The sequence below is a fragment of the Mytilus californianus genome, unplaced genomic scaffold, assembly GCF_021869535.1.
Source record: "Mytilus californianus isolate M0D057914Y unplaced genomic scaffold, xbMytCali1.0.p SCAF_6, whole genome shotgun sequence".
NCBI lineage: Eukaryota > Metazoa > Mollusca > Bivalvia > Mytilida > Mytilidae > Mytilus > Mytilus californianus.
The window spans coordinates 81,113,577-81,242,792 of record NW_026262712.1 but is presented as its reverse complement, the minus strand read 5'-3'; the positions used below and the strand labels follow the sequence as shown (position 1 = coordinate 81,242,792).

Genomic DNA, 129,216 nt, shown 5'->3' with positions numbered 1-129,216 from the left:
AGTTGGGAAAAATGTTTGAGAACAATAGGTAATAATTGAAGTAAACTCTATTTATTGGCCTGGACAATTAAGATACTTGGCAATAATTTGAGATTCAAACTGTGTACCCGAGTGGACCAAATCAAGTGACACTCAACTGTTTAATTTTATCATTTTCTGCAAGGACGTAAAAAAGTGCACAAAAAAATCCAATTTAAGTCTAATTTTCTAAAACATAAAATGCATTTGAATTTTAATTATCTACGGCAAGCTATGACTTAAAACTTTTTCAGATACATAGGTTTGTCTGTAGTCAAGTAAATTTGGAGGTGAAAACACAGCCATTTTAGCCAAATGGTCCACATGAACCTTAAAACTTTTCCCAGAGGCAGAGCACAAATTTGTCTGAACATAATTGCCTATATCCACTTCATTTAAACTTTGGTGGATAGTTGTCTTATTGGCAATCATACCACAACGTCTCCTTATTTTTATATACATGTACATGTATGTACTTTTAATGTACACAAGTAAACACTGCCATATTTCATTTGTCACAGTACCTTATGATAAACTTGAAGAATGTCAAGTTGTTCTTTTCACATAATAATCAACAATGAAGTCTCAAAGATTGATAGAAAAGATGTTTTTTTTCATATAAAAACAAGCTATGAAAAAATGACAGCATTTTAAATGCTATGAGTATGACAGGGCTGCCAAGTCACACGCATTTAACGTGAGACTCACACATTTTCATGCTTATTTGGCGGCATTTTCCTTTGATCTATTGTTTTTTCTCTTTGATCTTTACAATTTTGGACAAATCTCACGCATTTGCATTATTAAAAGTTGGCAGAACTGGTATGATGTAAAACACGACAGCAAATTATTTATTTTCTCAAGTTTAATATCAAATACAGGATCAAAATTGGACCATCTCTTAATTTTGGGGTCAACACCCATATAGAGCTCAACTTAAATAATAAATGAATCCTAAGCCTTAAGAACAGGGACCCCTCAAGTAATGGAAGGCCCCAAAATTGGTATAGAAAAAAACCATATAAGGCATCTTATTTACATTCAGAGCAAACGGAGTAGATACAACGCTCCACACAGTTCGGTGCATAGAGAACTTCCGACAGGTTAAGATGATAAGGGTTATTCAGATAAAATCGTCTTTGGTATTTAGATATTCATACTTGCACCAGTGGCAACGGAGGAAGACCTGATTATGTATGCACTAAAAAACCGTATTAACTGGTCCTATACAGAAGCATCGACTTCACATCGATTACAATCTTGCATATTCAATGTCAGTTTTAATGCTTTAAAGACATTTGGGTTTGATGAAATGTTAAATTTGTGATAAAATTCGTTAGTTTAATTCAGTACCATGATGATTGTGGGGACACAGGATTTGAAAGGAAGTTACAGAGTTGCGTCCCTTAGAGTCAGATGCGACCTTAGGTGTTTTCGACCCCAAATTCACGTTCGTCCCAATCTCAATTAGTTTACGCTGTCTACCATGCATCGTTTCGCCTGGATATTTGTATATGATAAATATTCTGTTAAAAAACACGTGTGTGATTTTTTAATTATCTGATGATAGAAAGTTTAATTTTTCTATTCTAAAATAATTAATAGTTGAACTCCCTCCAAATGATGGCGGGTCTGAATCAGTGGTGTCGCTTCAATCAATTTTTGCACGTTTTTGTTCCATTGTATTTTTAAAATTCACTTCAGATTAAAATGCTCATTTGGAAGTTCAAACTCACGCCAGGCGGGAGTCCATGATTGTACGGATCATTGGAACGCTAGACGGGATAATCCAGTCGAATGGAGCCGGCCCCGGCAAAAAAAGAAATAGACGTGTGTCATAAATATTTTGTGTCAGATTTTAGGGGGCGCTAGGTTTGCCCGGACTGAAAATGCACCTTCATGGGATAAAGGAAAATAACTAACATGAAATTCGGGCATAACACATCACCAGTCTTACCAGCCTGATATAGAGAGCATAAAGAGAGATGTTGGGGATGTCTATATTGAGAGAGAATTGAGAGTTTCTAGCTGGTGCAGATACAGATGCAGATTTTTCAATAAAAAATAAACTTTGCACTAGAGTTTTTTTATTGTTCATTCTGGGTAACAGTTAACGTCTTTATTCATTTTAGTTCTAAACTTTACTAATGATCTTTTTTTTTTGTTGTTGTAGAAACGACCATATATCGAACTTGTGACCAGCCTGGCATCCTTTGATGATTTGAACAGATGAAAGATTTAATCTCAGGGTCAATATAATTATGACATGTGTATAAAGTAAAATAACAAAAGACCGAACTCCAAGGAAAATTCAAAACGGAAAGTCACTTAGCAAATGTCAAAACCAAAAGTTCAAACACATCAAACGAATTGAAAACAACTGTCATATTCCTGACTTGGTACAGGCATTTCCTCATGTAGAAAATGGTGGATTGAACCTGGTTTTATAGCTAGCTAAACCTCTCACTTCACAGAGTCTGTTACAACATTAATGATTAGTGGCTCAATGGATATATTTTTTTTATAATGACCATGATATGTATACAATATATAATTGTTTACTAAGGGTTCATAGTTCTTCTAAAAACTTATTACTTTATGATTTTCGAACTGTTTTTTTTTTCTTTTGTAAAGCTTTCTAAATTGCTGATTTGACTCCTGAATAGTACAATTTGAACTGCATAGTTAAGTTCGTAGTGCAATTTGTCTTGCTTTAAATCACGTTGAATTGTCTCGGACTTATATTTTTTAGTTAAGCTCTAGTTCATATTTACATTTTTGTTTATAAAAATTGTTTTTCAACGTTATATGCAGTGGTCTTAACATTATATGCAGTTGTCACAACATTATATGCAGTTGCAGTGGTCTCAACATTATATGCAGTTGTCACAACATTATATGCAGTTGCAGTCGTCTCAACATTATATGCAGTTGTCACAACATTATATGCAGTTATCACAACATTATATGCAGTTGTCACAACATTATATGCAGTTATCACAACATTATATGCAGTTGTCACAACATTATACACAGTGGTCACAACATTATACACAGTGGTCACAACATTATATGCAGTGGTCTTAACATTGTATGCAGTGGTCTCAACATTATATGCAGTTGTCACAATATTATATGCAGTTATCACAACATTATACACAGTGGTCACAATATTATACGCAGTGGTTCCAACATTATACGCAGTGGTCTCAACATTGTATGCAGTGGTCTCAACATTATATGCAGTTGTCTCAACATTATACGCAGGGGTCGCAACATTATATGCAGTTGTCTCAACATTATATACAGTTGTCACAACATTATATGCAGTTGTATCAACAGTATATGCAGTTGTCACAACATAATATGTAGTCGTGACAACATTTTCAACTGGCATACAGTTGTCACATCATATATGCAGTTGTTACGACATTATATGATCTTATATGCAGTTGTCACAACATCATATGCAGTGGTTACAGCATCATATGCAGTGGTCACAACATCATATGCAGTTGTTATAACATTATATGTGTTTTGTTGATGAAGGTGACCAGGTGCGAATATAGAATTTTGAAATAGACTAAAATTGATAATGCACTGCAAAAAATGGAACTTGTAATTTATGCAAATGGATTGAAAACTTTATTAGAGAGAAACATAAAACCGATATAGTCTTCAAATTGGATAGACATAATTTTATCAATAATGAAGAGATGATAACTATGAATATTCCTATTAAACTGGGCCTGGAAAATGGTAAACTTTCATACTAAAAGTTTATATTTTGATATGAGCATCAATTATAACAAACAAAATGTTTATCTAAGGTTGTAAATAATGATCTTCTATGCTTACCACATTATGTGCGTGACAAGTGATGTCGTGCTATCTAGACCATCCATGTGTTCTTCTTTGTTGTGTGTACGTCTATTTTTTTCTCGGGTATCGAGAGTTGGTGGTGTATATGGTCTGTTGTAGTGTACAATATTTTTGGTAATTCCTGTTATTTATTTTTTGTATGATTATGTGATCTTATGTGGTTGCAACGAAAAACTGTTTTTCGTGTATATAAAATGTTTTATATGTCTGAGTTTGACACTATGCACATGGCCTGAGACTAATATAACACATGGTAGTCCAAAGTTAGTTTAGGCGTACCACTAAATCTCATGACGAGCACACCAGTAAAGAAGTAAGGACTCTAATCTTATTTATTTTCATGAAAAACTGCAACTGAAATAAAACATAACAAAGCATTATGATCCATTATGAAAATAAGGAGAAGTGGTATAGTTGCCAACGAGACAACCAGTCTGATTCAAATTCGTAAACAGATCTATATCTTAATAAGATCGACGGGACAACTATACACCAAATAACTAGTAATGGCAACTCAGTATAGTTAATCGTACGACCTTCAACAATGAGCAAAACCACAGGCACTTGTCTCTGAAACAAAATTCCTATATAGTGTTATATTGAGGTATATAGGAATTGTTTTTTCAGAGACAAGTGCCTATGAGCAAAACCCATACCTTATAGTTAGCTCATTATGAAAGGTCCCGACATGACAAAATGTGAAACAATTAAAACGAGAAAACCACACTTGGCAACGGCTTGATTTGTGATAAAACGGTTAACAGAAGACAGCAACCAACGACAACCACTGAATTACAACCGGTTTCCTGATTAAGGGCAGGCACATAAAGAATGTGGCAAGGTTAAACTTGTTTGTGAGTGCTGGACCCTACTCTAACCTCAGAAAGTGATGTCTGAACATCACAACAGAAGAAAATACTGTAATAATCAGTTAAAAATGGCTGAACTCATCAGATTGATACAAAGCACAAAAGCCACTGATATAAAAATAAAAGACACAAAGTACAGAACTTATAGTACTCGCAGTTACTGAAAGTTAGTTCACTATCTTCCCGTACGCTGTAAAACATCTGTTTCCCTGACAGACTTACATATGGTGGCCGGATGCGGCCATTTCACCTTTTCGAGTTTTCGCGTTTTCTCCTTTCACTTGACAAACGCGAAATCGGAAATCGGGAAATCGGGAAACCGAGAAATTGAGAAATCGGGAAATCGGGAAATCGGGAAATCGAGAAAGCGAAAACGCGAAATCGAGAAATCAAGAAAGCAAAAACGCGAAAGCGAAAACGGGAAATGAAATAGATCTCAATTTCGCGTTTTCGCTTTCTCGATTGCGCGATTTCGCGTTTCCCGATATCCCAATTTCTCGATATCCCGATTTCTCGATTTCGCGATTTCGCGTTTGTAAAGTGAAAGGAGAAAACTCGAAAACGCGAAAAGGTAAAATGGCCGCATCCGGCAACCATAATTATGTCAGTCTGGTTTGCTTCATATTTGCTTGAAGCGTGTTATCAAAATGCCTCGTATCACCAAGTAGTTTAGCTCCCCATCACATATATAGATCAAAGGTAACCATTCATTTATCAAGATTTTCTTTAGCCTGAATCTTCTCTCCATTGGCTGATCCGGGGTTGGAAGCCTCCTTTTTTCGAATTTTTTTTTTTTGTATTTTTATTTTATTTACTCCTTATTTGTTTTTATTATGTAAACGTTTCATGGTGTTCCGGGGGTTAAACCCCCCCCCCCCCCCCCTCCCTGCCCTTTTCAAAATGACTGGATCTGCTCTCTATTGTTTTTACAGGAAAACCATTCAAACAATACTGGACTATCTTTTTAAGTGTTTTTTATTACTTTAACAAAAGATTTGTTAGACTTTGACAATCAAAAAGCATCTGTGTTATTTATGATAAAGATTATAAAATGGACACTCCTTCACTAAAAATGCAATGTAATAAGACATCAAACAATATAGGACCACTGAGTAAAATCCGAATCAAATGTGCCAAAAATAGGTGAATTAAATATATATTATCAAAATGTATTACCAATCGCATGTATGATCATGTATATCTGGGACCAATATTTAGATACATAATCGTAAATAATATATTAGTCCCAGATGATATTCATTACAATTTTTATATTTTTCTGAAACAGCAGATAAGCTCCCATGCACAAACATGTTTAACCCCGCCAAATTCTGTATCCACCCTATCTGATTAAAATACAGACCTTGTGCCCAAGCTTTGCTTACAAGGCAAAAGCTTACACACATGATGACTGGTGTGTGCCACGCATAGCAATTAAGCCACAAAAGGTACCGAAAAGACATAATATATATAAAACAATTCAAACGAGAAAACTAACGGCCTGATTTATGTACAAAACAATACTCGAAAAACAAATATAATATACAGCAATTCGACAACAACTGAATTACAGACTCCCAACTTGGGACAGACACGTCGTTTGGTGTCTGGTGGAGCGTTGTCTCATTGGTAATCGTACAACAGCTTCCTTTTTTTATACTGTATAGATTGGTGTAGATAAAGATATATAATTAGTGGTAAACAGTTTGGTTATATCATATTAACAATATTTTGTCTTACATAATAAAGTACTTTTTAAATAGTTGTAGTCTTTGTCTGGAACTTTTTTCAGTGAGATTTGTAGAGATGTTTGCTGACAAAAATCTTATTTACTTCAGAAAAAGAAAATAACTATCCTGCCATTCAGACAACATGCCAAATATACCAGATTTACCAAAGTGAAACTCATTTACAAGAGTCACTTATTGTTACCCATATAAAAAGATATGAGGCAGACTTTATACTGAAGCCAAAGTTTGGTGACTATATGTTAAACGAATCTATCACATCGAATCTCAAATAAGTTAAGATACCTCATATCTCGACTTACATCTAGAAATTTACAGTGAGAGTACTAAGTTGATAACTAAACCTTTACGACAAAAGAGATGCGTTCAGCTTCCCAATTGTGAACTTTTCATTTCTATATAGCAACAATCCGGCAGAACCTGCCGGTATGGAGTATATATCTCACTTGATACGATATTCCTGAGCTTGTATTTCCTATCATGATTTTCTTGATAGTTGTTTGCTGCTTTAAAGAAAGCATTTAAACCAAGGATTTCAAGTGGTGAAGTTGAAGTCATCCCTTCGAATATTTTACGAACGCCATTTACGACCATAATAGTTGGCCGCCGTATCGATTATTTGTTTCACAGATGACAACGGATATGTTTCAATTGTCGTTAACGCACCCCAGGCCTGTGTTCCTCTAATGTAACGTCACCAAATTAGAATTTGTAATCGAATTTGTAATTACATGTGTGGATCAGTATCTGCCTTTCGTTCCGGAGAACATGCAACCGCCCCCTCCCCCGGTTTTTGGTGGCGTTCGTCTTGCTCAGTCTTTAGTTTTTTATGTTGTTACACAATGTATTTTGAAGATTATTGTTTATTTTTGGTTAATTTTCTTGTTTTTGTTTGTTTTTTTTTTTTCATGGCATGTCAGTTTGTCTTCGATCTATGCGTTTGAATATACCATGCCTTTGGTATCAATCATTCGCTCTTTTATTTCACTCATTTGAATTTTTTTATCAACAAAAATATTAATCTCAGATACAAATTCTTTATGACAGTCCAAATTGTGGTATATCAAATTAAATAACTTATCTAAATTTAGACAGTTATAGATATATATACCACATTTCGCATGTGGTCAAAATTAAGTACCGAGGCGGAACGACCGGTGGCAAAGCGTTACTTTGGGACGAAATTATATTTGACCATAAAATGCAGATAGGAAATGATGAAATAAATATTTTCACAAAATCTTATTGGTGTCAATTCGTACAGTGACAGTGTTTCCTATTTTGTGCCAATCTACGCGATTATATCTATATAATACTTAAAAAAACAGAACTTTTCTCTCATGTCACTTTTATTTGCTGCAGAACAGGTAGCAACACAAGCGGAGTCATCGTCTGCATTTCTGAAAATGACTTTAGGCCCAAAACGTGCAACTTCTTGTACTAATAAACCAAATATCTTTATTTTTTAATACATACACATTTTTTATATACTTTGATTAATAAAAATATTCATATTGGTAATGCCCTGCTTAAACAAATACAATATTTGCACACTTTTCCCGTAGCGGATGAAAGCGTCTTTTGAAGTTAATCGGTCAACCAAACTGAGGTGAAAGTGAAACCCAAGTAAAAGTGAAACCTATCTTGAAATAACTTTTATGTGGAGAAGCATGTCGCAGGATTTCAATATTATGGTTGTGCATTACTTAAAGCAATAATTTTTACTTTATTTTACGCATATTCTTTAAATGTAAACAAATCAAAAATTGACAAAACGATAAGCATGTGCTTTCTTCAAACTGTCAACACGATATTAAATGGAGCTATTTAAACTCTTTTCAGTCAGTTGAAGAGAGTGAAATTAATTCTATAGTGCTACAACCAAGTTATCAATGAAATATTGTTCATGAACATTTGCAGTTAAAAATGAGTTGTTGAAATAATTGTTGGTTACAGACCTGTAGCCTGTAGGAAAGGAGTCTGAAAGATGGAAAAGGCAGTAAAAATTTGGGATGAAGGCCCTACTTCTGACTACCAGATGGAATTGGTAAGAAACAGCTGAAATTATTTGAGCTTTGTCTAGAGAAATTGTTCAGAGAATTCATAAAGCATTATTAAAGAGGTCTATTTTTTAAAATTCTTATAGTGTGTGGCCCGCCCGCCGGGTCCTTAATTTTATAAGTGTTGTGGAAAAGGGGGGATTGAACTTTTTTGTTTTGTTTAAACAAGAAATATATATATCAGTGTCTTGCTGCTGTTGCCCAGATGTTCCATGATAGGTTAATGCAACTATAGTTTAATTATGTTCAAATCACCGTTTTTGGATTAGGTTGGTCTGTATCTGAGAAATTATTCTCAATGCATGGAATACAGAAAAAATCTAGGATGACTTATTTTTTAAGTTTATATGCCACTCGCTGAACATTAATTAGCAAACAACCATTAATCTTTTAAAGTTTCTTGCCAAATCTTGGGGATCCAGTATGTCTTACAGACAATATGAACAAGTAATATGTTAAAATTAGCAGTATTGATGAAATATTTAGATTTAGCTAATTGGTTATCTGTTTTCTACAATTATGCATTAATGAGACAGTAACCAATCAGACAACACAGATAACCAAAACACATCTAGAGGTTTACTATTGGTCCATTACTGACAAAGGATAAATTTATCAATTCAGTTTACAGTATTGTTAGGTTCTTGACCCATTATCAAGAAAATCTTTAAATTTGCAATGACTGAAAAAGGTATTAAAATTTAAATCGAATCCTTTTGTCTTTTATCTTGCAGAACTATTCTAGATCTATGTTGTTAAAAAAAAAGATAAACAAAGTCAAAGTACAAATTATATTTTTTGCATTGAAGTCAAAAACTCCATGAAACTATGGTAAGCCATGGAGAGGTTGACCTCCCTTTCAGGATGGGTACATTGATTGAAGAAAATGAAGAAAGTTCTAAAGAAATATAAGAGTGTTGTAAACATGATGTATGAAACTTTCTTTTGTTTTAGTTCCTACTGTCTCCCTCCAACTTTTGTACCTCACAATACCTAATTGAAATGTTGAAGTGTTAAGCTTTGTAAACTACATATACATTTTGTACACATAGTTTACCCAAACTTCAAATGTTTTAAACAAGTTTCTTTCATCATGTGTGTTTTTACACACACATAAAATATGGAGAGTTTGACATGGAAAAATGCAAAACTACATTGTACATACATCTTGTATATGTAATATGTGTATATATACAAATATATGAAATTAGAAATGTAATAAGGCAAAGTAGAAGAAAGTCATTTTAACCTACATTTACATACATTATTATGTGGTAAGATTTACTTTAACCCAAGTTAATAACTTTTTGACCTCAAGCAGTTTTAGCGGATAAATTATATTCTGGATTCTCATTCAATAATCTTGAAACTGATATCAAAAACTATATTAAAAAGTTTAGATCAGAAAAGTTTCCCATTTTCCAATGAAAGGATATTGTGAAAGAAATCAATTAAAGAAGTTTTAAAATCGTATATTCTTAAGAAGACAGAACATGCAGTAAAATAATATTTTAAATAACCTATTCATTGACACATGTAAATCACAATTTAGTCCGACATTTAAAATGGTTTAATCCTCAGGTCTAAATACTTCTCATTTTTAGAGGATTTAATTACACTACATATTTGTTTTGTTATAATGATTTAAGAAAATCCAATAGAAATATTAAGTATTGTTTTTTGACTTCCATAATCAAGAAATACATAATCCAAGTATGTGATGTGATGCTAAATTGAATGACAGATTTAACCTACATTTACATACATGAATTATAATACTAAATTACAATGAATTAAATGCACATGTACCCATTCATTAAGTGATCTAAAACAAATTATAATAGACTTAATTTTAAGTAAATTTTATTTTTCTACTGACTACTGTGCATGTAGTTACATTTACATGCAGTTATAGACTACAATTTTAATAAAAGCTCAAAGTAAAAAAAAACCTTGTGCACAAAAGTCTCAATATTAAATATAAAAGTTCATTAAAAAGCAACCTAAGACAAACAATTTAATGTAAATATCTGGAAGTCACTGTATAGATACAACATTGAGCAGACATCTACATTGTATAGCAAGCTGTAAAATACTCAGACTTTGTCCTCTATTTTCTCGCATATATATGAGAGTACATTTCTTACAAGTACAATGCACTTCATACCACCATAAGCTGTGTTTTTCTTGGAATTATTTTCAGTGGGGCCTTTGATGTCGATGACTTCTTTGTTTTTCTTTTTTTTTTCATTTCATTTTTAATAATTGAAAATTAACCATTTTTAAATTAAAAAGAATACCAACTCTGTGGAATAATGAATTTTTGCTACATCTAAAAAAGAAATGGTTGCTGACTTATTTTTAACAATGACAGAGGTTCCAGAGAAGGTTACTCTACATAATTTTTTTTTCAGAATCCATATGACAGTTTTATGAGAAAGCACTTGGAGCACTATGGCTACTATACAGGTAATTCAAACACTCAATAACCTACCGGACTCTGTTCTATTGAAATATTTATCTTTGTTATATTTTATTGATAAGTTATACTTTAATTTATAACATGTGGTAGAGTGTTTAATGTTAAATATGAAGGCTTGAAGATTGTTGTTTATGGACTTTCTTACATGTAGGTACCGGTATGAAAACTGTAAATGACAAATTTCAAATACTGGTATTTTGTTTGAAGTTTTTATAGCAAGATTGATTTATAGAGCTACAGTGACAAAGGACTTCAGTATTATAATGCCTACCAAACTGAATACAAAAGCAAAGATTGATATCTTCTCGTTGAATCGCCATATGTATGTACAAAATAATTTTGATCTGTTGAAACACTTCAAATGATATGAATACCACAATCCACCATGTTTTTTGCAACAACAAAAAAAACATAGCAAATATTGAGTATTAGGTATTGCCTTTATATTAAAACATTTAAGAAGAATGAAATAAAAAAAGCAACAGATATCATCATTCAGTCTGACATGTCTGAACCTTGTCCATATTTTTTTCTACTAATCATGCTAATGAAATATATATTTTTAAGAATTGATAGCTGCTCAATTCATTCCTGAGACATATTTTAATACTTTTCTTGTGACTTTTTTTGTTCAAAATATTAAATATTATACATGTATGAACATCCTTGAACATGTTGTAATGTGATAATTCTGTAGCCCTATATGGTTTTAAGAATTCAGATGATTATTGATGTTACTTTTTAATTTATTTTACTTATTTTTGAAAGTTCATTGACTATTTATCAGGAAAACAGAAACTTTCTCAATGTTGTAGATTTACATAAATTTATATTTTTATGAATTTAAAAAAAAATTGTTACAGTAACTTATTAGTATAATACTATAAAACAATTCACTTTAGCTGAACATAAGGCACCATTTTACTTACCATATACATGTATATATATATATTACATTTTCTTCGTTACACAAACCACAAAACTTGCAATAACAGCATAAGAAAGAGCATTTCAAGCCATTTGCTCAATTCAAATCAGACCTGCCTCCTTTTTGTCGAGCCTTCGACTTTTGTCGAAAAAGCGAGACATAGCGATCCTACATTCCGTCGTCGTCGACAGCGGCGTCCACAAGTATTCACTCTGTGGTTAAAGTTTTTGAAATTTTAATAACTTTCTTAAACTATCCTGTATTTGTACCAAACTTGGACAGAAGCTTGTTTATGATCATAAGATAGTATCCAGAAGTAAATTAAGTAAAAAACAAAATTAATTTTTTCCGTATTTTACTTATAAATGGACTTAGGTTTTTCTGCCAGGAAATATTACATTCACTCTGTAGTTAATGTTTTTAAAATTTTAATAACTTTCTTAAACTATCCTAGATTTGTACCAAACTTGGACAGAAGCTTATTTATGATCAAAAGCTAGTATCTAGAAGGAAATTTTGTTAAAATTTTGTACCTGTTTTTCTGTATATTACTTATAAATGGACTTAGTTTTTCTTCCAGTTAACATTACATACAGTCTACAGTTAAAGTTTTAAAACATTTATTAGATTCATAAACTATCCTGGATTTTTACCAAACTTGGACAGAAGCTTCTTACAATCAAAAGATAGTATCGGGAGGAATATTTTCATTATTTTTTTTCTCATTTTTGTTGCACCTACGATTAACAGCAAAAGTAGTCGAGACACTGGGTTCTGCAGAACCCTTACAAATTTTTACATCACGATGACTGTGAGGGCACTCCGATGTATTGCTATCGCCTAGATTTCCGTTACGTAACTTTCGTGTTGGGTTTGGAACCGATCTATAAACATGGTAAATACACAGATATTAACGAGTGCAAAATAACATTCCTTATCGTTTGTTATAAATACATCTCTTCAATGAATACTGATAAAAATATTTTTGTTTAGAACATAAATTAATAATAGGAAAATGTTTTGTCGTTAGATATATATATATATGAGTAAAAAATCATTGATAATTTCTATACACATGTACCGAAAATTTGTGTTAAACATGCGGAAGAATATCTCAAGAATGTTTTGCAACAATCCCGACAAGGACCGGTAACTCTGCATGGAAGATTGTTTTTGTGGGAAAATATGAATGCCTACTCATATCCAATCTTTTAGAAAAATCGAATTTTTACAGAAGAGTGTCCACCATGCACTTGCACTATTATTAGAATAGTAGAATAGAATGATATACAAATGGATGAAAATTATTTATACATGTAACTGTTATATCAATATATAATATAACAACAAACCAGTGTATACTGATTTGTATCACTACAATTAATAGTTATTACGGTGATGTTGAATTTCCTGTCATTTATTCATCATCCACGCACGAACTTGTCTCAGAAAAAAAAAATTTCTGTACATTAACCTCAGTTTCAGGTATAGAGATGTGATTTTTTTCTGTGACAAGTGCTTTTGACCATCCACAAGAACTTGCGGTCATCTGATGTTCAGTACTTCAGTACTTTGATTAAGATTTCACTGGAACAATTCTAGTGAAATCATAGACCTGATAGGCTAATGGGAAAAGTGACAAACTGTTGTTATTTTAGAAAAAGAATATTTGTATATGTATAACATTTGTTTTCACAAAATTTGACAAAGCTTATTAAAATGGGACAATGTTAAGTAGAAAGGACAAGATTGGTAATTATAGAGAAGAATGTAGAAGACTAGCAGGAGTGGTAGAATAGTAACCAGTGTCAGACATCTTGAATCATAAGAGGATTGAAGAACAAACATAGTGATGGCAGACAGATTTTGATACAGTTTTTTGTATTTCTTTTTTCAAGTTAACAAAATGTTACAATGTAAGATTGCCAATCTTTAACAGTTTTTTGTGTCGCCTGTGACGAAAGTCACAGTATGCGAGACAGGGATTACTATCTGGGGGCAGCGTGAACTATTTATATAAAGCTTTATATTTCAGAAGGTAGAAGACCTAGATGCTTGTATACCTTGTATGCAGATACCTGATGAGACAAAGTTTCCATCTGTCTTATGTCCATTAGCCATGACCTCATTTTCATGGTTTAGTGACTACTTGAAAAAAAATTAAAGTGTTTTTGTCATGTGAATTTCTCACTTATTATGAGTAATATGATAACTATATTTGGTATATGGGTTCCTTGCAACGTCTACATGTATTTCAGACAGGATGCACCTGACCTTGACCTCATTTCATAGATCAGTGATCAAAGTTAAAGTTACATGATTAGGTATGTTTCTCAGATACTTTAAGCAATAGGTCAACTACATTTGGTGTATAGAATGAATATAAGGTGTACATGTCTGTCTGGCATGTATAATCTGACCAGATGTTAAGTTTTTGTGTTTTGGTCTGTTTTTCAATCACTAAGATGCTATAGGTCAACTATATAAATTTGGTGTATGAAATAATTGTAAGGTGTACCGGTACATGTCTGTCTGACAGGATTTATCTGACCTTGACCTCATTGTCATGGATCTTTGAAAATGTTAGTTTATGGGATACTTTAAGTAAAACCTTCATCTTTAAGGCTTTCAACATAAAATCAATGGTCAGTAAAGCAGGCGAGACATTTCAGTATGTGCACTCTTGTTTTAAATATGAAATTAGAATGAATAAATAAGTTTAATAAAATAATTTATAGGTATATCTAGTGGTAATTTCATATTTCTTTTATACATCCTTTCGTTATTCTTCAGTGAGTACCAAAGTACATTTAGATTTTGTTTTGCCTGTGCCTTATGTAACATTGTTATATTGTCAATCAGATAGTTTAAGAATACATGTATATTATATATACCACTTTATTATAAGTTCTAAAGATAACTCTATTAAACTAAATCATTAATATTGTTAAAATCAGGCCTTTTAGTCATAAAACTTTACTCAGATCTTGGGAGTACAAAATTTGATTGATTTCTTAGTTAGTATAATAGTTTTTCTTAAAAGTTTTATGAAAGTAAGCCCTGATCGCTCACTATGCTGAGCAATATCCAAAATAGTAGTAAGCAATATCCAAAATAATAGAGCAAAGTGCTAGATCCTGTTTGCACTACATGCAAAATGAAAGATCTGATTTTGAGCAACAGCTGACAGATTAGCTGGAACCATTTGCATGCCTTAAACATCACTCATTGGATGAAGTTGTTGAGAAAATTATGAATATTTAATTTTTTTGGGGGGAAATTACATTTGTACTTGATCAATCTCTAGAAACAACACAGTCCATCCAAGTTTAAGCCTTGCAGGAATAATGAAAGATAGCTCTTTTAATTGAAGTCTTATTTTGCATTGCTCAAGCTTTAATTAATCATAATTAACTTAAACAGAGCAGTCAGACTGAGAGGCAATTGTTGATTCTGATTTGGTTTGACAATTTTCCAATTTTCTTTATCTCCTCTGAATCAAAAAGACTAAATTTTGTTTAGTTTCAAAGGAATGGTCATCGAGAAACTTTCAACAAAAAGTCTTAATTTTGTTCTGATTAAAATACATATAGTGGCCATGTCTTTGTTTTACCTAAAATGAAAATGAAAGTTCAGGAAATATTGTACAGAAATTTGATGATATTAAACATGTAATAAGTTATTATAAAACTTATATTCGTTTTGTTGCAATTTTTTTTTACTTTTGGCCTTTAGATGTCTTTTGAGTTTTTTTGTCGTATGGTTGCTGCCTCATTGACATATATTCCATGTTTTTCTTTATATTTTGACTCTAATTAAATTACCCTTGGACTTTCATGAAAATGACAGTTTTCTGTTCTGTTTTAAGATATCATTTTCATTTTTGATTTGGTTTGTAATTGTGTGATAAGAAGTGAAAGTTATATATATACATTGTATCTGTTTAAAGACAATATTTCAAATCATATAACCATAAAGTTTCTCCACATATCAATACTTGGATTTCAATTATTTTTTTAGAAAAAAAGGTTTAGTTTGTAACAGACAATTTCATCTTATAATTAACTATCTAAATTATTGATCAGAGTCTATTGTTTAATTGATAGAGGTTACTGTTGTATAATATTTTGTTTTATTCTGTCATCTTGTTAAACAGCACACTTTCTTTTTGTTGACCATAGCAAGCATACAATTCTTTAACTTTGCACAGCAGATTATTAGAAATATGATAATTCTGAATATTTACTGTTGCATTGCATTGATCAGATTCACAATAAAGAGAATCATTGGAATATTAGGAATAAAAACAGCTCGTGAATAAAACTAATGTGCACTTTTTGAGTCTTGAATCTTATTGAATTATTGTTTTGATGAGAAAAAGATTGGTTGTTTGACATGAACAAGTCATTGTCTGAACAAATTTAAATTTTTATTATCTTTTAACCTCACATTCAGTCGTTGGTCAACATCATAAATGAAATTAAGATGGTCAAAGTTTAAGGTCACAATTGCGAGATGAAGACTTAGACATTAGAAATAACATGTTCGATGCAGCCTCCCTTTCTATAAATTTCATTGTTGGAAAATTGTATCTCATTTGGAAACACTATGACCCAAAAATAAGCCAAGTTAAGCTGGAACACCTGTTCAAATGTTTGTGGAAATGTATTTCTAAAGAAGATTATGGCATATTTTAAGACCGAAAATGGGTTTTTCTGTAAATGATTAGGTAGCGCTCCACAGTTAGAAAATAAAATTAAAATTGAACCACAAAATGTTTAATCATCTTCTATTCCTGGCTTTCTAATACATTAAGCCAACTGTTTGTGTCATACATGTGCATATGTATGTAATTTATATCTTACATAGATTTAATTTTCAAAAGTAAAAATTGTGAAAAATAATTCCTTTTTTGTGTATCCATGGCAACATTCTGCATTTATGTATCATAAAATATTGCAAAAAGGGGCATGAAAATGTCACATATTCCCCCAAAATTTGGTTTAAACTAGAATTTCAATGCCCATGCATGGGTGATACCTTTTCTGAAACTGTTGACATTAATTTACCATATGATCAAATAAAAATTGGGTGTCTTTCGCCTCATTTTTTCGTAAAATTTAATCACAAAGTTTGTGCGACTAAAAGTTAGACAAAAACAATGCAATAATTGCCAGACCGATGTCTGGTATCGATATGAATATATGGACTGTCATACAGAAAACAGCCCATAATAATTACACAATCTTGATGTTCCTATAAACCCACTATGAAGGCTATAATAATCTTCAGCTATCCAAAAATGAATTTTATTGCAAACTAGCTCTCATATTTGAAAAATCCACAGGGGCCAAGATGCGAAACTACACGCCTAACTGTGGAGTGCTACCTTAGATTAAATTATGGCTTTGACTGGCTAAATGTTTTCATATGAAATTTACAATTGAGAAATGTCGGTCTTTATACATGTATGTTATTAAACAAAATAAATGCCAGTTTCATGAGATGATTTTAAACAAACAGACTTCCATGAATTCAATACTGAAATCAGACTGATATAAAGGTCAATTCTAATACACACTATATAACTACCGTATTAGGGTCATGTGTTAAATGCATTATTCTAATATGATGCTCTTCCTTCACTTTCCAAACAAACTTTTAAGCCATATTCTAGAGTTGTATTTTCAATGACGGTGGAGATCTAAATAGACATTTCTGCCGGAGAGGCTTGTCATTAATTTCAATCCTTAAATATGTAAAGTCTATCTGTATTTGTACACCCTTTAAAAATCTTAAAACACTTGCTTGATAATTTAGAACATTTGTGCTTCATGAAATCAAAAGAGCTGCTTTTGGAGCATTGTTTATAGGTCTGAGTTTTCCTATTGGAACTGAAATAATTTGTTCATGTCCATCTCTTTGATTGTTATAGAATGGATAAGCATTAAATTTGTCAATATTTTACATACATTTTCCTTATATAATGCCTACCCATATTAAAACAAACATAGAGAATGACAGAGGGTCTAATGGGATGTCCATCATTTCTGTATTCTTTAATTTTTTAGGCCATTTTTTTCTATTCGTTATACTTTTTGCCCATTATATTTTCTATTCTGTAAACCCCCATCCACACCCTCATGACATGAAAGATCGATTTCTTAATTAATTTTAAGGGAGTAAGTACTCAACAAGCCTTGGCATAACTTTACAGCTTACATGTACATGTACCATATTCAATTATGAAAGTTTTTGTTGATCATCTTTCTTGCAATTCATTAATGTTATATAGATATACAGACAGAGTGTATGACATGTCATTTGTATCACTTGTTTTATTCAATGATCATTGATATATGGATATTTTAATTTTTTAAACTTTGCTTTACAGTATTTGAATGCCTGCTGAACAAAAATAAAAGTAATTTTTCAAAGCAGCGGAGCATAGAACTTTTGTTTTTCATTTAAAAGGAAACCAATGATTTATATATATGACAATGCAAATGAATTATAACTGCACTTCTAAAGTATGGATTCATTGAATTTGTTTTATTTTGAAATCATTTTTTTCCTTATTACATGTACATTTCATATTCCTTTATCACTGTTAGAAATATAGTTCTTTCATCTAATGTTAGATTTTAAATTACTATGAATTTTATAATTTGCTGAACTATGTTTTAATCAATTTGTTTTATTTGAAATACATGTATATATAAACATATACAAATAGCAAGCCTAGTAGAAGTAAATTGTAACTTATTGTTTCAAATATTGATAACATTGAATTTTAAACACATATGTAAATATTTAGATGTTTTATTATGGACATGTTCATAGTAAACATTCTGTAATCTTATTTAAATTAGACCATGTAGGTATTTAAATCACGCTTATCTCTCTTTGCTTGGCATGTGGTTCTAAGGAAACCGATACAAAATGAGGAATTATTGATAAAATTCATTGACTGATTCCAAATAAGTAGTGCTGAATAGTCTTTGAACTTTTTAATAAGTCTTAATTTTTCTTCGGAATATTCCATTGTACTGTTTTGTTTAAGTTTTGACTTGAAATATTTTGTTGCTTTCTTGTAAATGTTACCATAGCAACTAAAGTAACAAATTCAGCAAACACTTTTTGTTGGGCTTTACATTTCAACAATTTTCCTTTCAACAAATATATTCGAAGCTTTAAAGGGGCATTAGCTACGAGATATAAAAAAAAAATTAATGTATGATTTTTTTTTGGTTCAATAATTATTATTATGAAAATGAAATAGTGAAATTATGATTCGCTTTTAGCAGCCAGTTTGTTTCAAATTTGTCAAAGAAGAAACATGGCCGATGAATTATTCACTTACAAGTTAATAATTTGACCTCATTGAATCTGTATTCATGTGACCTTCTTTTGTGCCCTTAGCTAGAGATGGGTTACGCATGAACAAGGCGTGTTCAGCTGTTAAAAGGAAAAGAACATTGAAAATGAAACAAAGATAAATCATTTGGTTGACTGTTTAAATCCATAAAAACTCAGTCTTATACAGGTAAAGATACGATTAACATATTTGTTTAACCTATAATATAAAATCAAACAGACCTACAAAAATCCAATTGCACATGTTCGCTATCTATTTATATCTATATTTATGTTTATATCGGGTTATGTGACAGTCGGCAGTCTTTGGAGGTCACCTCGATGGTTAATTAGATGGCGTCTAGACTAAAAAACACGGGAAATCTTGATAGACATTATCGAGTCTATGCATTGTTAATTTTCATTTTAGACTTTTTGTAAGTTGGATATACGTTTTAGTAGGTTATAAATCAAATATGAGAATTTGAGTCAAATAGGTGAATATGAATTTGACAGCTTATGCCCCTTTAAGGAAGTAAGCAGTCTTAAATTTTACTTTAATGTGTCAGTTATTAGCATCCTATTATATACAGACATTGAGATTTTTGAACTCATTGGATTACGTGTGTGTGCCTTATAGATTGAGTATTTCCTTTAAACATAGCACAACACTTAATGGGAATACTAAAACCCATTCTTTGCCTGGTTTGATTTAAAGTTCATTTTTTATATCATACAGCTTAATAAATAAGATCAAGGACATTAGCTCTGTTGCTGGTCCCTTTAGAAATTGCCAACTTCCAAACTTGACAAATGGAATAGTCATAAATAGATGAATTTAATTTGATAGGTATGTTCGCTAAAAAAAGCTGTGAAGAACATTTTAAAAGTCCCTGGCGATATCTTCACAGGGCAAAAGCTTGTACTTATTTTGCTGAGCTCACCATTAAACCATGATTTATATTATTGAGAGTCTAATGATTTGATGTAATGCATTTTCTTTTTTCATATTAAAATTCTTCAGACCTGAGTGCCTGATTTGCATAACCTGAAATTTTGTAAAGTTAATTGATAAATCATTGATTAACATCTTGGGATGCTTTTTGAATGCTTCCTGTAAATCACTAAAGAGATCATGTAATCTGCTGCATAAATATTGATTATGTTGACACTTTGAATGTAAAATGCAGCCTTAAAAGGAAAACACTACTTGGTACCATGACAAAGCTTGCAATTATTATAATTCTGTAAAAATCTGTTATTCAGTAGATGATTGTCATAGGGTCTAGGATATTTTGTGATTTTGATGGAAAATCAGGTAAAAATATTATTTTTATGTTTTCTTTTTGTTTAAATAATGATACCCAGTAGTAGGCTGTAGTATGATGGTTTAAATCTGTATCTTTTATATAAAGTTCACTAAGTCAGATTGTATAATATAGTAGTAAATAATTTAACAGCAGCACGTTGATTTCTGAAACAATCAAGGTACCATCAAGTTTGTGTATTCTTGTTATTATGAGTTCCACAATATAAACTAGAAACCACAAAGAATATAAATGTGTACAAATAATCTGTGATGTGCTAATTTTAATTGTTGGATGTTTTGCAACCATTTGCATATCTTAACAAAGGCTGTAAGACGAAATGAATTAGTAACAGCCATAAGTTAATAAAACCCAAGTTAATGCTTTAACCTAAACTGTGCAGTTTTTATAAAAGTTTCTTACACTTTTATGACACATGGTCTTGTTAGGTAAAGGACAGGGGGAGAGAGATGGGGGGTTGATTTTTTCAGGGAATATGGGTTTCACCTCACCATATTTCATGTCTTTTAAAAAATACAGTACCAAGTCTGTTATTCCTTGTTCCACGTTTTTGTTTGTGGGTCTATTTTCTCTGAGGAGTTGGCTGTTGGCGGTTTGTGTATTCTAGTACTGTCCAATATTTTTGGTAATTCCTGTTTTAATTACTGCAAAAGAACAGCACTTACAAAACTCAGTGTTTTATTCTTTTGACTAGGAAGTTGTCTTGCTACAGTGAGTTAAAGATAGCATCTAATAATTGATGTTCCAGTATGTAGATAATACCACAACAATCTTGATAACAATATTATTCACCAAAGATAGTTTCATTTTCACTTTAACATTTTCAAAATTATCAAGATATCTTTGAATTTTAATTGTTGTTGGGTTGTCATCTCATATTGATATATTCCTCATATGTCCAAACTAGTGCATGTTTTTTTGTGATGGACAAATGATAGAGATCCAGTAACTATATAATCTTTGATTAGTAGAAGAAAATAAAGGATTGTTTTTATGTCAAAGACCTAGAAGTTTTACACAATTGCAGGAGTATTTTGACCTGAATTGTGATAGTATAAACACCTGTGTTTAATTTGAAAATTATTAAGGATTTGGGACTTAAGGACAATTTATTTATCATACTGTTTACTTGTTTTATCAGTAAATCATGTCAACAAATTCTGGAGTTGACTTTTTGAATTCATACGTAATCAATCAAATATTTGATATTGATGAATCTCAATCACACTATCTGAAATCATTGTATGGAATGAATTTCACTAATCTTATTTAAAATCTTGTAATATTTTATGACAATCACCAAATTATAGGCTCCTGACTTGGGACAGGAACATACAGAAAGTGATACCCTCCCCCTAACCTTGGGCAATGGTATAACAGCAAACTATAAAAATCAGTTGAAAATGGCTTAACTCATTAGATTGATACACTGCACAAAAAAAACTAATAAAAACACTAAAGAATCAAAGTGCAGATCTGACAGTACTCACAGTTACTGAAAGCTAGTTCAAAGCCATTATTATAACCAAAAAAATCATGTCACTAAAACTGTGTTGAAAATATTGTGCAAAGGGAAATAACCCAAGCTGCTCTGTGCATATTTAACATAGAGGTTTTATCAACATAAAGAAGAAAAAAATAATATAACACTGAAACTTTCTTTATTTGACCCTGTGTCATCCACATTATATTCATTCTGACCGCCACAACATATAAAAACACAACATAAAATTTACTAATCCTACTTTTTGAGAAGTTTGTTAACTGTAAAACATAAAGCTCATACAGTTTACATAACAATGGAATGGAACTTTACATAATTATTTTATAATGTAGTAGATACATTTGTGTTAATCAATGCCGTTTTAAATTAGACAGGAGAAAAAAAGGGAGAAATGAGCCATTATTTAAATATTTAGACAACTGTCTTTTGTTGAAAACTGTATGCAAACCTCTATAATTCTTTTGGGTTAATTTTGTACTTTGGTTGAATCTCACCCATTTTCAACAGAAGCAACACAATATTTGTGTAATTTCCCCCTCCCTGCCGTTCTCCTATGCTATTCAAATTTGTTATCTTGCATTTGATTTTTTTTTTTGTTTACTATTTACCCAAACTTTGCAAGAGAGATATCTTCTAGGTTTGTTATTTTGACATCTTTATTCAGAATTGAGTGCTAGGGGAAATAACTCCAAGCACTCAATTTTTTGAAAATATTACAAACGAATGACTTCCTTTCATGGCCTTGTCAGAATGGGGAACAAAAATAATAGAGAAAAAGAAGTTTAGAATGTTTAAATGCTTTCTTTTTCTTTTTCTTTTTTGCAAGGTCAAGTTAGGTATCTTGGATATATGCTTGATAACAATTTTAGTCATTTCTGGAGGTGTGTTTGATGTTAAACAAAGCAGCAACAGCTTGTCATGTAAATGCAGAACATTTTTAAGTAAAGATGAAGGGTTTTACGTACAGCAAATATTATATTATTTTACAAATTCAGATAAAGAAAGACAAGAAATATAATGAGAACTGAAACAATATTAACTTTTTTGTCACAGAATATTATTTGCAATTTGTGGTTGACCATTATTTAACAAATGTAATGATAACCCCATGTAAATAAGGAGACTTGTCAAAAATTTCATGTAAATTCTTTTCACTAAGATAGATTTTCTTTTTTTTCATCATACCCTCCTCAAATTAGGATGAAGGTTTCCATTAATAAAAACCGCTGACAAATTTGATGAGCAGAGCAGAATCTTAAATGGGAGCAATTCCTTTTGGAAGGGGACTTAACTATATGGGGTATGTGTGCTTGTGCACTTCAAGTTTTTTCATAAAGTAAGTTTAAAATTGAGAATGGAAATGGGGAATGTGTCAAAGATACAACAACCCGACCATAGAGCAGACCGAAGGCCACCAATGGGTCTTCAATGCAGCGAGAAACTCCCGCACCCGAAGGCGTCCTTCAGCTGGCCCCTAAATAAATATGTATACTAGTTCAGTGATAATGGACGTCATACTAAACTCCAAATTAAACACCAGAAACTAAAATTAAAAATGATACAAGACTAACAAAGGCCAGAGGCTCCTGACTTGGCACAGGCGCAAAAATGCGGCTGGGTTAAACATGTTTATTGAGATCTCAACCCTCACAATGGTTTCTTAAAGGATTAGAACAAAGAAGTCTTTACAAAGGCTTTAATTTAACTGTTTCATTCAAAATATTGTACTGGTAATGCAAAAAGGGTAATTTCTAGAAATTAAGAATGATTTGCTTTAGAAAAACATTTCCTTTTTAGCTCACTTTGAAACCACTGATGTGAAAAATTGAAATTGATATATGAAATGTTGCTTGATTTTTTTGTAGAGAAGAACAATTAAAGGAAACAAATTACAAGAAAATGTTATGGATGGCTATTTCTCTTCTTTAATTAGAAAAAAAATCTTTTTTTTATTTAAATTTTGATAAAGATTCCTTTAATCAATAGATGTTAAAGATTAGAATGTTACAAACATGTGCAAATAAAGGAAATGTGTACCTCCATTACAAATTATGCACCCACTTAAAACAATCTATTTTCCTATAAAAACTGTTATCGATACATTTTATTTTTGTACATATAATCTTTTCTATTAAATGTTTCCAGGAGATTGGACAAATTGGATAATATTGGTTTTCATTTAAACAGCTCATTTCTGAAGTGTTAAACAGGTTTATAATACAGCTTATGATCAATTAAGCCTTGAGGGAGATCCAATGATGATAACCTGTGTTGGGTTGTCTACATTTTACAATACTCCTGTACTATTTTCAAACATATATTACATTTATCTTGCAGTTTTTGTATTGGCATGTTCCCATTGAAATATGAATTAATTCAATATACATGATAAATGGCTCAGCGTGAAGTAATGTCCTTACAAATAAATGTTTTTTAAGGTCCAATGTCTCAATTTGTATGTGTCTAAATTGGTTCTATTGATAATTAACAAAACTATTATGATTTAATCAATGTAAGAGCCTTATTTTGAATTGATGTGAGGTGTGCTATTTAAAAAGACTTTGTCATATTTGTTTCAATGACATATTTTGTTGAACAGGATTAAATTTTGGGCTGAATAAGTCTTTCATATGACAGTAGATTTTGGAGTTGTTATACTAGAAATGTTTTGTACCGGTTAAAATATATTTAATAACTCTTAATTTGACAAGATGTGATTAATTCGTGTAAAAAAGTAGTAAATTTGTGAATTTTTTAATCTATTTTTATTGTGTAGAAGTATTGAAATATCAATATGTATAAATGAAACATACAACTGGAAAAAGGTGAAAATTAATTGAACTTTTCTTGACATTCATTAACATCCATTGCTTATGTGTGATTGATTTTTCTAATGATTGTGGTTGCGTGCCATCGTTATGCCGTGATGTCAATACCAACACTTCAATAAGTGGCCGATCAGACTAATATTGAAGTTATATACTTGACTGTACCTTTATTGTATGGATAGACAAAATACTGACATGTTTAGAAAATCAGATTGTCCGAGAGATTGATTTTTTAAGTCATCATAACATTTTTATATAACGAGGATTAATTCATTTGTCAGTAACTGTGGAATTTGTTAAATGTTTTACTTGTAATCTGAATACCTTTTTTGTAGTGGATCTTGATATTGCATGTTAGGATTTAGAAAGTTCATAAAACTTCAATAAATGTTGCATGTTTAATATGCTTCACAGGGGTTTAACATTTTTCTTTATGTACAGTGTGTTTAAAAAGAGATATACATATAGATAGCAAATAATTCAATTCTGACATGAAAATTGTATTTCACTAATGCAAGCACCGTGAATTGAGGGATAACTTTTTCCAATTCTTTCAAAAAAGGATGATATTTGTGTTTTGGATGTAGCAGTATATTGCATTGAAATCTTCATGCATCCAATGGGACGACCCAGAGTGCCAGAGACACCGTTAATCAGTGTTGAACATGAGAATCCTTGGGAAGTTAATCTGTCCTTTCGATCTGTCAGTATTGCGCCTTGTAATGGTAAGGTTATACTAAACCAGATGTTAATTATTTTCTCTCCTATTTATCTATTAAAACTCTATATAGAGAGTAGAAGTGACTTTGTGAGGAATACATTTATGTATATGTTCTTTTCAAGGTTACATGATAAAAGCTGTTTTGAAATCAAATAAGTAGACTAGAAAATTTTCTGACAAAACAGCACTGTTGTAGTTCAAGGTAAACAACAGATTTGGTTATGTTATTTAAGTAGAAATGAAAATATAACACAAAAATTAATGTCTTTAAACATTGATCACACTAAATACATGTGAGAAAATTTGACTTCAAATTTTTTTGTTTTGTTTTTGTTTTTTTCTTTGTCAAAAAATGGACGAATGACCTGTTGGATTATTCTGATTATGAGTTTTTATTGAAAATGTTTGCGAAAAATCCTTAATAGCCCATAGTAACAACTATTAAAAAATGATTCGAGAATTTTCAAGTAAACTTTTTGGTATACATTTAGCAGATTATTGCATTCTTTGATTTTTTTTCTACAAAAAGACTATTCCATGAATGGATAAAAAAGGTATAAACAATATTATCTTTTATTTTATTTTATGTCAATCTCACAGTATTTTGATTGAGAACATTGTCTATTATAACTATATATATAAAAAAACCAGTTTTCCATTTTAGGAAGTTTCTAAATATATGTAATATTTACATTTGGTTTTACAAATTTATTGTTATTCCATCTATAATACTCTTTTTATATCTTATACTTAACAATTCTTATTTATTGTTTTACTAAAGCTTTTAAAAATCTTGAATATTTTATGACATTTATTCTACAGCATCTATTTTAGATATTTTTTCATTATTAAAATAGTTGCATAGATAATATTGGAACTGTCACAACTTTTTAACCTCTTTGTTAAATACTTTGTCTGATTTTATGAAATTTGATGAGGTCAGTTGTCCAAACTAAAGAATTCTGTTGTGGTTCTTATGGGTCATTAAAAGAATTGGAGACTAAGTAATTGAAAATAGGTTTATTATTAAAGGACTGGAAGATAGTGTCTCCAGTCACAAATTTTAAATCTTTCAATGTTTTGTTGACATATTTGTTGTTTAAAATGAGAATTAAACTTCCTTCTAGAGGTTTCTTCTGATTAAGAAAACTGATTCAGTGGTCTTATTGTAGCAAACTATCAAGCATGGCAGGTAGTGGATTAAAGAATTTAAAATTGATATTTGCTGCCTTCCTACCATACAAATGGCATATACTTGTAAAAACAAAGAGTTTTTGGCTTGGAGTGATGTCTTTCTGTGGACTGATACCTTGTGAGCTAATATAAATAAGAAGATGTAGTATGAGTGCCAATGAGACAACTCTCCAAGCATGTTAAAAACCTAACTCAGCATGTCAACCTAGTATGTTAATATCTCCTTAACATATCATAATCCTCAATATACATTTACTCTGCTGGACAATCAAACGGTCAACTTTTTTCAGACTAATCTGGGGTCTTGATGGCTGAGTGGTCTATGTAATTATCTACACTAATTACTAGCCTGTCAACACTGAGCTGTGGCAGTGGGGTTCAAATCCTATCTTAATTGACTAGGATTGCTTGTTTTCCTGTCAAAGGTGGGTGGTTCTTTCCGTGTACTTGGGCTTCCTCAAATAATAAAAACTGGCTGCCATGATGTAGCCAAGAGTGTTAAACACCAAAAATCAATCAATCAGATTAACCTGTTTCTTTACACAAGTTTTGAGCCATATAATATAAAAATAAGGAGATGTGGTATGATTACCAATGAGACAACTATCCACCAAAGTTCAAATGAAGTGGATGTAAGCAATTATAGGCAACCGTACGTCCTTCAACAATGAGAAAAATCCATACCGTACAGTCCGCTATTGAAGGCCCCGACATGAAAAATATGAAACAATTCAATTGAGAAAACTTAAACAGCCTAATTTATAACTCTTTCTCAGAAAGTTTGATTTAGTAATATTACATGTATTAGTTAAAGAGGTATCTGTTTATTGATAGTAATTTTGTTGTTAAGACCAGAAAATGGTACGAGACGCAATCGGTAAAATAATGATTTCCTACGAGGAGTCACTAGAATGTTTATCATTCTGATAATAATTACCTGTACTTTTTTGTATCTCTTTAAGAATTAACCTTGAATTAGTAACGGAAATTAGATGAAAAGAAACTTAGCAATGAAAGTTTTGTTGTTATAAACAGTCTTTGATGAAATAGAATACAATTATCGATTCACCTGTTAGGTCTTAAAGTTTTATGATTTTTGCACATGCATGGGTTATCTGACAGATTTTAAATTTTACTGTCAATAAGATTGGATATGAATGGTCTTAAGATTTTATGATATGTTGACATGTATTTCTGAATTAATAAAGTTTGTATGATGATCAGACAAGATAATTTATTGGAAAAGTTATTTGATTGTAGGACATACTTTTCTTAAGGTGTAATTTTTGGAATGTAGATTCACATCAAAAAGACCATCAGGGTTTACTTTTTCTTTGTGTTATATAAAGAGTATGTTTTTATTCATATGAAAAGAAAACAATTTGGACCAGGTCCCATTATTAAAATTTTTTTTATTTGTATAAATGGACTTAATTTTTGGAAGTCGGCATTACACTTTTATACTGACATCAGCAATTGCAGGTGAGACGGGATTCCATGGAACTCTCAACAAATTTTTATGAATTACAGGAAAACTAAATTTGGTATATGGGATCCTTGCAAGGTCTACATCTTTGTCAGACAAGGTTCCCTTGACCCTGACCTTGACCTCATTTCACAGAATAGTGATCAAGGTTAAGTTTGCATGATCAAATCCATATCTTAAATACTATAAGCAATAGGTCAACGATTGTAAGATTTGCATGTCTGTCTGGCAGGGTTTATCTGGCCATGACCTCATTTTCAGCGTTCATTGGTCAACATTAAGTTTTTTGTGTATTGGTCTGTTTTTCATATACTATTAGCAATAGGTAAACTATGTTTGGTGTATGGAATGATTGTAAGATGTACATGTTTGTCTGGCAGGTACCATCTTCCCTTGTCATTAAGTTTTTGTAGTTATGTCTGTTTTTCATATAATATAAGCAATGGTTCAACTACATTTGGTGTATGGAATGATTGTAAAGTGTACAGAGTCATCTTGCAGGGTTCATCTCATCAAGTCTATGAGAAAAGGGAACTGCCTGGACTTAAAACTTAATTCATTTTGTGCAAATATAGTTAGCCATGAGTGTCATATAACACCGTGTGATGCGTTTTCAGATTCATCACTCAACAACTTCCTGTTTACCGAAATATTTTGGCGGGGGTATCATCAGTGAGCAGTAGCTCACACTTTTACTTGTTTATTATTCAAAAAGTCTTTAGTGGATTATATAAGAATAATTATGGTATTCTAAATAGGTATGCAAATGTACTGTTGTTTGTAAAACTGATGAAGGACTTTATGTTGAGAAACACTTAGAAAGGATTATGTAGAAAAATGTAAAAGTAATTGATATTCCATGGTTGTATTAGATTTGTTCATAGAACTAGTTGAAGAATTATATTGCTATTTGTAAATATAAAGGAATTATGAATATTCTTATGATTGAACACAAATAAATAATTTGAGAAAATCAACTTGGTGTCTAAATGGCCTTTTAAAAGGCGAGGAAATATAGAAACTACCTATTCAGTAATTTGTAAGACTACATTGTAAATATGCTAATTAGTTTTTACATGTTCTTTTAACATATAAACTTGAAAAAAGGAACCTAAAAGAAAAAAGATAACAGAATATTTTTCAAAAACTCATTTGCACAAAATGCTGGCATGGACAGATTGTAATTTTGCTTAGCAATGATCTATAGGGGAGCATGATAATATTGATAAGATTATAAGGAGTGATTGGGTACTATTTAAATACCGATATTCTACTATTTGTCCTTTAAATGATATTTATCAAATTAAATTCAATAAAGTACTGACAACCCATTTATTTTGTATATTTGTAGTACAACTTAATTTGATTAAAACTTGAAAATGCCTGTCATTTAAATTTTTATGTCATTCTTAAGATTGTACACTGGTGTTTTACTGCGTTTTAGAAGTTTGCACTTTACTCATATGTCTGTATTGTTAAAGGTGCAGATATATATGCAATGGGATTAACCGATATATTGCCATTCATGTTTCTTAAAACATGCAAATTTTGTTCCTTTTACAATTTGAGCAGAACATTGCAACAATCTGTTAGATCAAGAGGGCCCAGAGTTCCTCGAAATTTTTTCCCCCCTAGTTGTCCTTGAAGAAAATCAGCTGGTTCGCACTTTTATTTTTTATTGCAAAATACCAAAATTGTGTCTGTCATTCGCAAAATTTTGGTGGTCAAAACCTTCGGACCACCACTTTTCGAGAACTCTGGGAGGCAAACAACTACTGTTTATTTCTAACTGTCATTTGCATTTGGGCATTATAATTAGATCTATTAAGTTAAATAACAACAATAGTGTGAGAGTAGACATTTTACATATACATGTGCTGTTTGATCTTTTTTTTCTAAAAAAATTGAAATTTGAATTGAAAGCAATGAGTTATGTCAAATTTCAGGCAGGAATAAAAGATTATCTCCCCTGATAGACCCCCCAACTGTTCAGCAAGATGACGATGCTGAACTAGACTCAGGTATCAAAAGAGTTTGACTGAAGTGTGGTTAGTCTGGCCAGTTCTTGTAGAATTTTGTTTGAAATGTATATTCTTTAGAATTGATATTATAACATTTTTCAATGCTGATTTTTTACTTGTAAGCATGCTCATTTTGTCATCTTGGGTATGATTACTCAATTGTTTTAATAGAATATGCTAGAGACTGTTTGTAGACGCTAGAATGTATTGCATTGCAGTTATGTGAAAACTGAAAAATGTTGTAAAATATGTGAGTAAAATGTGCTGATTTACTAATTTTTTGTGTTAAACATGAGAAAGAAATAATGAAATATTAAAATCAGGACAAGTGTTTGAAGAATTTAAAAAGAAAATTTATTTTATTTTACAATTCTACAAAATAAAGAATAAAATGTTAATTAAATTCTATATGCCAGTGAAAACAACAAATATCATTGAGTATAATGAAAACAATTAACAATTGATTTATATCACCTCTTTGAAAAGTCATTTGACGGTGTAATCTTGATTTATATAAAAAATTTATGCTGATTTTTAGTTTTTAAAAAATCCTGCTTCGGAGGATAGCTTCGAAAGATTTTAATTTTTTTGAAAACATTTTAATTTTTCATTTTATTGAAAAGCAATATTAAAACATTTTCAGCAATCTGAATGCTCTGTTTTACTGGACAATTAAAACAAAAAATACTAACTGCATGATCTTCATATTTACATACCAGTTTTCACATAAAGGATATGCTTTTTACAGATGAATTCTATAAAGATGACTTTAAAGAGGAGGAAAAAGAAACATTACCATTTGGTAAAATTATTTGAACCCTTCCAATACTTTTTTTGTGATCTCCTAATATAAGTTTGTGGCCAAAGGGAAGTAATTCTGCAATCTTGAGTGTCTTTTTCTGCAGGCAATATGTATAGAACAGTTGTTTCGACATTTAATTCCACCATCTTTTTTCTTTTTCTACTCTAGTTAAATTTTCCCTTATATTCCTTTTCTTCTCTGTTTGAAAATTGTCATCATTTTTATTTTCAAAACCCTTCTGAATACATTTCAAATATTCTTCAGTTTTTCTGTACTCTTTTTACTCTAAAAGAAATTTACATTTGTAAATAGAAAACAAAAATTTGTATAAATGCTTCGTTTCCATTTCACATTTTTTTTTAAATAATAAATATATTTTGCTGATTATGAAGAGAAACTTTGTTACTACACTTGTATTATGAAAAAATCATGTATAATAAATTATTTATTTTTCAGGTATGTATAGGAACAATTTCATACAGATGTATAAATTTACAATACTGGTACTGTCACATGATTTGACTCTCCTTTAAGTTATAGTTATTGTAGTAAACATTCATTTTTTCAGGTCGTAACCAAGGTTTCCGTCACAATTTTTCATCCTATGCAGAATGGGAAAAGACATACGGGTATAACATAAGTAGTGACAGCGGTAGTGAAAGTGATAATGATGATTCAGACTCAGAAAGCAAGAAAAATGGAGGTAAAAATTCAATTCAGTTTTATTCTGTCATTTCACAAATTTTGAAAAAGTTATTGTCAGGCTATTCTTTGAAGACTGCCTGACTTACTTCAGTTTTGAGATGATTGCTCTTAAAACTTCTTGTATCCTATTATCCTAGATCTGGCAAGGGCTTTATATGGAGAAGGATTTAGTTATCTATTGTTGAAGAAATTTCCTTCAGGGAATTTCATTTATACTGTTAGATGTTTTTAGGCCTTTTGGAATCTGTCAGTTCCTATCTACTTAGTAGGTTTTCCCAGCATAATAACCAAATGTTAACTATAGTTCCTGTCCTTACAAATCATTCAAATTGGTCAATTTCAGAGAGGGTTTATTTATGCAAAAAAAAATCTTTATTTAAAAAACAACATTGATTTTTTAATTTTGTTTACTACCATTGTCTAGTCATTTTACATAATATGCTGTAAACTATAAATTAAAGTATCCACCTTTAATATTAGAACAACTCATGAAAATGACAAGTTTAAGTGATAAAGGGCTTGAACAATGAGATTTAGATTTTTATGTCAGAAAGGTCTGTATATATTTTGTTATTTTATACAGTGAAGAAACTAAGTAAGGAACAATAACAGAATCATTTCATCTGCTAATGTTTTCAGAAATTTTGGATGTTTTTCTCACATTTATGAATTCTACAGTTCTGATTGAATATTCTGGTGAACTGTACATTTAAGTTTAGGAGGATTTATTTAAGATAGTATGTGACACAGAATGACTGACTACTACTGGGGTACTAAACAACCTTGGCTACCCATTAGGGTCTCGCTCGGTTGGTATGATACAGAATGATATTATTATTTTCTCCGGAATAGATAACCTTAAGGATTTCTCCTCTATTAAACTGTGAAGTTGTGCTTAACCTTTATAGAATTTTAGAGAAATGTAACTTAATTAAACAAACCAAAACAAAGATCACTATCAAATTAAATTCTTGACAATATGTTAATTGTAAAATGAAAATAAAAAATTATATTAAATGATCACATACACATGTTGTAAAACTCAGACAACTTTATGTTTTTTGAATTATTTCCCTTTGGTTGGAGCATAGATGACTTTATAAAGTTTGCTAACCCAATGAGAGGTATATTAGGTAATACATCAAAGGATATTATGCACCTACCTTCCACTTCATAGTTATCTGTTCAAAGGGATAGTTTTTAGGGGTTTGTTTAAGACACATGACTGAAAATTTCACTAAGCCTTTCACCAAGGTAATGTAAAAGACATTTTTTGTAGGCATTTTTGTAATTATTTGAATAGGTTACGATTTTCTTATCATTTTAATGTCAATATGTTCGTTTCCTATGCTTTTGAAATTGTTTGTCCTTGGCTTAGGTTATACATTCATGTAAAATTTTGGCCAGAGAGAATTACAAATTCACTTTGATAATTTGACAGTTTTTTTTCAGAATAGGGGATAACTACAAAACGTAGGATATCTAATTTAGTTTCAGTATATATAATATTAAGAAATTTCAAATGATTTTTAAGCCCCTGCATCAAAAAAGGAGGGTGGTTAAGATGGTATCTTCCTTTGCCTGTCTTTCTTTTCATCCGCATGGTAAATAGTTTGTGTGGCTTATATTTGGCAATGGCTATAAGAATTTTTTTTGACTTAGGTCGGGCCATATAGTTTTACCCTTGTCCATCATTCTGCTGATTTTTGCCGAAATTACAGGTTTTGTACTACGTAAATTTCATGAACAGTTATACAGACTTTTTTTTCTGAACACCCTTGTCTGTCATTCCGTAATGAATAGTTATATGGACTTTTTTTCTAAATGCCTTCACATATTGAGCTGATTTTTAGTATGATGAGTTACAGATCGAGTGTGCATTTGGTTCCGCTCTTCTTATTTTTGCCGAAATTACTGGCTTTGGACTTTGAAAATTTCCACTCCTAAAAATGGCTTCAAGCTTTTTTTACGAGCGGGCATTAGTGTTGTTCCGACACATTAAGTTTCTTCAAATATTTACAAATTACTTTACATATTGTTGAATTTGCATAGTAGTTTTGTGAATTTTGCATATAGGTTACATCATTTTGTAGGTAACTCCTATACTTATTAGACCAGAATCTATTTTGTAAAATGTCTGTGCATACCCCGGAGGTGGGTATGTCATTACTTTAAATAGGCTTATTTCTTAAAAATTGTGTATACAAACATATGAGGTTGAATTTTGAACACCATATATATTTAAAAGACAGCAAATATATAAGAAATGATGGTTTGACTTCAAACCTGCCATGCCCAAGTAGTGTTTATTGGCTTTCATGCTTCAGTTTAGGTTGAAAGTAAATCTTCAGTTTATTATTTGAAATTCGTATGCAAATTTTTAAATAAGAATTTTATTTATGCTCTACTAAATTTCTGCAGTTGTTTGTTACAGTTTAAAGGGATTGAAAAGAATTACATTCAGTACCGGTATATAGATATTTGCACTTTGGACTGCATATTAATTAAACGAGACTTCAAGAGGTCTACAATTTCAGTCTGTATTTTATCAGAGCTCTGATCTACATTGTCTAACAGCTTTGTAACAGGTTTATTATCCAACCCTTTTAAAAAGTAACAACTGTGAACAATAGAAAAGAATTAGAACATACCATTAGCATGTAAAATTTAAACAGATTTGTAAAGCCAATATTACTATACTGACCATATGATTTGTTTTTGACTACAGCCCTGTTAAATGAGCATAATGTATGCCCTAAAAATGTTTATAAAAATATCAAAATGTGATTTTGGTTCCACTCATATGCCCTTGTTGCCAGGCTTTACCAGTATCTACGATACTAAAATACTTCAAATTTGACTCAAACTAAAGATTTGTCATATGCAAACAGGATTTAAATTTTTGTTTTGTTTAGCTCTCAAGATTTATGCTTCTCCTAAGTTATATACTGGAGATTGGTCAATTCTGTGGCCAAATTTCTACAGTAAATAAGGAATAGGCTTAATACTTTCGTGTTAGAGCAACCCTCTACCTCTAAGTCTTGACACATTGTTAGATCCTAATATGTAGATGTGGATTTATGTACCACTCTCCAATGCAATGAGTTTTTCCACATCATTGACGGTCATGTTTCTTTGACGTGACACATTTTCACCATGCTCAAACTAGGATGTAATTCACTTTACGAAAGTTATAACATATACATAGCCATTCTTACCCTTTCATGTGTCCATCTCTTTAGTTAACATATGGCTAGATCTAATAAATCTGATGATTGCTGAAACTGTTATGAAGTGTTGATTTGATTTTATATACTCTGTTTCCAATAAAGTATTTGCTTCTCAATTGAATATATCAATGGACATAACCATCCTTGAGGATAATAATCATTGATATTTGTATGAATACTGATATTTCCAGATGATGATATATTTGGAAGATTTAGAAATATAAATCCTCAATCGGATAAAGAACTGGATGATGGTAGAGTACTGTTTTAGTATCTAGTAAAGTAGTTGGTTCTTGGATGGTAATTTTCTTTGATTGTGGTATTATGGTTTTAGATATTGTAGATATGATAATATGGTAGATCAAGCATGTCTGTATTAAAATAGTTAGATATACGAATTTTAAAAGTGGGGAGAATAGCATGGCACAAAAAATATAAATTATTGAGTATTTTTAATGCAATGGCAAAATATTTTATGATAATAATGAGTATTCATTCAGATTTCTTTATTCTGATGGTTTACACTTCTGAAAATAAAAGGTCTAATTGTAGTAGACTTTGAAGGAATGTTAACAATTGCTCCTCTTGGGAGAATCATATAATACGAATCTGTTGATTAGATGTATGGTATAAAGTTATGCCTTGATACACATTAGATCCTTTGAAAAAATAAAAAATGCAGAAAATTAATGGTGAAAAGTACAACCACTAAATATCAAAGGAAAATAAAGCTAAAACGTAAAAAAAAAAAAACCTAAATAAAGTTTTAAGGCGGAAAATTACCCAATATTGAACATGTTTATCATTTTGTTCACTGAAATAAACAAATAATGTACCACTTATTAACAAGAAGGAGAATTTACATTTCATACACTTCACAACTCAATTACATTACAAGCTTCAAAGAAAAGGACGACCAATAGGTCATTCCAGTGCTTGTCCATGAATAGTATTTGTCATCGATCTGTTGATATAGAAGATATAAGTAATAAAAAACAAACAACCAGGTATAAGTAATGTAGGTACTTCAAACATTACAGTTGACAAGTGTAATAGCAACACTGTTTTACGATGTATTACATTGACTAATCTCTACAGTTTAAATAGATATGTTGATCCAGTGGGGTATTCCTGTGTTTATATAGTACGTTTACCTTAGTAAGGGATTGTTAGCTCTCATCAAACTAGGATCTTAAAGAATGAGATAGTCTCTTGTTTTGTTTTCTGATTATAATTGGATGTATATTGAAGTTTGTTGACTGTAAACTTCTTTTTATTTCTGTACAAATGTATTTTAAGGTGGGCTTTGTTGTCAAATTATTTTTTCATGAATTCCTAGCTGATATCGTAATGGACAAGTACTCTCATCCTTACATCAGGTCACTTGTAACAGTCACTTGTCTTATCTGAAAGGGTAACCAAGCAAAGTGTAGTTTGATCCAACATGGAGTGTCAGTTGCATTCTTGTACAATTTTAGAACTGTTAGTCTAATTTAGTATCTGCAAAAATCAAGTTTGGCACGGAACTGAAAATATACAATGAACTTAAACACTCGTACTCTCATACTCATTATAAGTACTGTTGAGGTGCTATAAAAGTACACAGTAACTTAAATGGGTTTTGTGTTTCATTATGAAGATAATATCTATGCTAATGAAATATTTAAATAAAATGATATTTTGTTATTGCAATTTTTATGGGGAAAAAATAATTATATTCTTTCATTGGTATAACTTTAAAAAATCAAATATTGCTTCTAGCTTTGTAATGTTTCCTATGAATAATTATAATTCAAAAAATCAATTGTCTAATAGTTAACCATTGTTAAATTTTAAAATTGATGATTTGCTGTTAAATTGCCTTTTACAAAAATAATTCAAAATATCAAATACATTTTTGTAGTCCTTTTGTCTTGGTTAATAAATATACAACAGTAAAAGTATTGACCAACTCGTCATTTCATAAAGAATATTTAAATACAATGTATCCGTTACTTAATAAGAAATTTAAAAGGTTTTAGGTTTGGGCATGTTGATCCGTTTTTAGTAGGTTCAGTCATTTGAAACTAGATCTACCCTTTTAAATACCAACCGTCCACATGATCAATGCTTTCACTTTGATGAAGTTGATTTGTATTCAAATAGGATAATATTTCCATAATATGTATCATTCAGAATGTTTAAAATGGAACTATTTATTTTGGTGATGTGAATATATTATTGGATTCTATGGATCTGTTTTCATTTGAAAGTGTTCAGTACAAATCAGTGTTCAAGAAAGAGATCTAGTCAGTGTGGAAAAAGTTAATTGCATTTTTATTGGAGTTAGAATATCTTATTTCGGAGGTTTTCAATATTAAAGAAAAGAAAATTAAAAAAAAGTATTTTGATATCCTGTTATGTAATTTATTGGAACTTATAATGGTGGTTTAATGGATTAGGTAAACTGTGTTTTATAACTAAAAGGCATTTGAAGTTATCAATAATTTCATTAATATTTTATAAGTCTTTGATTACAAAATAATAGACGATTAAGTTTGTTTTCTCAAGTTGTTTACAGACTGCATTTATAATGCAAGCAAAATGCTTAAAGATTAAATTCTGGAGTAATATCGTGCATTGATTAGTTACTTTACATGAAATGTACATTAAAGACATAAAGATTAAAACACCAGACATTTTGGATATATAAATTGGATTAAAAATTTTGTGGGACAAATATGTTTCGATAGTGCAAAACATGCAAATATTTTGTTAAAATGTGTAGACTGTAATGTACATAGAATTGAGATACATACATTTTCTATTAATATTTATGAGAATTAAATCATGATGCAAAATAGAATAAGATTAAAACTGCCATTGAAAGTGAAACGAAGAAAAGAAGGAAAATAAAATTTATGTTAGGAGTATACTGACATTTCGTTGAATTACTAATATAAGACATAAAAGGACAATGAATAACAGCATTGAGGACATATTTAACATGACTGGGAGAGGGGATCAGCTAACCAGGTTGCCTGGGATAGATATTCAGCTGAGTGATGGGGAGAACTCGTCAGATGATGAAGACGATCGCCTCCTAATGTTTCCTTGGTCTTCTTTTGTTAATTCAGACATATTGTCTTTGGACTTTTTCAAAAATGCAGGTAATGTAATGATAGTATTAGAAATTATTTATTCCTTGTCATAAGTATGGCTTGTAATATCATAATTTACATTTGTCTGACCATTGTCCTTATGCATGTATGTCCTTCTGGATCTTATGTAGTTTTGAATCTAAGTAATACATTAAAATGGATAATAGTAATCGCCTAAAATACTGCACAGTACAATAAACCACATCAACAACCAACATTTGACTCCTGAAAACAGACATTCAAAGACAACAACGAACAACACATGGAATAGATAGCCTGACTTGGTACAGGCACAAAATGTCATGCACATTTCTCAGAAGCCCAAATTGATATATGTAATGACATTTCACTACTGCATTCCTCTTATATAACACAACATTGATCAAAGCACTTGCATCAACTTGACCTACATTTCATGATACAGTGACTATGATGAATTTTCATATATAGGTTGATATCCCAGGATCTCATGATATTTGTCAATTATATTTGAAATTCAGAGTGCATGTCTAGTAATCTTATTACTTAGTCTTAACTCAAATTATCTAGACCAAGAGTTGGAACAGTCCGGTGTTGGTGGTTCTGCTTCTTTCGTTAATCAGCAAAGGAAAATTCTATCACGCTGATGCTGTGTCATCAAGTGCAGCTGATGTACAGTAACAAAGTATGATGAAGAAAAAAAAACAGGAAATTGAAAAAATCTATGTACAAGTTAAAATGTGGTTGCTCCGTGTTGAAGGCAGTACTTTGAGAGGTGTTACACTGTGGTTGCATGATTATTGACTGACTTGGTTTTATGGTATGTTGTTCTGTCCAGTATTTTTTTGTGATTCCTGTGATCTTTTTATATATTTTTAGAGAGTGCATGTATCTATAATTTATGTTTCATTTCACTTATTCAGTGTCAGATATTTCTGTAACAATTTGGTTTCTTTAACATATATTTTACATGTGAATGTCAGACTGGTTAATTTTTGGCATCAATTCCATTAGACGTGCATCTCATGATTGATAAGCTTATTTGTTTATTTTGGAGGTAAATATTCCATGAAATGCAATTAAAACCCTTATGTCACCTGCTTGAAAGCTATATCTTCCATGCCTCATCTCTTTCTTTGGGAGCACCAACAGCATAGTGCAGTGGGATATACTTTCTTTAGTACCTAGTCCATATCCATTTCAATCAATTTATAAGGGCCCGCCGACTAAAATAAATTGAGGTTGGTACGTGAGGAACTTATTCCCATAGCAACACTTCAAACATGTTTTATACAAAATTCTTAAGCCTGCTGTTCTAATTTCTTGCTATAAAAATTAAGCTACAAGCTTTAAGCCCTAAATTTTGCAAATTTATAGAACTTAAAATTTTGGACATGTTTAGTATAAGAAAATCTACATTTACACCATTCTAATGCAATTACTTGTGTAAACTGAAATATAAGATGATCTGAAAAGATAGTTATTGACTATAAAAAAGTTTCTCTACGTTTTATAGTATACAAACGTGTATCATGTATTATATATTCGGGTTTCTAAATTTAAATTCAATGCATTTGAAAAGGAGACTCAGTCACCAAGATACCGATCAGATTGCTTAATATAAGACAGTTATTGTACAAATGTAAATATGATAAATACATATATCAGTTTACTGAATTCTATGTGATAAATCTCATTTTAATCCAGGGTAGTTGTTTTCGGATTAGTATTTATGGAGATGCAGGATTTGATAGAAGACATGGTGTTGTTGTCTGGTCATGTGGTCCATTTGCTATTTAAATGCACATTATACCTAGCTGGACATTGTTATAGTGCTTAAAACTTGATATGACAATAATGTGTAGAGGTTATCAGGTGCAGATCTAGGGTTTTGGAAAAGAAGGGCCCCTGACGAGCCTAAATTAGAGAGAGGACCCCCTGATGAGCTTAAATTAGAGAGAGGACCCCATTCTAAATCTGCTTCTGGTTATTTGACAAATAACTTTTTGTTGTCGAATGTTAATATGAAATTTGTGCATAAGATAATATATTTACCCTATGTCAAAGATAACCCAATACCTTGTACAGAAACTAAGCAATTTGTTAGAGTGTTTCTTTAGAAAGTTGACTTCCTTTACAGTAAAATGCCTGATATTTGTAAGAAATGTGTCTGCATGGGTGCATGTCCCTAAATAAACTCTGTATATATATATACATGATATACTTGTATAAGTAAATACTGTCTGTAAAACTGTCTAGATTTGCCTTTTTCAATTGTTAATGTTTTATCCATTGATTTGGAAGTCAGTGAGGCATTTCAATAACCATGGGTGATTTGATAGCTGTTTCATTTGATGAAGGTAGATTTGATGTAAAGACTAAAATTCCATGATGGACACTATATCAGTAAGATATTGCTCTACAAAAAAAAAACTTGGTTAAACAGCTTATTTGCATGAAATCAGAAAGCACCTGTTATATTCTAATAAGATTTTCACCTGTTTAGATCAAAGAATATTTGAGTGGGTTATATAATGACCACAGCTTATTAAGATATTTATTCTTAAGTAGGAATTAACAGGTCAGACATTGTGTTTCATTGTTCTTTGTTTAATAGGCTTTATTGGTTTTTAAGGTCATGACAGATTGTTGTATCTATACATTAAATAGTATTTAATATTAAGATCCGTCAATGTTTTGTTCAGAGAAAGTGTCAAATTGTTTGTTTAATTTTGTCTTTAAAGTTAACTATTTCAATTTTTAGCCCATTCCTTATTTGTTTTCAAACACACCATATTGAGCCGAGAGGGTTATTGTTTGGATGACAAATTGTCTTATTATGGTTCATGGACGAAAGTGGTGCTTTAACTTCTTTCATTATAATTCTCAAATATGATTGTAACTTCTTATGATCTTTTGGTTTCTTACTTTAGCCATTATTCTTCCCTCATTTATAAACTAGTGGCCAAAATATACTGAATCGTAAGATATCATTTTATTATTTACACCAAGATGTCATTAAATGTAATTGGATATCCATTTATCATGCCTTACCATAATATTAGGTTAAATTGCTGAATTAAGACTCAAATCCTACATTATTGAAATCGCTATCATTTTGTAATAACCATAAAAACTTGGTGTAAATTTGATACACCCAATCGAGCTTATGCCCTACTGGATATATTTGATACACCCTTTTGAGCTAATGCCCTACTGGATGTATTTGATACACCCGATCGAGCTAATGCCCTACTGGATGTATTTGATACACCCGATCGAGCTAATGCCCTACTGGATGTATTTGATGCACCCGATCGAGCTAATGCCCTACTGGATGTATTTGATACACCCGATCGAGCTAATGCCCTACTGGATGTATTTGATACACCCGATCGAGCTAATGCCCTACTGGATGTATTTGATACACCCAATCGAGCTAATGCCCTACTGGATAGATTTGATACACCCGATCGAGCTAATGCCCTACTGGATGTATTTGATGCACCCGATCGAGCTAATGCCCTACTGGATGTATTTGATACACCCGATCGAGCTAATGCCCTACTGGATGTATTTGATACACCCGATCGAGCTAATGCCCTACTGGATGTATTTGATACACCCAATCGAGCTAATGCCCTACTGGATAGATTTGATACACCCGATCGAGCTAATGCCCTACTGGATGTATCCGATCGAGCTATAATGCCCTACTGGATGTATTTGATACACCCGATCGAGCTAATGCCCTACTGGATGTATTTGATACACCCGATGGAGCTTATGCCCTACTGGATGTATTTGATACACACGATGGAGCTAATGCCCAACTGGATGTATTTGATACAAACGATCGAGCTAATGCCCTACTGGATGTATTTGATACACCCGATCGAGCTAATGCCCTACTGGATGTATTTGATACAGCCAATCGAGCTAATGCCCTACTGGATGTATTTGATACAGCCAATCGAGCTAATGCCCTACTGGATGTATTTGATACAGCCAATCGAGCTAATGCCCTACTGGATGTATTTGATACAGCCAATCGAGCTAATGCCCTACTGGATGTATTTGATACACCCAATCGAGCTAATGCCCTACTGGATGTATTTGATACACCCGATCGAGCTAATGCCCTATTTGATGTATTTGATACACCCGATCGAGCTAATGCCCTATTTGATGTATTTGATACACCCAATCGAGCTAATGCCCTACTGGATGTATTTGATACACCCGATCGAGCTAATGCCCTACTGGATGTATTTGATACACCCGATTGAGCTAATGCCCTACTGGATGTATTTGATACATGTTTATTTTGCATTATAAATCAAGCTAACAATATTGAAGTAACTTATAGGAGGATAAACAGTAAATGGTACTGATGAATTCATGCAAATTATCATACCATAATTAGCTATTTAAAAATATATAGCCTAAAATCTGTCATTACTAGCAACTTGGCAATAAAATAGTTTTGAAAATATTCGCGAGGGGGAGGTGTATTGAACTAGCAGAGTTCTTGAAAAATCTTTTTTTCTCCGGTGGTCCTTGAAGAAAATCTCCCGATCGTTACTATTATTTCTATTGCAAAATACCAAAATTGTATCGGTTATGAACTTCGTACCACCACTTTTCTAGAACTCTGAATTGAAGCAAGAAAAATCATTGATAATATGATAAATGAAGTATATTCTATTTACAAAAATGCTGTAACCAATGAGATTATTTATACAGAGACAACTCCAGAAGAAAATTATTCCCACAGTGCTCGACTGTTTAGAGGTATAACAATGGTTGAGGCTAGAGATTGGAATTTGATAATCAAAATAATTTTTTATTAGCTATATATTATTTTAGTGGGCTAAGTGGTGTAGACTTTATTTTGTTCAGTAGAATCTTAAATATTCTTAAATGTGTTTTTGATAAAATATACAATACAGATATATAAATTGTTAAGTATTGCTATATAAATGTACAAAATGAGCATGATAATAACTATACTAGTATTGAAGTAAAAGATTTAAAACCAGCATTCCTTTTTTGTTAGGCTGTCTGAATTATTATTTAGAAATGGTAACTGAAAAAATGCTACCTAATTAGATAAACTCATAAGTCTTGAATGATAAAAATTTTGCTATATTTTTTAAAAGACAAGGCTAAATAACAATTTTCTGAAGAAAAAAAAAAGCTTTCGGCTTAGCTGAATGCTGTTGTACATGTTTTATATTGGCATATCTTTTATAGGTTTCAAAGAAATCAATAATTTTTACAGTTTATTTGAATAAAAACCAAAAAGCAAAGTAATATGTCAGTGTGTTTATAATGTACAGCAGGAATAAATGTTCTGAATTTTACTTGTAGATAACAAGTTACAAGAAGAGTTATTACGGACCACACAACTGGTTTATAGCTATCAAGATGGCAAAGGAATGGTATGTGCTTTCTTGTAATTAAACTTTATATTATTTCTAATTTATTGAGGCAAATTTCTTGAATATTGAATCTTTGGTGCCATGTTTCTTATTGAATGTTTGCCTGTGTAATTCTAGTAATTTCAGTTACAAGTATGAGCCTATGGGGAATATGCATGTGAAACCATTCTGTATCATCTAATGTTACTCTCATCCCTTTTTATCTGTTGCTTGTCTCCATTGTCATAGCACAACAGTTTCATATGAGAAACAAACCACTAGGCACCAAATTGGAATATTAATTTTAGTTCCTATAAAAATTCAATGTGTTGATTTGTAATCCACTTGGAACATAGTTTTTCATGCATCCTTTGGGAAATTCATGTAAACTAGCTATGTTTTGTATAAGAAAATACATTGTCAAGAAAAAGTATTGGGGATGCCTTTTTACTGTAGCAAAATGTGCAGAAGAAATTGAAATACAACAATGAAACTTGATGAGCAAGAATGGGTTTATTTATTCATGTGTTTCAAGATAATACTTTGAGACAAGAAGAACATTTGTAAAACACAGAACAAGCAAATTATTTGTGGAGAGGCAGCATCAGCGGAATATCGACTTTCTAAGATAATGAACAAAAAACATAAAAATATGTTTTTCTTGATAGCCCCCAAAGAGGAAGAATTCTCAATTAAGAGTTACTGAGAAAATAGTCAACATTATAAAGTGAAAATAAGTGTCTTATCTTTTAATACTGAATAAAATTTTATTTTTCATTGTTTCTATTATTGTACTTTTAAAAGTGTGCAGTAAACTGATAATTCTTCAAATGTTTTTTTATTCATTCAGGTACCAAAACTTAGAGAACCCAGGAGTTTGTTTGCATTGTCTAAAGAACTTGGTCCACAACAAGCAGCTAGATGGTAATAATTATGTATAGTGTTATATCAAGCACTATGGTTCACAGTATAGTGATACTTATTGTTTTGTTACAAGTAGAACAAAATGTCAGCAGTAGCTATATTCAAGTTAGATTATATATAGCCTTTTCCCCTGTGTATAGTTTGAGCTGTTTGTTTTATACACTCTGCTACTTGATAAAATCCATGACCTACAGTACTTGAGGCAAGCATGCTACCATGAGACCACAGAGCTGGCACTAGCTATTGGATATCAATGTAAATTTAAAGAGCATTTTTAGTTTCTGATGGCAAATCTAATGATTGTTCAGTATCAAATATTAGAATTTTTGTATGTCAAAATGATTTTGCAGCCTTTCCAACAGTAATTAATTGACTTTTCCATTTCTACTTTAGGTGTCTTATTATTTTTTTTTTACTTGTATTGTATATGAGGGCCTTAGGGAAGATTAGTAATTGTAACTAACTGTGTTTACCCTCTTTAAATAAAGAATTTATTATTATTATTATTATTATTATCTACACTTTCTAAATCCAATGAGTGGATTTCACTGAAATAGTACCTAATGACATAATGCATCTCAATTTGTTTTAACTTTTAATCACTATGAGGTTTGAGGTTTTCTGAACCTGATAATGGACTTTGTCTTTTTTGCCTCCTGTGTAGTGTTAAATGAGTATTAGTAGTAAATGAATATGATTTTAGCTCTGCTGACAATGTTTCTACTTTTTGCAAATGTACTTGTATGAAAAAATGTTTTGAATGAATCTGTCTTTTCCTATTATTGTGTGTTAAGAACTTTGTGTCTGATATAATTGCATTGGTGGTCTTGTGGTAGCATGCTTGTCTAAAGTGCTAGTGGTTGTGGGTAAGAATAATGTGTCCAGGTACAGTGACATGTCTTCCTGCTGACTGTTACCTTGTTAACTAGCACGTTAAAAATCTGAATATTGTAAAATGTTGGTACAAAGCAGTACTCATTTTCATATCAGATTAACGTGTTCTTGTCCTGAGTATGCATTTAACTTACCACTGGACGTCAAACAGCAATCCATCTTCATCTCATATTTGTTTGTCTTTTGTTGAATTCATACACAAGTTGTAGACCTGGTGCAGTTTAAAGTTTGCTATATAATGTAGGTAGTGAAACTAGTCTTTTAGCAAAGTCAAAGACTGTATACCTTAATAGATGTATACTTTATTAACTTTGTACTGAAACAGTTGTGTTGCTGTCTCATTGAAGCATACTTAGAGTTTCCTTTTTTAATGCTGAAAATTCAATTGCCATAGATAGGATCTGTATATTTTTGATGATATTAGGAATAGCATAGAAATCACAGTAGACTTCTGCAAAAATAAAAGCAAAGAAAGAAATCATTTTGTATTTAGGATATTCAACATTAATCACAAGACTTAAGGTCTTTGAACTATTGTTACAAACTAATTTCACATACAACCATCCTTAATTCATTAAATACTGTATACAACATGTCAAATACAAATATTTGATTAAACATATACTTGAAAATTGTAATTTTTGTCACACCCCCATTGTTATATAGTTTCAACAAATATTGATATTTTCCCTTTTTGTATTTACAAAGTAAATAAAATGATATTTTTAATTTCTTCTTTTGTTACAGGCCATCAGAAATTCAAGTGCTGAATGAAAAAATAAAACACATGTATTATATCCCTCCAGAACCTGAACCATTCTATAAACCAAGTAAGTAAACAAGTCCTATTATAGTACTACAGTTGTAATGTCATACCTGTAGATAAATGTCATACAGATATTGATAAATTTTTGCACGTTTCTCATGTTCTCTGTGTTTGTAATAGACTTAATGTAAGTTTTCCCTTAGAAACAATGTCACCTTCAATGTGAAAAATGACTTGAAAATTTTAAACAAATTTTTGGCACTTTCATCAGTTTTTGTTTTTGTTTTGTCTTTAAAGCTTTTCAGTTATTCTTTGGCAAGCATATGCATAAAAATCTCTGTCACAGTGACAAAATATACATTCAGTAAGGGGCTTTCTCATTGTTTAAGGCCATACAGGTGCCTATAATTGCTTACATCCACTTCATTTGAACTTTGGTGGATAGCTATCTCATTGGCATTCATACCACATTTCATTATTTTTATATTCAATGCAACATGAAACAAAATCATATGCAGCAAAATGATTGTTTTTGTGTAAAAAATCCTTACTCCTGATTGAAACTTAAAATGCTTTGTTTACTTAAGAGATTTTCCCTTAAATATGTGCAAATAGAGAATTGTTCTTTGGTGTACGGTCAAACCTGCTATAAAGGTGACCTCTATTAGGCAAAAAACTGTCTTGTCAGGTCACCCATTTCTTTCCCAGCTGTAGTAACACCCATGCATTTTGAACGGGCCAAATTCTAAGATCACCTCTCTTATACAGTCAGTTTTCTCTGGTCCCAAGGATGACCTCTTTTATAGTCAATTTTCTCTGGTCTCCATGATGACCTTTATTTACAGGTTTGACTATGTTTTTTATAAAATGTAGATTGACTGTTCTGGCAAACATCTATCATAGTTTTCTTTGATGATTCAAGTATAGGCAAATACACCACATCTCCAAATTTTATATTTATATCATGTCTGCTTCACATATATGTAATTATAAACCATAAGAAAAAGTGGGAAAAAAAACTAAGTCAACTATAATTCTTCAATAGGTATATCAAGGACTTAAAATTTAATTATTGACGTATTTAATGTGGTGTATGATTTCAAACTTGTGATGTCAATAGGGGTTTAATAGCCTCTTTAAATGTTTTTAGACTAAAGCTGTTCTCTTTTGTGTTCCCTTGAAGAATTTACAATACTATATATAGAGTCTGGATTGTTTATATGTATTGGTTGTATACAAGGATATAATATTTTATTCCAATATTTAATTAAACACTTGTAAATAGCTATTTAAACCTAGAAGTCGTTACACTTAACAGTTGACAGTCCTTAATGGCCCATGATACCAGTCCTGAAGTTTTGTACTTGCTCTTGTAAAAGGGTGAATAACTTTCTGTGTTTATTTATTGAAATATTGAACTTATTGGTGCATAATTTTAATTAAATTTTCAACTAAAAGGATATCAATTTTCAGCATTAGTATACTAAAATATACAATTTGAACCAATAATATTTGATTTATAGCCAATTTTTCATAATTGGCATGAAATATGATTTTTATACTTGGGTAATTCTCTAAAAACATACTTCAGAAATGTTAAGTAATAAATGATTATTGACATTTTAAAGAAAAAGGTAGTAAATGTCAAAACATAAATTATTTGCTTATATAAGCATCATTATATAACCAATTTGTAAATAAGAAATAAATTTAAATGATAAATCAGAATTTCGAAATGACCCACTTTATAGAATTATTTTTCTTTATATATGTGTTTTTTTTTTGTTTTATTATGTAACATAGTCAATTATATGGTATTTATCTGTCCTGATAAGTCTAAGGTACCTTTATGACAAAAAGCTGCCATGTTGACAGTTTGCAAATAACCTCTATAGATAGATAAATATTTTTATTTTAAAGTACAACTTGGTACATGTACATGAAACACAATATATTACAATTTTAAACATATGTATAAGTCAATAAACATGTATATTTACACCAACCAGCCTTTAGAGGCGTATGATGTACTGTCGTTTATGTATGAAATATTATATAAATAAATTTCAAATTATATTGATCCTTATTATATCTGAGGCTTAAATCTTCTGAGATAGTTTCAATATGTCAGTTATGTTTAATAATGTGAAAATAAAAATGAAAGCATCTATATATTATCCACAGTAACAGTTTCACTTAAGATAATAAATATTTGTATGGATATAAAATAAGAAGATGTGATACGACTGCCAATGAGACAACTATCCACTGGTCCAGGAGTCCAAATGGCTTGGATTTAAGCAACTATAGGGAACTTTAACAATTAGAAAAAACCATACTGTATAGTCCCAACATGACAAAATGTCATAGAATTCAAATGAAAAAACCAACAGAATATTTTACGACAAAACAATTACAGAAATAATATGACAGACAAAATTAATGTATGGAGGTTTTTCAAGATAAAACAATGTGAACCAATTATTATCACCTGCCTTCGACTTCATTTCCATGCCCTAGTGGCCAGGTTAAGTTTTTAGGCTTAGGTCTGTTCTTCAGTAACTATACATGATAGGACAATGATGTTTGGTATGTTGGTTATGAGGTGTGGTCTTCTGACTATTGTCATATCCCCTTGATCTCTTTTTCAAGCTCCAGGGGTCAGGTTAAGTTTTCAGAATCAGGTATTTTTCTCATTAACTATACATGAAAGGTCAGCAATATTTTGGTTGTTAATTAGTTATGCCTTGATCTCATTTTTATGCTCTATTGCTCAGTTTCAGTTGTCAGGATTAGGTCAATTATATTGGTTTGTGAGGATTGAGACGTATTTGTCAGTCTGATTATAAATTATAATGTATCTATGATAATCACATTAAGCTTATCTCTTTTTATTTTCAACCAGCATATTATAGATTTTGATGGTACATTTCAGCTGGAGCAGAAAAAATGCCAATGGTAAGAGGAGAAGAAAATGGCGGAAGACTTGTATTTATGTATGAACCAAAGGCTTGTTTTGTAAGTAATTAGATTAAGTTATGTCATTAATAAACAGTGAAACAAAAAATATTGGAAATATCAACCATGAAATTAAATCCAACAATTAAGGGCAGTTTTTAAAAGTCTGCATTATGAATTATAGATATCTATGAGATATGAATTGTCCTTGATATCATTTTACCAACCATGAAGTGTTTACTATCCATGTTGCCAAGGTTAGGTTTTCAGTATGAATGATTAGGATTGGAATTTTTGATAAAAAAACATTTGTGTATACAATCTAAACAGTGATGCAGCTAAATTTTACTTTTGAATTGACATAATTGGACAATCAGTTTGGAAGTCTGCACATTATTGTGCTATTGTTTTAACAGTGGAATAAATGATGACCTTTTATTGTGACACCAGAACCATAAGACAATTTTAGCTAAATCACTGGACGATAACATGCAATCAGATATATAAACAATTTTCCTAAAAAAATATCTTTTCAGAAAAAGAAACAAAAACTTTGTTTTTGATATTTTGTATTGTATAAACAGTAAAATTACATTTATACAAAGTCCTCAGAAATGGTCCTGAATATTTTTACCATTTTAAATACAACAAAATACTTTCTTTCTGGAGCTTTTACTTACCAATACTTACCATTGAATTCCATTTGAACCTTCGACCAATCAACCATTGACTTATAGTCTCAAAATAAGGATAGGCCGTTATCATATTTCTCAGGCAATTTTATTAAGAATATTTAAGTTTCCCTCCATTGATGATACTAAAAATGCCATCCATGGGTTCCATGTATGTTTTAATAGAACAGACTTCACTTCATTTATTGATAAATAAACATATGTACCAATTTAAAGTTTTTAGGCATCAGCCATTTCTATAGTTACAACTGAAAGAATATTCAATTAGTAATAATGCATTTTATTATTTTGATTTTTAGTTTATGAGATCAAGAGTAAATGGATGTCGGACAGGACCAGAAAAAGTAACATGTAACCTGAAATCTCCTGAGGATAAAACACTTCTATTTGATTCTCGATTTGAAAGTGGAAATCTTGCCAGGGCAGTTCAAACGTAAGAAGAATAAATAATTACAAATAAATGATCTGAAAATGCTATAAGAAACAAATGAAGAAATAATGTAAAAAATTTAGCTGACCAAGGAAGAATTATTTACCTTAGATTTAATAAAAATCAACTAAAGGTTTCTATGTCTGGAAGACTGAAAATAACACTTTATAAATATGAGTCTTTTCTGGATTTACCTTCATCAGGAATGCTCAAAGCCAAAAATTGAAAGTCAAGGATGTTTAACTACCGAAACTTAAATAGCTGTTTGACCAAAAGGGCATGTTAGTGTTCAGTGTATGTAAAAGTTTACAGACATAGTTTGCTAGTATAAGCTGAAGTAACAGAAAGAAATTTATGCTTCCTGTGAGATTTTATGTCGTATTATGAAAAACTTTATGTTTGATTTCTCAATTGGAGGTCTTCATGGCCCACATTACGCACAAAAAGAATGAATTTGTAAAACCGTGGTTGTTAACTGCAGTTGTGGTTGTTGAGGTCAGCACTTGACCAGAGGTGTAAGGCTACAATATCCTTTTGCAATAAATTCCTACCTTATGAAACAGCTCAATCCAGCTCAAAGTTTAATTGAAAAGAATTGTACCCAAAAAGTAATTGAACAGTTTGTGAACAAAAATAGTTTCATTAGACATATGTGAACTTAAGGGTCATTTCATCTCTTCATTTCAGGTCTGAAACAGATTATGAATGTTGGCTAAGATATGATTTATACACAACAAAGAATACACAATGGTTTTATTTTAGAGTAGCAAACACTAGACCTAATGTAACATATAGATTTACTATAGTCAATTTTATGAAGGTGAGTTTGTGTGTTTTTTAGCTGCTCCATTATATATAGAATAATGGTATTTTTGTTTTTGATACTAACTTTATCAGCAATAATATCAAGCGAGCCCGCTAGGGCGAGCTGATATTCCAGCTGATGAAGTCAGTATAAAAAAATTAAATGCCGTTATTCTTTTTATCGGCAAATTAGTCTTAACAAAATGTTTTTTGGTTTAGAATATGAAATAAAATGAATTTGTTAGTAAAACTACTTTTACATGTACAAAATGTTTGTGATAGTTGTTCGCTTGTATGAATGAAGTCGCGTGCATTTCATTGATGATTTGACATGGATGGACATGTACATGTAACGTTGCTGCATGTTATGTGATGTCATTGCCTAATATTTAGGGTATCAGGTCCTGTCCATGATACAGAAAAATATAGTAAGATCAAAAGGAAAATGTACAAATTGCCAATAATAGATTAGAATACTGGTAGGCAAATCATAAGTATTAAGGGTATGAGTCCTGTAAAAAAAATCATGATCTCGGTGGATTGAACCAGATTTATGTCCCACCAAACCTTCCTTGTGTATGACAGTCATTTCATTAAAAGTGGCGGGCTGAACCAGATTCAGTCCCACCAAACCTCCCTTGTGTCTGACAGTCATTTCAAGTTCTAGTTCATCAATGCATCTTGGAGGAAACCTCCTCAATTAGACCAAAGGTTACTGTGTATTTTAACATCCTGCACAACATGAATGGCAATCTTCTGTAAGGAATCTTGTTTTTAGAGAGCTTGACAAACTCCCACAAATGCATTTCATTTAACTTCTTCAATCAGACCATACAAGATGTGCTTATTATTATAAATCCCCACAGCCAAGCAGACACCCCTTTGCTAGTATAGGAATTGTTTTAAAGGTATTTTTAACTTGCAAAGAGCTTGCATACTCCAATACATGTGTGCAAAAGGAAAATGGTTTAATCTCTCCTCTTTGGCTTCATTGATGTTTGTTTATACATATGAATGATATGAAGACAGTTTTTTAACATTTAACATAATATTAACTGTTTTTAGCCTGACAGTTTATATAACTATGGAATGAGACCATTAATGTACAGTGAGAAGAATGCTCAAGGCAAAAAGATAGGATGGATACGATGTGGGGCAGAAATTAAATACTACAAAAATAATTTAAAGTGAGTCATCTTTTAAGATAAACATAATCTAAGTTCACTTTATTGAATCAAAATCTATATATCAATAAAAGAGAACATAGATTAAACATAAATCAGACAGTAACCCAACAAAAAATAGTTAACTAAAATAGACATCAAGTGTTGCCACACAGTCTTCAAGAATCCATCCATTGGTAGGCGAGTCATAATCATCAGTGTGGTTTCTATTTTTAAATGAAGCCAACAGTAACAACCAAAAAACCATTCATCGATGCCAAATTCTAAAGAGATAAAAAAAAAAATTCATTCATCCACTCCAAATTCTAAAAACAAAAAAAAGAGAACCAGTGACAAACAATAACAAGATTCCAGTCTCTGGACAGGCAAATGTAACTTATAAAAATAAAAAGATGTGGTAAGATTACCAATGAGACAACTATCCACCAGAGACCAAATGAAATGATGTAAGGAACTTTCATTGTATATTTAAAATTTCATTCAGTATTACTTAAAGCAGAAGGCACGTATGTCTTAACCATATTTTTAACAATTGCTAAGTTCTGTTTTAATTGTAAGAAGACCTAACTAAATTAGGTGTTGAAATTAACAATGCTCTGGTGAAACAGACTGATTCAGGTGACAATTTAATTATAATTGACCACTTGCAATAAATTTAGTGAACACATTATATATTTTTGGTGTAATGATGTATTTCAGGTATCAATCGGGTAGAGGAGAGAAGCCATTCTATTCATTAACATGGACTGTACAATTTCCAAATAGTCATGACACAGTTTATTTTGCACATTGTTTTCCATATACATATACAGATTTACAGGTATTTGTATTACTATTTTTATGCCCCCGCTGTAGTGGAGGGGGCATTAAGTTTTACCCTTGTACGTACGTACGTACATCCCGAAGTTGGTTTCCGTTCTCTAACTTTAGTTTGTCTCAACCAAATGTTATGAAACTTATACAAAATGCTTATTACCACAAAACACATATCAAGTTTAAGTTTTGGTGGCGTCACTTTAACCGTTCTAGAGTTATGCCCCTTTACAAATGGAAAAATTGTTGATTTTTCGTTTCCGTTCTCTACATTTAGTTTGCCTCAACCAAATGTTATGAAACTTATAAACAATGCTTATTACCACAATAAACAAATCAAGTTTGAATTTTGGTGGTGTCACTTTAACAGTTCTAGAGTTATGCCCCTTTACAAATGGAAAAAATTGGTGAATTTTTCGTTTCCGTTCTCTAACTTAAGTTAGCCGTAACCAAATGTTATTAGACTTATACACAATGCTTATTAACATAAAATACAGATCAAGATTGAATTTTGGTGGTATCACTTTTACTGTTCTAGAGTTATGCCCCTTAACAAATGGAAAAATTGCTGAATTTTTTGTTTCCATTCTTTAACTTAAGTTTGCCTCAACCAAATGTTATGAAACTAATACATAATACTTGTTACCACAAAACTCAAATCAAGTACAAATTTGGGTAGCGTCACTTTTACCGTTCTTCAGTTATGTCCCTTTATAACTTTATATGATATGCAAGTGGGGGCATCATCTGTGTCCCATGGACACATTCCCCATTTATTGTTTTTGTTTTAGAATAAAAGGTTTTAGTTGAATTTAGGTATTGCAAACAAAGTAGTAGAGGAAAATTAAATTATGGCCTAGAATTTAGTGCTATTTTTAAATTTACCATAAATGATCTTAAACTTACCGTAACATGATTTAAGATAAAGATGTTCAGAAACAAAAATTATGTATATTTTATTAAATTCCTTTATTTTCCTTGCTTTGTATCATCTTTTGAGTATATTTTGGATTGGAAAAGTAAGAGTAAACCAAAGAAACAACTGTTAATTTGTTGAGATGATGTAAATTATTATAGAAAAGTTTGTTCTTGGCTGTACACTGAATCCACAAACCAAGATATTTTGTATACATCAAGTGTATATACATCCATAAATGACCCACAACCTATACCTAAAAAATAAAACCTCCAACATAAGTTTTGTTGGAAAATCCCTGTCATAGTATATTGAAAAAAAAACATTTAGTTAATCATATAAAAAATACTTTTTAACTTGAAACTTGTGATTTGTAGTGTATTTATGATTCATAATAATTTTTTCCTTGTTTCAGGATTATTTGTTGGACTGCTCAAATGATCCTATTAAGTCAAAGATATGTAAACAGAGAGTTTTATGTAGAACATTAGCAGGAAATCTAGTCTATGTACTCACAATTACCTCCCCTTCACAAGCACCAGAAGATATCAAGGTAATTATAATGACAGGGTTGTCAGTCCCAGTCATTGTGCTTTCTACCCTCTTTATAAACATCAACAGATCAAATAAACATATATTGAGTGTACAAACTTTTCATTTCCCTTTCTTTCTATGATTTAAAAAAAAAAGATCTTTTTGCCGTAAGCTAAAATCAGACCTCAACTATGTTATTTGAAAACTACACTCCTTACAGACATCTTAAAAAATAAGGAAATATTTAATTGCATATAAAAGAGAATTGTTCCTAGGTGTTAAACTTAGAAGAAATTAACACGTCTCTTGACAGCTCATGAAATTTGATAATTTGGTGAATTATTCCTTGAAGCTTTATTTTGAAAATTATCCAGACACTTTAAGCTTTCATTTGATACTGAGTTTTTTCCAAAATCTTTTGTTGTTCAAGCATCACACAAAAAGGAATAAACCGCTTTGTAAGAAAATATTACTTCTTAGTGTATGTTCTCAAGCAAAGACTTAATTTGAGGTTTAACACCTATAGTTATATACAAATGTGTTAGTCTTGTTGACAATATTGAGTCTAAAATTTATGTACATTTTAAAATAATTTAATTTTGGATGTAACGCGTCTTCTGATTGGCTGACGCTGTTTTGTTTATCAGCTCATAGACATAATTTTGTCATGTGACTGTGACGTCATCAACGTTTTTTCATGGTTTACTCCGGTTTAAAATGGAATTTAGAATTAAATTATAAGAAATGACTGTAATATTTTTTTTGTCTATTAGAAATAACATAAAAAATGTGGTGCACACTTTAAAATAACCCGCTATGCGGGTTATTCAGTGTGCACCACATTTTTGATGTTATTTCTTCATAGACAAAAAAAATATTACAGTCATTCCTTAAATAATTTAATTTTGGATGTAACACATGTTCTGATTGGTTGAAAGTTTGTTGTCTATTAGCTCATAGACATAATTTTTTCAGATGACCGTGACATCATCAACGTTTTTTCATGATTTGCTCCTTAGAAATGGAATTTAGAATTAAATTATAAGGAATGACTGTAATATTTTTTCTGTCTATTCAAATTAACCTCAAAAATGTGGTGCACACTTTTAAATAACCCACTATGCAGGTTATTCAGTGTGCACCACATTTTTGATGTTATTTCTTCATAAACAGAAAAAATATTACAGTCATTCCCTAAGAGTCTTAAATAGTTTCAATCAATAACTTAACTTTACATTGAATATTTTTACAGCACAAAAAAGCAGTTGTGATAACTTCTCGTGTTCACCCTGGTGAATGCAATGCCAGTTGGATGATGAAAGGCTTCCTGGATTATCTTACAGGCAATTCTGCTGATGCCAAGGTTTGTCTCAATAAATAATTAGATCTATAAAAAATAGATAATAAAAAAATATTGGTCACAATACACGATATTTATCTGAGAGATAACTTAACTACTATTACAGGAAATTAAAATTTGACGAGACAAATGACAAAATAGCAGCAGCCTAAACTATTTCTGTTTTAGGATGTCTTTATTTTTAGACTGCATGGGATATTTGGCTAAAAATGATTCAGTAGTCAGAAATAGTCTAATACAATTTAAGGTGCAATGCTTTTATATTATTTTGTTTGTTAAAGCACATGCAGTTAGGGCTGTTCCAGTATTGATTGTATTTGGGTTGGATATGGGGAAGAGGTAACAAGGCAATTATTGTTTAAGCAAGATAGCCTGAACAAGTACAGGAAATAATCTATTAAAATTTTTATGAATGGCACAGTAAAATAAAAAGTGCCTTTGGACCCAGCATACATTCATATCTGGAACTGATCATTTTTGCATTCTTCATATAATTTTTAGATGCAAGTTAGTAAATTACAAAACTGTTGTCCCGAGGATGATCATGTTAATTAAACTAAAGCATATATATATATATGTATGTTTCTTTATATTTTCCAGCTGTTGAGAGATACTTTCATATTCAAAATAGTGCCAATGTTAAACCCAGATGGTGTGATTGTTGGAAATTATAGGTGTTCCTTAGCAGGAAGAGACTTAAATAGAAACTATAAAACTGTGTTGAAAGATGCTTATCCTTCTGTGTGGCATACAAAAAATATGATTAGAAGGTTTGTTCCAGGATTTATTTTAAAAAGATTAACATTTTTTTCTGTAGAATTAAACTTAACAATGTGCCTTTTAGTGACTCAATTTATTAAGGGGAGACAATTCAAAGTGAAATTGAGAAATACAGACTATATAGTTGAGACAAGAATATATAAAGTTTCACCTAAATTTCTGTTAAATAAACAAAAGAGTTGACTATTTTGTAGTTTCTATCTAAAATTATTATATGGCTTTCTTCAAATGCTTTGAGTACACACCTGTGGTTAAATATGAATATATTGTATGTCAGCTAATCAGCAACGTCATAATTTGTTTGGTCTGTTCCCATCATACTCCCACGTTAAAAGCTTTGTATGAATGATTTATCCAAGAAGTTGATATAATAATGACTTGTTTTAAAAAAAAGATATTTTCTATCCATTTATGTGTTGGTTACTGTATATCTATTTATGTTCCTTTTTGCAGCAACTTTTGGTGATATACACTTTTTTTAAGTATATTTGTTTATATTGAAATCTATTTTTCCAGATTACTTCAAGAAAGAGAAATTATAGTGTACTGTGATTTACATGGTCATAGTAGAAAACAAAATGTGTTCATATATGGTTGTGAGAACCGATATTCTCCAGACAAGAGGTTAAAAGAAAGGGTGTTTCCAAGTATGCTAAATAAAAATGCACCTGATAAGGTAACTAGTATGCTAAATTATTCCAAGTATGAGGGATTAGTGATAACATTCATTTAAATCATTGGGTTGGTATTTATTGAAATATTTCATTTTGATATGGCTGTACAGAAAGTATTAAATAAGCATAATGTTTTCTTGTCATGAAGTATTGAAGACTTCATTGCACTGATTAATCATTTTTGTTTTTTTTAACTGGACTACTTAAACTTTCCACCTTAATATTTATTGTTTTGAAAACACAATGCAAAGTCAATCACAGCCTAACACTGAATTAAATATGTAATTAGTATACTGTACTTCTAATCATAGAATGAAATAATTAGGTTTGTTCCATTAAAACAGAAATGGTGCCCAGGGAAGACACTTTCAAAAAGTGGTACACACCTATAGTGGCAATTTAAGAATTTCACTTAAGATTTCACTGTACAAAAAAGTATTTGACACAAGGCACCATGAAATTCAAAGTGCCTTTCTTAGATCCAGTATAGAAATAAGAAGAGGTGGTATGATTGCCAATCAGACAACTCTCCACAAGAGACCAAAAGACACAATTTATAAAGCAGTCAAAGAATTCTTATAAAAACTATATTGAACAGTCCGACAGAATAACGTTAGTAAAACAAAACAGGCATATAATAAACACTGGTCCGAGAAAACAGTTGTATTGTAGTGCATTTATTTTAGACAGAAAATGAAAATTTAAAAAATTGCACCTGCTCAATCCCAAACAGATGTCTATTATTCTTAAGCCTTTAGATTATTATTCAAGAATCATGGTATCAAATGGAAGATGGAGATAAGTTTTGGCAAAATGGTTGTTTTGTGAAATCCTCTTATCATATTTAATGACACTTGTTGTGGTGATACTCAATCTTAGTCTAATAAGTCTATATACTCAATCTTAGTCTAATAAGTCTATATACTCAATCTTAGTCTAATAAGTCTATATACTCAATCTTAGTCTAATAAGTCTATATGATATCAGCCCGGTAATTTGTTAACTGTTCCTTTTCAGTTCCATTATGAGTCGTGTAAGTTTAAGGTACAGAAGAGTAAGGATGGAACAGGAAGGATAGTCATGTGGAATATGGGTATCCTCAATAGTTATACAATGGAGGTAACTTGGCAAATACTTATTATACATTTTACTGTGGAAAATCTTTTTCCTTTTGTACTCAGATAGAAACTGAGTTCATACTTCATAAAAGTACAGACTATGTTTGAATTTAATTTTATTGATTTATGTAAATATCGTGGATAAAAATGCAGGAACAAATATAAATTAACTCAATGTATTGTATGTTTTTTTGCAAGGATAACATTTGTTTAAAATGTGGAAGTTATTTAAGAGCTTACCAGAATTTAAGGGCAGAATGCGGTGTGGGTGACATAGAGATACCTGTCTGTCCAATCTTGTTAGTGCTCTGATGTGTACAGTTCTTGTCAGTTTGTTTTATTAAACTTATATCATAGATTTATATCAGCAATATCTCGGACAGTTTTAAAAATCAGTGCTGATCATCTATTTTTAAAAGAGTAATGCCCCTTAGAAATATAAATTATATGGAAAATTGCATTGTAAACACACTCATGTATACAATTCATTCCAGGTTTTTATGAAACTTATATCATAGGTTTATATCAGCAATGTCTATGACAAGTAAGCTAATCAGTATTAATCTATTATTTTTATACGACGTCGTCGTCGTCGTCGTCGTCGACGTCCGGCGGCGTCGTCCGAATACACAATGGTTTTCGCACTCTAACTTTAGTTTAAGTGAATGGATCTCTATGAAATTTTACCATAAGGTTCAATACCACAATAGGAAGGTGGGGATTGATTTTGGGGGTTATGGTACCAACAGTTAAGGAATTAGGGGCCAAAAAGGGGCCGAAAATAAGCATTTTTGTAACTTCCAGACATAACTTGTGTGTTAGCATATGGATCTCTTTGACATTGTACCACAAGATTCCATATCACAAAGGGTCAATGCTGGGATTGATTTTGGGGTTAATTGCCTCAAAATTTTAGGAATAAGGGGCCAAAAGGGGGCAAAAAACAAGCATTTTTCTAGTTTCATGACAATAACTTGTGTGTAAGTGTATGGATCTTTCTGAAATTTTACTACAAGGTTCCATTTCACAAAGGGAAAGCTGGAATTGAGTGTTGTGGTAATTGCCCAAAACGTTTAGTAATAAGGGGCCTAAAAAGGGGTTTAAAATAAGTTTTTTTTAGTTTCTAGACAATAATTTGTGTTCAAGTGTATGGATCTCTCTAAAATTGTATTACAAGGTACCATACCACAAAGACAAGGCTGTTATTGAGCTTGGTTTGGGGGGAAAGGGGGGTGGGGGTGATGAATCATAAGGGGGGCGGGGGTCAAAAAAGGGGTAATTTTTTTTTTTCCTTTTTTTTTTGTTTAAAATTTACATTTTAAGCTAGTTATTTTTTATCACGAAGAGAAAGTAGGAATTGAGTTTTGGGGTTAATTGCTCAAACATTTATGAATAAGGGGCCAAATATTGGTCGAAAATAAGGATTTTTTTAGTTTGCAACAAAAACTTGTGTTCAAGTGTATGGATCTCTGTGAAATTGTATTGCAATGTACCATACCACAAATTGAAGGTTGTGATTGAGGTGGGGGATGATGAATCAAAAGGGGGTTGAAAAAATGTGTGGGGGGTAGGATTTTTTTTTTTCCTTTTTTTTTCTTTAAAATTTTCGATTTAAAGATGGTTGTTTCAGATTTATATATGAAAGAAAATAATAATGATACGGTTATATATCATGAGGAATTGAAATTTAAAATTATGTATATTGGAAATTTAGGTTACATTGGAAAGTAATAATTGGCTTTGGGGGGGGGGGGGGGTGGTGGTGGTTATTGCTCTAATGTTTAAGGAATAAGGGGAAAAAAGGTTAAAAACAAGGGTTTCCATTTTAATAGACAAATAATTGAGTAAAGAACATTATTTAAAAGCAGTGTAAGGTTGGTAATTCAAACTCATTTAAATATCTCATCTACACTGCTTTTAAATTATGTAAATTGGAAATTTGCCAATAACTTTATTGTTAATATATGCATTGGAAATTTGCCAACAATTTTAGTGTAATAAACTTCATTGGAAATTTGCCAATATAAAATTTTGCTGATGAAGGTTTTTTGTTTACCTTTAGCCTTGACTATGAAGTCATTTTCTATTTTTATAGCCTTATGATGTAGTTGAATTATTTAATACTTTTATGATGTGTTTAAATGGGGTTTTATCATGTTTATGGTTGCAAATTTATTGTTTTAGTATAATAAACTCCATTTAAAATTTGCCAATAAAAAAATTTTTGTTTATTTTTAGCTATGATTATGATGTCATTTTCTATTTTACTTTTATGGTTGCAAAGAAATTTTTATTTTTAGATATTACTGTTAAATGATGCTGATTAAGGTTTTTGCTATGTTTAGCCATGACTATGATGTCATTTTCTATTTTAATATCTGTTATGATGTATTTAAATGGGCTTTTATGGTTACAAAGGAATTTTATTTTTAGATATTACTATAAAATGTTGCTGATGCTGATTAAGGATTTTGTTTATTTTTAGCCATGACTATGATGTCATTTTCTATTTTAATACCTTTATGATGTAATTTCCATTTTTAGATATTACTGTTAAATGATGCTGATTAAGGGTTTTTTGCTATGTTTAGCCATGACTATGATGTCATTTTCTATTTTAATATCTTTATGATGTATTTAAATGGGCTTTTATGGTTACAAAGGAATTTTATTTTTAGATATTACTTTAAATGTTGCTGATTAAGGACTTTTGTTTATTTTTAGCCATGACTATGATGTCACTTTCTATTTTAATACCTTTATGATATATTTAAATGGGCTCCCATGTATTTAGATTTTTGATTATTTATACATGTTACCAAATTGGTCCACATTGAACAAAAACGGTCCAAATTTCAACTTTATTACATTACATCAAACATTGAATTCTACATATTCTTTGATATATTGAAATTAACAAACAATTTAGTTTATGGAGATTCCAACATAATAGGTAAATTAAATTTTTTCCAGTTCTTACACCACATTCATCCTGTGTCAGAAACCTATGCTGTGTCAAATATTTAATGACAATCCAAAGTCATAGCTGTATCAAGCTTGAATTTTGTGTCCATACTTGCCCCAACTGTTCAGGGTTCGACCTCTGCGGTCGTATCAAGCTGCGCCCCAGCGAAGCATTTTATTGAAAGAGTTATGCACCAAGGAAATATTAATTAAATGGAAAATTGCATTGTAAGAGCTCTCAGGTGTACAATTTTTGCCAGATTTTTATCAAATTTATATCAAAGGTTTATATCAGCAATGTCTCAGACAGATTTGAAAATCAGTGCCGATCAAATATTTGTAGAAGAGTTATGTCCCTTTGAAATATTAATTATATTGGAAATTGCATTGCAAAATTTGCTCTCAAGCCTTCATTTCTCTAAAATAATTATAAAAAGTTTTAGAGAACAAAAAAGAAGGTATTTTTTTAGTCATTGCCCTTGGACAGATAAAATATGTGCAATGCTTAGACATTAGAACTCTGTTCTTTTATTATCAGTTTGATAATACCCAGTGTTCAAGGTATTCTTTTGAATATATATATATATATATCAGCATTAAATTGATTAGGTTAGAAGTATAACTATGTGATTTTGTTTTACAGGCAACATTCTGTGGGTCAACCATGGGCAAGATGAAAGGATACCATTTCAGTATGTCAGATTATGAATCGCTAGGTTTCCATTTCTGTGATACATTGTTAGACTACTGTGATCCTGACAAAACAAAGGTATATTTCTACTGTAAACCTAGAGTCATGTGTGTGATCATGTGAAGTGTGCATTTTCATCTACTGTCTACTGTAAACCAACTAATTTCCCCCCGAATACTTTGTTTCGCGTTATGTCTTTTCTTGCCACTTTGCCGCGATTTTATTTCACAATATTAAAATTTACTTGATGTTGTTAAATAAGAAAAGATACAAGTTTTACATATTCACAACAATTTATATTCACTTTATTTTTCTACTCGCGAAAGTCGCAAAAAATAAATTGCTCACGGGAATTAGTTGGTTTAGAGTAGCTATATCCTGTAATCTGTTAGTATTGTTGGCATATAACTTTAATATTGAAGAGTTTAAAAGACACATTAATACTTCAATAATTATTTGCTATTGATATCTAATTTTTTATTTGAATTACATATTATGATATAGATAGCAGTTTTTTTCTATATATATTAGTCCCAATTAACTATTAACCTTTTTTTTTCTTTTTTCACAGTTAGTTATTACAGTTAGTTGTATTTATTAACTTATAAAATATATGAATGATGATTTAATAATTTATTCTATTTTTGCCTTGGTGCTGGCTTTTTAACATTGTATGGTAATTATAAATCCACCGTAGCATGCCTATGAACTTCTCACTACACTCCAATCTGTAAACAGAAAAACTCCAGTACAAATTCTACTTTATTTAAAGCCACACAATTCTGATTTCTTTAGAATTTATTTTTTTCAAAGATTTTTTCCAATTTCCATTAGAAGAATTTAAATATCAACTGGAAGTAAATAGTTTTGAAAAAAGAAAAGAACAAATCTGAATTTTGTGGTTTTTGATATTTTCATTTAGTTTGATTTAAGATCCATATTTTTGTTTAAGAATATGAAATTTGTAATATGGTTCAACTTTACATGGTCTTATATTTATATATGAATATTTTACATTAGTTTTAAATGTTTTTATGTAAATTGAATGCACAGTTGCTTAAACCCTCACAAATTTTGTTTTAAATATTTTTCATTTAATTTATGCTACAGTAAGTTATTGTGATTAAAATGTGATTCAAAGTTATTATGTTGGCATCCTGTAAAATGTACAAGCTTTTTTACTAAAAACACCAAACAAATTTACCCAAATGAGCTTTTAATTTGAATTCTCATTCCAAGATTTAAAATTCTATATTACAGAAAAGTTGAAAACAAATTACTATTTGAGGGTTGTTGTTGTTGTATAACTTACATTGAAGTTTCCAGGAAACCCTTTTCTTTTATATGATATCTTCATATATGTGTAAAATATTTAAAAAATAAAACATTTATTACAATTTTGTTTACCAAATTTAATTTGTGTAGAAAATAAATACTCATAGTTTTAGTTAACCTCAACAAAGAGGTAGGGACTATTGGAGTACTCCTTGACATTCATAACTGTGGGTTTGAGGTGCACAATAAGTTGTCAGAACTTAACCATAAGACTTGGTCTTGTATCATAAGATGAAGATCACATAGACATGGTTATTCTGTTACATTTAAGTCTTCACTGAAATATTAAGTTGTTCATCCAAGTTCTTATCTCAGTGGCATCATGACATATGACTTAGTATAAGGATGCATCTAAGGGGGTATAGCAGCATCCCATTAAAAGTAGTCAGCAATGACTTATATTATACCCCCACTCTAGGAATTTGGGCTGTATTGCATTCACCTTGTCCATCTGTTTTTCTGTCTTGTTTGGTCAACAAATATTTTTGTCACACCTTGCTCAGGTAATACTGAACAGAATGACTTCATATTTGGTTAGCAGCTTGGCAGGGATGAGTTGTGTGCCCACTTTTCAGATCTGTCAGACACCTTCTTCTTGTTTGCTGAGGGTTAATTTTTCAATATGTTGAATGAACATAATATTCTTGTCACACATCTCTCCAGTTCTAATGAACAGAATGACTTCATATTTAGCTATCAGCTTGACAAATGAGTTATAACATATGACCATGTACCTGTCAGACACATTTCTATGGAAATCATTTGATACTTTAGTGATCTTCTTACTTCCTTAAAGAGTCTATATATGGACCAGGCAAATCATTTAATCATGGATTACTATCTTCATACATCTATTCCACATCTGATAAGTTATAAAGTTATATATTACAGGCATGCAGAAGGTCGATTAAAATTTATACAAATTAACTATAATCAGCTATGCTTCTTTTACCTTCCCTTGTTTAGTTGAAATTTAAGTCCAAGATTACTTAAATCCCTTTTTTTTTTTTGACATATATACTGTATAATGAATGTAAAATATAATGTACTAACCAAAGCTGATTTATTAATTATCTCCCTTAGTAGTATGTACTATATAGATTCTTACAGGAGGAACTTTACTATCTTAAGCTATAAAAAATCATTTTACTAGATGTATCATGGGAAAAAAAACTTTTTAAACATGTAGTTTACATTGCTTGTAGTAATAATGCACTTAAATTTTTATTAAGCCATTTTAATTGGTCTGCTTGCATAGATAAAAGGAAAGTAGCATATGAAAGAATAAAAAAAAGTAGACTTTTGAATGAATAGAACCCTTTACAAGGCATGTATTGGTTAGTTAGGCAGCTTTTGATTACGACACAGACTAAATGGGTAGAAAAGGGTCATACTAGGGGAAGCTACTTGTAGTATACATAAAAAAATAGGGTTGCATACACCGAAAGAAAAGTAATTGGGGGGGGGGGAAGAAAAATGAATTCACCAGTTGAAATTGATTAGTCCTTAACAAAAGGTTAATTGTTTGATACTGTTGTAAAAAATTTTGTTAAGGAACAATTGTCTAAGATTGTTGTCTGTATATTTAGGTGAGCAATGTAATGTTAGAACTGGAGGAGAGGATGAAGAGAGAGATTATGACCAAGTTACAGAGACAGGGTATCACCGATCTTAACAGTGCTGATATAGATCTTAGTGATGAATATGATTCTTCATTGGAGTCTAGGTAAAAATTTTAACAATCTTTTACCTATTCACATTTTCTGAATCTTAACGCAGTTTGGGTAATATTTTTAAAAACACCAAAATGTTGTGATTGGTTGATAAGGTCCTAAGCAATAGAAATTTAACCAATCATGTGACATGATTTTTATTTGGTGTACAAACAATGAAATTACTCCCAGATCTTTTGATTCTGAAACAACAAATTACATTGCCATCTGTGAAACTGGAAAAATATGTGTTGCATGGTTTGTTTCTAAGCCAATAACAATTACATGCAAGTCTTATAAGGTCAATTTAAACAGAAATAGTTTCTACAAGTCAACCTTATTTAGCAGGCTATTCCACACACTACACTTTTTTTGGTCAAATTATTTTAAAAAGTGTGAAGGTGTTACATATAACATTTGTATTTTATTCTGCTTTTTATGCCTTGCCGTAGCGGAGGGGGCATTATGTGTTACCCATGTCCGTTTGTCTTGTCTGTCCCGTCTGTCCGTCCCAAACGTCCCCAAAATTGGTTTCTGTTCTCTAACTTTAGTTTGCCTAAACCAAATATTATAAAACTTATACACAATGCTTATTTCCACAAAACACAGATCAAGTTAGAAATTGGGTGGCATCACTTTTACCGTTCATGAGTTATGCCCCTTTACAAATGGAAAAATTGCTAAATTTGTCGTTTCCGTTCTCTAACTTTAGTTTGCCTCAATCAAATGGTATGAAACTTATACACAATGCTTATTACCACAAAACACAGATCAAGTTCGAAATTGGGGGGGGGGGGGGGGGGGGGGGGGTCACGTTTACTGTTCATGAGTTACGCCCCTTTATAAATGGAAAAATTGCTAAATCTGTCGTTTCCGTTCTCCTCAACCAAAGATGTACAACCAAATGTTATGAAACTTACACTTTTAATCACAAAACAGTCTTAATTACGTGAATCCTGCATCTGTATGTGGAAGTTGACTCATGCGTTTTTCCAAGCGGGGGCATCTGTGGCCCATAGACACATCCTCCATTTATTTAGACAACCAGTAATCCTTGATCATAAAATAACTGATATTATTTACAGAAAGTATAAATATTTTTTCCAGTGATGGTGGTTCAGACAGTTCTGTTTCCGATGGTCCACCTGTACATCTACAGTTTCAAAGGGTAGGTACCTCCAGATGACTATTTCTTTCAGCTTTTTTCCTGGTGGTATGTTTGTTGGTGTTTGTTTAGATGAGTCAATTGATATAAAGATACTTTTATAAATATTATAAGAAGACAATTTTACCTCACAATAAGTGTGCCACCATTATCTACCTACAAATCTTTGAATAAGTGTTTTAACAACTATGTATATATATATATATATATATATATATAACATTTTACTTACTTTATTCATGGAATAATAATTTGTAGTTAGTAATATTTTATCAGTATTCATAGTAGGAAATAAGAAAAATATTAATATTTATTTTTTCAAATAAACCAACAACAAAAAAGTTGCCCTCTATCAAGGTTGCCACTTTCACAAATGAAACACAGCTTTTCACATAAGTTGACCTCTTTTGATGAGTTGAATAACTGGTTACATATAACTTTCTCTATTTTTTTTATTATTTATGAAATCAGCAGTAGATATATAGTCTACTGAGGACTTATTTAACACGTTGCTAGTCTACTGTTATTAGAGTAAACAACAATTTATGTGATTTGTCCCAATTTTGCAGGATGCTGCACAAGTATGTAATTCACTTTCATTTATTTATAACATTTTTTGAAATATACATTTTTCTATTTTCACTTTATTTCTTCACATAAATAATATATAACCTTAATTTCTTTTACTGATAACATTTTATGAATTGAACAAAGTTTGTCTGCACATAAAACACCTTTAAGAACAGTTAAAAAGGTCATGTTGTTTATTTGATAAATGAAATATCTGTGAAAAAATCTTTTGTTTTTAATTTGATCCTGTTTTCTAGTTTATATTTTATAAGTTCTTGCCAGATGACAGCATTTATCCACAAAAACATATTTCCAGGGGAATTATAGTCACCTTTGAATGGTAATCTCCCTCCGAAGATGTTAAATGTTTTCACTTGTTAATATTCTGGTAAAAATCATTCCTGTCAACCCAAGATAATAAGATTTTCTTATTTGAAATTGTAAAATAATAGCTTAAAAGGTAACCAAATCCCCATTCTTCTGGAGTTCTCCAACAATATCAAACATCACAGAAATTGTAACCACTTAGTATTATTGGATATCTAAGACTGATTGCAAATCCACGTTTTACAATTATTTTGATGTGATTCAATTACCTGAAATTGAATTGACAGAAAGAACTAATCTCCTCAATATAAAAAAAAGTCCCTTAATATTATTCTATTGTTTCATCTAATTTACATTTGAAATTTTTACGAGTTCACATTTTTTAAATGTTTATATATAACTTTTCACCCACATGTATGTACTAACTGTTTTTGTTTTTGTTTTGTTTGTGCATTTTGTAAATTGTTCCTTGTGCAATTTGTTTGTGTCAAACTTTAATATTGCATTACCAAGTATTTGATATTAAGCAAGTTTGTTGAGATGACATTTAGAGTATTCAAAAACTCTTTAAAATGATCTAACTAAAGATGATATAATTTTCACCATACAGCTATTAAATAACAATAACCTAGAAACAGACAAATGAATTTGTATATATAACTCATTTTGTTCTGGTAGAAAAATCTTTTATCTCATTAGCTTATTTAGTTCGACAGTCAACATCTTAATGATGTCATGGCAATATAGCCTTTTTGTGCTGATGCGATGGTAAGCAATCATCAATCAATCAATCAATCAATCTTATTATTGTATTAAGACAAATAGTTTTATAAATAGACAAAACACTACTGAATTTTATTCCTCTATTTCTTTTATGCTGCCGCTTATGATTATTGGTAAGTTTTAAAATAAAGTTAAATATTTGTATGAGTAAATTTTTTAACAGTCTAGTTACTCATTAGTACAGTATTTCTTGTTCATTGTATAAATGTATGTTAATATTGGAAAAAAAATTAAACTACAAACAGATCATATTCAAACTCTTGAATGTCTTTACAAATTTTTTCAAATATGACTAAAGGTAGATAACTCTCTTGCTATTTACTGTTCTGAGGATTATTTTATTATGATCAACAGAATTACCGAGGACATAGGCCATACTCCCAGTTATCATTATATCAGGTAGGAGCTGACCTGCTAAGGTCTGAAGTGACTCGCTCTTAATACAGAAACTTTTTATCGGTTAGATTTTAGGCTTTTAAATGGAGCTGAATCTTGACACATTTTGTGGTGCTTTGTTTGTGAATTGCTTCTATAAATTTTACAGAATTCATTGAAACTTTAGCTTCTGCATAGTACGTTAAGATTTAGAAAAAAAGAGTATTTATCAAAAAAAATTTAAGACTTGAAAAGTGTGATATTGGATTGTATAATGCATGTATCTTAATCAGCTTAATAATTGAATTGAAACTTTCTCTTTTATTGCATAAAGGCGAGCAATTGTTACTATGTTAAAAAAATTTAAAAATGTTATTTAAATTTTTTATTTTCAATGATCAAAATAAGGATTGTATAGGCATTGTACCACAAGGTTAATATTTGCTTTGTGCTGAAATGAATATATTCTTTGAAGTTGAAATAAGATGCAGTGAGGTACAATTTTTTGTACTGCAAAATTTGAATTGTAAATTACTTCTATAGTAAAAAGACTTTGAGTTGGCAAAGAAAATATAAAGTGCAAAATACAGTAAAAAAACAAATGGCTGCTTCCTAACAAAAAACCTTGTGGCATAGTTATCTACAGCACCTTGACAAAAAAAATAAAATAAAAATAATTTTGCCCTGACCTTTTTAGATTCTTTATTATTAGTTGGGTAGCAATTTTCATGGATTTCGTGGTTATAGGTGATCAGCAAATTTTTAATAAAGTATATATTTCTAATACTGCTATTATTATATTAAACATTTGCAAAACAGCAAAATCAAGTATCAAGTTAAAAAAACAATTTCTCTCCAATCCATGAAAACTGGTACCAATGAAAACCAAGATGTCTACAGTATGCTTCTTGGGTATTTTGGAATTGAGCCTTTAAGTAAAATTTCAAGTGTAATATTCATACAATATTTTGATGATATTTGTTGACAGAGTTTTCCAGGACATAGACCATACACCAGGTTGTCTATGTTTGAGGTAGGATGCTGGTCTGTCGTGTCGTAATGCTTTTAACTTAATGTCATGATCAGACCTTTATTGACAATCTGGCATGCGGTGCAATATTTGATATTTTATCATCATACATTTATGATTTAATTCCTTCATCCCAAGATTTTGATATTAATTTTCAGCTACATTCTTCAATGTCATTATCATAATATAAAAAGCAATAATGAATAACACAAGCATATAGTGATTGTTTTCATAATACCTGAAACTATTTATAATCTAACTTCATTACCTCTGAATAAAAAAAAAATTATTAACATGCGACTATTGCAAGTAATTTAACAGTTTGGCTAAGTAATTCATAAACAGATAGAATTTGGTTCATACTTAAAGCTTTCTAAAGTCATATAATAGCATAAAGAAAAAATCGATTATATGTTATTTATGTTATAGATTCCATATTCTTAGTTAAAAAATGAAACAAACCAGTTATTTCCAAAGTTTATAGTACTACAATGCACTATACTGTTTGTACAGTCTGGATGAAACATTCAGTACTGATATATTGATAAATTCATGTTTTATATTCTTTAGCCTTTCAATAAAAAGAAGAAGAAATTAAAGTCAAAGAAAGAGAGAGACAGAGTCAGAAGTTCTAAGGATGATACAAAGATAAAAGACAGACCGGCATCAGTAAGACTTTTTGTATCTCAAACCACTTCATTACAAGTAATGTAAATTCAGAAATATTTGCATGCCTATATTGGTATGGTTGTTGAACAGTTGACAACAATGTAAGATTGATTATTACGTTTGAGGAAAACAATGCAGATAATGCTATCAAAGTTTAAATGTGTGTGAATTTTAATTATTTCGAAATCTGTCATGTTGCAATTACGCAAAAATAAACATTGCAAATAAAAACATTGCAAAAATTTCTGAATTTACAGTATACTAGATAAACAGCTAAAACCTGGGCCTTGATTTATTGGTAATGTCTGTCATTATTTGCAAACCAATGAATGGACATACTACATTCTGTTTAACTTATAAACACAAATTAAATGGCTGTTAAGTTTCATCAAACATAGGTTGAAAGTATTCTAGTCATAACAAAAAACTGTCTATTTTATGCAAAGTTGTGAATTCAAAACAACAGTGTGTTTTTTTTACCGTATACTGCTGTGCATGAGTCTGAGAAAGACAGTACTTAGACAACATTTGTCTGTTTTATTTAGTTTAAGAGTAATATTGAGGATAAAACAGAGGATGAGGTAATAAATTATGTGATATTGTTGTTTTTCTTCCTTAGCTTCACAATGTATTTTGATCCTGCACCTAACAAAAAGTTACCAGTCTAGTTTAAATATTAAATATTCCACATTAAAATCTCCATTTTTCATCCTGGTCAGTGTGTTTCTTAAACTGTGTTATTGCTTTATTGAATAATGTTCTTAATTTCTTTCTAATATTTTGCTGAATAATTGTCACTTTTCCTTGTATTTTGATTTCACTGTAAACGTTTACCTAACTATTGATTGAACACTTTTAATTATACACATGTTAACTTGTTAAGATAAATTATACTTTACAATAATCTTGGATGTTCAAATGTCATGGTATTTAACAGAAAGCTATAGTTTTTGTAAGGGTTTTTTTTTTTGGTGGTGGAGTGGGGGGGGGGGGGGGTGGAGAGGGATGGTGTAGGGGCAAAATAATTTTTAAACAGTCCTTTGTTGAATTTCCATCATTTAGGACATTCTTATCTGATGACAAAGTTTTGGTGAATGCAGTTGAAAATATTACCCAGAATGCATTAGATTCTAAAATCTGAAATGGCAAATTATATTTAATCTTTCAAGTTGATATTTTTCAGGCAATATAGTATAAGCTGACCTGTAAACTATAACAATTTTAGGGTATTTCCCTTGGGAGAGGTGTAGATGCCACATTTCAAATCCTGAATTATACATACACCTCAAAACAAGCATTCATTCTAAGGAGTCAAAAATATGTTTAAGCACATAAATACTCATTCACAACCATAGAATATTTAAATTTAAAATATTAGTGACACTAATATGGAATACTTTAGGTCCTCTTGTCTTCATTGAAGTTTATGGAACAATCCAATAAAAACCATATCTTCTAACACTTATTATAATATGGAAGATTATTTTTTATTTTACCAGGGACACTTATGAGAAGGACGTGAATATTCAGCACAACTACACAAAAATGAGATATTGTCTTTGTTTGTCTATATATATATAGCTATTAAACCAATAGATTCATAAAAAATATCTTGTACACAGATTTCAAATATAATATCCTTTGCATCTGATAAACTGTACATATTTTATAGGATCAGTGTGAAAAGAAGAATCTCAGTGGCCATCAAAGTTCACATGCCAAGCAAGATAAGGTATATATCAAATATTGGTTGTAACAAACATCTGTAACAAGCATACATATACTCTTTTGACTGTCAGACAAATAATTTCAGATGTGGGGCCATTTAGTAAGTCGACAAAACCAGAAATGGCACTTTCATTTTTGGTATTATGAATAATAGGTGATTAAGTGTATTGTAATTTAGTCTTTGTGTGTTGTGTTGTTAGGTCTAGTAGTTAAGCTAGTTTGTAGCTGCAGTAAAAAAAAAAAATATCCCCACTCCCCTACAGCAGTTTAAATTTTGAAGATCAGTAAAAAATGGCTAGAATCATGTGTTAATGTTTCTTTATATTTTTTTATGGTCATGGGTCAATATTCAAATAGATACTCACATCTGAGATATTAAGATATTTTATACTGATATGTTTTCTGAATGTTTGAAGTTGTAGGGAAAATGTGTGTAATATTTTTTTTAAAGTTTGAAATATTCACAAATACAAATGTTTAAGACATGAAATGAATTGTCTATTTGCCTTACGGGTCAGCTAAGCTTTATTTGTATGTTACTGTGGATTCATAATTAACAGAGTTAAAATATTTTATGGGATACCAATTTTTTGTGGATTTCAGGGGTAAATAGGTAAACCACTAAATGTTCAACAAAGTACAAATGTTCTGTAGGCTTGTATACAGACTTAGGCAAAACAACGAAATAAAACATCCACAAAAATACCAATTTTTTCTCAACCATGAAAATTGGTATCAAAGAAAATAAATGAATCTACAGTACAATAATAAGTGTATGTCTTTCTTATTCTGTCGTAGAATACTAATTAACTTATTATGTAGATTAATGTCACAAATGTTCAATTGATTATTCAAGGTTCCAATGCAAGTTCCTGTAAGTCGTAGTATATAAACATGTTTAGAATTGGAATTAGAAATATTTTAAGCTTTAAAATAGGCATTGGTAATAGTAATTGTTTTTTTTTTTTTTATAAATTGATTTGTCTTGTTCAAAAATGCTGTATCTCATAAGAGGCAGTGCTTTAGCTTTAAACGCTTGGTAGACAACTATGGTAAATTTATTTTTTGGCTTTAGAACCATGTAAGAGGAAATAGAGAAAGGGAAGGATAAGAAATAAATATAATAAACAGTTTTTGTATTTTAATTGCATTTCAATAAATAAAGTAGAATTGCTAATATAAATATGAAACTATTGTTCAAATTTCCTATCTTAAGCCTGATGCAAAGAACGAATCATCAGCAGTGAATTGTGGGAATTCTACTAATGCTCAATCCCTCTATCACTTCTACAAACAAAAGGTGAAGGTAATTATAGCAGCATGCTTCAGTACTTCTGTCTAACTTTGTCATTTATCAATGTCGCTTACAAGTTAAATATCGGAAAACTCTTGTAGCCATATAAACAAGATTGTAGTATTTCTAACATAAACTTTTGAAAATATTTTTTGGGGCTAATTTTTCTCTTTCAAGCAAGGAATATTTTATATATGAGGATAAGGACATATTTAGGGAAAAATGGGGCGTAGAGTTGAGGATTAAAATATTTGTGTATCTCTATCGGCTTAATGTAATCAAACAATCTGTACAAAACATTGTCTGTTGAACTTTTCTTTAAAAAAGAAACTTTAAAATTTCTGTTCTAAAAACTATCATGTAGTGCTTTTACTTAGGCACTAATAATACTACCGTAGAAAGGCTTGTATAGTTCGCAGTGGTACATAGTCCGCACCCCCTTCTCCCCACGAAATTTTAGGTAAAAAAACTTTTTGTAACTGTTAGAAAAGGTCTAATGAAACTCCGGTAATTTCAAATCCTGTGCGGTCGTTTGCGGTATTTTCTTGGAAAACCCTGTTTTCCATCATCAAACAGAAGCTGAAACTGCTTGTAAATGATTCTAGAACGCTTCATGATTGTTAAAATAAGTTTAATTCACTTAAAAAACAATTTAGAAACTTGTGTATGTTTAAACAGGAAGTTTAAAAAGCACATGTAAAAGAAGAAATTAACCGGTGAGAGTCGAAATCCGTACATAACAGATATCACTATAATACGACTTTGAAAGTAAAACAGTTCCATCCTTTTGTAAAACAGTCTTTAATATATCTATCACATTAATGTTTGAAGGGTCTTAAGCTAATACAAACCATATTAGTCAGTATGAAACACCAAAACAGAACGAACAATGACCGATTACGTTTTGTAGTTTACAAATTCTAAGCTGGTTTACGGTTGTCTTTTTCACTATGTTTGTATCGTTTCAATCAAGCAGATACCAGTTTATTTCAACCAATGCATTGAAAAGAAACGAGAAATTTGTAATGAAAGGTTTAGTTTTTATATTTATCAGTATTAATTTGATATTGAATAGAAATAACTTATTAATATGGATGAGTTAAAATTATTAGTTTGAAAAATGATAAGAGCGCCCTCTACAATATAAATAACAAAGATGGCGGAACGTAAACAAACCACCTCGCCCGCGAAATTGAAATTTTTCTCTTATTTCTTGCTTATTGTACTCTATAGTCCGCACCCCGTCTGGAAGGTCCAATTTTGGAGAATAAAACCGCGGACTATACAAGCCTTTCTATGGTAATGAATTTAATACATTAATAGTGAACAATACCTTTTTTGAACTTTTGCTAAATAAAGTAGTGATTTCTAATAGCCTTTCTTGTATGTTATAATGAGGAAATGTTATGTGTAGTGTTCAATGTGCCTAACATCTAATGTATTGTTGACAACTTATAAACAGACTTTCATCTCGGTCTTTAAAATAAGACATTCAAATTATTTGGTCTTGACTCTTTTCATTATTCTTCATCAAAAAATATTTTGGACCCTATTGGTTGTATGCAAAAATAATTTATACAATAATAAGACTAGCTGTTTTTGATTTTTATGGAGCATTATGTTTTTCGGTCTGTGCGTCCGTTCGTCTGTCTGTCCCCCTTCAGGTTAAAGTTTTTGGTCAAGGCAGTTTTTGATGAAGTTGAAGTCCAATCAACTTGAAACTTAGTACACATGTTCCCTATAATATGATCTTTCTAATTTTAATGCAAAATTAGAGTTTTGACCCCAACTTCACGGTCCACCAAACATAGAAAATGATAGTACGAGTGGTGCATCTGTGTACTATGGATACATTCTTGTTTTTTTTTGGGGGGGGGGAGTGATTTGGAGGGGGGTAAATGCCTATAATAGATATGATATTGTTGCATTAATACGGTATTTAACAATTGCTGGATTGGAATGAATTTCAGTGGTTGTGGGACAGCAGATGTTGTAATGTCAACGACTTCATTATGAAATGTCCCTATATGATTTTATTATGCCCGTCCTATGATCGTAGAGGGCTTTATGTCTTCTGTCTGTTTCCATCTATTCATCTGTCCAATCTCTGGTTAAATTTTAGGTTTAAAGTCATTTACCATGAAGTTTTAGTCAAATCAACCTGAAAGTTAGTAATCATGTTGATTATGAACTTTTAAAAAAATGCAAAATTGTAGTTTTGACCAGATTTTGTTGTTCATCGAACATGGAAATGTGATGGTTTTGGTGGGTATCTGTCCAATCGACACATTTCATTGTTTAATCAGAAATTCCTTCCAAAGTAGCAGAAATTGATTTGAATGACTTTTTCACAACTAATAATTGCTTTGAAGGCTGACTGGGATCTCTTTGAATTTCAATGTTTAATGTATAATTTAAATGTATAGATGCTTTCAGATTTACTTTAAATGACCTTTGCTGTAATTTGACCTTCTTGCAGGATATGTATATGAGGTTTTAACAATTCTTCAAAATGGATGTCCATAATTTACATGATTGTGATTACGTTGTTTCCAGCATTATACTGGGTGGAACATGTGACATTAAGAAACATACTGAAAAACGGGATCTCATTAAAAAATTGGAACAATTAAATTTGTATGTTTAACTCAAGGCTCAATTCATACATTAAAAATGATTTTCTTTTGTTTGCATTTGAAAGTTATGAGGAATATTTGAAAAGCTATAATCAAAGCATAGATATTTCTAGCCAAAATGTAATGGTTGCTTAAATCTTCAGTATTAAAATAAGATAACCTTCAAATTGTTAATAACTAAGACCTGCCTTTGAAATCACAGATATTATTATTGAAATGTATAGTAGACCACAGAAACTTTGTCGCAGACACATATTTTGATTTTTTTCTAAAGTAAATATGACATGTTTGTCGTGTTAAAATATGTTGATATGTTTATTCTGAATAGGACACAACTTGTTTCCAAGGGAGTCTTTCCCTTCTGCATTGTTCGCAGAGTTTGTAGGCCCTAAGGATTTTGCTTTTTGTGCCAATTAAAAACAATTTTCCTAAAATAATTAATTTATTGAATAGCAGGAGTTATTGAAAAAAATTGTAAAATGACATTGGCAAGTCTGTAGATTTTTAGATGAAAAAATAATGCCGAAAATAAGTTTTAATTAGCCAGGCTTATGTTTATTGTTTTACAGCACATAGACTTGAGTCTGTTCAAAGAACAATACAGTTAAGTTTGCTTGCATGTTCAATGGACCATGAAATTTCCTTTTTTTGTTTACTACTTATTGTAAAAGTAGGAATAGTTATTAAAAGCCAATCAAATCAAGGGACAGGTATATATATAAGAGGCTGGCTGAAAAACCTTTTTGACTAGTTTGTTGCTGTATTAAAAATAGCTAATAAAGAATTCATGGTTCACGAAATTACAAGCAATTCAAATTTTGTACATGAAGTACACATTCAAAAAGATCAGCTGTACCTAAGCAAAAAATAAAAGATGAAGTAATTTTTCAGAGTAACCCATGTTCAGAAGCAATGGAGGTGAGGAAAGGTCCCCCTTGGAAATAACATAGGTAAAAAGTACAATCATCTGCTTGTATTGAAGATTTTGTGCTAGATTTTATTTAAATTTTGCTATTGTAGTTCATAAAGAGACAAAAGTCTGAAATGTCTTTGTTTTCTTACACTTTTATTGATAAATATTAAATTTTGCAACAAAAAAACTAACATATCTGGGCTATAAAATGTCATTAATATATTTTTGATTCTGCTTTTGGCAAAAAAAAAATCAGAAATTTTCTTACAATACATTTTATTTACTTACTTATAAGAAAACAAAGATCATTTCAGAGTGAGTCCTAGATTTTGACACATTTTTGCTATTTAGTTCATGTTGTTATAGCAACAGATTTAAATGCTAGTGTGTGTATCTTATTAACAGACTCAGTCCATGCGGTATATGTCCACATCAGCCAATAAACGACCTAAATCTTACGAAGTCAGTGGTGAAAAGATGGAAGACCAAAAGGGAAAAAGGGTAATTTATTTTTATCATTTTAAAGATTATGTCTGCACAATTTGAATACAGCATTTGGGCCACTGTGAATATTAAAATATTGACAATTCTAGTCTTAAGCAGGAATGCACACCGTGAATGGAAAAAAATCATATGCTCAAATATTTTACTCTATTTTATTGTCTTTTTCTTGACCTTTTCTCTTATGCTTCAAGTTTTTTTTGCTTCTTGAGTGTGGTAGTGTACAGCAGCTATTGAAAACAATAGGTGTAGGGGCTTTGTTTTTGTGGTTTGTTTTTTTACTGGTAGGTGTTGAGTTCATTTCATGATATTATTTTTCACGCAATGCTTCAAGATACACCTTGAAAATACTAGGAATAAAATGAAGGATAACATTTTCTCACCTGTCATTAGTTTCTTTCTGGCTTCTATGGGTTTTTTTTCCAGATACCTGTATTATCTTGTATATTATATTTATTTTGTTCAACCTAGATAATACTTGCTTGCACTGTACATTTAGATAAATCCAAAATGACAAACTTTTTGTGTTACCCGTAGAATCAGATATAGATTAGTAGAGCTGTATGACTTGTTTTTATTACTCGATTCCCAAAACCAAATATTCTATAATATTTTTTTAAAATTTGCTTTATATCTAATTTACTTGCTTTATATATTTCTTAATCAAAATCAAGTTTTTGTATTAATTTTTCCATTTGAATTTCAAATATAGAACATATTTCAATTAATTTACAGGAAAAAAATTTATAATGATTTTGTAACAATCGCTTGTAATTGCAGGTGTTAAGATCTCATGCTACATTGTCCTACACGGTAAATTTTCAGTTATAGGTTGGGGAGTAGAATTATTTTTTGAAGTAAAAGTGAAATATTATGTTACTTGTTAAAATTATTTTTGTTTCATTTTATAAAAACGGAAGAAAACTTTGTTTCAAGTTAGCATGAAAAACCAATTGTGCTGTTTGCTTTTGGTTAAGTTTTTTTGGTAAATTTAAGATTTTCCTATTTTTTTATTTGTTCGTCAAATGAGTTATATTGCATAAGAACTATATATGAATTTTTTATACATTGTTGAATTATGTCTTTGGACAAACGTGCAGATTGTGTTTGTGTTTTAGGCTTTACATACTGGTCCTAGGTCTGACAATCCAAAGGTAGTTAATTTTATGTGGTTAGGTGGTTTAAAGAGTATTTTGACCTGTAATTGCTCATATCTTCATCATTTGAACTCTGGTGGATAGTTGTCTCATTGGCAATCATACCACATCTCCTTATTTTCATATACTGTAGGTTCATCATTATTCATTTGATACTAATTTTTGTGGATTTCGTTGGTACAGGTGAACCACGAATTAAAATGTTCAACGAATTACAAATTTCCCATAAGGTTGTATGCAGACTTTGGCAAACCACGAAATTAGATATCCACAAAAATGCAAGTTTTTATCAATCCACGAAAATTAGTACCCATGAAAATAAATGAATCCACAGTAGTTAGTAAATGTAACCATAGATAGTATGGTTCTTCTAAATTTCAAATATTTTGTTACAACTGGTAACTTTGATTTATCTTTTTTAAATGAGGAAAGTAAGGTGGTTTATAGAGTAAATAGATAGTTTTATAACTGCAACAGTTAGATATATATCTTTTCAAATGAAGGTTTTACAGATTTATGCAAAACCTGCAATGAAGAAGTCAAAGAAGGTATTTTGGGTCTGAGATGGGAACAATTATAGTATTGTATAATTGATTGTACAAATAATCTATGAAATATATATTATGATTAACAAATAAAAGTAGGTAATGCATTTTAATTCTATTATTTATAATATCATGATTAACAATTCACAAATATTGTATATGCATTAAATGAAAATGAAGACTAGAACCAATGATTATTTTTTTCCTTTTGGTGATGGTTTAATTTGCAACTTTCTTTAAATATTTTACTTGAGGATTTTTTCACATAAATAAATTATTTTCTTTATCTTATCATACATGTTAATTAAGCTGATTACTTAAAATGTACAAGTTCAGTGTAATGTTAAATTTAACAACTTGTTTATATATTTGTTCTTTGGTCAGTATAAATAGTTGTCTCATTGGCAATCATACCACATATTCTTTATTTTATTTTGATGAATATTGATGCTATTGAAAATGGTTTTGTACATTTTATTCCAACATGGAAATTAAAGAAAAGTTCTTTAAAAATTTTAAATATTGACAAATTTTTAAGCATTTTTATACCTTTTCTATAATTCAAAAATTTCAGGGCCCACCATTTACTCTCAAATGTGAGAAATCAGAGGTTGCTCCACAGTTTTCGGTAAAGTCTTCTTTATTAGGGAAAATCTGTTAAAAAAGTAGTGTTCTGGATTTGGTCAGCTTTCATAAAGTATATATTTTCACAAGAAAGTTTCATTCAGCTTTTCATATTGAAAGGGGTAATCCTTCTTGTAAGAGTTGTTTCCCATGAGAACATCAGTGTGTATGTGGTATAATGAACTTGTAGTTCTCGTATACTATTTAAAAAAAAAGTAGTGATTAAATTTGTTTCTTGACAAAATGATACAAAAAAATAAAGGTTTCGTCTGTCAGAAATGATTGTTTCTAAAGACCAGATATTTGTACTATGTAAGTCATACTTGATTCTGAACAAAAACTGGCTACTGGTCATTTCAGCGGGTGTTTAATTTTCATGAAACCTTATTTTGATAGTTAATATATTCACCTTGACCTTCATAGGGTTTATTATTTCCTCTGTCACTGTGTTCTAATAAGGAATACAAGTGTAAGTAAAAGTCAACTATTCTTGGTTTATATATTAATTGTAAGGTGCTTACAAGTCAATTGAAAGAACCCATTTTTAAATCTTGTACATGTGTAGTTTGACCTTGACTTCAGAGACTTTCCACTTGTTATTTTTCAGTTGTTTATTATTTAACATGTTTTACATTTTGGTATATCCAATTTTTTATTATGCCAGCGAAGAAAGTAAGGGATACAAGATTTTAGGTTGTTTTTTCTGGCATCGTCTATGGCAGTGTCAATAATTGTTAAAGTTTTTGATTAGGTTACATTAGTAAGACATATCTCTGTGTTAACAGTCTATGGTTTTTCTTTTCAAGAATGGGGATGAATCTTTGAAGGATAACTCTGTTCAATGTGAAAAAGTTGAATTATGGTAATAGTTTTCAAGCCTATGTATAATTTTCTAAAATATATTTTGTATATTTATTATATTGGTGTGGGTCAAATTGCGTTTGATGGTTATAGGTTTATAATTTGTAAAAGCCTTCAGTAATTATTGGATAATTTACTCCATATATATCATGTTTTCATTTCTTGTATTGCACTTGGACCTTATCAGTGGCAAAACTGATGAATGAAAACAATAGAAAATTCACTCTAATGATAAAATCAAGAAAATCAATAGTGAAACAATGCAGGTGATGATACTGATCAAAAGTTATTTCTTAACAATAATCGAAACATTTTAGATAAATAGTTTGTTAAACTATATATTGTTATTAGCAATATAAATGCAAATATACAATGTTTTATGTTCATTATTTCTCGAGATAATTGCATTAGAAGCTTGAGAAACTGAAATCCAATAAATGTTAATCTTTCCTGCATATAGTTATAAAAAATGGGAAAACATCATGTACACACAAAATCTAAAGATCTTTCATGTTACCAACTTTCAGAATGTTCCAAATATTCCTTAGCATGTTACAGTTTCCCAAAACATACCTATTTTTATGCCCCACCTACAATAGTACAGGGGCATTATGTTTTTTCTGTCTGTACGTCCGAGTGGGGCATCGGTGTACTATGGACACATTCTTGTTCACATCTAAGTTTCCGATGCAGGTTCCATTCAAACAATCCTCATGTTATTATTTCATGTTTAGATTCATTTTGAATATTTGTTATATTTTAAGAAGAATGTAAGTCAAAAAGCTTATGATAGTAGGGGTAATGAAGACTTATAACATTTATCATTTATTTTCGATTTTTCGTTTCTATGTTACATTTTAAATGAAGGTTTTGGGATTGCCTTATCAGATTTGATTCCTCTTTTGACCATTGGAAGACGTCTCTTTGCTGCCTTTCATGTTTTTCAATGTCTAGGCTAGTAAGAATATTTTTGTCAAAGGAAACATTATTGATGGTGGTCATATTAATTGATTAAACGTCTTTTACAGAATGAGTATTTAGAAGCATTGACAAATGCATACCTGAGGAATGGCTTCATGAATCAAGGAGAAAGTATGTATATTTTTAGTTTTTTCAACTGAAATATTAGCATGTCTCTGAGGATAATGCATGAAAAAATGCATGATAAACAAGGATAACTCGCATGTGTTTGTAGTCATATATAATATTTCATAAGAACTCACTTTTAAATTCATATTATTCATTTAATAAAAAAAAGTTTTCATATTAATAAATTGAATGTTCAGCATGTCAAATATCAATTATCAACACACCAAAATAATGAAATCTTAGTAAAACATTAAATGGTCAAATTTGTAAACTACTGAGAAATTGTTGCACATAAATTTTCTTTAGACTATAGTGCAATTCAGCATGTTAAGGCAGTAAGCTGTCAAAAATTTCCATAATGTTTTATGATTTGGCAAAAATATTGTAGTTAATATAAAGCATCGTCACAGACCAATAGCTGTAAAAGTGAAAAGTAAATGAGATGCATTCAACAAATTTATATAAAAAGTTACAGTTATAAGTCTACTTAACAATCAGGTTATAATAGCGAACCAATCACTTGATACATATTAATTTTGGTGAGTGTGATAATGGTCAAATTTTCATCATATAATTGCATCTTAAAATTTACTTTACTTTTCTTAGTTGAAGTTTAAAATATATTATAGGCAGTATTTATAAGATTTATCCAAGACGTAGAGGTAAAAATTCAGATCATTGATAAAAGAAATTTCTTTGAATAGGTATCAGGAATTATTAGAGCTGTTACATAAGAAAATCTCTTTTGTATTTGAAGGCACTCTCCTCTAATCCCAATCAACAACATTTCTTAACAGTTTATTCCATTGGAATTTTCAGAATTGCCCAGCAACCAAAAAATAAAAAAAGGTTTGATAAAGTCATTCATTTACCTCTTGAAATTAAAAAGGCACTAAGTATTAAAATCTACCAAATAATATATTTGTGATCTTTGAAAGTATTGTACAATTTTGCTTTATTGTAATTTCAAGAGCCATATAACTGCCTTTATCATACCTCCTTCTTTTAAATATTTATTATGCCTTCAGTGATTTCAATAGAATTTTTTATTGAACAGCCCTCAAAGACTTTCTTCTGAGGAATGGTTTTCTTTCTGCATTTAGATAGATTTATGGTCCTGTAGGCTAATTTTCATTCTTGAATGATATTTTTGATAAAGTTAATTTATATTTGTATTTTCATGTTTTTATTTTTAATGCAGATAACAAATTGCTTTGTAGAAAATTTAAAACGGTGTGTTCTGAGTGAATTAATAACACTGAAAAATAAAGATTGAAGGGAAATAACAGTCTTCAAAAATCACAAAAAAATACTCTTTTGTCTTTCACCTTAAAAAAAAATGCAAAAACATAATGATCAGAAACAATGATTTCTTTAATCATTTATGGACCTCTGCGAAAATCTTCAACAGTGCTTCAGAACTCTTTTAAATATGAAAACAACTACCAGCTAGCATTTTAGTACATATGTGTGCATTGGTAAATGTGTAAAAGTCTATCCACCATGAAAGGGAATAGTCAGTAAAACTTGCATATTCAGGAAGACTGGGTTTAATTTTATGTTTTTCATTCAATCGTAAATCATCTGTATTGAAGGATGTCCTCATCGAAAAGAACCCATAAAACAACAACCACATAATGTTCAAAGTACGGGTAAGATATTTACCAAATCAAATCTCAATCAGCATAACTTGGCTTTTTTTTACACTGGGAAGGATCTTTCTAAAGAAAAGAGTTGATTTTTTCATACTGGATTTTTCATTACCTGCCGTGTGTCATATATTTCAAAATGTATTTTTTTGGATTTAAAGTTTTACACAGTATGCAAGTTTATCCATATTGGTCAAAGGGAAACAACTCTTATTCTTCAGAAAGGACAAATATTATAAAATCTTAAAACACAGTTTGCACAATGGTTTTCTGGATGGGTGCATAGCAATTATATTCAAAGGAAAATATATTCAGTGTGTTGGTGTTACATATATACATAATAAATTCTTTAACATGTCAAAATTTATGATAATTAGAACAGAACCTTTTTTTTAAATTATGTAGTGGAATAAGAAAATATCATTTAAAATATGATAAACAGAATTTTTTTATAAACTTTTATTGGGTCCCCACTGATCCATCAGCTGAAGTCCTATAGTAATCAGTTTGTATGTGATGATTCTGTGCCTCCTTGGATCAGTCTGTCACAAATCATTTCCACTCTCTAACTTCCACACCCCTTGGAGTTCAAAGAAAACTGTACCGTGAAAGTGGTGGTCACAAACTTAGTCGCCCTTCTGCTTATGTACATAAAAATTGTTTCCACTCTCTAACCTTGAAACCCCTTTGTGTTTAGTAAAGAAACTGCATATTTATTCACCACGACTAGGAGGTGTTTGTCATGTACAAGAGAGACAAAGTTCTGTACTGTGAAAATGCTGGTCAAAAACTTTTAAGTCATCCTTGTTCATAGATACAAAAATATTGTTTCTACTCTCTAACTATGTAACCCCTTGGAGTTGGGTCATGAAACATTGCATGATTATTCACCACTACTAGAAGTTGTGTTTCATGTACATAAAAGAAAACTACAGTGAACGTTCGGGTAAAAATATTAGTTCAATTTAGTCACCCCTGTGAATATGTACATAAAATTATTGAAATAGAATAACTTCTAAAATTACATCACTATTTCTTATTTACAAGCAGTTGGGCCCTCTGTGATGGCTTCCATCACATCCCTCTAGTTCTGTCAAATGCAGCTTCATAACAAGATTAACAAGTGTGTTTAAATCGTAAATTCTTAGTGTAATAATGACTATAAAATATGATAAAAATCAATATCTTTCATATCAAACAAAGTCTTCCTGAATGTGCCGATCCAGATTCAGATTGAATTTGACCTTTGTATGTTATGAAATTCTAACACTTCTTTCATTTAAACTGAAACATTTTTAAATATAATGAAAATAATGATAAGGAAAAAATGGTTATGTCTAGTCTGAAGACAACATAGTTTTAAATGATCAGAAACTTTGAACTAAACAAATAACGAAATTACTTAAAATGAATTGGAAGTGGACACATACTCAGAATTAATTTAGTAGTTCCCAGAATGCTTTGTTGTGTCCTCTCACAGCTTTCTTGTAGCACACTCGTGATGCATGTACACTCTATATACTTCCCACAGTGCCAACTCAGCCACACTTCCGCTACTCGGGATCGGGAAAACTTTCAAATGCAATGCCATTTCAATGGGAAGGATTGTGTCCGCATCATGAGCAAAAAGTTGCAGCCAGCATCATGGCTGCCCAGATATCGGACTCAGTCCAAAATGGAGGTAACACTTTGTTTGGCATGTATTTCACTGTTCACTATATCTTGGTAGCTGTGTATTCACTGTATTACCGCAAACACACTGTGCTAGTATGCTTTTGTTTAATCCTAATGCCAGTTGCAAAATTAGTCAGTAATTTATTTCATCCCTGATATATATACAGTCAAACTTTTAAATTTATTGGTAAAGAATTTTTCTTATTGAATAAAACAAAAGATAGTAAAAATTTAACATTTTAGAAATAATTAAATGTCTCCACAAGTGAAAACACATTTTTAGTTATCTTGCTTAGAAAATTGTATCTTTTGAAATGTATTCTTGAAAACAGTTTGTCAACTGTATATCACAGAGATAGATTACTGGAAAATTCATTTATTTTATTATGCATGTAATTTACAGAAAATGGTAAGTACATACAATAACATACATACAGAAGTTAAACATGTAATAATGAAAAAAAAAATAGAAATTTTTATAACAATGTTAAATAAGCTAATACAGAAATGTAAATTTCAATTTTTTTATTTTTTTTATCTGTATTGAGAGTATGAATGAAATAGAAAAAAGATGAAATTTGTATGCATGTATTTTGGGGGGCCTGGGTGGTCAAGTTGTCTTAAGTACATTTAAAGGTCAACTCCCAGCTTAATTGACTAGGATTGCAAGTTTTCCTGCAGAAGGTTGGTTGTTCTCTCCAGGCACAATAAATATTGCGAAAAGCAAAGAGTGCTGAAAGTGGTGATAAACACCAACCAATCAATCATGTATGTACCTTTTTTTTTTTTTTATTAAAAAATGACATGAATGGGGATGTAAAATTATTTTATACACATTTTATAAAACAATTTGAGCAATCATACTTGTAATTTGAGACTAAATTGCAAAACGTTTTTGGGATATTATATTTTAGATTATTTAAACTGTGTTAAGTTTGTTTTTTTTTCACTTGGGATTTTTATTTTAACCCATTCCATTCACATTGTTCCCCTCTTTTCCATGTTTTTTTTTTCACAACTGCATATCATACATTAATACTAATTTACAAATCCTACATTAAACATTAATAATTGTATCCCAGAGATTTTGTTTCTTCTATCTTTTATGGTGAAAGTTTTAATTGTGCTATTTCTAGCTATTCAGCAAAATTTGAGCCAGCTTTGCAGTTCAGCAGGCATGTCGGGTAATTGTCTTGCTAACCAACATGCTGTTTTAAAACATGCTTTTACATGTGCTTAAACATTTTATGTTTTATTTTTTGTCTTGGATAGTAAGCTTGACTTGAAAAAATAATGCATGACCTGGTACTAGTTCATAATAATATAATTACTTTAGATTAGTTGTTCTAAAACATTTGCTATTTTTTACAGTGATATTTAACTTTTGATTTGTCAAGCTTGCCTTCATCAAGATGAATAACTTTATGCCTTTATTTATTTTCATACATAGAATGATTTAATGGCAGCATCAATAAAAATAAAAATAAAGATATGCAGTTTTCCTAAAATCTGTGTCAAATCTCTTAAAATAAAAGATTTTGACATTATCTGTTTAATGGAAAATATGTTGTCATTTAATCATTAAATTATAAATTTTAATTAAATGCTTTAATTGTTATACAGCGTAATGTCAAATTAGTTTCTTTTTTTTTTAAATTGATCAGAGAGCAGTTCTCATGGGATAGCAGATTTTGTCATGTCATTTTTTGAACAAAAATATATTTGACATAATTTTAAAATTGAAACACTGAAACAATGGATGACATGCAATTTTGGATATTAAAAGACAAATTGTTCTCAACAATGAGCAAGTATAGTATGATGGCCATTATTGGTTACAGATGAGAACTACTCAGTCATTGAAATCCATCAATATTGAATTTATGGAAGCTGGTCTTGTAAGTCAAAAATGAAGTTGAAACAATATTGATTTAATTGCTAAAATCTGAATCATAAAATATTTGACACTTAGCTGTATATATGTGATGTTTTATGTATTTGTAATTGTTACTTGTTAGATGCCGACTGGCTACACCACGGTATACGGGGTCATCCCAAGACCATCAAACCCTTCCAACAAAAAAGTCAGGATGAGATAATTGCTAAACTATTAACGATGCCTACAGGTAGCTAAGAAAATTGCATGGTGGGAGTTTGTCTCTGCTTCATTGGTATAGGACTGCACTGAAACTCACAGATTTTGTTTGGAACACAAAGATCAGCACAAAACCATATTATTTTCAGAAAGAAAGTATATACAATGATGAAATTGAAATAATGATTACTTTGAGAATTTTTGTTTCTTTTTTACTTTTATTATTAAATTTTTATGTTCAAATTAAGTATGATTGCATTTATTTCAAAACTGTAAAATTTTAGTGATTGTATATTAATATTGTTATTTTTTTTAATTTACTTTCATATACTTTTATTTTAATTTTGAGATTTAAAAGTAGAAAGAATCACTAAAATGAATTATGATTTTTTTTTATTACTTTTTTAAAAATTATTCACAAAAAAAAAAAAATAACAACAAAGTACTGTAAGTTTCAGGCAGATACTTGTAGAAAGTTATAGGTCCATTTTGCATGTGATCATCCCATGTGTTAACTGAAAAACAAAATTACAAAGGGAGAGCACCACTTAAGTGTCACTTCACCAGTGTGTAGTACTGTCCTTTAAATGTGGTGTAATAGAAATGTGTGAACCACTAACACAAGTTTTACTAATATTCAAGTTCTAAGTATTAACTTTTTTAAGTGATTTACATTACACATACAGTTTTATGAAACCAAACACCTTTGCACAAGGCAATTTGTATTGAAGTTAGCAAAATGTAAGAATTTAGAAATACTTTTAATATGTTGAAAACAATGTAAAAGAAAACTCAATCTTATAGAATTTTGCATGAAGACAAATTCCTCTCTTGTCCAAAAGCTAGTTTTCTTTGCCCTTTTTCTAATAAAAATTTTCAAAATGGGTTCCAAATAAATAGAATTTGATATTTGTTCACAATTTTATTTCAAGTCATGATTTCTGATAGGAACTTATAGATTTGAAAGCAATAATAATATACTATGCTTTGATGTATAAAAAGTTTCTTAGCTCACTTGACTCAGTGGATCGTATGAGCTATTGCAATCACTTGGCATCTGTTATTGTCATATACATGGAATTTACATGGACATTGGTGGCAGTAATTTACATAAGTCTCATTGACATATTCCCCACATTTGAATAATGCAACAAAATCTGGTCAGCGTTTATGTGAGGAGATACTTTCAAGATTTTATTTTAATCACGAAAACTGCCCACTTTACAGTATATAGTTAATTTAAGGGTGTTGATGTTACCTCAATTAAAAACAATAATTTAAACAAAGATACCAAATGAGCAATACATGATCAAGTGAGATATGTCTTGGATAACTGCAAGAACTGTTTACTCTTTTTTTCTAGCAGTAGTATATTATTGTTACTTTTTACATGGTTTTGATAGTATGTTCCATTATTAAGTATGTATTAATATTTGCACATTGTATAATTTGCACTGGTTTTCATATTAGGATTGAATTTGTAATATTTTAGTTATTTAACAACAGTGTGTTTGTTTCTTAGTTCAATATTATTTGATAATTTTTGTAGTGTATCGTTATTTATATAAATGGCTGTTCTTGAAGTGTATGACTAAGTAATGTAAAATCATGATTTTTTTTATGAATGAATAACATTAAAAAGGGATAATTTTTATTAAATTCCAGGGAAAAATGGATAGGGGAGGTGTGGTAGGGTTTGATGACACTTTCATTCATTACCAAGACACCCCCTGACATGAGTTATAAAAGGCCTGGAGTCGGTTTCACATAAATACTTGCGACTAAGATTGATCGTAAATCACGAACAATTCAGTATACTTACGATCAATCTTAGTCGTAAGTTTTTTTGTGAAACCGACTCCTGAACTCTATGGCCTACTGATTATTAGAGAAAGTTTTGTCCAAAACATCATACAACTTTTATAGTCCTGAGTTGGTTGAAGTACTGGCATGTGACATATTTGAATTCAGAAAATTTGCAGACTTGCATGTACATGAAGAATTGCAAAATCTTATCATAACCAAGCCATACTGTTTTTCATGTAAAAATTCCCTATCAGTATGATACATTTAAGTTAGATCATGCAACATGTTCAGAGCATGGTGTGAAAACCCAATGAAATTTGTGTTGAACTACATTTACTTTATACACTTCATGAACAGAATATTAATCTTTTAATTTGGTTTGTTTTATTTAATTTTGATTAATGGATTTATAGTTAATTTTGGTTTGCAGAGAATGATACTAGAGTTACTTTTTTTTCTGTCTAGATATATATACATAATTTTTATAAATTTAATTATTTATGTTTTGCTAGAATTGAAATATTAAAGATGCATGCATGTATTGAAAAAACAACGTCATATATTCAGTTGTAGGCAATACGTTTGTACGTGTTTGGAAAGAGAGAATACAGAGATCTAAAAATTTCGTCCCACCGCCACGTAAGACGGCCCACATCTATGTATATATATGCACAGTTTGTAATTAGTGCACAAGCTATATGTACTATATATTTATGTTAGCTAGACAGATGCACAAAAGTTTTCTTTTTATTTATTAAATATTTATAAACTTTTCAATGAATTGTTAATCTGATAAATATAAATATTTATCTGTTAATTTGTTATATGAACAAAAGATAAAAAGCACAGATTGCTACAACATGTGTTGTCATAATTTGGTCAAAATAATCTTAGTATTGTAATTGCCAATTGAATACATAGTTCCTTAAGTAGAATGTAAATAAAATGGTTTAGGTTTAGAGTTGAAATGTAGTAAAAATAACAATTGGAAATGAATGATGACAAAAAGATATTGTTTGATAGTTTTGGAAAGTAAAAATGTGTTTTGTATTAAATCTGCACTTAAAAGAATCAAAACAGACATCACTATTAATGCCAATTAAAATTACACATTTGAATAGGAAAACAGTTCTTGTATTATTGAACAGTAGTCATGAATAGTAACTGGTGAATCTTTGTTTTTTTTTTCTTTTTCGGGAGGGGTAGAGGATCATTGAAAATTCACATAGATTAAAGATGATTTTGATGGCAAATGTGATATTTCAGCACCAGCATTCATTTCATTTAAGTGCTGTTAAGAGAATATTTTGCTTAAAATGTGCATAAGTAGGAAAACTAACAACTTTAGATGTCATTGGTTAATTATAGCTTTCTTCAGACCTATTTTTGTCTCTCCTTGACAGAGTCAAAAAGCAAGACATAGGTATGCTGTTTCCAGCGGTGGCGTCAACAATGTATTAGTTTGTGACTAGGTCTAGTTTGTGGTGAACCACTAGTGATTGGGCAATGATATTTGGTATGCAGTTGTATTAGCACTGGCCCATCTCATTTCCAGGGAGATTATTTGGCCCTGCCCCCTCAGTCATGGTCTATTGACTTTGAAACTTTTGCTTAGTTTACATGTATTAGTTTGTGATTAGGTCAGTTCAAGGGGAACCACTGGTGGTAAGTCAATGATATTTGGTATGCAGTTGTATAAGCATTGGCATATCTCATTTCAGTGGAGAATATTTGGTGCCACCCCCGCAGTCATGGTCTATTGACTTTGAATCTTTTGCTTAGTTTACATGTATTAGTTTGTGATTAGGTCAGTTCAAGGGGAACCATTAGTGGTAGGCCAATGTTAATTAGTATGCAATTGTATAAGCATTAGCACATCTCATTCCCATGGAGAATATTTGGTCCTGCCCCCTCAGTCATGGTCTATTGACTTTGAAACTTTTGCTTAGTTTACATGTATTAGTTTGTGATTAGATCAGTTTAAGATGAACCGCTAATGTTAAGTCAATGATATTTGGTATGCAAATTTATTGGCATTTGCAAGTCTTGTTTCCATGGAGATTATATAGCCCCACCCCCTCATCATGGTTCATTGACTTTGACACTTTTACATAGTTTACAAGTCATTGTTTGTGTTTAGGTTTGTTGAAAGGGAACGACTTATGATAAGTCTATGGTATTTGGTATGCAGTTGTATTAACATTGGCACATCTCATTTCCATGGAGATTGTTTTGCCATGTGCCTTCAGTCATGGTTCATTGACTTTGAATATTTGCATAACTTACATGTTAAAGTATTGCTATTTTAATTTCAACATTTGCATTATCAAAAGTACAAAAAGGCGAGACATATCTCTGTGTTAACAGTTTATTATGTTTCAAATTCTGTGTAATTCAACTGAAACTTTTGTCAGAGTTAAGTTTAATGGTTACAAGAATCTTCAGTCTGAATAAAAACAGTCTGAATTGCCAGCACTCGTCTTTTATTTCTCTGTAACTTTCAAAAAAGCCAAACTAATAAGGCAAGCAAATTTATGATGATTTTATCTGGTGGTGGCTTTCACTAGGACTTGGTATCTGTTGCTATGTATTGAATCTTTATTTATTGAAATTTAATTGTCATTATATATTTTTTTCCAAATATAGTTAAGAATGGTCAGAATAAGGAGAAAATAGCTCAATCTGCAAATATTTTACTTCTTCTTACATTGAAATTTTATATGTGTTAATGAAGCAATAGTCATGTTTGTAAGATTTATGAGACATTTTAAATATTAAAATGATTAATAAATGTTATCATCTAAATAATGTGCAGTTCCATCAGGATCTACAATTTAAAAAAAAATTTGATTACATGAGACAAAAAATGATTCTGCTGAATCTGAAATCATTGTTTACTGTTGCAATAATGTAAATGATATTCAATTTCAAAAAACTTATTGCCTTCAATGGTAGACTTCATCAATCTATCTGAACAGGCATTATATTTAAGTCTTTTAATCAAAAAATTCAATTAACTTGGTGTATTGCTTCAATAGGACTATTGAATATTGCCTGATAATTAAAATTAAAAAAATATCTGGAGTAAATTTTTGGATTGAGTTTATTTTGTAACCAATTTTTAGTGTACATTTGATCCCTTATAGAAATACAAAATAATAATGAAGCAGTTAGTATGAGCTAGTATAATATTAGTCTCTAGTTTAGTTTTATATTTAAATGTAATTTTATGTATTGTTTATTATCATTCACAACATTGTTGCTCTTTTAACTTTATTATCTGATAATTAATTACATATATTACATTAAGATACATTGTAATATAAATTTACTTCTGGTGGTTGAAATGATTTCAATTTTGTTACTGATGTTAATAAGATGAACTTGTTTGTATTTTAAGATGGGAATGTAGAGGAGTATGTACGATCACAGATAAATCCACAGGCCAGTATTTCACCCATCAGTCGGACACCAACACAGCGTCACATCTTGGAGGTATCTGCTTCACAACAAAGACAGCAGGAACTTCTACAGCACAGACATTGTGTATGTACAGTTTGAACAGTTAATTCAATATTTACATCCCAGATATAAAGCTGCTCTCAAAAGTTAGGCCCTACACCAGAACTCAATGATTTAAGTTGGTTAGTCCAGAGGGACTTAATTAGAAAGTTTATTAATTTTGTATATACATCCAATTTGTCCTATTATGAGATTTTAAAAAAACTATATGTATTCTTTAACAGTACAATAATCTTCAATACTGACAAATATAATGCCTATCTATGGTGAAATGAGCATAGAGCATGGCATGAAAGAATTATTTCTTAATTTTATCTTTACATTTTTTCCTGATTAAACATAAATTTTGTGCTCTTTTCTGACCTTCCTATTATTCTTAAAAGTAATTATGTTATTATAAATGAGCCAATGGTCTTTGAACAAGGAACATTAAAGGTACCGGTATCATATCTTTATACTGAGCGTTATTGAGGTGTAAAACGTTGACAAATATAAAGCATATCTATGTTGAAATGAGCATAGAGCATAACATGATAGAATTATTTCAATTCTAATTGGAAAATTCAGATATTTGTACTTCAAAGCTTAAGTTTTATAATTACTCTGATAGAATAATTTTGAAGAAATAACAACAGATGATTTGAATGAAAAACTTGTAAAAAATCAGTTAAATAATCAGGGCTAATCTGATTGCTAGTATGTCATCCTAGACTATTTATACCCCCCCCCCCCCCCCTTGTTCTGTTATATTTGTTTTTTTAAGTCTTTGTGATGCTGTTCTACATCTAAATCAAATTTAGTGCAATGAAAAAAAGAGATGAAATAATTAAGTTGTAGAATATACTAGAATTATAATACATTCAAATCAAATTTTGCTGTAGCATGGTCTCTGTTCTCGGCATGCTAGGAAAATTGCATATGCTGAGAAGTTTGAGGTAAGGGGTGACAACTCTAAGCATCTTGCTTATGCATGCATTTTAAACTAAAATGTGACAGAATATTATTTAATTTAATCTGCATGGAGTTCAATTAATAATTATTTGAGTTAAAAAGCTTTTTAAAAGAAATAATTTTGAAGGTAAGAAGTATGATATTAAAGTTTCCTGTCACCACAAGAGATTTCTTAATTTATGATAGACATTTGTTCAAATGTTTTTTATTCTTCGATGTCTGACAATTGAATTTAATCAGTTTTTCATTGTCTTAAATCTTTAGGATTTTTTTTTCACTTTTAAGATGAATCTATTAACTTGGTAAAGCTATATAACAAGTAAATAGTTGAATTATTAACAATATTTTCATTGCCTGTAAATCATCTCTAAGGATTTTGTCATATGTTTGGTAAGCTTGCTAATAACATGATTGGTTTAACCTCTTTTTCAGTCAGCTATTCTGGTCTTCATTACAGTTTTGATTTTTTTTTATTTGCTGCAGTTTTTCACTGAAAAAATCATCTGAAAAAATTACTTTAACTCATTTTGAGATGAAAAAAATGTCATCTGATCACAGTAGTCTGTTAAAACTATGATCAACTATGGTTAAGATAAGGCACCATTTTGTCTTAGCAGATGATACATATGAACAGAAATGGCATTTAACATGTTAGATAAAACAAACAACTTATGCACATCTTAATGAATACCCATCAAATTTAGAGGGTACAAATCCTTAAAAGGAATTGATGTTTTGTTTCAGCAGAGGCATTTAATGTTGTTCCATTTCAGCGTATATAAGAAGTGTTTTACAAAACTTTTTGACTATCCATTGAAACATATTAATCTTTGACCTTTATATTAAGAAAAGCTACTTGCACCCTCAATAAGTAGGATTTTCATGAGCCTTATGTTGTCAGTGTGAGGTAATATATGTTTGAATGGAACATTCTTATATTGGTATTTTTTATATAGTTTATAAATTGATGTATATATAACAATGTTATTTTGTCTACTTACAGGAAAACAAATCAGGTAATGCCATACGTCAACATCCTTGTCCCTTTGATGAATGCACTAACAGATTAACACCTGATGATGGTAAGGGCACGCTCGCCAGAAAACATCAGGGTCGAAACGCTAGTGCATTGATATCTGTATTGTTTTATTGTAGAAAATCTCCTCTCTTTTTTTTGAAGTAGAAAATAATATTTTTTTAAAAGTATTTACTAATGCATGAAGCTGTACATAATTAGAGCTATTTGATAATTTATATTCATATATATGCAGTTCACTCATCATTATATTTAATTTACGTTGAGGAACCCTCTAATATATTTATACAATGTATTTTAAGAAATTTAATGACTACTAGGGCAACTGATAAAGAAAAATTTATATCACAGCAAAAAAACTTGTCTTTACCATTAGCAATGATATATTGGTTGAAAAGCCTAGACTAAATTTTAAATGCTCTTATTTATTCCTCATGAAAAATTCATTGTAATTGCATTCATAGTCTAACAAAGATTAAGAATTATTACTGAACTATGCTGTTTCTATCTAAATTGACAGTATTAAGGGAGAGCTAGAATGCTTTGAGAATTTCTTTCTCCAAAAAAAGAAAAAAGAAATGAAATGAGAGGAGATTTCAGTTAGGTGGGAGAATTGCATGATCAGATAAAAATATAACATTACCCACATGTAGCCTTTGAAGATGTGTGTGATATATATATAGTGTGTATATATTGAGTTTGGTATATATGTGTAAATGAGTTCGTTGTGGTTTAAACTTATCTTCATTGTTTGTTCTTTTTTAAAAAAGTTAAAAAAAATACCGGGTAATTGAAAAAATAATGAAAATAAGTACTGAACTTGGGAGTTATTGGATATGTAAATATACGGTTTTAATGAAAATATGTCAAAGTTGCTTCCAAAAATGTCTATATCAATCCATTCAGAAAAGGTTATTTTTAAGTCGGTCTTGCATTCTAAACTTTTTGCAGTCATTAGAATAGTTTTCTTGTGTCTTTAAATCATTATGGCAAGAGACATTTACTAGCAGAACAATTGTTTGAAAACAAAATTCTAGAAAAAGTTCCAGAATCTTCTTGAAATTTCTTGAGCATTTAATATAACTAAAGTTTATGTTTAGAAATCTTTCTGTCACATTTTCTAACTTTGATATATTTTTGTGGTCTGTAGAATAGTACCAGTGTGTATATAGAAATAAAAGCATGAAATATTAGGTGTTGTAGCATGAGAAAAGAATGGATTGTTTTGCTGTGGTTTAATCAGTATACAAAATATATATTCTCTCCTCTGTTTCAAGAAAACACATGTATGATAAAGATGCGAACCATTGAATAAATGTAGCACCTTATGAGCAGCAAAGAAAGATATCTGATTTGGCCTAATTAACCCTCATTTTAAATAGTCTGGTAAAGATATAAAAAGGATTTACCCAAAAGTAACTCAAATACATTTTCATTCTAGATAAAAATCAGAAAATAAAATGAATTGCTGTTAAATAGGATTGATTTCATGATTGCTCACTACAAAACATCATGATTTTACATTAAGTTATGATTCATTTAGATATTTTTTTACAATAGATATTTTTCAATATATTTTAATTCTTTGCCTGCTTTAATTACAATATAATCTGCATTTATTATTACTTCTATTTCTTTTTGTAGCAAACTTATCTTCACAAATGTTTGTAAATATGTGAATATAGAACATTTATTTCACCACAGCGGCTTATTCTAACAGACAGCCATGTTTGGTCATGATATTGTTTTCGTTATAATCTTGGGTTAAAGAAAAATGAAAATTAAATGGGGAAGTTTTATTTTTTATGTACAATACTCAAAGCACGACCAAAGATGGCTAACGGTTCTAATTGCTACTTTCAAATTTTCATAACTAAGCATGGTCCATTATGAATACTTTTCAGCCAAGACGGGCAGACATCGAGCTAGTGTTCCATCAGCTACATTTGTCAATTATGATACACCACCCACAAATACCCATATGATAGAGAAGGCAAGAAGTGAATCAAAAATAGAACTATTGTCACATTGTGAGAATGTGGAGCATACTGAGCCACAGACAAATGACATCCAACCAGAAGAAAATGGTGTTAATGGTAAAAATATTGGCTTTTTACATACACATGTTGAAGTATTTCAACAACTTAATATTGATCTTCAGAGAATTCTGGTGTTAGTGAAATTAGTTTTTTTCAGTTATAAATAAGAACAAACTAATACCAGAGTTGGGCATTTTCTCTGGTTATAAGCAGCAAAATTTCAAATAAGATGTCTAATTATCTGAAAAAGACTAGGGAATGGGTTGTTGGCTATGATTATTTTCACAAAAAAAATATTTATTTTGAAATATGATGTAATTAAAATTTTAGTTTTTGTCAATTTTTTAAGGGTGGCCTTGGTGTAGTTGTAGAGAATGATAGTAAACAAGTATTGAAATTAAACTTGATTCTTGATTTATTTCTTACTTTTTTCTCTTGAAAAAAAAACAAGTACAAGAACATTTTATCTTTTATAATTTTTATGGCCCCTCTGTTATTCAGTAATTCTGACATTCCGTCATTTCCTCATTCAGTCATTCAGTCACTCTGTCATTCTGTCATTCAGTCATTCCGTCATTTCGTCATTCTGTCATTCAGTCATTCTGTCATTACAAATTGGACATTTTTCTAAATGCCTTCACATATTGAGTTCATTTTTGATATGTGAGTCGACTATGATGAGTTACAGATTGGGTTTACGTTTGCTGATTTTTGTCGAAATTACGGCCTCTGGACTTCAAATATGGAAGACAAAATTTAAAGATATTATTGATATCTGACAGATTGATGTGTTGTGAAAATCTGGAGAAAATAATTTGATAGATTGATTAAACATTATGATAGTTAGATGGAAGGAAAAAAGGGGGGTCTTACAAATTCTGTCTCTAATTTGGAATCTTAAAATTCTAAATTTATCTAACTTTACAGAAAGGATGATTTGAAAACACTCTACAAAGCCTACATTTTATTGTTGCATAGTAATTCCATTAAATACATGGCAACAATCATGTCACAGAGATCCCTTTGAGCCTTTTAAATTGGCAAGTGCAAACTGAATTTAGAAGGAATAATATACTGTAGGCAGTGTTTTTTGTGTTGTTGGTATGGTATTCATGTATACCTTTATTTGTATTAATTAGCATTTTGTTTTGTTGTAGATGATGCCAAAGATGAAAGTAAGGAGAAACCAAATGAAAGGGTATCTTCTGGTAGAAAAAGTAGAATGGGTGTGTAAATCTGTAATATCTCTAGCTTTACTTCTTATTATTACCCACTGCTAAACATGCCCTAGTAATCTAAGCAGGTATCTATGGACCTGTTAATTCAAAATTTGTTTTCAGTTTCTGAGGCTACAACTGAGGAAAAAAAAAAACAACAGGAGAATAAGAAGTGAAAAAAATTTCTATAAACTAAATGAGATATAATTTCCCTTGGTTTTCATTAAGATGATGTTGCAACGACCTGAGGACTTCACTTAAAAGATTTCACAAAACATATTTTTTGTTGAAATGATATACTTTATTGATGAGGTTAATTAGTGAGAGAAAAGGAAACTTCTCCGTAACTATTATAATGATATCATTGCTGTTAACATACTAAGTAACACATGCTTTGATCAAACCTTAAACTCGAATATATTTGGTTGAGAAAAAAAACATGTCCCTCTTCCATTTCCCTTCTCTACAGTTTATTTACTGGAATAAACAAGATTTTCTAGTATGTAGTTTTAAAACACATGCAATCTGCTGTGTCCAAGATTCTGTTTTATTAATTTCTCTCATCTTTTTAGTATGTCCTTTTCATTTATTTTCATAATCATTTTTGTCGAGCCTTCGACTTTTGTCGAAAAAGCGAGACATAGCGATCCTACATTCCGTCGTTGTCCTCTTCGGTGGCGTCCACAAATATTCACTCTGTGGTTAAAGTTTTTGAAATTTTAATAACTTTCTTAAACTATCCTGGATTTCTACCAAACTGGGACAGAAGCTTGTTTATGATCATAAGATAATATTCAAAAGTAAATTTTGTAAAAGAAAAATTCCATTTTTTCCGTATTTTACTTATAAATGGACTTAGTTTTTCTGCCAGGAAACATTACATTCACTCTGTGGTTAAAGTTTTTGAAATTTTAATAACTTTCTTAAAATATCCTGGATTTCTACCAAACTTGGAAAGAAGATTGTTTATGATCATAAGATAGTATCCAGAAGTAAATTTTGTAAAAAAAAATTCCATTTTTTCCGTATTTTACTTATAAATGGACTTAGTTTTTCTGCCAGTTAACATTACATTCACTCTGTGGTTAAAGTTTTTGAAATTTTAATAACTTTCTTAAACTATCCTGGATTTGTACCAAACTTGGACAGAAGCTTGTTTATGATTAAAAGCTAGTATTTAGAAGGAAATTTTGTTAAAATTTTGTTCCATTTTTTCTGTATTTTACTTATAAATGGACTTAGTTTTTCTTCCAGTTAACATTACATACAGTCTGCAGTTTAAGTTTTTAAAACATTTATGAGATTCATAAAACTATCCTGGATTTTTACCAAACTTGGACAGAAGCTACTTACAATCAAAAGATAGTACAGAGAGGAATATTTTTATTAATTTTTTTCCTCATTTTTGTTGAGCCTGCGATTAACAGCAAAAGTAGGCGAGACACTGGGTTCCGCGGAACCCTTACAAATTTTTTATACACAAACATGAATAAACAACAGGGTAAATTGAAATCCCAGACAAACTTTGAAAACAATTTCTGGTAAATAACATATGTGAATGAAATATTCATGACATTAACATTTTGAATTCAACTACAGAACAATTTTTTTTTATCATTATATTTTGAATTTTGTAGAATTAACCCTTCCACAAATGGATGTTATCAGAAAGAAATCTTTCCAGCTGTTTCCAAACATTTTTGGTAATCCATTCAAAATTATTACTGAACACACAAGCTGTTTTTTGAAGTACACTTTTTCATTCCTAACAAAGTTCATCTTCCATTCATCATGATTTTTATTATTAAAGTCGATTGAATTTATTCACCTGCTCAATATTGTGGTTTTAAACTACTATGGTTGTAATGTTTTTTTAATTAATGCAGCATACTGTAACTTTGGGGAATAGACATATATTTAGTTTTGTTATAGCACTGTGTATAATTTATAAATAATTCATGTTTGTTCCTGCAAATCCAGGCTTCCCCAATTATAAATGCTTTCTCCTCAAATACCCATGTTCATTGTAAAGTTGATGCTGTTGGAGACTTTATTAAATAATTCAGCTATGTATGCATAGCTATAGATTTGTTCCATGTAAGATATTTTGACTTGCACTTGTCTACCTTTCATACTTTTTGAAATATTATTTGATTAATACTTTTAGTAATTAATATTTAAAAATACTTACTTTGAATTGTTAATTTTTATTTTAAATTCCTGGATTTGCAAGATCTTTTTGTGATTATCAACACATACCTAAAAGTACAATAAAACAGCAATTTTTACCTAATTTTGTGCTTTTGCAGAACCTTTGATCCAGAGGTTGATACATTAGTTTTATACTGATCCCTTTTTAAATTGTGTCAAATCACTTATGGGTTTAAACTTAGTTAGATGATTTAATTTAACATAGACTTTTTTTTTATAAAAAGAGATGTTTAAAAAAATCTTAAATTTATATTGATTCATTCAGTGATTGTAACATTTTAGGGGAGAGACCCTCAATCTTGGTCTATTTGACTGCTACTTCTAACTTCAGTGTGAAAGTATTTCCTCTTAAATTGCACAAGGTAAAAGGGCATGCTGAAATATTTTTTCATAGTTATACAAAAGAATGTAGAGTATTAAGAATTGAATGCTTCTTTTTGTAAATTTATTGGGGTGTAAAAGCGTTGACTGAAGTACATTTTGTATGAAACACGATACATTCTAAAAATGTGCGCATGGTCAACACTTTTACAACCCTATAAAATTACTAAAAGAACTATTCAATACTTATAATTACATTTTTTTACCATGATCATGGAAACACAATTTCTATCAAGTTTTTTTTTTTTTTACCTGTGCACTTTTTTGAGGAAGCTCGTGTCATCATGAATGTTACATTTCATTTTGAAATGAAGGTTAATTTCAGAATGACGCGAGATTGCTGTTAGCCAATCAAAATAACGTATTATAATGAAGCATACATGTAATGTAATTATTAAGGTATAAAATCAACATGAAAGCATAAGTTTGTAGGTCATTGTGCTTTATGGTTCATGTGCACCTTGTGAGTTTATAGCTATGGGAAATATTTGCCTTATTGGTTCTATATATCTGGTGTAGCAATCAGCTTCCAGGAGAAACAGTTTAATCTATATGCATACTTGTTGATAACAGTTTGATTGTATTGTATGACATAACCTTGCAGTGTGATTTTATTCTGTTACCTTAAACATGCAGTACATAGGAGTAAGAGCAAAGCATAGTCAGCTCTATTTCAAGTATTTGTTTCCTGTTTGTTATTTGAACCATATATTTCTTTACTTTAATTTTGATGCTTGAGAGTATTTCTCTGATACACAGAACTGTTTCATGAATCAGATAAGATAATTGTAAAGAAAGGAATAATCTTTAAAACTTGAGATGTGGTATGATTGCCAATGAGACAATTATCCACCAAAGTTCAAATAAAGTCGGTGTAAGCAATTATAGGTAACTACACCCATACCATATAGTCGGCTATAAAAGGCCCGGATATGAAAAATATGAAACAATTCAAATGAGAAAACCAATTAACGGCCTAATTTATAAAAAACAATTTAGGGAAAACAAATATGACGTACATGAACCAAAGACAACCACTGAACTACAGGCACCTGACTTGGGACAGGCACATAAAGAAAGATTTAAGCAGTATTTGTTCTCTGTAAAAAAAAAAGGTGAAATCTTCCAAAGATTAAAGGCTGAGAGCTGATTTCTGATTTTGGGTTTTGAATTGGTCAGTCAGAAATGTAATGCATGAAATTCAAATATTTATGTACTAAGGAACAATTGTATACTAGACCATGATATAATAATTATAAAAATCTATTTTTTTTTTGTAATTGTTTGACCATAATTTAAGTAATTCATATTTTTTTAGGCATTTTGACATTGAAACCAAATAAATCATGTATTTGTAGGCATGAGAGAAAGAGAAGAAACCCATCCATTAAGTGTCAGTCATCCTGACTACCTGATTAACCCCCACAATAGGGCAGGGAAGACTAGGGTACAGTCAGCTAAAGGGGAGAAAGATGTAGATAATGCTGTAGAAAGTATCAGAGAACTTAGACAGTCATTGGTATCTAATGCTACACAACAGAACCTTAGTCCTACAACTGGGTACGATTTATTTAATTCTATACCGTTGTCTACTTTTATATAGCTACGTAAATCAAGGATTATTCTAAAAATGACGTATGGATGAAATTCTTACCTCAGTGGTTTTATTTTTTTATTGGTGTGGCTGATCTATTAAAACTAGTGTATTTAATTGTGAGGATTTGACATAGTAAAGGAAGATGGATATTTTTAGCTCACCTGGCCCAAAGGGCCAAATGAGCTTTTCTCATCACTTGGCGTCCGTCGTCAGTCGTCTGTCATCATTAGCTTTTTACAAAATTCATCTCCTCTGAAACCACTGGGCCGAATTCAACCAAACTTGGCCACAATCATCATTAGGGTATCTAGTTTAAAAAAATGTGTCCGATGACCCCGCCAACCAACCAAGATGGCGGCATGGCTAAAAATATAACATAGGGGTAAAATGTAGATTTTGGCTTATATCTCTGAAACCAAAGCATTTAGAGTAAATCTGACATAGGGTAAAACTGATTATCAGGTCAAGATCTATCTGCCCTGAAATTTTCAGACAAATCTGACAACCTGTTGTTGGGTTGCTGCCCCTGAATTGGTAATTTTAAGGAAATTTTGCAGTTTTTGGTTATTATCTTGAATATTATTATAGATAGAGATAAACTGTAATAATGTACAAATAAGTCATCATAACCAAAATTGTCAGTCGACCCCTTTAGGAGTAATTGCCCTTTATAGTCAATTTTATCAATTTTTCGTAAATTTTTGTAATCTTTTACAAAAATCTTCTTCTCTGAAACTACTGAGACAAATTAAACCATACTTGGCCATAATCATTATTAGGGTATCTAGTTTAAAAAATTTGTCTGATGACCCCACCTTCCAACCATCATGGCCGACTTAGTTAAAAATAGAACATAGGGGTAAAATGCAGTTTTTGGTTTATATCTCTGAAACTAAAGCATTTAGAGCAAATCTGACAGGTGGCAAAAATGTTTATCAGATTTAGATTTATCTGCCCTGAAATTTTCAGACGAATCCGACAACCTGTTGCTGGGTTGCTGCCCCTGAGTTAGTAATTTTACAGAAATTTTACAGTTTTTTGTTATTATCTTAGATATCATTATGATATCTAATATCTAATACTATTAATTATGATTTTAACCTTATTTTACATGATTTCCAAAGCATCAGTAAATACAGGTGAGCGACACAGGCTCTTGAGAGCCTCTAGTTTTAAATTACAGCAGCCATCTTGGATCCAATATTTTATATTCCAGAATCATATAATTTTATACTGATTTTAGCATATATTATTGGCCTCAAAATAATAATGTTTATTCAAATGAGTAACCCTTTTGTATTTTCATGGACTAAACAAATAAGAAGAATTTTGAATTATTCTTAAAATGATCTTAATTTCTTAGAGCAATTTTCTCACAATTTCCTTTAGTTAAGGTTACCTTTCATAGGTTTAAGATCAATGTCCACCTTGTATATAAGTAGTACAATAGTACGGAAAGTTGAATTGTGATAACAAGTGGTCTCAAATTAGTATAATAGCAAGGAAAGTTGAATTATGAAAACAAGAGGTCTCAAAGTTGTATAACAGTAAGGAGAGTTGAATTATGACAAGTGGTCTCAAAGTAGTATAATAGTAAGGAGAGTTGAATTATGATAAAAAAAGGTGGTCTCAAAGTGGTCTAAAAGTGAGGAGAGATGAGCTTTGATTACAAATGGTCTCAATGTAGTAGGAAAGGTGATTTATGATAACAAGTGATCTCAAGTAGTACAAAAGTAAAATTATGATAACTAGTGGTCTCAAAGTAGTATAATAGTAAAGAAGGAAGCAATACAATTGTCATTAGTTTATTTTTAATATAAACATTCCCATGAAAAGCATCTAAAAATTTCTGATCTATCTTTGAAATTTAACTTAAGGAGATAAATGTTGTTTCTTACCACTTTTTTGGTTGGATTTTGAGCAAAATTATAGGCCTTCTTTTTTTATAGAAGTTATATTTGAATGGAATCATAATTAAGATTACGTTCAGATGGAATAACGATGAAGATCATTTAGAAAGATGAGTTCTCAAATTATGTAAAAAAAAACTTGCCTGTGTTTCAGAGGGTATATCAAGCGATTGATGCAGGAAACAGATAGGGACATCAGGGAACTTACAGATGAAATTAAACATGACATAGAGGTAAGACTTATTAAATTTAACTGATATCAATTTTATTTGCATGACATGTTATTGGAATAATCTGAATGACATTCATTCAGGACAAACAGTTTTGGAAACTAGATATTCAAAAATTCACCAACAATTCCAAACTTATAGTATGTTAAGCTAGACAAATATTTTGTCTGTGTAAGACTCAACAGCTGGAAGGCCAAAATTATCAAGCATTTGAAAAGCTTTGAAAACAAAAATTCCTAAAAACTGTGCCAAATACTGCTAAGGCAATCTATGCCTGCAGTAGAAAAATGTCAGTGTTTCAAGTAATTCAATTTTTAATCAACAGAAAATTTATAGAACAGGGTTATATAAAACACTGAATAATCAATTAAAAAAAGGATCTGATCATTTGGCTTTTTATTTGTTTAATTGATGTTTATGTTTGTATGGAATGATCACAAAATATAAAAATTGTGGATACACATAGTATGACTCCTTGAATACCTTGTTGAGTATGCTATTCACCAAATATGTGTACAATTGTGAAGATATTTTAAAGGATTTTTTATGCCCATGCCACTCAGTGGACAGGTCTTTTAATGATGCATATGTCTATCCTTACTTCATTATAAAATCCACCAGATGTCAGGTCTTTTATTATTATGCCTATAGTTGTTGCATGGATTTTGGGTCTATAAATGTATAATGGTTAGTAACAGATAGAGTATGCCTTAGATTTTGGATGATACTACATTTCATGCAATAACAGTCCTTAGACTTAGAAAATTACATAAACATTGTGTTATTCTGGCACCTCTACTTGTTACATATTATAACTAAATGCGGTTCCTTCAACCAACATATGTAATAAATCTCAAATCTTTATAATTAAATGGGGTTCCATCAACCAACATACATAATAAATCTCAAGACTTTATAATTAAATGCGGTTCCATCAACCAACATACATAATAAATCTCAAGACTTTATAATTAAATGCGGTTCCATCAACCAACATACATAATAAATCACAAGACTTTATAATTAAATGCGGTTCCATCAACCAACATACATAATAAATCTCAAGACTTTATAATTTAATGCGGTTCCTTCAACCAACATACGTAATAAATCTCAAGACTTTATAATTAAATGTGGTTCCTTCAACCAACATAAGTAATAAATCTCAAGACTTTACACCGTTTTTTCTATTTCATATGTATGAATGTTCTCCTACAGTTTGAATGCTTGGAAGTTTTCACTTTGCTTGATGTTTGTACATATATTGAAGGTGTGCATGTGGTCAGGGTTTTGATTTTTATTAATATTTGTTCTTTTGGGAGATAGTTGAACTTTGTCATTTTTGGAGTATATACTTGCATAAGAGGTGCATAGCATTTCTGGATAACTCCTCCTACAGTGATCCATAGACCTATGTGCTCCCATGCTCAACTTTGTGTATTTTAAAATAACACTTTGTATCTGCCGGGGCATCATTTGTGTCTTCCAGGCACAATAATATCTCAAAGAACGTCCTACATTGACTTTTTTTATAATACAGTTACTTCAGAGTGGAGTGTGGGGGCATCACTTTGTCTAGTTATCAATAATTACAACTTTACATGAATGTATGACAACTGCAATAATTAGTACATGTATTGTTTGTGTATATGTATTATGTGTATGACCTCAGTTGTTAAACAAGAAAACAGATAAGAACAAAAGTAACCAAAGTAGTCTTTGATAACAGACTGTATATACTGTACAGGTGGAAAATTTTGTGCTGGGAGCCATTTTCACTTTTTAAGCGATCAAGTTATTTGCGCAAAAAATATACACATTAATGTGAGAAGTTTGTAAAAGCAATGAAATTTGCGTGAAGGGCAAACTTATCCTTAATTTGTAGGTGTTAAAATGGTGAAAATAACAATTCACAACAATATCCATGTTTACAATATATACTAGAAGAGCAAAATAAAGTAAGATCCATTTGATAGAAAACTGATATTAAAATGATACATGATAAAACTCTGAAAGCAAGAAAATAGTTAGAATAGTTGTTATTCTTCATATTGCAATCCTTAATATCTCCTATGGTTAGTATTACACTCTTACTAAAGAGGAGTGTATGATGTTTCGATGAGTTTTATGAAAAATGATTTCTTTGTTTTACAAGGTGAAGCGGAAGATGGCAGAAGATCACAATGATGAAGACGGGGAAATAGAAATACCTGTTGAACAACAATATGTGACAGATAATTCAGTTCCTGATCAGTTTAATCCAAACCAGAATGCTCAACCTAATTCTGTATTTGATAGAAATAATTATGTACAGATAGATGAACTTCCTTTGACAGAAACTTTAATGGGTAGAGGTTATCCTGAGCAGTGGAAAAATTTTGCAACTCAGGATAGTTCTACAATGACAGATTTTAAAAAGCCACATGGACGAAAGAAAGGAATAGTTTCAAACTATCCAATGAGTGATCGGACTTATGAAAGAGGACCAAAAGTATCAGGGGATACAACTCCGGGCAATGTAAATAATAATAATTTTAACCGTAGAATTCCTGATGGTACAATAGTGGAATCATACCAGATTAGTGCTTTAGATAGGACAAATACCTACAAAGATATACATAATTCTAATAATAGTGCAAGTAGTAGACACTCTAAATCTGGTGCTAATTATGATCTACGACCAATATCAGATAGAAACTTTCAGGAGCAGTTTCATAGGAAGCTGAAGAAAGGAGAGTTAAGAGAGACTAATACAATTCCTCCTTCTCCAAAGGATAATAGAAGCAGTTGTAGTCAGTCAGTTCCACCAACTGTTTCTGATAAATATTTTGAGGTGAGGTTCAACATTTGTTTTGTTTTTATCACAGTACACCATCATCATGTCAAACCTGTCTTAAGCAGCCATTGTAGGAAACTGGCATATGAATCTATCACAAAGTCATTATCTCAAAATACTGTATTATATCAACACATATAAAAGTTATGCATTGTATGAAAAATCACAATTTTTTTAAGGAAGATTTTGACAAGGTCTAACTGCATTAATAGGTTAAGATACTCAATCAGCACAGAAAGAATAGCCATTTAAAACAGATATCCACTTAATTAAAATTACACTATATAACAATAGCCAGTTGTTTTGAAAGGCCATATGTTGAGTGGCCTTTTAATACAGGTTTGACTGTAACATTTATCAGACTGAAACCATAATACACAAGTGTTAGAAAAAAATATACTAAAAAGTAATTAAATGTTTATATAGGAATTTATTGCAAATAGTCTGGAACATATTTTTATGATTTCACTATTCCCAATTTAATTGATATTTTAAGAACACCTTTCCCTTTTAAAGATTAGATATTCATAACATATGTTAAAAACGAAGCTGTCACAACACAGAGGAATCTCTTTTCTGGTCTTGTATTTTCGCTTTCCATGTCACACAGTTAATCCACAACTCCTAGAAAACTGCTTGACAGAATTCAACCAAACTTACACAGAATGACAGATTCTTCTACAGAACATTAAGATGTGCACCAGCTATTTTTGATCTTAGTGATTTTTGGCAGTTTCTTAACCAAAACATGTATTACTTTACAGTCCCTCACATTTTTTAATACATTATAAACCTGTATATTCCTTGCAGTCTTTAAACTATTAAAATTTAACCAAAACAATCAAGCATTAAAAACTACGCATTGACTAGCCTCAAATCAGCTTTGTTACTTGTATCTACCTAATGTATACATGAAAAAGTTTACTGCAAAGCAACCCCCACCTTGCATTATGTTTCTGACAAAAAAACATTCATGAGCTAATTTTTCATGCTTTTGTGTTGGCGGGCAAGCATTTTATTTGATGGATCATGGGGATATTTGAAAGAAAAGGTCAAAAGGTTAACAAATTGTGTTGCTGGTGGTGGTTGCATTGCAACTCCTGAAAGTTCAAAACTGATGTTAATTATAATGTTAAAACTTTTTAAAATTAGATTGTCACTTTCAAATTTATTCTTTTATTGACTTATACTGTCAAACTTTTGTTTTCAAAAACTGTTCGTTTAGGAAAGTTTCTGCATTCCATGTTGTTTTTGTTTTATTTTTATTTTTAGGAAATGGCTAATGCTATTGACAGAATAAATGTTAAATAATTTTTACATCATATTGAAAATTCCGAAGATAAAATGAGAAAATTTATACAAAACAATTGTCAGTTTTGAACTTTTCTGTATGTAACTAGTAATGTTTGATGCAACATTATTGTAGCCATCAAACAGAGTGCGATCAGCCAAAGGTCCACAGTCGAAACAGTTGGCTACAGTGTCAGCTGCAGGTAACTATATGATTACATCCTCCAGCTTTGTATAGCTTGCTATGCATTTGTACTAATTTATAAAGCATGTTTATGCACTTGGTGATAAAAATGTCAATACTTCATCACATACTTCACTGATAAATAAACCACTGCTTCGAAATTAAAGAGCAAATTTTATGTTGTCTTTGTTAAACTTTTACTTTTTATAAAATGATATTGACAAAAATTATTTGTCTCTTGGTATGTGATGAGGTAATTTTGCATTTTGAATTTTGCATGTTTATATATTAACCAGGAAGTTTATTGCATGTCTCTTAACTGATTATGGTCATTTCTTTGTGAAAATTATAGATGTATATCATATTTTTATGTTCATGTTTGCAGGAGAGACTAATCTTTAAAAAAGCGACTTTATAAATTTTACTGATCACAATTGTGTAAATATTTTAACAATGTATTAGTTTGTGATTAGGTCTAGTTTATGGTGAACCACTAGTTGTAGGTCAATGATATTTGGTATGCAGTTGTATTAGCATTGGTACATCTCATTACCATGGAGATTATTTGGCCCCGCCCCCTCAGTCAAGGTCTATTGACTATGAAACTTTGCTTAGTTTAAATGTATTAGTTTGTGATTAGGTCAGTTTATGGGGAACCACTATTGGTAGGTCAATGATTTTTGGTATGCAGTTGTATAAGCATTGGCATATCTCATTTCCATGGAGATTATTTGGTCCCTACCCCTCAGTCATGGTTTATTGACTTTGAAACTTTTGCTTAGTTTACATGTATAAGTTTGTGATTAGTTCAGTTTAAGATGAACTGCTAATGTTAAGTCAATGATATTCGGAATGCAAATGTATTGGCATTTGCAAGTTTCATTTCCATGGAGATTATATAACCCCACCCCCTAATTATGGTTCATTGACTTTGAAACTTTTACATAGTTTACAAGTTTAGGTTTGTTTAAAGGGAATGACTTATGGAAAGTCAATGGTATTTGGTTTGCAGTTGTATTAGCATTGGCACTTCTCATTTCCATGGAGATTGTTTAGCCCTGTACCTTCAGTCATGGTTCATTGACTTTGAATATTTGCATAACTTACATGTTAAAGTATTGCTATTTTAATTTCAACATTTGCATTATCAAAATAACAAATAGGCGAGACATATCTCTGTGTTAACAGTTTATGGCTTCTGTTTAAGATTACATATTTTAGATTTGCAAATGGTTTGTGCATTTATTAAGTTTTTCCATATCAAATTCATTCTAAGAATTAAATGCGAATCAAAGCAGTAAGGCATGGTTTAAAGACATGAAATGTATAGAATGCACTGTGAGCTCCCTAAAAGGTCAGATACTTATTTGGTGATACCTATATAAAAATAAGGAGATGTGGTATGATTGCCAATGAGACAACTATCCACCCAAGTTCAAAAGAAGTTGATGTATACCAACATCATAAAGCAGAAACTCAAGAGTGCAACCCTATAGAAATAAAAACCCCTTGCTAAATTTCTTTCTAAGCACCCAGGGGACATCAAATAACATTGTTGTTCTAAGAATTTCAGATATACTTGTTCACTATGAAATAAGGATAACTTTTTATATTCCAGTTCTTTATATATATTTTATTATTGGTGTGTACATGACTTGCACATTCAGTCATCATGAGATGTATTTTATAGTTATAAATGTATGTATATATATATATATATAGGAAACAAATACAAAGAGTATTACAGAGTAAGTAACTTCAACTGATCAGGCAAAAGAAATTATGAAGAATTTAAGCTTGTAGAAATTATTTTGGAGATTTTTTTTTATAGTCCTTTAAATGGTTTCATTCATCATTGGGCTTTGGGGTTTCAGATTTCTATTATCTGAAGGAGATCTAGATGTTGAAAAATTCCTTTTCTTCTAGAAAGAAATACTTAGGATCAGTTAGTTACTGAATGTTATTCACTAGCCATGCTTTCTCATTGCTTTTTGCATGTATTCATGTTTTTAATGTGAACATGAAGATATATTAGGTAATTTAAAGGCTGTTGATGAACAGTTTGCTATAACAGGAGCTTTCAATCAACAATTTAATGATAACATTTTTAAAAGACATCAATTTTTGAATAGCTAGTTTAATCCAATGATGTAAAAATAGGATGTTTAACAGCTATTAGTTATAGTTATGGAGAAGTATACAATTAGCCATTTGATAGATTCTCACTACTAGCAGAGCTAGGTTATACTTTGTAGAACTTTTAACTTTACCTCAGCTAGACAATTTCTAATTCCTTTGAGAAGAAAGTACTGCTCTTCATTCAAGTTTTTTATTGATTGTCTACAGTGAGTTGATGTTTGCAACTTGTTAGCTGTAATTCATGTAATTACTATTTCAAAGTTAAGAATTTACCATTTGCATTCAAACACATGTAGTTTTGATCATTTGTTGTCATTAAATATAACTTTCCATGAATACATCACAGTGAACTAGCAATTAATTTAGATTACATTGTAGTATTTTACTGTTGATAATAATCTTGTTTCTCCATATAATATTTTTGATATGGAACAATGTTTCAAATATAAATGATAATTTTAGGGAAGAAAAAGAAGTAAAAATTTTAAGGTAAAACTTTACTTACACATGAGTAGAGTAGTGACAAAATTTGATAGAATAAAAAATGAAATTGGAGATGATAAAAATTTTAACATATTGAATTTAACATATGATTGAGACTTGTATGCTTTAAGAACAGGAGACATTTGAAGAGACAATTTTTTGTTTTGTAAAATTGACAGAATTTCTTCAATTAAACATGTAATGTTTTTTTTTGGGAATGAGTTTTAGATTTTGTTTTTAAATTAAGACAAGGATTTGTATAGTAAACTATACAAATCCTTGATTAAGACATGAGGATTCATGGAGGACATGTTTTTGTGTCAATGCCAATCTATCTTCAGTTTTTTTGTTTATCAACCTGCCTAATATAATTCACGTAAGATAGATATTTGAGAGTAGTTATTAAATGCATTCTATAACAAAATTTGTCACTACCATTCTCAGAGGTGTAATTCCACTCCTTTCCTTCTTGATCACTAATTTAGATCCACATTTCTAAATGCTTATGTATTCAATTAAAAACATTTATAGTTGCTCATGGGCATCACTGAAATGGAAATGCATTTTTTATTAAAACACTCCTTTCAAACTGCTATATACAGTGTATATAAATTATTAGATGTTTGTACATATATCTGATGACTTGACTTTAATCAGCTGTAATTATTGATATACAAGTTCCACCAGCTGAACAATACTGGAGTATTTTTATGCCAGGCCTAAGACATAAGGGGTGGGGGGCATTATGTTTTCTGGTCTCTGCATCCCTATATTATTCTATCCTCCTTTTGTAATCATTTCATCTGTATTGTATCAGGTTAATGTTTTTGGTTAAGGTAATTTAAGTTGTGGTCACATTAACTAGATATTTAGTTCACATGTTCATTAAGATATGAACTTTTTAAAATTTCTTGTCTTACAGATTAATCTTAAGTTTCGGCAGTTTTTTATTTTGTTTGATAAAGGAATTCTTGAGTTTTTGGGATTTTCTTCAGTTTAATATTAAACAGGTTATAAATCAAAGTAGTTCTTGAAACCATTGATGCTCAACAATAGCCATATCAAAATCATTTTTATATACTTGAAACAATGGGACATATTTTGAAAGATATTCATTTCCTTCAATCTATAGTTTGTGGTTATTTTCATAAATGGAGTTGATTTAATTTAAAAGTTCTATTTCATACAAGAGAGGCTTATCTTTTTGTATAGAGTATCCATTTTAAAGGTGAAGTTGGTTACATGCATGGATGTATGCATGCATGAAGTTTTTGGAATATTTTTATTGTTTCAAACAATTGGCAACAGTAAAGTCTCTGCATTTGACAATGATTTGAAAAATCTGCTTAAAAAGTGACAAATATTGCATTTAATAAAGTTATATTGTTTTAAAGGCAGGCATCTGATACAATGTTTAAAATGAAATAAGACAAGATATTCTGGTTTGTTTTTATTAGATAACTAAAATAAAACTTCTTATTAATAAATTAGTGGATACCGGTATATTAAAAGTGAGGACTTATTTAAATTAAAATTTCTATCAAGTAAATATCATATTTTGACTTTTCATATATACGGTATTAACTTTGTTGCAGCCAGTACTAAATGAATTCTTTCTTCTGTCTTAGTCTTTTTTTGCAATATTTGTGGGTGCTGGTGTGCACATTTCCTTTGAATACTGTACTTTCAATATACCAAGACTCAGTTATCCATTGTTAACCTTTATTCATCATCATGACCTTGAACTTCTTTATATCACTCTACATTTACAGTTATCCTGCCAAATCATTTTTGCCTGCATTTATTTATCAATAATTCTTATATGATTTGTATATCTACATATATTTGAAGGTGATTGGTAAATTTGAATTATTTACTTTGGTTTACACTTTGATAAACCATATTGCAGGACTTACTTTTGTAACCGATATAGACAATAGAAAATTTCACTGAGATAATACATAGTTCATATGAATGGAATCCTTGGGTTCCAAAAAGGCTGAAATTGAAAAAAAAAACACCAAATGTTTGGTTTGAGAATTAAAAAAATTACACAAATTTTTACTGTGAGTAAATTGACCCAGTTTACACATCAATAACCATATAAAAAATGTGTTTAGTCCTATAATATTACACATCTGAAAATTATAATTACTTGTATACGGTATCTAAAATGATTTAATGAGGCACAGGTACAGAGCAAAAATGACCATACTCATGATCTGTCAGTGTTACTGTTCAAATATTTAAATTTGATCCACCAAAAACCTTTTTTTAGACAGAAAGATATAGAAAGTAAAATAAATTCAGATGTTTCATACATAAAGATTTTACCAAAAAGACACTCGCTTATTAAGATTTCTTTTAATTTTTCAGAGGCTTTGCCGACAAAGATACAACTGATGATAAGCCAGGACCATCAGGAAGAAAAATGTTTTGGAGGACAATTTCTGCCATTGTCAAGAACTATTAGAGGACCATTTTACAGAGGTGGAACAAAGAAAAAATGATCTTTCATAGTGCTGAATTTTTATTTATATGCCATTTTTCTTGTTGCCATAAATAGTTTTATAATAGTTCTGGCATGGATAAAAGTAATAAATTCTGCAAGTTCAGACATTAAACGGAGAAATCAGTAGAGAACAAAAAGTCATAAATCAGATTTATATAGTGTTTTATGGTAACAAAAAAAAAATCAAAATAGGAGAATTAATTTGTTTTTGTTTTTATCATTATTAAAGTCAAGATAGATTTAATGAGTTCATTCATGTGATATTAGTCCAGGATCCATGTATAGTATCTATGCACATTCCTCCGTCCATTTTGTGTCTTCATCCATCAATTTTATTAGTTTTGCAGTATTACTCATTTTGTTCTGAATGTGATATAAAGTAAAAATTTAATGTTTGCTAGATATTTATTTAAATTGTTTGTTAGTTGCATTAATGATATTTTTAACATTTTTTATTTTATTAGCAGCTCGTAATAATATTTTATAGTGGCCTTTTCAAGACAAATAACATCTCATAAAAGGTATGGTTTTTTCTTAAGTTGTCTCTAAAAGCTTTGTGAAGGCAGATTGAATAATTCCCAAAGATCATTTAAAAGATCAATGCCAATTAAATTTATACAAATTATTTGTTTCAATAATTTCACGTCTGATTAAGGATATGCTAAAATATTAAAGCCAGGGTTGGTAATTTTATGTCCAGAAGGGTTATTTATTCCAGTTACTGGTTTATATTTACAATCTTTGTGACAGATATTATTTATTTTATCGTCTTTTACATGTGCCAAATTTGCATATTTATTTTCTTTTATAAATGTAACCATTAGGTTTGTAATTTTTGTTGTGAATTATATTCTCTCTAAATGTTAGAAAATGAAATAATTAATATTTAAGACTAACATTTGCTATGAATAGACATGTACATAATATACCTTATTATGAAAAGTTTTCTGCTGATGTTCTTTTAGCAAAAGTTTCAAAACTTCGCATACTTTTGCAAGATGATAACAGAAGCTCTAATTTTAAGTTAATGTCTTCATCTGCTACAAAGATGTGAACATTTGAAAAATTGAGATATTTGTTTTTGTACCTGGGTAGGTAAAAGCTGTTCATTTATCATGTTTTTCACCTATATATGACATTTTATTTGATTACTGAAGTTATGTATGAAAATTATAGTTTTTTTTTTATTTATTTCAGAACCAATTAGCTGCGACAAAAACTTATTCTGTATTTCATTTATAATTGTTTGTTGCACAGTTCTAATACTATATTCCGATATTTCAAAAATGTAAGTGTCCATCTGTCCTCCTTAAAGGCTCTCTCACCTATGAGCTTTTAGATGGATTCAATAATTTTTTTTAGGAAAGTCAATTTTTGCAATGTCTTGGTCGAGCAAAAAGAACCAGGTACCAAGACAGAATTTTAATATGAGGTTTAGCCTTGTGAAATATATATAAAAAAAAACATAGAAAATTGTCTTGATAGACCTAAAACTTCATTTCTGAGTGGATTTCTACAAAATTTATTGGCAGTTTCATATTGGTATCCTTCAAATTGAGTAAAGCTTGAAAATAGATGCTGATGATCAAAAGATAAAACAGGAGTAGTGGCCCTTAGAAATATAAAACTTAGACCGATAACTCCATTTCTTGGTGGATTCCTACAAAATTAATATTGGCATCTTTCAAATTGAGTAAAGCTTGAAAATAGACAAATTGGACAAATCTCCATTAACAATTAGATAGCTTTGTTAAATCTTAATGGAATTTTACAAAACTTGGACAGGAGCTTCTCCATGATTAAGAAATAGCATATGAAGAAAAATTCTCATTTTTATACGACCGCAAAAATTAAAAATTTTTTGGTCGTATATTGGTATGACGTTGGCGTTGTCGTCGTCGTCGTCGTCGTCGTCCGGCGTCGTCCGAAGACACATTGGTTTTCGCACTCTAACTTTAGTTTAAGTGAATGGATCTCCATGAAATTTCACCATAAGGTTCAATACCACAAAAGGAAGGTTGGGATTGATTTTGGGGGTTATGGTACCAACAGTTAAGGAATTAGGGGCCAAAAAGGGGCCAAAAATAAGCATTTTTGTAACTTTCAGACAATAACTTGTGTGTAAGTGTATGGATCTCTCTGACATTGTACCACAAGGTTCCATATCACAAAGGGAAGGCTGTAATTGATTTTGGGGGTAATTGCCTCAAAATTTTAGGAATTAGGGGCCAAAAAAGGGGCAAAAAACAAGCATTTTTCTAGTTTCATGACAATAACTTGTGTGTAAGTGTTTGGATATTTCTGAAATTGTACTACAAGGTTACATATCACAAAGGGAAAGCTGGAATTGAGTTTGGGGGTAATTGCCCGAAACGTTTAGGAATTGGGGGCCAAAAAGGGGCCAAAAATAAGCATTTTTCTAGTTTCCAGACAATAACTTGTGTTCAAGTGTATGGATCTCTCTGAAATTGTACTGCAAGGTACCATACCACAAAGGGAAGGCTGGGATTGAGTTTGGGGGTGATGAATCATAAGGGAGTTCAAAAAATTTGGGGGGGGGGGGATTTTTTTTTTTTTTTTTTTCTTTTTTTCCTTTTTTTTTTCTTTTAAAATTTTCCATTTTAAGTTGGTTATTTCTGATTTATATTTAAAAGCAAATAATAATGATATGGTAGGAGATACACACCAAACAGGATGTGTAAATTATTATATAATAAGTATTGTGCAATAGCAAGAAATTTTCAATTGCACAGTATTGCACAATAGCAAGAAATCTTCAATTGCACAGTATTGCGCAATAGCAAGAAATCTTCAATTTAACAGTATTGCGCAATAGCAAGAAATATCCAATAGCACAATATTGCGCAATAGCAAGAAATTGTCAATTGTACAGTATTGCGCAATAGCAAGAAATATTCAATTGCACAGTATTGTGCAAAAGAAGATACTTCGTATAAATTGCTTATTTCTTGATCAATTTCAATGGGGTTTTATTCTTGAATTCTTGGGGTTCTTTAATATGCTGAATCTAACCGTGTATTAATTTTTTAGATTTTGGGCCCCGTTTTTAAATTGGTCCACATTGAGGTCCAAAGGGTCCAAAATTAAACTTTGTTTGATTTCATCAAAAATTGAATTATTGGGGTTCTTTGATATGCCGAATCTAACCGTGTATTTAGATTTTTAATTTTGGGTCCCTTTTTTAAATTTGTCTACATTAAGGTCCAAAGGGTCCAAAATTAAACTTAGTTTGATTTTAACAAAAATTGAATTCTTAGGGTTCTTTGATATGCTGAATCTAAACATGCGTTTAGATTTTTGATTATGGGCCCAGTTTTCAAGTTGGTCCAAGTTGGGGTCCAAAATTAAACTTTGTTTGATTTCAACAAAAATTGAATATATGGGGTTCTTTGATATGCTGAATCTAAACATGTATTTAGATTTTAGATTTTTGGCCCAGTTTTCAAGTTGGTCCAAATTGGGGTCCAAAATTAAACTTTGTTTGATTTCAACAAAAATTGAATATATGGGGTTCTTTGATATGCTGAATCTTACCATGTATTTAGATTTTTTATTTGTGGGCCCGCTCTCAAATTGGTTCATATTGAGGTCAAAAGGGTCCAAAATTAAACTTTGTTTGATTTCATCAAAAATTGAATTATTGGGGTTCTTTGATATGCCAAATCTAACCGTGTATATAGATTTTTAATTTTGGGTCCTGTTTTTTAAATTGGTCTACATTAAGGTCCAAAGGGTCCAAAATTAAACTTAGTTTGATTTTAACAAAAATTGAAATTTTGGGGTTCTTTGATATGCTGAATCTAAACATGTGTTTAGATTTTTGATTATGGGACCAGTTTTCAAGTTGGTCCAAGTTGGGGTCCAAAATTAAACTTTGTTTGATTTCAACAAAAATTGAATATATGGGGTTCTTTGATATGCTGAATCTAAACATGTATTGAGATTTTAGATTTTTGGCCCAGTTTTCAAGATGGTCCAAATTGGGGTCCAAAATTAAACTTTGTTTGATTTCAACAAAAATTGAATATATGGGGTTCTTTGATATGCTGAATCTTGCCATGTATTTAGATTTTTTATTTGTGGGCCCGCTATCAAATTGGTTCATATTGAGGTCAAAAGGGTCCAAAATTAAACTTTGTTTGATTTCATCAAAAATTGAATTATTGGGGTTCTTTGATATGCCAAATCTAACTGTGTTTTTAGATTTTTAATTTAGGGTCCCGTTTTTTAAATTTGTCTACATTAAGGTCCAAAGGGTCCAAAATTAAACTTAGTTTGATTTTAACAAAAATTGAATTCTTCGGGTACTTTGATATGCTGAATCTAAACATGTGTTTAGATTTTTGATTATGGGACCAGTTTTCAAGTTGGTCCAAGTTGGGGTCCAAAATTAAACTTTGTTTGATTTCAACAAAAATTGAATGTATGGGGTTCTTTGATATGCTGATTCTAACCATGTATTTTGATTTTGGACATTGGACCATAATAGGTAAATTAAAAAAATTCAAGTTCTTAGACCACATTCTTTCTGTGTCAGAAACCTATGCTGTGTCAAATATTTAATCACAATCCAAATTCAGAGCTGTATCAAGCTTGAATGTTGTGTCCATACTTGCCCCAACTGTTCAGGGTTCGACCTCTGCGGTCGTATCAAGCTGCGCCCAGCGAAGCATTTTATTTTTTATTTTTCCATATTTTACTGATAAATACTTAGTTTTTGGCAATCAATATTACCCTTTTACACAGACAGATGCAATGGCAGGAAGACATAGTACTCCGAGGAACATTTAGGAAATTTTTGATTCATGAAAGATTTGAGGAAACTTGAACCTACCTTAAACACACTGGAACACAAATATGTTTAATTTTTTATTAAGTCATTTGGTTTTTCGGTTTATTTGATATGAGTAATGTTTATAACAGTGAAAGCATTACCTCAGACAAACAAAATAAGAATGGAATTTCTTGTTCAAGTATTGACCCGTCAATGTTAACTTACACTTAAGTGTCTCAAAAACAGTTTAGTTGGCAGCTAAAACTTTATTGGAGAAAACAGGGTAAATATATTCTCTTTTGTCTTCTTTCAAATGCTTATTTGGTTTTATGATAAGGATACAATCGTGTGGTTTTTTTCATGTTGAAATCATTTGAATAGTCATTGCCAACTTTGACAGAATTTTTTACCTTTTATAAATGATTTTCATTATTTTCAAACTAGTGAATTTTATGTATATGTTAATTGAAATAAGATTAATATAAAGGGAATTTTGAAATCTTTTAATAATACAGTTGAGGATTTGTATATGTACAACATATAAAACACTGCATAATTACCAGTTATTTATTTTTGTTTTATATTTATTGAAGAATATCTGCTGATCTTAATAATTATATGACATAATAAAATTGTTGAAAGAAATTCAGTTACATTTAATTTATGTAGGATAATTCAATGACTTCTATAGAGTAATTTGAAGGCAGTTTCAAGATCCAGTATCCAACAATGTCCTTATTCAATAATCTCAATATATCAAAAGATGAATTCATTATGCTGGAGACAAAGATACATACAATAGTTTTGATAATGCAAAATTAATCATCTTGACATATAGCATTCAGTGTTCTACATTCTTGGTTTACTTCCATCTGTATGTCCATCCAGTGTAAGTTTCGTTGCATTTTCATCAGAATGTGCAAATCAGAGCTTCTTGAAATTTAGAAACAAGCTTCATGTGGGCATGCTTTTTTCATGTGATGTGTTTTCACATCAATTACGCAACTTCCTGTTATTCAAATACTAAAATATCTTACACATGATGGCCATGTATGAAACCTTGGTCTCCCTTTTCTCAAGAACTACAAATTAGAGCTTCCTGAAATTTGTTATAAAGCTTCAGGGAAGCATGTTATACTGTGCAATGTGTTTTCACATCAATCAATTCTCAAATTCTTGAAATTCCATAGCAAGCTTCAATTGAACATCAACTTTTTGTTAACTGAATACTTAAAAGAGGGGGTATCATTAGTAAGCAATAGTAATAGATCACATTACATTTAATTGATTTTGGTATTTACTGAATATGACCTTTTACTAGTTTTGACCTCTCGGCAACACAAAGGATGCAGTATGAAAAGCAGAGCATGCTTACTCCTCAGAGGCACCTTAAGTTTGGATTGGATTGGAGTTTCATTTTTATTTTAAGGGGTTGTCATTCGCATATATCTTTTCTTGTTAGTCTGTATGTCTGTCTGGTTGTTATTCAGTTGTCTTTTTTGTGTATTGTCATCTTGTGTTAATTTGTGATTCCCCCTTTCAATGTAATTGTTTGGTATGTACAAAATCAACGCTGCATACTATTACATCATGAAAAAATCCTTTTAAGACGTAAAAACATGTTAAGGTGGTACCCAACACCTTGACTAATATTAATTCGGCTCGTTTAATTTTCATAAAATTTTGACAAAATGTTTACTTTGACCCTTTGACAAAAATATAAAAATTTCAAAAAATTTGAACCAACCACTTTATCAGAAAAATTTCATTGGTTATATAGCAGTTTGACAAACCCATATTTTGATCATTGAGAAGCTTAATATTTCCTTAACAATACAACGTAATTAAAACGTTTAGCTGATTTTTACAGAGTTATCTCCCTGTAGTGTTAGGTACCACCTTAAGTATCATCATGATAAAAAGATTGAAAACAATTCAGAATTGGAAAAGATGTATTATCAAAAATTATTTCTCATCTTTAATTAAGGTCACCATAGTTAAAACATTATTATGTAGCAGATGTCCGAGTTGAAAAATGAAAAAGGGATTACTGTAATATGATGTATTCCTTGATTTGAAAATGATACAAGCAGCCAATTCTCACTTGAGATTCATCATCAGAAACAAAAATAATATCAACAAAATCATTAAGGACAAATGTTGAAAAAAATAGATGGAAAAAATAGTTTGGTGGATAGTTGTCTCATTGACAATCATATCACATCTTATTTTTATATCACGTAATTATACTATAAAACTTGTGTTATTGATTTACGTTACTTCACGATAACATACATGCGATGAAGAAAATGGAGGTAACGTTTTATATAATCCTCGCAATATCAACTGTAGTATTTACATACCTTTCATTGATCTGCCATCTAAGACCTGATGATCTATCGATTACATCATGGAAAAAGGTACAGTTTACAACTGTGATTCATTTTATTTTGTTATACCAATATGAACAAGAAATTTATGATAAGATAATTCAGCAAATAAATTGGATCAATTATGATCTGCCAGGAAATTGGAATGTTAAGATATTTATTATTCAACAAAATGAAAACCAAAAGTTCCAACGATCCCTTTTACTTGACATTGGTATTTTACAATCGCTAAATACAAGTAAAGCGGATTGTTTAGTTGTTCTTGATTCGCAAACAGGGATTGAACATAATGTAGAGTATATTTGGTGCAATAATTCAACAAGAATCAAGGTTTGTATACAATTGTATGGGTCAACATACAATCAATGCCCATTGATAGCTACTGGCATCGATCCAAAAATTTGGATGCAAAACAATTTAACAAGTCTTTTAGAAAATAAAAGGAAGGGCTTTATTGGAATATTTTCATTTATTGGAGAATTCAATTCTAAATGGACTAATGTTGAAATTCCATACTTGTCCAAGAAAGTTTTGGATACATTAAAGTGTTCCTACTTATCTCCAATCGTATTGCCTTTGTACAAATTAATATTTATCTGGAATGCAAAGGCTGCCTGCTCTTATTGGAAACTTATATTCCAATATATACAAGGCATTCGTTTAAACTATACCACTGTCAAACAAATACATCACCCTAAACAAAATGGATTACTTACCTTGAGAAAATTTAACGACGTGAACATATCTCGTATGCTTTTTGACCCAACCTGGACGAAAGCCGTATTTGTAAGGGAACCAAGAGAAAGATTACTCTCTTCCTATCTTGATAAAGTTATACATAGTAACTATTTCAAAATAACATGTGGACAAAGGGTTAACTCCTTTGAAGAATTTATCAATACCATACCCAAGTGTCCGGATATGCACTGGGATCTACAAGTTAATCTGCCGGAGAAATTTTACAAAAACATGACTATAGGGAGGATGGATAACTTATCACAATTTACAGAAGATTTGCTTAAAAAAATTGGGGCGTGGAATTCAACTGTTCGACAATGGTTAAATGGTAATGGCGATATTGTTAGATCACAAGGACATGCTACAAATTCGTCAAATCTTTTATCTAGATATTACAATACTGAACTTGAAAACAAAATATTTATAAGATACGAATTAGACTACAAGGTTTTTACATTTAATAAAACATATTTCTCATTTATACAACCATAATAAAAATAGTCCTTTTAACAATTACCGGTATGTGCGATAGAAAAAACGTAAATCCATAACAACATATATTGTATGATTAAACAATAATTCGTGAAGTCATCCTATTTTTAAAAGTCATCAACGCTGCTGCAAAAGGCGACGTAGTCTGAGAACTGAGATTTTGGTATAACATTTTAGTGTATTTCAGAGGGAAAGATCTGAAATACCATTCAACATAACTGGGCTTTTGATGACGAACCAATTTAAGAGTAAGCATGTGGTGTTAAGGAATGTTTGTCTAACAGAAAACGTGCTTTTAAGATGATATTCAGCACTCGCATGCTTCAAAACAATACAGATTGATATGAAATGCTTAAACTTTAGGATATAGATGAAATATGTAATTTTGCGGTTACGTTTACTAGTAGTCGAAGTAATAGTAGTTTGATAATTACAAAGTAATGAAAAGAAGTGAGTTTAATTTGCTATTTATTTCATTACAACAGATGTCCAAATCACAGTATCGATGAAGAAAATGGACAAAAAGTCGCATATCATTCTGGCGATTTTGATTGTATCATTTGTTGACTTTTCATGGATTTACTATTTGAATCTTTGTAGTCTGAAAATTTCAACTAATAAAAATAAACAACTTGAACGATTGATTCATTTTATTATTGTCGCGCCTGCGACGAAAGTCGCAGTATGCGAGACATATGTATAACAATCCGGCGGCGGCGATGTAAACTATTTGTATAAAGCTTTATATTTCATAGATGACCTTGATGCTTTATACCTTGTATGCAGACACCTTATGTTACAATGTGGAGCAGGATCTGCTTACCCTTCCGGAGCACCTGAGATCACCCCCAGTTTTTGGTGGTGTTCGTGTTGCTTAGTCTTTAGTTTTCTATGTTGTGTCATCTGTACTTTTATTTGTTTGTTTGTCTTTTTATTTTTGGCCATGGCGTTGTTAGTTTGTTTTCGATCTATGAGTTTGACTGTCCCTCTGGTATCTTTCGTCCCTCTTTTACAAACTTTCAGTCTGTCATATGTCCATTGTTCCTTATTTTCATGGTTCAGCGACTGCTTGAAAAAAATATTGTTTTTTTTTGTCATGTGAATTTCTTATTTATTATGAGTAATAGGATAACTATATTTATCATATGGGTTCCTTGCAACGTCCACCTCATTTCATGGATCAGTGATCAAGGTTAAAGTTACGTGATTAGGTCCGTTTCTCAGATACTATAAGCAGTAGGTCAAATATATGTGGTGTATAGAATGATTGTAAGGGGTACATGTTAGTCTGGTAAGTTTCATCTGACCTTGACCTTATTTTCATGGTTAATTTGTCAATGTTAAGTTTTTGTGTTTTGGTCTGTTTATCAAGTACTATAAGCAATAGTCATTTATATTTGGTGTTTGGAATGATTGTAAGGTGCACATGTCTATCTGGCAGGTGTAATCTGACCTTGACCTCATTTTCATGGTTTATTGGTCAGTGTTAAGTTTTTGTGTTTCGGTCTGTTTTTTTCAAATACCATTAGCTGTAGGTCACTGTATTTTGTGTATGGAATAATTGTAAGGTGTATATGTCTGTATGATAGAATTTATCTGACCTTGACCTCATTGTCATGGATCTTTAAAAATGTAAGGTTTATGTGATACTTGAAGTAAAACCTTTATCTTTAAAAATGTCAACATAAAATAAATGGTCAGGCGATACATTTCAGCGTGTTCACTCTTGTTTTATATAATGATGGTGATGAACACTATGAGAGGAATCTTCAGAAAGTAACTTTGATCAATTACCATAAAACAACTAATTGGGATACTCAAATATTTATTATTCGGCGAAATGCTAACCAGAAATTTCAAAGCTCTCTTTTACTTGTCATTGACATTTTATAATCACTCCAGACAAAAAACAAAGATTGTGTTCTTGTATATGATTCACATAGAATTATTGGAATAGGTTTCGAGTATGTTTGGTGTGAAAAAGCAACCGAGGTTTTTGAGCACAGTTGTTTGGTCTGTCGTGTAATCAACAGATTATGAAAGTTCTTCAGACTAATCCAGAAAGTTTGCTGCAAACCAAAGAATACATTGGCGACAACTTAAATAAAATAAAATTTAGAAATCAAACGATGACCTTTCTTGGTACTGTTCCATATTATATTTATTAATCTTTTATCGGAAAATTGAATTCTGAATGGACGAATGTTGAGATTCCATATTTTCCCAAGAAAGTTATGAAAACACTAAAAGGATATAACATTTCTCCTATCGTGGTACCTTTCTATAAGTTAATATTTTTCTGGAATCCAAAAGCTGAATGTTCTTATTGGAAACTTAAATTCCAATATATACAGGGCATCTATTTGAACTATTCCACTGTCGGAAAGATACATAAACCTAAAGAAAATGGCTTACTTTACTTGAGAATTTTAAATGGCATGAACATATCTAATATTCTTTTTAATCCAACTTGGATTAAAGCGGTTTTTTTAAGGGAACTAAGAGAAAGGATACTCTCTGCTTATCTTGATAAAGCTATTAACAATGCTTATTTCAGAAGAGCACGTGGATATCAAGTTTGATCATTTGGAGAATTTTTGAACGCCATACATACATGTCCAGATGTTCACTGGAACTTGCAAGTTCGTTTATCCAATACGTCTATAAAAACATGATTGTCGGGACAATGTATAATATTTCGCTATTCACAGAACATTTACTTAACATAATTTGGGCGTGGAATTCAACTATTCAGCCGTTCGGCAATGGTTAAAATTTAAAACCGACTCCGTAATATTGCAAGGACACGCTACAAATTCGTCAAATATGTAAAATAGATATTTCACGACAGTTCCTGAAAACAAAATATTTGTTAAATATAAATTGGACTATGCGGTTTTTGGTTTAAATAAAACATATTTTTTCAAAATGACCTGAAGATAATTCTAAACGATCATTGCTTTGTGTATTAAAAGGATGGATAATAAAATATGTGAATCATATTTAGACTTGATAACGTATACACGTTTTGGTACAGGTTGTTTAGAAAGGAAAAGTTGCTTTTAAAACTTGGTCCGAAGAAAATGGGTTAAACATCGAAGTTGGAATCTGAATTACCCAAAACAAGGACTGCTAGTTATACGTCCTTGCACAAAATATAACATTTAAGCGCTACTCTGGATCAACTTTCGCTTGGAGAACTCGCCAGCTGACGTTTTGAAAACTAAAGAAATATGTTAAATATGGTAGCAGTACTATCCTAACGAATCTAAATTAATAAAATATAAAACCAATATATTTAAAACGAACCTGAACATAGCAATTAACGATACTTAAAAGTAGAAATAAGAAAATAATCCAGGAAACTAACCTAGTATACAAAACAGACAAAAATGGATGAATCTAAACAATCCTAAGCGAAACATCAAACTTCAGTTAAACTAAATCTTTACTAAACATGACAGATAAATAAATGAAACAGAAATTACCCTGGCCAAAACAGATAGAGTCCTGCTTAAAAAGTTGAACACGATCAAATAAACAACAGGTCACAGATTTGTATGGCTGGTTAATTAAATTTTGAAAGATAAAAATTGTGAAAATATATAAGTGTATCATCTAATCATGACAATTACAGATTTAAATAATATCAAAATGCAACTCTTCGCGTACAACAATTTAGTTGTAACTTTCAAATCCCGCACTTCTACGTTTCAAACGTATTGCAGCAGAATAACAAATTTGCAACTTTACTTTAGTTAATCCAATCATAATAAGGCCCACAGACAACTTACGAAAATCGGTTGAACGAACAGCGCCAGTCATGAAAAAAACTTATGTTTTATATGGTCTTGCCGTTACTTTTAAAAGCTCTTGGTCATAATTTGGATCTTCTGCTAAAACCATAACCACCTTCAAATTTGTTCTTTTCCAGCGGTGTTTTCCATACAATCATCGTATATGCCGGAAATGTCTTCTTTGAGGGGGGCGATAGGGGGTCCGTTAATATGTTAACAACACTTCGATTTTGACAAAAACAGTCAACAAAAAATATAAAATGCTGATAACAGTTAACACCAACTTTAATTGTGACTTAGGGATTTTTTTATGAACACCACAGGTTTCAGTAGTGAAGCAAACACTGCTTACTCTTCCGGAGCGCATGTGTCCACCTTGGTTTCGTCAATATTTAAGTTTTGTGTTGTTTTTTTTTCTGCAATGGATTAGCACTTTTAGTCCCACATGGCGGGACGATTACCCTGGCAATGAGTCCGGTTTCACTCCTTCTGAAGATACTGTTTAATTTTTTTCTCTCCATTGGTACCTTTTAAATAGATTTTTTAATTTTGTATTTGAACATAGGAAAACTACTGTTGCTTCCATTTTCTATATTTCATTTGAACTACGGTTTTTGATTGCACCTTCGTTAGGTATTTTCTAACATTTGTATTTGCATTCGTGATAGTAAAAGGTCTTGATGGGAGGTCTTCATTTCTTTTTTTTTTAAATTCATTTTAAAAACTTTTTTCTCAATTATTTATACTTTTATTTTGTACATTATTCTCTATATTTTTTTAACACCCATTCTTCTCTATTCTTTATCTTTATTACCATTTGTTCGAATCTTTATTTTATTTGCACCTTAATCTGTGAACACCATCGAGACCATTATGATTGCTACTGGATATGACATTAGTATCGTATGACGGGTAAAGAAAACAACAGAAACCGATCCTCTCTATACTCATCTGATCTCAATTTGTTTGGATATTACGTGATTTCGTTTGTTTTCCACTAACTTTTGTTGGTTATTACCTTGACCATCATACTATCAGCCAACCTACAAAGTGGTGAAAATATTGTGATTAAACAATTCTAAAATGATAACGATATTGAATTTTTTAATGAGCCTTTTAGTATAGTCCCATTGTGTTTATACATCTTTGGCATTCTGATCACAGGCACTTGTCTCTGATTTTTCCCCTATATACCTTAATATAACACAAGGTACTTAACTGCGATCCTTATGTCTTCGGGAGATGACCCCGCGGAGCAACAGTGACAATGATGCTACAAATGCGAAAGGGGTCTCTTCAGGTATAAATAACAAAGGATACTTTCTAGAGTTCGGATGGTTTATTACCAGAGAATATAAACTCACTTGTGGAGCGAGTTCTCTAGTAAATAAGAAAGTAGGCACAAAGTATAACAAGTAATCTACATTAGAGTCGTTGTCAGTAAAGTAGTCGTGTCTAGAAGTATAAAGCTGAATTTAACAATATAATAATCTGTAAATATGAGTTATCTAGACAAATAAATGGACGACTTTCTCTGACCAGTGTCCAGGTAAATTCTACCAAAGGTGCACAAAGGAAAAACTCAACTTAACCGCCAATAACTAAGAACCAATCAAAACAAGAGTTCAATTTCAACCCTCATGAATATGCATGAGTAACATTACTTAATACGTGAATTATACACCAAATCAAATCAAAAAGGATATATATCCTTCAGTAAAAATACTTTGCAAGAGTGAAATAATTAAACTAAGACTCCAATAAGAATTTGATAAATAGATTTTTATTATAAATCAATGATTTCTAAAGTACAAATTACATACTAGTAATTTATAAAGCATAAAAATCACTCTGCTACACTTATATTTCTAATCGGTTGTGGGTGTACAAAATAATTACGGTTGACATACTTTGGGAGGCCTGCTACGAATGATTCCGACAACAAGGTAGGCGTGTTGTACACCATTGTGTAGAAGAGAGGCGAAAGATACCAAAGGGACATTCAAACTCATAAGTCGAAAATAAACTGACAACGCCATGAGAGAAAAAAAAGAAAAAAAAAACTACAGACGAACAATACTAAATAGTACACAAAACACAATATAGAAAACTAAAGACTGAGCAACACGAACCACACCAAAAACTGGGGGTGATCTCAGCTAGGTGCTCCGGAAGGGTAAGCAGATCCTGCTCCACATGTGGCACCCGTCGTGTTGTTCACGTTAGTACAAACCTGGTATTAAGTCTTATTCGGTAGGTCACATTCGGGAAAAGGGGATGGGATTGTAGTTACAACATTAGGAACATATCTGCTATCATCTGTGAAACGGATATTCCGTAACGGTCAACCAACTCGTGATGGCGTCCGTAAAATTTACGAAGGGATGATTTCAACTTCACCACTTGGAACTCTTGGTTTAATAGCTTCCTTGTAAGCAGCAATCCTCTATCAAGGAAATCATGATAGGAAATACAAGTCCTGGAGTATCGTATCAATTGGGAGATATATATTCCGTATACAGGGCGAGACGCTGCTTGAATGTTGCTACATAAAAATGGAAAGTCCACACTTGGGAAGCTGAAATCATCTCTTTTGTCATAAAGTTTTGTTTTCAACCGACCCTCATGATCAATTTCTAGATGTAAGTCAAGATAAGAGGCAGACTTAACTGCATCTGGTGTGGTCTTTATCTCAAGTTCGATGGGATAGATGCGTTCAACATAGTCAACAAATTTTGAATTATTTAGGGAGAGAACATCATCTATGTAGCGGAAAGTAAATTTAACGGATACTGCTAACTTCTTTTCTTTCTTCCTGTATGAATTCAGCGTCATATGAATAAAGAAACAAGTCGGCAAGAAGAGGGGCACAGTTGGTTCCCATGGGAATGCCGATTGTTTGTTAAAAAACACGTCCTCCAAACGTAACAAATACAAATGTATGTTGTAAATCAAGAAATCAAGCATCTTGATTATGTCAGTTTCAGAGAATTGTTTATAAGTATACAAAGTAGGATTTATCCCTCCCTAAGACAAATTACTTGTATCTACGTTGGCCATTCTTTTTTATGAAACAAAGCAGGACTAAATCTTTCAATTTGTCTTTTAGTTTGGAATGGGGAGTACTTGTGTAAAGTGTAGAAAAGTCAAATGTTTTAATACTATTGCAAGATAAATCAATTTAGATTTACGGCATAACAAGTTTTAGTGGGATAGACAACCGAGAAATCGAAATATAGCGGATGTTCGCGACCAGGTGGCATTTTTCAGAAATGCGAGTTTAGTACCTTGTGTTATATTAAGGTATATAGGGAAAAAAATTCAGAGACAAGTGCTTGTGATTCTGATCTGTCCAAAGACAGTTACATATGTGATGTTTATGTTACTCCTTTGAGGGAGAACCGTAAAGAAAGAAATAAACAGCAAATTTAATGTGATTAGTGTGAATCTTGAAAATTCTTGTAAATAACAGATAACAGAGATAAATTATGTCAAAAACTGTTAACACTTTAAGTGTCAAATAACAGATAACAGGAATCCCATTTTCATATAAAACAGTTAACAACATTGCCAATCTTAACAGAACAGACAGTGGGTTGAAAACAGTTAACAGTTTATATATATATCAAATAACAGTTAACAACACCTTGAAATAGCCCAAAACAGGTTAACAGAAAAGGTATTCCCCCCTCCTCCTCTTCTTTTGTATCATAATTTGAGTA

General features: G+C 30.7%; 1 protein-coding gene across 36 annotated transcripts; it reads left to right on the top strand.

Annotated features, from left to right (window-relative positions):
* The first annotated feature begins 8,133 nt into the window (after positions 1 to 8,133).
* Positions 8,134 to 115,836, top strand: LOC127704447 (cytosolic carboxypeptidase 3-like). Of its 36 annotated transcripts, XM_052208512.1 has the most exons (44): positions 8,134 to 8,564; positions 10,992 to 11,046; positions 31,796 to 31,930; positions 43,655 to 43,725; positions 44,555 to 44,628; positions 46,270 to 46,352; positions 49,224 to 49,306; positions 50,238 to 50,371; positions 51,056 to 51,188; positions 52,238 to 52,359; positions 53,056 to 53,176; positions 54,501 to 54,638; positions 55,872 to 55,982; positions 56,580 to 56,749; positions 57,276 to 57,435; positions 58,451 to 58,552; positions 62,159 to 62,284; positions 65,131 to 65,267; positions 66,361 to 66,421; positions 68,453 to 68,497; positions 69,462 to 69,506; positions 70,074 to 70,172; positions 71,845 to 71,904; positions 73,117 to 73,206; positions 77,149 to 77,244; positions 78,025 to 78,057; positions 78,363 to 78,398; positions 79,521 to 79,574; positions 81,460 to 81,523; positions 84,701 to 84,850; positions 86,862 to 86,969; positions 89,312 to 89,383; positions 92,145 to 92,290; positions 93,148 to 93,201; positions 94,221 to 94,299; positions 96,158 to 96,349; positions 97,450 to 97,518; positions 99,147 to 99,212; positions 101,460 to 101,661; positions 103,763 to 103,841; positions 105,994 to 106,671; positions 108,101 to 108,167; positions 110,750 to 110,776; positions 113,147 to 113,295. In XM_052208512.1, exons 1-43 carry the CDS (start codon positions 8,505 to 8,507, stop codon positions 110,764 to 110,766), a joined length of 4,677 nt encoding a protein of 1,558 aa, XP_052064472.1. In that variant the 5' UTR covers positions 8,134 to 8,504; the 3' UTR covers positions 110,767 to 110,776; positions 113,147 to 113,295. The 36 variants fall into 36 exon arrangements, with proteins under 36 accessions (XP_052064472.1, XP_052064457.1, XP_052064469.1 ...); XM_052208497.1 differs by lacking the exon at positions 110,750 to 110,776 and having other exon boundaries at positions 73,117 to 73,200; positions 113,147 to 115,836; XM_052208509.1 differs by lacking the exons at positions 84,701 to 84,850; positions 110,750 to 110,776 and adding an exon at positions 85,980 to 86,027 and having other exon boundaries at positions 113,147 to 115,836.
* The last annotated feature ends 13,380 nt before the right edge of the window (positions 115,837 to 129,216 follow it).

What these genes read in the sequence shown, in the direction of transcription:
- LOC127704447 (XM_052208495.1), top strand. Translation starts at nt 8,505, where the DNA reads ATGGAAAAGGCAGTAAAAATTTGGGATGAAGGCCCTACTTCTGACTAC. An exon ending in TACATCTACAGTTTCAAAGG is followed by an intron (nt 66,422 to 68,452) that starts GTAGGTACCTCC and finishes TATGATCAACAG; the next exon opens with AATTACCGAGGACATAGGCC. An exon ending in CCCAGTTATCATTATATCAG is followed by an intron (nt 68,498 to 69,461) that starts GTAGGAGCTGAC and finishes ATTTGTTGACAG; the next exon opens with AGTTTTCCAGGACATAGACC.